The sequence below is a fragment of the Macrotis lagotis genome, chromosome 1, assembly GCF_037893015.1.
Source record: "Macrotis lagotis isolate mMagLag1 chromosome 1, bilby.v1.9.chrom.fasta, whole genome shotgun sequence".
In the NCBI taxonomy this organism is placed as follows: Eukaryota; Metazoa; Chordata; class Mammalia; order Peramelemorphia; family Peramelidae; genus Macrotis; species Macrotis lagotis.
The window spans coordinates 44,054,052-44,198,230 of record NC_133658.1 but is presented as its reverse complement, the minus strand read 5'-3'; the positions used below and the strand labels follow the sequence as shown (position 1 = coordinate 44,198,230).

The 144,179-nt window shown below is 39.9% G+C and overlaps 1 protein-coding gene and 1 non-coding gene across 2 annotated transcripts; one reads left to right on the top strand and one right to left on the bottom strand.

Annotated features, from left to right (window-relative positions):
- Nucleotides 1-14,277: 14,277 nt before the first annotated feature.
- LOC141510401 (U6 spliceosomal RNA) lies at nucleotides 14,278-14,384 on the bottom strand. Its single transcript, XR_012474895.1, has one exon. It is a non-coding gene; the product is annotated as a U6 spliceosomal RNA (small nuclear RNA).
- Nucleotides 14,385-32,731: 18,347 nt separating this feature from the next.
- Nucleotides 32,732-129,938, top strand: FA2H (fatty acid 2-hydroxylase). The gene is made up of 7 exons (XM_074222836.1): nucleotides 32,732-32,998; nucleotides 79,966-80,058; nucleotides 111,962-112,104; nucleotides 113,401-113,507; nucleotides 124,848-125,020; nucleotides 126,264-126,516; nucleotides 128,021-129,938. The coding sequence occupies exons 1-7, from the start codon at nucleotides 32,732-32,734 to the stop codon at nucleotides 128,095-128,097; spliced, it is 1,113 nt and encodes a 370-aa protein (XP_074078937.1). The 3' UTR covers nucleotides 128,098-129,938.
- The last annotated feature ends 14,241 nt before the right edge of the window (nucleotides 129,939-144,179 follow it).

Sequence of the window (144,179 nt, the reverse complement as noted above, 5' to 3'; positions counted from 1 at the left end):
GTGAGCTCCCTGAAGGCAAAGACTGTTTGTTAACTTTTCTTTGTATCCCTAGCTCTCAATACAGTGCCTAACCCACAGTAAGCAATTACTCACAATGTTTTTTGATAATTTGTATAAGTCAATCTGCCTTTGCATGGAGGGAAAAACTTGCTCATTATACTCATTGTTGCTATTCTTTCCACTTCCATTATTTTTGCCATTGGGTATATTGTTTTCCTGGTTCTGCTTTCATCCCTCTGAATTAGATCATTTAACAATTTTCATGCTTCTCTGAATTCTTCAAATTCACTATTTCTTATAACAAAGTAATATTGTCTGTTTTGCAGCTAGAAAAAGTGTTGTTCTGAATATCTACTGAAATTTACCCATTTGCTTGGAGTCATTTTCTGGTTTTTACATCAATTTTGTCATGCCAATGCAAAAAACCAAATTCTCTGAGAACATTTCACAGTATAGTCATCTTATTAAAAAAAAAAAGAGAAACTGAACCATGTAGAAGGGAAATCAATCACCTTTAGGGTAATCAGTAAATGGTAGATTCAGACTTTGAACCTTCATCCTCAAACCAGGTGTCCAACATCCTTTCCCTTATTCCACATCACATAGCTAATAAGGAACAGAATTGGAACAACTTCAGTTAAGATCTTTTTCTTTTTGCAAAGCAGTGGGGTTAAGGGACTTGCCCAAGGTCACATAGCTAAGATCTTCTAAATTCAAATACAGTGTTTGTTCTGCTACACCAGTTGTCTCCAAAGTGGCGTCTATGGCCTCAGTTGGACATGTAAAAAGATTAGAGCAGAAGATGTGAAATAAAAAAGGGTAATGGATTCCTTGGGTGGGTACAGTGGACTTCTGGCAAAAGTCCCTCTATTAGGGATGCTATGACCTATAACCAGTACCCACGCCATTCTGCAGCAGTTTTCTAGGTGGCCAAATCTTTGTATAAGTACATTGCCTCAATCAAACCGAGACCTCTCAAAGACCCTAGCTTAAAAAGGTCAACCTATCCTATTACATCCAGGGCCAGTTGTCCTGCCCCATATCTGGTCACTGGACCCAGATGGCTCTGGAGAAGAAAATGAGACTGGTGACTTTGCATAGCCCTTCCTCACATAACTCCAATTCACTCCAATTTACAACCTGCCCTATCTTTCTGAAGATTCTGTTGCTGAATTATTAGGAACCTTAGAGAATTCTTTTTCCTGCAGTTAATCATAATTAAAGTTCATAAATAGAATCACCTAACTCTATGACTTTAGACAATTCACATCCATTCTGATCTTCATTTTCCTTCTCCAGCTCATTTTACTAATGAGGAAACTGAGGCAAACAGAGGTAAATGTCTTGTCCAGGATCTCCATAGCTAGTGAGTGTCTGAAATCAAATTTGAACTCATGAACTCATTCCTAAATCTAAGCCCAATACTCTATTACACCATCTAGTTGCCCTTGGAATCAGGAAGACTTGAGTTCAAATCCAGCCTCAAATGTGTTCTACCATATGATCCTAGACAAGTCATTGAACCTTTTTCTGCTTCATTTTCCTCAGCTATCAAATGTGAATAATAGCAGCTACCTCACATGGTGGTAAGAATTAAATGAGATATTTATAAAACATTTGTTAAGTTTTAAACCATTATGTAAATGCTGGTATTATTACATAAGCAACTATCTATGTGTCTAAGTGAGGGTGTGTCAGATAAAACCACTGTAACCAAGATCAAAAGAAAAGCAGTTAATTGGGAAACAATTTCTACAAGTAGTACTTCTGACAAAGGACTCATTTCTAAAATATACAGAGAACTGAGTCAAATTTAAAAAAAAAAACAAGCTATTCCCTAATTGGCAAAATGGTCAAAAGATATGCAAAGGCAATTTACAGATGAGGAAATCAAAGTAATCCATTGTTATATGAAAAATTGCTCTAAATCACTACTTATTGGAGAAATACAAATTAAAACATCTCTGAGGTACTACCTCACAACCTCACAGACTAGCCAATATAACCAGAAAGGACAATGATCAATGTTGGAAGGGATGTGGGAAATCTGGGGCACTAATACATTGTTGGTGGAGCTGTGAACTCATCCAACCTTTCTAGAGAGCAATTTGGAATTATGCCCAAAGGGCAATAAAAATGTGCATACCCTTTGATCCAGCAGTACGAATACTGGGTCTATACCCTGAAGAGATGATGAAAAAGGATAAAAACATCACTTGTACAAAAATATCCATAGCAGCCCTGTTTGTGGTAGCAAAGAATTGGAATTGAAGTAAATGTCCTTCAATGACTTAGCAAACTGTGGTATATTTATGCCATGGAACACTATTGTTCTATTAGAAACCAGGAGGGATGGGATTTCAGAGAAGCCTGAAAGGATTTGCATGAACTGATGCTGAGCAAGATGAGCAGAACCAGAAAAACATTATATACTCTAACAGCAACATGGGGGTGATGATCAACCTTGATGGACTTGGTCATTCCATCAGTGCAACAATCAGACACAATTTTGGGCTACCTGCGATGGAGAATACCATATTATACAGAGAAAGAACTGTGGAGTTTGAACAAAGACCAAAGACTATTACCTTTAATTTTAAAAAACCACCATTATCTTGTCATGTAATTTTGCTATCTCTTATACTTTATTTTTTTCCTTAAGGATATGATTTCTCTCTTATCACATTAAACTTAGATCAATGTATACCATGGAAACAATGTAAAGACTAAACGTCTGCCTTCTATGAGAGGTAGAAGGTGGGAAGTGAGATTAGAGAAAAATTTGTAAAACTCAAAATAAATAAATATATTTTTTTTAAAAGTGAGGGTGTGACTTTTGTTCATAACTATATGCCTTTGTATTTATGTGACTATCAAAGTGAGAGTATCTAGGTGGACAAATAGGTGTAACTCACCTTCAACCTATACTTGTAGAATTAAGTTTCCTTCCCTTTTGGTTCCCTTCCAGCTTCCCCACCTCCCTAATCCCTGTGCATTCACCTGATAACCCAGACAGCTCATTTGGCCACCAAGCAGAAACACCAGTAGGAAATAAAAACATATTGAATCAGTCAATGAACGAATGCCCAGGTCTGGTTTAGCACCACTCATACACTGAGAGTTCTGGAGTACTATGGGATCCTAGCTCTATTTTGTTCCCTCTGGGAGACAGGAGCCCCATAAGCTTCATAAGAAATACTCTGACTCCTTTAGATTAGACCATTTGCAAGCAGGAAGCAGCAGGTGGGTCTCTGTGATGAATGAGGGGCCCCGGGAATGATTGGTAGAACTGGGGAAGTCTGGGATGGCTTAAGAATGGAGGGGGATAGGGATCTTAAAGAAGAGGTCTATGTTCAGAGGCATCTAGGTGATGCAATGGAGAGAGCACTGGGCTTGGAATCAGGAAGATTCATCATGAGTTCAAATCTGACCTCAGATATTTATTAGTTGAATGTCCCTGGACAAGTCACTTCACCCTGTTTGCTTCAGTTTCCTCATCTGCTAAATGAGCTGGAGAAGGAAATGGTCAACCACTCTGGGATTTTTTCCAAGAAAATCTTAAATGGAGAATTAGCCAAACTGAAATGACTCAACAACAAGGCAAAATGATATGAAGGCATAAACAATGGGATTGTCTGAGTGAGGAAAGTGAAGGGAATGGATTCAAGAGATTTCAAAGGTAAAACTGATAAGAGGAAGAATGAGGAAACAAGGATGACTCTGCAGTTGTGCCCTTGGTGGGGGGGGTGGGGGTGGGTCTCGTTTGAGACAAATTACAGTGTATTCAACTGTGACTTATAGACCAATGCAAGCTTGGAATGCTCTTCCACAGGATGGGCACACCTGGGCACATGTTATGTCATGTTTCCTTTGAGCTGCTTCAATTCTCTCTTCCTCATGGAGTGCAGTCCCCTGACTGATGAGAGCATGCCATGCCGTGCTGTGCAGCCCAGTGTTCTCCCATGTTGCACAATCAATTCCAAAGTTCTTTTTTTTTCTTTTTTTGGTTTTTGGAATTAAGTGACTTGCCCAACATCATACAGCTAAGTATGTATTGAATGTCTGAGATCTCATTTGAACTCAGATCCTCCTGACTCCTGGACCAGTGCTCTATGACTTAATCCCATTGCCTTAAAGAAATAAAAAAAAAATTAGAAGGAAAAATAAATAAAAATGAATGTTAGTATAGCAGCAGGCCTTTTTTCCTCTACAGTAGTCAGTGGAATATACTGTACCTACCTAGCTGCCCCCTAATTCCAAAATTCTTAAGAGAGACCTTCAGGTTGCTCCAATATTACTTCTTCTGACTCCCTTGTGAGTGCTTGCCCTGTGTAAGTTCTCCATAGAATAGTCTTTTTGGCAATTCTAACAATATGTTCAGCCCATTGTAGTTGCACTGTTGGTAGTAATGTTGGAAAGCTAGGTAGTTTAACTCAAGAAAGGCCCTCTGTCTAGTATCTTCTCCTGCCAGGTGATCTTCAGAATCTTTTTTTTTTTTTTTTGCAAGGCAATGGGGTTAAGTGGCTTGCCCAAGGCCACACAGCTAGGTAATTATTAAGTGTCTGAGGCTGGATTTGAACCCAGGTATTCCTGACTCCAGGGCCGGTACTCTATCCACTGTGCCACCTAGCTGCCCCCTTCAGAATCTTTCTAAAATAATTTAAGTGAAAACAATTTAGTTTCCTGGCATGACCCTGGTAGAATGGTACAGGTTTCACAGGCATACAAATATGAGGTCAGGTGTGCCCATCCTGTGGAAGTGCATTCCAAGCTTGCATTGGTCTATCAGTCACAGTTGAATACACTGCAATTTGTCTCAAATGAGAACCCCCCCACCCCCTACCCCCCCCATCAAGGGCACAACTGCAGAGTCATCCTTGTTTCCTCATTCTTCCTCTTATCAGTTTTACCTTTGAAATCTCTTGAATCCATTCCCTTCACTTTCCTCACTCAGACAATCCCATTGTTTATGCCTTCATATCCTTTTGCCTTGTTGTTGAGTCATTTCAATTTGGCTAATTCTCCATTTGAAGGTTCTGTAGACCTTCAGTTTGGTAGTCAGTCAGTCTAATACCTCTTCTCTCCCACACTTTCTTTCAAAGCCTTTCAAATACTGAGCTGGCTCTGGCAATACACGTGTCAGCCTCATTGTCAATCTGTATCTCCCTGGAAAGGACACTACCAAAGTAAGTGAACTTGTCCATAGGATTCAGAACTTCTCTATTTGCTGTAATTGATGGTTCCATATGGATGGTATAGTGCTGGCTGATGGAGCACCTGGGGTTTTCTTGGTTTAATTGTTAGACTAAAATAAGCACAAGCATCAGAAAATCGATCCATACTTTGTTGTATCAGCTTCAGAGGCTGCATTGAATGCACCATCATCTGTAAACAGAAGATCATGCACCAACATGTTTTCAATCATGTTATCAAATGCCTTCACTGAGGATGAACATGGTCTCAAGGTCAGCTACTGCACTGATGTCAAATTCTCCAACTTGGAGGTACCCTTGACAGGAATAGAAAACTTCAGAAAGGGAATGAATTTTGGGGAAAAGATAATGTATTCAAAGTTTATTATATAGGCTTTCTTGACATGAAAATATATTTTTATTTTATGAATCCTATTGTGTTTTGCTGTATGCATGACAATGGTTTCTTTTCTAATTTTGTATTTAAGATTAAAATTTAAAAAAAATAATCATGGATTCTGTTGTAGACCTGTGCAAAGGGTAGTTGGCTTTGGAAGACCCAATACTTGTAATATATAGTATCATCTTCAAAGAGATGCTAATTAAACCCATGCACCCTGAGAAGTGATCAAGAGAAATCGAATAGAGAGAAGAGGCCTCAGGATGGAGCCTTGGAGAAGACTCACATTTCCAGAGTGATATAGATGATGATCTGGCAAAGGAGATAGAAGAGTAGGAGAATCAGATAAATGACTAGTGGCAAGAAAATACCAAGAAGAGAGATTATTGAGGAGAAGAGGATGGTTAATGATGTTAAAGGTTACAGAGAGATCAAGGAGTATAGCAATTAAAGATCCTCAAATTTAGCAACTAAGAGATCACAGTCATTTCAGAGTGAGCAGTTGCAGAAGGATTGGAGCATGATTGAGAGGACAGAGAGTAAATGAATAAGATGAGATAGCTTTAAGAAAGGAAGAAGAAATAGAGAATGATAACTTGAGAAGATAATATGGTCTAGTAAAAATTTTCAAAGACAAGCATAAATTGAGCAAGACTTAGTCTACCTACTTCATTCTGGAAACTCTTTAGGGCTTGGGTAATGAATAATGCATTCTTATATTTCAGCAGCCTGTGATTTCATTAAGTGTGGGTGCTCTTTCTGATGACCCAGATCCTAATTCATATGTTACCTCCTACAAGAAACCTTTCCTGATTAACTGATGGTGCATTTTTTTCAAATTATATTGTAGTAGTTCCGCTACAGAAATGCAATAAAATACTACTATGCCCTAAGAAATAAAGAGCAAACAGATTTTGGGAAAACCTAGAAGGATTCACATGAACTGATATTGAGCAGAATGAGGAGAACATTGTACATATTAACAGCAACATTGTTTGATTACTATGATAGATTTAGTTCTTCTCATCAATACAGTGATCTAAGACAATTCCAAGAGACTCAAGATAGAAAATGCCATCGACATCCAGAGAAAGAACTGATAGAGTCTGAATGCAGGTGCTATGCAGAATGCAGACTTACACTATTTTCACCTTTTTTCATAGTTTTTCCTTTTGTTAGGTTTCTTCTTTCACAATATGACTGATATAGAAATGTTTTATATGATTGCATATATATAACCTATATCACCTAGTGTCTTTTTTTTTAATTTTTATTTTTTTTTAAGTTTTTGTAGGGTAATGGGGCCACACAACTAGGTAATTATTAAGTGTCTGAGACCAGATTTGAACCCAGGTACTCCTGACTCCAGGGCCAGTGCTCTATCCACTGCACCACCTAGCTGCTCCCCTATCACCTAGTGTCTTAAGGAGGAGGGAAGGGGAAAGAGAAAAAATTGGAACAAGATCTTTTTAAAAAAAATGAATGTCAGGGATGGCTAGGTGGCAAAGTGGATAGAGCACTGGCCCTGGAGTCAGGAGTACCTGGGTTCAAAACCGGTCTCAGTCACTTAACAATTACCTAGCTGTGTGGCCTTGGGCAAGCCACTTAACCCCATTTGCCTTGCAAAAAAAACCCTTAAAAAAAATGAATGTCCTTGGGCAAGTCACTTAACCCCATTGCCTTAAATAAAGTTTTTTAAAAAATAAATAAATAAAAATTAACATTAGCCACTTAGCATAGCAGCAGGTCTTTTTTCCTCCACAGTAGTTAGTTATGACCCCTTACTCCCCATGTCAAAGGGGCCCACAGTTGACATTGATCTTGGCATCACTTATTTCTCAGTAGGGGCTTTTCAGCATGTGAAAGTGGAGATCATTGCTAATGACCAAAGAAACAGAACCACCCAAGCCAGATTGCCTTCATTGACACAAATCTTTTAATTCGCGATGCTGCAAAAAATCAAGTTTCAATGAACTCCAACAGTTTTTGATGCCAAATGTCTGATAGATCAAAGATTTGATAATGTAGTTGTACAGTCAGTCATGTGGCATTGACCTCTCATGATGGTTAATGCTGCAAACAGGTCTATGGCCCAAGTGGAGTACAAAGGGAAAACCAAAAGTTTTAACCCAAAAGAAATATCCTCTATGGTCTTACCCAAGATGAAAGAAATTCCTGAAGCTTACTTTGGGAAGTTTGGCACAAATGCTGTGGTCACAGAGCCAGTAGTGTACTATTTCAATGATTTCCAATGTCAGGCCACCAAAAATGCTGGAATCATCACTGGTCTGAATGTGCTCCAAATCATCACTGAGTCAACTGTTGCTGCTATTGCTTATGGTTTGGACAAAAAAAGGTTGGTATTGAGAGAAATGTGTTGATCTTTGACCTTGGAGGTGGTACTTTCAATGGTTCCATTCTTACCATTGAAGTTGGCATCTTTGAAGTCAAGTCTATACACGGGGACACCTATTTGGGGGAGGAGGACTTTGAAAACCACCTGGTCAACCATTTCATTGCTGAACTTGAAAGAAAGAACAAGAAGGACATCAGCGAGAACAAGAGGACTGTTCACCATTTGGGCACTGCTTCTGAAAGTGCAAAGCATACCCTCTCTTCCAATACTTAGACTGGTACTAAGATTGACTCCCTTGATGAATATATGGACTTCTATAAATCAATCACCAGAGCCTGTTTTGAAGAACTGGGTGCTGATCTCTTCCATGGCACCCTGGATTCTGTGAAAAAGGCATTAAGAGATGACAAGCTAGATCAATCACAGGTTCATGACATCATCCCCCAAACCTAAAATAGGCAAGACTTCTTCAATGACAAGAAGCTCAACAAAATTATTAATCCTGAGGAGGCCATCCAGCTGTCTAGGCTGCCATTTTATCTGAAGATAAATCTGAGAATGTGCAGGAACCTGCTGCTTTCCCTTGGAATTGAAACTGCTGGTGGAGTTATGACAGTTCTGTTCAAATGTAATCCCACCATCCACATTAAGCAAATACAGACCTTTACCACCTATTCAGACAACCAAAACTTGGTGCAATTATTCAGGTTTATCAAGGTAAGAGAGTTATGATAAAAGATAACAACCAGCTTGGCAAGTTTAGGCTCACAAGAATTCCCCCAGCACCAGGGATGTTTCTCAATGACATTTGACATTGTTGCAAATGGCTGTGGATAAGAGCAAGGCAAGAACAAGATCACCATCACCAATAACAAAGGTTAACTGAGCTAAGAAGTCACTGAGCTATGGTCCAGCAGGCTGAGGAATCAGAGCAAGGCAAGAATAAGATCACCATCGCCATTCACAAAAGTCAAAGCAAAGAAGGCATAGAGCCATGGTCCAAGAGGTTGAGAAATACAAGACTGAGGGGCGGCTAGGTGGCACAGTGGATAAAGCACCGGCCCTGGAGTCAGGAGTACCTGAGTTCAAATCCAGTCTCAGACACTTAATAATGACCTAGCTGTGTGGCCTTGGGCACGCCACTTAACCCCATGGCCTTGTAAAAAGCCTAAAAAAAAAAATACAAGACTGAGGATAAGAAGCAGAGACAAGGTGTCTTCCAAGAATTCCCTTGAATAACATGAAGGTTACCGTAGAGGATGAAAAAAAAGTGAGGTAAAATTGGCAATGAAGACAACAGAAGATCCTAGACAAAGTTAGAAATAATCAAATGGCTAGATAAGAACCAGACTTATGAGAAGAAAAATTATGAGCAACAGCAGAAAGAATTGGAGATCTGTAACCCCATCATAGCTAAACTGTTCCAGAGTACAAGGGGAATGACAGGAGGCCTACCTGATGGAACCCATCTGGAGGTGCTTCTTCTAGATCTACAATTGAAGAGGATGACTAAATGCACCAGAAGAAAAAGCATTCCACATAGCTTTCCAAAAATTGAAGGACTCAAAATTTGTAACCTAGGCAGTAGCAATTTAAAAGTAAAATATAAACTATTGTGTGGATCTGGGTATCCTGAATACTTAAATGTGTACAGAGGGAGAGAAGTGAACAATACTATATTTATCGATCCTGTAAACAAATGGTAATGTAATTCTTGTCCTGGAGAATAAAATCTGTTTAAATTCGGCACCATAAAAAACAAATAAATAAAAATAAAATGAAAAATGAATGTTAAAAATTGTCTTTATATGTAATTGGAAAAAATAAAACACTATTTACAATTATTTTGTATTTATATTTGTTATATTTGTTTAAATATTGTGTCCTCCTCTTGCTCCTGGTCAACAAAAAATTATTTTTAATTTAATTTATTTTGAATTGTACAATTTTTCCCCCTAATCTCACTTCCCTCCCCCACCCCCACCCCCACAGAAGGCAGTCTGTTAGACTTTACATTGTTTCCATGGTATACATTGATCTAAGTTGAATATGATGATAGAGAAATCATATCCTTAAGGGAAAAAAAGAGCAAAATTACATAATAAGATAACTTTTTTTAAAAAATTTAAAGGTAATAGTCTTGAGTTTTTGTTCAAACTCCACAATTCTTCATCTGGATATAGATGGTATTCTCCATTAAAGATATCCCTAAATTGTGCCTGATTGTTGCACTGATGGAATGACCAAGTCCATCAAAGTTGATCATCACCCCCATGTTACTGTTAGGGTGTACTGGTCTTCTGGTTCTGCTCATCTTGTTCAGCATCAGTTCATGCAATCCTTCCAGGATTCCCTGAATTCCCATCTCTCCTGGTTTCTAATAGTGTTCCATAATGTACATATACCACAATTTTCAACAATTATTAATTGTTTAGGATGACCTAGCCATTGGGTATACAAAAAAAAAAGGTGAAACAGTGCTTATCTTCAAGGAGTTCACATTTAATGGAAAGATGGAAGAAGGGAGAGACAAAGAAGAAACAACTCTGTTCATTCAAGATCTATTCCAAAATAAATACAACAGAAGTGGTCTGATGGGGAAGACAGAGGGAAAGATGGGGGTGCTAAGGAGGACGTAAACTCCTTGGGAGGAGATGCTATTTTTCTTTTTATCTTCATATACCATTGTATAGCACAGTGCTATACAATAGTAACCCAGGAAGGATGTGCTAGAGCATAGGTTCCATGTAAGAATCCAGATGCCTCTCCAAGTCACAAGGAAGACTCGGAGAAGGACATTAGGACAGAAATCAATGTCTTCTGAGAATCAAAATCCATGAAGACTGTAAGTCAATTCAAATGCTCCCTTGTAGAATCTCATTTGAATTCAAATATAATATGAATGGTAATTCAGAATGTTAGACATCCTTGAGTCCAGAGTTTCCTAAGCTGCCTTCCATTTAACTTGGCCTGCTCCCCCCTCACTCCATCTTAAGTTACAGATGCCTTGTGTTGTTTCTTTTTTTTATCAGCTAGGAAAACTAAAGATAGGAAGTAATTCCACCAAACTAAAGGCGGCCCACCTATTCACACATCAATCTATTCTGCTTGAAGGCCTCCAGTGATGGGAACCTCTTTACTCCCTGAGAAGGTCAATTATTTTTGCCCCTGGAACTGTCTTCAGTGCTTGTGCCAGCACTCTGCTGTCACTTTCTATAGGCAGCACCTCTCTGAATCCCCATCCTTAATAATTCCTCTCATTAGGACTGGGGAAGGATGGGAATCAAGGAAGGGGATGACAGGAAGCAGAGTTCTCCTAAAGCCCAAGACTGGAATCAGTGATTTGGGTGTGATGAGTGTCAGGGAATGTTGGATTGGGATTTATTTCTAGGGACTTTTGAGGGAAGCCACAATCAAAGACTAGACATTTTCTTTGTTTCTTACAACCTCTCAAACTTCTCAAAAACAGGCATTATCCACCAACATTAAAGCAATTTCAGCTCCTTCTATGGTCTAGGACACCTAGAATCCAAAAGAAGATGTAATATAAAAGTACCTCCCTACACCATGTACTGATACTGCCTGACCTCCTTCAGCATCTCTCCCCCAGCTCCCACAATACCAGAGGAGCAGCTGCACCAGCAGACTCAACAGAGCCTTACAGAAAAACCACCCCAGAATTCTAGCCTCACTGCCCTCTTTCCAGTTCTATGGAGATACTTCCCTAGGCTATGGGTTGTGGTAGCCAGTCAAGGATGCCTCAGTCATTTAGGAGCCTGCTCAAGTTCCAACACCAAAGTACCAGTATTGCTCAGCTATAAACTGTCAGTGCCAAGGCAGACAACCCTCTAGCATCATCAGAGCTTGTGCCAGGACACACAACCCTATGGCATCAGGGTGGATAGACAGGTGATAACAGTGGAGCAACTTTCTAAACTGCTAGTGACAAGCCAGAGAACTAAGGAAAAGAGGAAAGGAATAGTTCCAGGTGCTGTGTATCTCTCCATCAAGCCTAAAGGAAACAGCATAGTATTCACCTTGGCTCAGTTCTGACAACCCAAGGTGCTTGGGGCAGAGACCTAGGCTGATAAAAATTGCTCAGTGTGAGAGGAGATTGAGAAACTTTGGGATCCAGCCCCCAAGGAAACTACAGTCAGAGGGAACAAAGTAAGAAAGTGAATATAGGGGAAAGTTAGTAGACTTTGAACATAAACCAATAAATCAACCAGGAAAACATTGATAACAGAAGGAAATATGCCTCCAAATCTTGTAAACAATTTCAGGCATTTATAAATAAATACTGCAAACAAAGGGAATTGATTGAGCATTTAATGTAATAGAGAATCCTATGGAATGTGGGGAGAACATGGAACTACAACATGCTGTTCCCAGCAAGTTCAAAAGAGAAATAAGAATTTTGAAAGCAGAATTAATGGCCAATACAAAAATATTATGGACAGAATAGAAAAACTGGACTCTCCAATGGCACATCTCACCAAACTAGAGAAACAATACATTGGGAATGCAAATATACAGAAGTGAAGAACAAAGAAGAAAAGCAAAAGATAGTAACATTAAGAGAAAATATGCTTACCATGCAAGCAAAGGATATTAATCTCAAAGACAAGATGTGTAGAGTCAAACTAAGGTTCATAAATATACCAGAAGGATAAAAAAAAAACCCCTAACATCATAATAGAGGATATAATAGATGAGAACTACCTAGATTTTCTAAACACAGAAAATGAAATATCAATTGAAAGAATTCATAGAATGACTAAATGTGATTAAAGGTAGCAATTAAATTTAGAATCAATGAGTTCAGAAAGCAATCAAGGAAAAGACCAAAACTATTCTGCACATACCATAAAACATAAGAGAGAATGGAATATGTTCTGAGGAGTGATGACCTACCCTGCAAATTTGAACTTAACCATACATGAATAAATATGGACATACAATAATAAATTTAGTAGCCAAGGACAGCACCAGCAGCAAAATAAGAACAGTGAGACAATAAGAAACTTGTTTCTAAATATACAGAAAGAGATAGTAGTGAATTCTAGTGGAGATAATAGGAAAGAGGTGAGTATGGGGCATTATAGACAGAACCTGGCATTCATTGCCTATAGGTCAATCAATATAATGAGAGAGGGGCTAGATTACAACATGGGAGGGTACAAGAAAGGAAGAGAGGAGAGCAAAGAAAAAGGAATTCACACGAAGCACTCAAGTCAAACCAAGAACTAGGAATGAGAGGCAAGTGAGCCCTGGTGGTATCAGAAACAGAAGAGCCTACAAAGAAGTGGGTGAGGAGTAGAGAGGAAAGATTGAAAAGGGGGGAAAAGAAGGAGTTCTTGCTTTAGTGTGAAAAAGGGTTCCACTAATGAATGAGCTTATAAGTAAAGACAGTCTCTTAGTGCAAGATAGGATCCTTGAAGTGAGTGTGACTGAGGGAATTTTGTGCTTGAGAAGTCAACTCATACTGCCTTGGAAACGAGGAATTGGAACCCCTGGGGGCACCAGGAATCTTGGGGGGTGGAGTGAGAGAGCATGGATCCAGGGAGATTTTAAGGCAAAAAGGGAAAGCAAGGTAACTGGGAAAGGTATAGAACAGTGATAGGCTATGGGACATAGTAAGGAAGGGGCCCCATCATGAGGCAGTGTCCTCTCTGACACCTAATTGATATGGTCCTAGGAGTAGGGTGGAATGGAAAAGCTCTACAAGGCAGTGGCAGAATCTGTGTAGAAGAAAGAACCTTGTAAATTTTGAATGAATGAGGAATACAGACAAAAGAGAGAGACTAGATAATTATAAGAGTCATGAATTAGATAATGGGGCTCTAACACAGACAGAAAGAAAAGATGATAAGAGAGTAAGACAAGTCCTTTTTGGAAAGGGGTACCAATTTTTTTAAACTGATGAACAGGACTGTTGTAGGGTAGGAGGAGAGAGAAATCTACTCAACCAAAGGGGAAAAGAGGGGAATAACTACATAATTCAAAAAAAAAAAAAGGGCAGGATAGAAAAAAGAAACTAATAAGCAAAACTTGAAAGATGAAAAGGTAACAAACAAGAGGAGAGGAAAAGGAAGGGGGAAAAACAATAAAAAAAATGATTAAGGTAAAGTAATTAAAGGAGCATACTGCTTTGTTTACAACAGAAGAAAGAAAAGATAATAACTTAGGGAAAAACAGTATTAGAGGCAACAGGGATAAAATATAAACCTAACTCATAACTTTAAGTGTAAATGGATTAAACAATCCAATAAAAGAAAAAAGACTGACATATTGGATAAGAAAACAAAACTACTCAATTTGTCGCTAATAAATACATTTTACGCTTCACGAATTTGCATGTCATCTTTGCACAGGGGCCATGCTAATCTTCTCTGTATCATTCCAGTTTTAGTATATGTGTTGCCAAAACGAGCACAAGAAATACATTTTAAAAACCAAAGACACACACAAAATAAAACTGAAAGGATAGGGAGATATAGTATGCATCAAGCAAATCTAAAAAAGCAGGCAGGAGTTGCAATCATTTTTCTGTCGAAGCAAAAATAAACATTCAAAAAATAAAAAGGATAAAACAAAGAAATTATGCTAGGCTGTAAGGAACCATAGAAATATCAGTAATAAAATTATAAGCTCGGGGCAGCTAGGTGGCAAAGTGGATAAAGCACCAGCCCTGGAGTCAGGTGTACCTGGGTTCAAATCCAGTCTCAAACACTTAATAATTACCTAGCTATGTGGCCTTGGGCAAGCCACTTAACCCCGTTTGCCTTGCAAAAACCTAAAATAAAATGAAATGAAATAAAATAAAATAAAATTATAAGCTCCAAATGCACATAAAATCTAATTTCATAAAGGAAACATTATCTGATGTAAAAGAAGACAGACAATAACACAATAAAAGCTCCTCTCAGCATTCAATAAGACTAACAATGACTAACAAATACAATAAATACAAGAGTGAAGCAACGATATTCATTCTCTTCACTTTTATTTGATACACTTTTGAAAATGCTAGCAAGAACTAGAAACAAGAAGACAAGAAAAAGAAATTAAAAGAAATAAAGCTAGGTAAAGGAAAGATTAAAAACTATCCTTACTTGCTAGTGATTGACTACTTGGAAAATCCTAAAGAATCAGTAAAACTACTAACTGAGACAAGTTTCAGCAAAGTTGCCAGCTACAAAAGAAATCTAGCAACAATATTTCTATATAATAATAATAACAAAATATAAGAAGCAATAATAGAAAGGGAAATTAGGCTCTAAATAACTACAAAATGCACAAACTATCAGAGGACTGACCTACCAAAACACACAAAAGACCTTGTATAGATTCAATTACAAGAACTCCTAAAAGAAATAAAAAAACAACTTTAAATATCTGGGGAAATACTTAATGCCCTTGACTAAACCATGCAATATAATAAAAATGACAATACAACCAAAACTAATTTATACTTTTAGGATAAAATCAAATTACCAAAGGGATATTTTATAGAACTCAATAAAGTAATATCAAAATACATTTGGAAAAACAAAATATCAAGGCACAGAATATCAAGGAAAAATTATGAAAATAAAGAGGCACTTCTAGATCTCAAGCTGTATTACAAAGCAACAAAAATAAAGCCTTCTGGAATTGGTTTAAAAAGTAGAGAGAAGATCACTGAAATATAATAGATAAGGGGAATCAGAAACAATAGAGCGCAATAATAACCCAGTGTATGATAAAACAGAGACAGAAGTTAACTAGGAAAAAAACTACTTACTTGATTACCAAACCAATAGCAACTACAATAATATAACTACTGGGAAAACTGGAGAGTAGTCAGGCAGAAATTAGGTTTAGACTAACAATTTACACCACAGTTCATAACATTCTAAATGATTACACAACTGTAAAAGTAAAATTATGCTATCGCCATCAAGGTAGTACAGTGAGTACCAGGCCTGAAGTCAGGAAGACTTATCTTCCTGAATTCAAAACTGATCTCAGACATTTATTAGCTATGTGAGTCTGGACATATCATGTAACCCTGTATACCTCAGTTTCTTTATCAGTAAAATAAACTGGAGAAGGATATGACAAACCATTTCAGTATCCTTGCCAAGAAAAATGTGCTCATACGTGTCTGAAAAAATGTCTTTAAAAATTAGAAGAAAAACATATCATATACTTCTCATAGCTTTAGGTAAGAGATATTCTTTTTTGTTTTGTTTTGTTTTATTCTGCAAGGCAATGGGGTTAAGTGACTAAGGTCACACAGCTAGGGCATTATTAAGGTCTAAGGTCGGACTTGAACTCAGGTCCTTCTGAGTCCAGGGCCAGTGCTCTATCTACCGTGCCATCTAGCTGCCCCTAGGAGATACATTCTTTTTTTATATATTTATTTTTATTTTTATACAAATGAATTTTTTATACATTACTAAAATATTCTTGTTTAAGAATAAACATAATACACCCTCCCCTCCAAAAATATAGACCCTCATGAGCAATAAAGTAAAGGAAAGAGAAAAAAAATTAAATTAAAATTAAAAAAATAATGGGCAGCTAGGTGGCTCAGTGGACAGAGCACCAGCCCTGGAGTCTGGAGCACTTGAGCCCAAATCTGGCCCCAGACACCCAACAATCACCCAGCTGTGTGACCCTAGGCAAGTCACCCCAACCCCATTGCCCTGCTAAAACCAAAATAATAATAATAATAATAATAATAATAATAATAATAATATGTGCTTCAGTCTGTGTTCCAACACCACTAGCTCTGTCGCAGGGGGATCACATTCTTTATGATAAGTCCATCACAAAAGTTACTTACATGTTTTTCCACTATTGCCATTGCTGATTGCAACTCCCACCATTCATACTTCCCCACTACCATACACTATATTTTCTCTCTCCTTTCACTCTGTCCCTCTTCTTAAATGTGCTGTAGGGTAGCTGAGTAGCACAGCAGATTGATCACTGGCCCTGGGGCCAAGAGGCCTCAAGCCCACCTACCACCCAGCCCTGTGGTCCCAGGTAGGTCACGCAAACCTAGCCCCTTGCAAGAAGTAAAAAAGAAAATGTGTTATATCTGACCACTCTCCCCTGCCATCCACCCTCTCCTCCATCACTCACATCCCCCCTTCCCCCATCCCCCTTCTCTCCTTCTTACTCTACATGTCTATACCCCATTGAGTATATATATGCTGTTTCTTCTCCGAGCCACCTCAGATGAGAGCGAAGTTTCCCCTCATTCCCCTTCACCTCCCCCTTCCATATAATTGCAATAGATCATTGTATTAAAAAAATCTTATTATATGAAATATCTTAGCCTATTCCACCTCTCCTTTCTCTTGCTCCCATTACATTTCCCTTTTAGTCATTGACTCCATATTTAAAATATATTATATCTTCAAATTCAGCTCTCTTCTGTGCTTCATCTATAAAAGCTCCTTCTACCTACTCTATTAAATGAGAAGTTTCTTATGAGTATTATCAGTATCATTTTTCTATGCAGGAATACATGCAGTTCATCATCATTAAGTCCCTCATATTTTACCCTTCTCTGCTCTCTATGCTTCACCTGAGTCCTGTATTTGAAGATCAAACTTTCTGTTCAGCTCTGGCCATTTTTAACAGGAACATTTGAAATTCCCCTGGTTCATTGAAAAGTCCATCTTTTTTCCCTGGAAGAGGACATTCAGTTTTGCTGGGTAGTTGATTCTCGGTTGCATTCCAAGCTCTTTTGCCTTCTGAAATATTATATTCAAGCCTTACGAGCCCTTAATGTAGTTGCTGCTAAGTCCTGTGTGATCTTGACTTCAGCTCCATGATATTTGAAATGTGTCCTTTGGGCTGCTTGTAATATTTTCTCTTTGACTTGGGAGTTCTGGAACTTGGCTAAAATATTCCTGGGCGGGGGGGGGGGGGGTTGGGTTTTTTTGGATCTCTTTTCAGGGGGACATCAGTGGATTCTCTCAATTTCTATTTTGCCCTCTGCTTCTAGGATATCTGGGCAATTTTCCTGTAGGAATTCTTTAAAGTGATGTCAAGGTTCTTTTCCTGATCATAACTTTCAGGTAGTCCAATAATTTTTAAATTATATTTTCTGAATCTGTTTTCCAAATCAGTTTTTTTTTCAATGAGATGTTTCATAATTCCTTCTAATTTTTAATTCTTTTGTTTTTGAAGTATTGTCTTGACTTCTCATAAAGTCAGTAGTTTCTTTAGCTCCATTCTGCATCTGAAGGATTTGTTTTCCTCAGAGAGCTTTCTTATCTCCTTTTCCATCTGGCTAGTTCTGCTTTTTAAAGCATTCTTCTCCTCAATAACTTTTTGAACTGTTTTATCCATTTGACCTATGCTGGTTTTTAACATGTTATTTTCTTCAGCATTTTTTTTGGATCTCCTTGACTATGCTGCTGACTTCTTTTTCATGTTTTTCCTGCATTTCTCTCATTTCTCAATTTTTCTTCTATCTCCCTCATTTGATTTTCAAAATCTTTTTTGAGCTCTGTCATAGCCTGAGCCCAATTTTTGTTTTTCTTGCAGTCTTTAGATGCAGGAGCTTGTACTTCCTCATCTTCAGATTGAGTATTTTTGATCCTTCTTGGGATCATATACAATGTATTTCCTCAGTGGTGTTCCTCTTTTTTCTCTGTTTATTCATTTCCCCAGCCTGTGCCTGATCTTGGGGTGCTTCCTGAGCTTTTGAGTCTTATTGGGACACCCCCACACACAAGGATCTCAGTGTGTGTGAAGCTCTGTCTTCCCTCCTGGTCTGTGAATGACCACAAGTACAGCCCTCTGACACAGGGCTGAGGTGGGGGGAGCCCTGCTGTTCTATGTGGGACCTAGACTGTGATCAGGATCTGAATGTGATCAGAACCCCAGAGTCCTGTTCCAGGTATAGAAGACAGACCTCAGAAGTCTCCCTCCACTCCCCTACCTTGGGTATGCTGGTCACTCAAGGCTCTTACTGGCTTCGCCTGCCTCCGTTTCCTGGATCTGGGCTGCCCCAACCAAGCTGCTCGTTGAGTGCCCTGAGGACTGGGCTTCAAGTTGCTCAGGCAGAAGTTCCCCCCCCCACCCCGCTGATCTTCCAAGTTGCGCCTGATGCTCCCCAGGGTGTAGGACAGGAAAATGCCCCCGCCGCCATGAGCCCCGGCTCCCAGGAGCCCTGGGGCTGCCTCCAGGAGGCTGAAGTTCCTTCACTCTGGCAGACTGCCCCTCTAACCCTGTGGGGCAGAGCTTTTCCACTTCCAGGTTACCTTGGTCTGGAGAACTGCCTCACTGGATCTTTCTGTGGGTTCTGTCTCTTGAAAATTTAGTTAGAGTCCTTATTTTATGAGTTTTGAAATATTATAGTGAGAGAGCACCTAAGAGCGACTCTTCTCCTGTTGCCATCTTGGCTCCGCCCCACCCAGGAGATAACATTCTCAACAAGTCAACTAATTATTTCCTCCAATCAATTAACTAGTACCAGGCACTGGGGATAAAAACAAAGGCCAAAAAAAAACCAGTTCCTGCCCTCACAGAGCTTATAGCCTATTGGAGGAAATAACAAGCAAGACCAATGTTTTAAGATAATGCAGGATAAACTGGTGGTAGTTTCAGAAGGAAGACACTAAGATTAAAGAGGATTAAGAAAGACTTTCTTCCCCCCCCATTTAACAGTATTTTATTTTTTCCAATTACAAGTAAAGAGAATTTTCAACATTCATTTTTATATGATGTTGAGTTCCAAATTTATCTCCCTCCCTGTCTCCTCTCCCTCCTCCCCCCTTCCCTAAGACAGCAAGGAATCTGGTAAAGATTATAAATGTATCATCTTGGCAAACACATTTCTGCCTTAGTCATGATGTGGAAGAAGAATTGGAACTAAAAGGATCCTGGAAGTGAGAGTTTATGGAGTGGGGGAGAGGGGGAGGGGTGATATAACATCTGAGTTTTAGGAAGATCATTTTGACAATAGTCCATTGATGAATAGACTAGAGTGGAGAGAAACCTGAAAGATGCCGCCACCACCACCTAGCAGCTATTGCAATAGTCCAGGTGATTCACCCCGTCCTACATTGTCTATGGAACTCACAAGACCAGCTCTCCCAAGAGCCCAGGGAAATGCATTACCTCACAGAATACTGATCCTGTTTCCAGTCTCCCCATTACATCCATCATCAAGGGAGCAGCCCTTATAGGAGGGGGTCTACACATCCCACCATCACCATTCCCATCAACTGGCAACCAACTGTCATTGATAAGCAGAGAAGCCAACGAGTCATGGAAACAGTGGTACCTCACAGACCACCATGGTCCCCATAACTTTCTCCTGAGGGCGCAGGATTGCCTCCTTGGCAACCATAGCTACTGAAGACCCAGAAGAAAGTTCTCACCACCAAAGTCTTTAGTAACAGAAATAAAAATTAATTTATCTACTTTAATTTTGTCATCTAAAGGAGGAAACACTGCCATCTGCTTGGTCACTGCCCCCTAATAACCACTAGTTTTTTCCATCTGTCTTGCAAATGTAGCTTCTATATGGTTGTATCCCCATTAGAATGTGAGTTCTTCAAAAGCAGATTCTATCTTGCTTTTACATTTATATCCCCAATGCTTAGCATAATAAATGATCTTCATTCCTTCATTCTTGGAAAAACCAGGGCATGAATTGGACTACCTCAGTATCTCCTGGTGATGATGTATTTTCTCTGAGAATTAGGGTAGCTACAGGAAGTACCCTCCAGTAGGCATCTGGAATCATCTCAGGGGCTCCCAACCTTTTAAAATCACCAAGAGAACCAAAAAGGTTAGAAATGCCCCCTCTTTCAGAATGACAGTTACTTTTGCTCAGGGAGAGAAATACAAAATAGGAGAGGTAGCACAGAACTCAAGGTCCAAATTCAGGTTGTCCTAGGCAATCCTGAGTTCTTCCTGCCAATTGCTCCCAGTTGACATTGTAAAAGAGGAAGAAAGGAATCCCCCACCTTGGCTCCCATTATTTTTGGAAGTCCAAAGTGAGAAGTAGTAGAGTTCTAAAATAATATGCTCAACCAAAGAAGAGACAAAGACAGAAAGACAAGGGGAGGGAGGGCGGAGGGGGAGAGAGAGGGAGAGAGGGAGGGAGGAAGGGGGGGAGAGAGAGAGAGAGAGAGAGAGAGAGAGAGAGAGAGAGAGAGAGAATGAACACTTTGTCATGAGTTATTCCAGCCTATCAAGGTGGCACCTCTTCCTGCCTCAGGCCTGTTGGGACATTCTGGTCCCAAGAGAATTGAGTTGTTCTGATAAGCTTGTTCATCACTCTTGTTACACTGACCTATTGGAGAGGAAAAAAAGGAAAATTAGCTAATTGAGAACCAACAAAAGGTCAGAGAATATGGTTGAAAGACAAAGGATTGTTAGCTCATCTTTGTTCTACAAAGCACATTACATACATTGCCTCATTTGTCTCCCATAACAACCTGGAACAGTAGATGTGATCATTAATTCTATTTTATAGATGAGGAAACTGGAACTCAGTCCAAGTGATGATGCTGGGCAAAAAGTCAGTTTCTGAAGCTTAAATCCAACCCAGGATGTCCTGACTCTATTCACTATGTTCCACTGTTTCTCAAAGAAAAGAGGCACGGATTAACAACTAAGGAGGTAAAATGACTAAGACTGGAGAAAGGAAGTGATCCTTTTGTGGTTGACTCGTACCATGCAGAAAAGAGGGAGTTGGGAACCAGCCTCTGATTTGAAAAGATGGATGATCTAGGTAGATTGAGCAGAATACATGCTTGCTAGGTTATGTTGAGAACCATGGGGACCAAGGAACTGGGAGATGATGATGGGGTCCCTATTTCCCAGACACTTAATGGAGTAGTTTCTTAATCAGGACATTAGGCCACATGGATGCACTGTAAAGGTGAATTGCTTCATTTCCCTCAGCTAAGTGGGTGGAGATAATAGTACTGATAATTGTCAAGAAGGAGTGATTACATATGCATATGTGTCTGTGTTTGAGTATAACCCATGGCCCAGTACCCAAAGCTCTGAGTTTGCACAGCTGGCCCACACACTCACCCAGAGTATACGCTGGGAAATCCTAGAATAAAATCAAATATAATTCAGACCTAGGTCTCTGCAGATATGGATAAAAGAGTCCCTAGAAACGACATGCATGAACTGATGCAGAGTAAAGTGAGCAGAATCAGGAGAACCATATATAAAGTAGCAACAATATTCTAAAGAAAAATAAATTTGAAAGACTTAGGAGAATTGAAGATGAACCATTCTACCTATCCCCTGATACTAGTAATGATTCAGAACACATTTTTGGGATAATTAGGTAGCAGCAATATGTCAAAATTTGTCTTGCTTGCATATTTGTTGCATATTTGCTTTTGTTGCTTTCTCACTTGGGAGAAGAGAAGAGAAGAGGGGAGAGCACAGGGAGAAAAATGAAGACTCAAAAATAAAATAAAATAAAATTTTAAAAAGGGATTCCAGATTGCATGTAAGTACTCAAAGTAACAGAGCATATTGGAAACAAAGAAAACGAAACTGAACTAGGAAATGCAAAGGTGAGTGGGGTATGGGAACCTGACTCAAACAGAACTATCTCGGAATATGGTGTGAGATGTTTGTCTATGCCTAGTGTCTGCCAAACTGCCATCCAGTTGTCCCATTAATTCTTTGTCAGATAATGAGTTCTTGCCCCCCCCCCAAAGCTATGATGTTTTAGTTTATCAAACATTAGATTATTATGGTCATTTTCTACAGTGTATCATATACTTAATCTATTCTACTCTTAGATAATACCAGATTGTTTTGGTGATTATCACTTTGTTATATAATTTGAAGTCTGATACTACCAGCTTTCTTCCTTCAAATTTTTTCACTGATTCCTTAGATATTCTCTACCTCTTTTTCTTCCAGATAAATTTTATTATTTTTTAAAAGCTACAAAATAATTATGTGGTAGTTTATTGGTATATCACTGAATAAGTAAACTAATTTAGGTGAATTGCCCATTTTGCTACACTGACTTAGCCTACCATGAGCAATTAATATTTCTTGTTTAGATCTGTCTTTATTTGTGTGAAAAGAGTTTTGTAATTTTGGTCAGATAGTTCCTGGGTTTGTCTTGGCAAGAAAATTATAGTCATGCCTCAAACCTATCTGATTGGATGATGTAGCAGAAAAGGAAAATAATCAATAGAGGGGATATGAAAAAATATGGACTCTGATGCACTGTTGGGTGTAGCTATGAACCAGTCCAACTATTCTGAGAAACAACTTGTAACTACGCCCAAAGGGTTACAGACGACTATCAGTTCTTTATCCCAAGGAGATCAAAGAAAAGAAAAAAGACCTTTATATACAGAAATATTCATAGGACCTCATTTTTGTGATGGCTAAGAATTAGAAAGTGAAGGGATGCCCATCAAAGGAGGAATGACTTAAATTGTGGTGTATGCCTGTGACAGAATAATATTGTACTATAAGAAACAACAAACAATGCTTTCAGAAAAATTACTAATGTTTATCTTTCATTTTTGTAGGCCAATGATTTCATGGACTGCTGTCTAGACTTGCTTGTATTGGATTCAAGTGAGACAGAGTTTCAAAAAGTCAACTGTTCAAAGTCGTTCTCTTCCAGAGTCAAGCCAAATGGTAAAACAAAAGTCAAGATGTAATCCAATCTAAGATCAGTGGATGACCTTGGCATCTTAAATATCTGCTTAATCTCTAAACACTCCATAGCACTTGCTTCAGTCACCTTCATGACCACTGGAACAAATTTCTCTCATCTGCTCATTTTACCGAGGGTGTCTTCACATCCCAGACATCTCCTAACTCCTGGAGAGACTCCTGTCAACCTGGCTTAGTCATCAGTCAAGGATGTAGCTTCTGTGCATATTGCAACTTCTTGGAACCATGGGTAAAACTTGAATGCCAAGTGAAAAAAAGTGGATGAGTGGCCCAGAAAAGGACTCATCAAGAGTTGAACCTCACTCCAAGGGTGTTAGTTGTCCTGGGACACTCCATAAACCCCAGGGAAGACATAAAAACTGATAGAAAGTGAAATGAGCAGAACCAAGAGATAAATGTACAGTTACAGCAATATTATAACAATGATTAATTATAAAAGTCTTAGCTACAGGAATCAGTATAAAAATCCAAGACAATTCTAAAGGATTCATGGTGAAATATGCCATCTACCTTCAGAGAGAACTGATGAACTGTGCAGATTGAGCATACTTTTTTTTTTTGCAAAGCAATGGGATTAAGTGTCTTCCTCAAGGTCACACAATTGAGCATTAAGTGTCTGAGATTGGATTTGAACTCAGGTCCTCTTGACTCCAGGACAGGTGCTCTATTCACTGCGTCACCTAGCTGTTTCTTGGTTGTAATTGTTTATCTTTTTTTTGGAACTTGGTTAATAGGGAAACTTTTACATATATACTTTACTTTACATATATAATCGATATCATATTGCTTGCCTTCTCAATGAGTCGGGGAGGGGTAAGAGGAAGAGAAAGAATTTGAAACTCCAATTTTTAAAAAATTTAATGTTAAAAGCAAATAAAAATATAAAAATATTGAATGAGGGACTGGAGCAATACCTCACAAAGATCATATGCTATGACCAGGCAGGATTTATACCAGGAATGCAGGGCTAGTTCAAAATTAGAAAATTATAAGTTTAATTGATCACATTAATAACAAAAATAACAAAAACCATATGATTATCTCATTAGATGCAGAAAAAAGCTTTTGACAAAATGCAACACTCATTGCTTTTAAAAACACTAGAAAGCATAAGAATAAATGGACCTTACTTTAAACCGACAAGTATCTATCTAAAATCATCATGAAGCATTTCTTGTAATGGGGATAAGCTAGAAGCCTTTCCAATAAGATCAGAGTGAGGCAAAGATGCTCACTATCATCACTATTCTTCAATATTGTACTAGAAATGCTAGCCATAGCAATAAAGGAAGAAAAGGAAATTGAAAGAATCAGAATAGGCAGTGAGGAGCAAAAGTTATTCTTTACAACAATATGATATTATTGTTAGAGGATCCCAGACAATCAACTAAAAACTAGGAGAAAAAAATAGCAAATTTGGCTCTTCTCAAAGACTGTCTAAAAGACCTATGATAGAAAATGTCATCCATGCCCAGGGAGGGAACTATGGGGTCTGGGTGCAAATCAAAACATACTGTTTTCACTTTTTAAATATGATTTGTTTTTTCCTTCTCATGATTTTTTCCCTTTTTGTTCTGATTCTTCTTTCATAGTATGACTAATATAGAAATATGTGAAACAACATTGTACATGTGTAAGCTATATCAATTTGCTTGCTGTCCTAGGATAGAGGGAGAGAAGGGTGGGAAGAAGAAAACTTTATAAAAATAAATGTTGAAAAGAATCTTCACATACCACTGGAATAATTAATTATTATTTTTTAATTCACAACTTTAACAGAGGTAAAATATAAATAGTAAACCCACATAAATATCAGCATTTTTATATATCACCAAGAAAATCCAAATAAAATAACTGTAGGCAATATAAAATACTTAGGAGTCTACCTGCCAAAACAATCTCAGGAACTCTATGAATGATATTACAAAATACTTTTCACACAAATAAAAACAGATTATTCAGCTGGAGAAATATTAATTGCTTATGGGTAGGTTGAGTCAATATAATAAAAATAGCAATTCAACTTAAATTATTCAATACTAAATTTCCAAAATTTTATTTTATACTGCTGGGAAAATAATAATAATAACAGGAGAGAATTCTGGGAAGATAGTGGAGTAGGTCAGAAAACTTCCAATTTTTCTAATTTCTTCCATTAAAAAAAGGCAGAACATTATCTCAGAGAAGCAGAAATAAAAGATGGGTAAAGCACTTGTCTTCCTAAGACAATTCAAGAAGACTCCAGGAAGACCCAGTTCCACCTGAGTGAAGTTTAAACCCCTCCTGACCCACACATACTCTGCAGAATCAACAAGTCTTGGTGGCTGCTGCTTTGATATCATCTCAAAAGATACCAAGGGGGTCTGAAGACTGACAGACCTTCCACTGCTGAAGGATGCCAGACCCAGTTGTACTAATCAGGTGGCTCCTGGGCTGGGCTGCTGCTGCAGAGAAGAAGGGGACAGCACACACCTGGTGAATTCACTAACAAGGGGCAGGGACTCTGATGGCTGCAGGCACTTGCAGGAGAGCAGAAGCCCTGGTTTCAATTCCTGGACAGAGAAGACATCTGTCCTTTGCAGTCGCTGGAGGGACAGTAAGAAGCAAGATCATTTGCAGGACAATGTAGCTGGGTGACCTAGCCATGCCTTAGGAGTGGAGAAGAGAGCCCAATATTTGTCCTTGAGACAGACCTCAGAAAATAACAGTTAAAAAGGCCATGAGGCTTGGGGCATCATTCCATATTCCTCCAGAAAACAACTTGATTACACTAATCGCTGCTAAAAACAAACTAAAGAAAAATAAATAAAAACTAGAAAGCAAAGGAGAAAGAACTCAACCATAGGTAGTTACATGGGGATAGAGAGAATCTGAATTCATATTCAGAGGAAAGTAATGGAACTACAAAGCCTCTCCTGTTTTAGTGAGAAGTGTCAAATGGTCCCAAGTATTAAAAGAGTTCTTAGAAGAGTGATTTGAAAAAAAAGACTTTGACTGAATTGAACATGAGAGGGTGCTGCACTACTCATTACTCTAACCTTTCTCCTCCACAGTTATCTATGATCAGGATGACTGGAGATGAACCTGAATGTAAGGCAATCAGAGTTAATTGAATTGCTCAAGGTCACACAGTAACCACCTGGTTGTCCCATCTTCAAATGAAAGCCAAGTGAAGGAGGAGATAGAAAAGGAAGATATGTAAATAATGTGAGATAATGGCCTCTGTGTTTTCAGTGAAATATGAGGCAAGGCTCTCGATGGAGAGAGCAGAGGGAGACTATCAAGAAAGATTTGAGGGGAGGATAGAGAATTGATGGAAGAAGTAGAATTGTATAGTGAAGACCTATTGGAAATTAGTTAGCATAAGTTTTTAGAGGATTCAATCAGCATGGCTTAATAATGTCCCCCAGCTCCATCTAACAGATGATGAACAGGAGCAAAGGAAGAATATGGTAGGACTCATACAGGTTTGGGATTTGGCAAGGCATGATAGAAGAAAAGACAAAGGAGTGAGGGATACAAGAGTAAAGGCTAGTTTAGTATTGGATTGGTTCCCCAGCAAGATTTATGGAAGTTTATAGGTACAAGTCAGAAAGAAAAGTGCCATGATTCTTTAGGTACAGCAGGAAAGTATATGGCAGTGCCATTTTCCTTAATATCATTTCCATTGATAACATCATATCATCTTCTGACATTTTGGCCATGTGCCATCACCAAGGACTATTGGTAGCAATATGGGTCTTTAGTAGCTGTGGCTGTCTCTCCTAGACACTTCTCAGGGCACTGAGCTGGAAGCAGTGCAATTCCCAGGGTTCATGGATTTGGGGTCCTGGGCCATCTTCATCTGGGTCTGGGGGGGGCAGACTGAAGTCAATGTGCTGATGGTGGTTCAACTTACCTGGTACATGCTCCCTCCCATCTCTCCCTCTGGGAGTCTTGCTGCTTCAGCCTAAGATAGCTTGGCTGACCTAAGTGAATAAAAGGGAATTCCCTTCCTTCTAACCAATTTGATACCCCAATTTATCATCTTATCCATCAATCTGGGAGGAGATCTTCAGAACTTTTGAACAAAAGAGAAAACAAATGCTATTTACACTTAGAATAAGTCACCATACCTAAATGATCAAGAGAGGAGCTTGTGAACAAAAAGAGATGAGAGGATCAGGAAAAATTAAAGGGATAATTTTTTTTTTAGGTCTTTGCAAGGCAAATGGGATTAAGTGGCTTGCCCAAGGCCACACTGCTAGGTCATTATTAAGTGTCTGAGACCGGTACTCCTGACTCCAGGGCTGGTGCTTTATCCGCTGCGCCACCTAGCTGCCCGTAAAGGATGATTTTGATAATGATAATGTGAAATCAAAAAGGCTTTGCACAAACCAAACCAATTCAGTCAAAAAATAGAAGGAATGCAGGAAACTGAAGGTGGGGGCAGAATTTTACAGAAGTTTCTCTGATAAAGGTCTCATTTCTTAAACTTTTAAGTTCTGGAATCTGAGATATCTTTCAGGAAGATATTAATAGAATTTTATTTGGTGATTTCTTAAAATATGGTGCCTAGGCTCCATTTTTTTTTTATCATGGCTTTCAGGTAATCCAATAATTCTTAAATTATCTCTTCTTGAACTATTTTCCAGGTCAATTGTTTTTCTAAAAGACATATTTCACAACTTTTTCTGTTGTTTTTATCTTATTTTTATTTTTGTTTCATGTTGTCTTTCCAGTAGCCCAATTCAAATTATTTTCTTCAGTAAATTTTTGTACATCTTTTCCCATTTAACCAAATCTGCTTTTTAAGGAGCTTTCTTCTTCAGTGAATTTTTGTATTTCTTTTATCATCTGGCCAATTCTATAATTTAAAGAGGTACTTTCTGCAGTATTTTGAGGTGTCTTTTTCTAAGCTATTGATTCTTTTCATAATTTTTCCTTTCATTTTTTTTTAGAATTTTCAAGGCAATGGGGTTAAGTGGCTTGCCCAAGGCCATACAGCTAGGTAATTATTAAGTGTCTGAGGCTGGATTTGAACTCAGGTACTACTGACTCCAAGGCCATTGCTCTATCCACTGCGCCACCTAGCCGCCCCTTTCTTTCATTTCTTTACCCAATTTTTCTTCTACCACTCATCTCTTTTTTTGGTTCTTTAAGGAATTCTTGATAGATTTACATCCAATTTGCATTTTTGAGACTTTGCATGTAGCTCCTTTCATGTTGTTGCCTTCTTTTGAGTTTCTGCCTTGAATTTCTAGGTATCAGGGAAAGAGTCCTTAGCTTCAAGGGGTTTCCATTTATCTGGGCTAATATCCATATATAAATAAACACAAAGTAATATCTATTTGAGGGGAAGGGGGAGAAGGAGGTATTAGTGTCAAGGAGGAAATCTAGAAAAGCCTCCTGGAGGAGGTAGTATGTGAAAGGAACCAGGAATTCTAGGAAGTCTAGGTAAGAAGATAAGAGTATTCCAGGTTTGGCAAACAGACAATTAGGGAGATGGGAGATGAAATGTTGAGTATGTGGAATGGCAAAGTAGTCTACTTTCCTTGGAATGAAGAGTGTGTGAAAGCTGGCCAGTGGAACTCTATGTCAGGGGAAGTTCTGTGACACCAATAAAGTCACAGATCCTTGAAACCTGTCCCAGGACAGCGTTTTCCTAATCACTAGGTGAAAACAAACTCATCAACCCACTTTGTCCAATTGCCCTGGGACCATACTTCATATCTGGAAATCCTAAAACTTCAATGTTTAATCTGTGCAAAGGGAGCAGAGACAGGAATGAGGAAGGTGATTTTATTTCAAATTCCAAGTTTGATTCATGATGGGATGTCATGGAGAGAGGAAGGCAGAAATCCTTGAGGGGAGTAAGGAGGGGGGGTGTCAATTGTTCTTTTCAGTCAACTAACCAAATGTCTCCAGAGCTAGACCCTAGGTTCCAGAGTATCCATTTCCTTGGCTTTCCATTGGAATGACAGAGCAGATCAACTTGAAGTAAGATGTCTTTCTATCATTCTCTACTGTAACACCTTAAGATTCTTAGGCAAATCAAAATCTTGCCAAAGTTTTGTTGCTCTAGGAAAAGACTTGGCACTCAATATTTATTTGGCATAGGGAGCTCCCTGATGAAAGAATTCCCTCTCCCAAAACAGGTCTCTTTCTGAAACTTATCATCTCAGAATTGTTTGACACACAGAGAGATTAAATGACTTAACCAGGGTAATGCAGTCAGTAGGTGTCAGGGGTGGGATTTGAACTTAAGTCTTCCTGACTTCAAGGCCAGCTTTCTTAGCTACTCTACCATGCTTCCTCTCTGTTGTATTTCAAATCCAGAAAATGTATGATTGAGTGAGGGACCTGTGATAACTCCTTACCCCAAATACTACTCCTAACTCCATACTAGATCTGTTGCCCCAAACTGGATAGTAAGCAACAAATTTCCCAGATGGCACAAGTTGGCACCAGCTCTAATGGGTGCTCTTCTACTTATGGGTCCTCATTTTTCCCTAGTACATAGGTGTTCTTCAGAACCAAAGCCCCCAGTGTCCTAAAATTTCTCTGTATCCCTATGCCCATCTGGACTGGAAAAAGTGTGAATTTTTCTTAGGCTTTCTGATCAGGATTCAGTTTGGTATGTATTCTAGATCTGTTTGGAGAAGATGGGGCTGGGCTGTCACTCAAAATACTGTCGGAGGATAAAAAAGGAGATAAGGGCTAAAAAACATGGAACTCCATCTCTAGTGACAAGAAAGGAGATAAGGGCTAAAAAACATGGAACTCCATCCCTAGTGACAATTGCCCTGGCAAACGAATTTGCCCATCCCTCCCACAACTGTCTTTTTTTTTAAGGTTTTTGCAAGGCAAATGGGGTTAAGTGGCTTGCCCAAGGCCACACAGCTAGGTAATTATTAAGTGTCTGAGTCTGGATTTGAACCCAGGTACTCCTGACTCCAGGGCCGGTGCTTTATCCACTGTGCCACCTAGCTGCCCCCACAACTGTCTTCTAAAGGAGAAAACTAGTGGTGTGCTAGATCAACTCAGACACCAAAGTCTGTTAAATTTTTAGTATGAGCATTTGCATCTCTGAAATCTTAATTTATTATTTTATTAGTTGTCTAAACTTAAGTGATGAATTAAATGATAATAATACAGATTAAATTTAAAAGTCTTCCAGGGGAGTAGAACTCCCCACTTCCCTCCTGCCCAGAGTTGTTCAGCTTTTATCAGCATACTACCCCTAACTCATGGTAGTATCTGGCCAGCCTTTATGAAGAGGGGCAAATGTTCTGGGAGGGGAAGCAAGTCAGATAGACATAGTGGAGGCTTCAGGGCTGTTCATTTGTAAAAACCTTTGGGGACAGGACTCAAGTAGAGTTAGAAAGTAATTTCAGATATGCTGTTGCTGAGTTGTGTCTGATTCTTCATGATCCCATTTGGGGTTTTCTTGTCAAAGATATTGGAATGGCTTGCCATTTCCTTCTCCAGCTCATGTTTACAGATGAGGAGACTGAGGCAAACATGGATTAGGTGACTTGACCAGAGTCATGCAATTAGTAAGTGCCTGAAGCTGGATTTCAACTCAGGAAGAGGAATGTTCCTGACTCCGGACAAAAATACTTTATCCCCTATGGCACCACTGAGCTGCCTCCATTTCAGGTACAAGAGGTACCCTAATATCGAGGAGAACCCAGTATTTCATAAACCTTTGTGGCATCTGTCCCCACCCCTACCCTTAAGTCATGATGATGACTTCATTATTAGTATGTATGTACACACACACACACACACACACACACACAGAATTTCAAGGTTTGAAAAGTGCTAAGCATGTGTGATCTCATTTGGTCCTCACAGCAAACCTTCCAGATAAGCTACAGATGCCGCTGTGGGAGCTGAAGTAACTTGGCCGAATTTCCAGTAGGGTAACATTTGAACTCCAGTCTTCCCGACTGATAATCGTCCACTGCATTCCAACTTGTGCACCTAACTGCCAGGCACCAGCTCAGTCCGGGCCCAGACAGAGCGCGGGGCGGGAGAGAATGAGGCGGCCTGCGCTCGGGCCTGGGCTCTGGCCTAGCCTCGTGGCCTCATTTATTTGTAGCGGTACAACGATGTAACCCTATGCGGAATAGCTCCTTCGTGGGGGTCCTTGCGAGGGCCTTGCTAATGGGACAGGTGATTAGAGCTGGAAAATACGGCAAAGAAGTGGGCGTCAGCCGCAGCCCTGGGTGCGGCTACCTGGACGGGAAAAGGAAAGAGGGGTCTTGGGGCTCCCCGGGGCGGCGGCAGCTCCCATCATGGGAGCCGGATGTGGCCGGGGTTGTGTCCGCCTTGAGGGCTCGGAGGAACGGCTCCCCACGGACCAGGCCCATCTCCAGAATGGCGGGCACCGAGGCGCCCCGGCGGACCCGGCTGCCTTGCCGTGCCCACTCAGGCGCCCCGGCGGACCCGGCTGCCTTGCCGCGCCCACTCGCCGCTGCTTCTGTTTCCTTGCCTCTCTTCCAGACTCAGGGGAGCCCCGGCCCCCCGAGGCCCGCCCCGGCCCCCCGCCGGCGCCCCTCCTGCCCGCTCGCGGGCCGCACCTGTGGGGCAGAGCGGGCACGGAGGGCCGGGCGTCGGGCGGGCTCTCCCGCGTGGAAGCTCCGGGGCCCGGCCGGCGCGGCCTGGGGCTGCATGCCGGGCCGGGCGCTCCTTGTCCCGCGCCCCCGGAGGCAGGGCCGGCCCTCGCCTCTCTCCGAGTCCGGCTCCGGACTGTCCGCGCCGCGCCCCGGGCCCGGCCGCCCGCCCCGCCGCCGCCCTCCCAGCGCCCGGGGCCCCGCCGCCCGCACCTGAGCCGCTCGTCACCCTCCGGGGACCAGGGCGGCCCCGCCCGCACAGGCCCCGCCCCGTCTCCCGGCCTCCCACCAATCGGAAGGCGGACCCCGGGGGCCGGCTCCTCGGGCCGCGCGCGGCGGCCAATGGGAGCGCGGCCGCGGGCGGCATGCAAATGAGCAGGTGTGCTGGGGGCGGCGGGCGGCGGGCGCGGGCCCGGCCCCGGGCCAGAGGTTGTAAGCGGAGCGGCGGCGGCGCCCGAGCAGACGGCCCGCTCCTGCCCGCTCCGCGCCCATGGCCTCCTCCGCCCCGCCGCCGCTCTTCACGGCCGCCGAGGTGCAGCGGCGCTGCGCGGCCGGAGCCTGCTGGGTCCGGCGCGGCGCCCGCCTCTACGACCTCACGGGCTTCGTGCCGCACCACCCGGGCGGACAGCACCTGCTGCGGGCGCGCGCGGGCCGCGACGTGGGCGCCGACCTGGACGGGCCGCCGCACCGGCACTCGGACACGGCGCGCCGCTGGCTGGAGCAGTACTACGTGGGCGAGCTGCGCGACCCCGGGCAGGTAGGTGCCCGCCGGCCCCGCCGCGCCCCTGCCCGCGCCCGTGCCCGCCGGCCGTGCCCGCCGCGCCCCCGGGCCCTGCCCGCGCCCCCTGCCCGCCGGCCCCGCCGCGCCCCCGGGCCCTGCCCGCGCCCCTTCCCGCCGGCCCCGCCGCCCCCTGCCCCCGGGCCCTGCCCGCGCCCCCTAGCCACCGGCCCCGCCGCGCCCCTGCCCGCGCCCCCTGCCCGCGCCCCTGCCCGCCGCGCCCCCCCCTGCCCGCGCCCTTGCCCGCCGTCTCCTGCCCGCCGCCCGTGCCCGCCGCCCCGTGCCCGCCGCCGCCCCCTGCCCGCGCCCGTGCCCGCCGCCCCGTGCCCGCCGCCCCCTGCCCGCCGCGCCCCCTGCAGCCTCTGCACTCGGCCGTGCCCCGCCGGCCGCTGCCCTCCCCGGGGGCCCCCACGCCAGCCCCTCCCGCCGCCCCCCGCCGCCCTCCCCCTGGCTCCCCCGGCTGTGCCCCCGCCGCGCCCCGGCTCCCCTGCCCTCTCCTGCCCCGCCCCCCTCATCCCTCTGCCCCCTCCTACGGCATGGCCAGCCCACCCGTGCCCCAGCAGGCCCCCCGTGACTTCCCCCCACCCCACTATTCGACCGTTCTCTGAGCTCCTCTGTCCGTCTCAAAACAAATTTCTCTATTGTTCCCCAGATTAACAACGTGCCCGCTTTCTCCAGGGCCTTTCACCCATCTTCATCCCAGCCCTCCAAGCCTCTCCTTCCTCTCTGTAGAAAAGCAACTCCCCTCTCGCGCCTCCCCCCAACGCTTTCTCTCCGTCTGACTGCCCCACATCCTTTCTTCTCTGGATAATTCCTCCTTCCGATGTCTTCTGTATTTCTAGTCCTAAGACATGATGTGATACCCATATCTGCCACCGCCACCTTGCCGCCTTCCCTCTATCACGCACCCATCACACCCACCAAAAATAAGTGATTCAGCCCTCGGTGCTGTCTTGGCCCCTTATCCCTGCGACCCCTCAGTCTGGACTCTTCCCCAAACTTGCTCTCCTTGCCCTGCTTGGAGTTTCTGGTAGATAATCCCTGCTATTTCCTTATCTCCTTTAAATCCTGCCTCCACAGACATTAGAAGAGTATATTTCTGCTTGTCCACTCTAGCAAAAAAATGAGGCCGCCTGGGACCCCCGGGAAACTTGCCTGGAAAGTAAAGTCTAACTAGCTAACTTTCTGATGTATAGAAAGACCCTAGACTCGGCAAGTCTCTGTGACCATAAGTTAACACTTCTTGAGCCTCAGGTTCCTTATTTAGAAAATGGGAATAATGAGGTCTATGTTCTATATCCCTGAATTGACTTTTCAAGGAAAAGGGTTTTTTGGGTTTTTTTTGTTACATTCTATAAAAAGAGTTATATAAACATGAGCTGCTTTTATTATCCCACTGCTTGGAGTTTTATACCTGCTGCAACAAATGCTTTAAAATCTTTGGGGCTTAACTGAGGATAACTTCTGCCCCTGGTCACACACACCTCATAGGGTCAGAGGCTAGGTCTCTATAAAGACTCTCTTAACTAACTCTGAGAAGATTTCCAGCGGATGGGGGCAGCTAGGTGGCACAGTGGATAGAGCACTGGCCCTGGAGTCAGGAGGACCTGAGTTCAAATCTGACCTCAGACACCCAATAATTACCTAGCTGTGTGGCCTTGGGCAAGCCACTTAACCCCATTGCCTTGCAAAAACAGTGGATGTAGAGGAATTGTTTGATAATTGGATCAGGTTGAAGAGGCAATCTGCCAAAAAGTTAGTATCTAACCTCCAAAGTTAAGGATTCTTGTTTTGACTACTATACCATAAGTTCCTTCAAAGCAGATTCTTCTTATTACATCTCTGAGAACTATGGCAACGTATTGCCAAAGTATGTACTCAATTAGTACAAAGTTTGGACTGAATGAGCAAATTGTATGTGGATTTCCTCTGTATGCCAGTTCAAAAGTATGTTCTGGTGCTTCCAGCACCATGAGAGAGGGCTAAGTAGAAAGATTTCCTTTTTCTTTCCCTTTTCTTTGTGTATTGAGAGAGGGGGGAGTAGAGGCAGGAGGCTCATGACTGTCATTCAGGTGAGCTATCATGTCTCACAGTCCCTCCTTCAGTTCTCAAGCTCTACAGGAGGCGGTGTCCTTGGTCCTGAGCACCTGAGCATTCTTTTGGAACCCCTCTCAGCTAACAGTCCCCATGTAAAAACCCATCTTCTCTCACTCCTCCCCTCTTCACAAATTATATAGGAAAAAAATGAATAAAGTCTACACCCCTGTCTTGGATGAATGACTTTAGTCATGCTGAAAAGCTGTTATTGTCATTCTCTGCAGTTCGGCTCCAGGGTAGAGGTGAGAGTTTGACTGAGAACTTGAACCTTTCCCCATTCCCCAAATATAAACATGGCCGATGTTAACCCTGGAAGAGATAAGACCGCTGATAGATAACTTGTTTCTCCACATTCCTGTAACCTGTTGTCTTAAATTTTTTAAAGCTTTTTATTATAAACTTAAGTTTTGCTGGAGAGATAAAAACAGCTTTTTTTTATAAAGTAGGGGATCCTCACACTCTTCCTGTATTATAACTTAACCTTGACCACTCTCCTAGACCTAAACAACTACCACAAATACTAATAAAGAAATAATCTAAGAAATAAAACTTCAAATGAAACCCAAATGTAAAACTCAGTTTATTATTATTATCAATACTTGTATATATATATATATATATATATATATATATATATACACATATATACATATATCTTAACAAAATAAGAAAAACATTTGCTGCATCCCCTTCATCTTTACTCAAAAAGATGGATTTCCATTCTTTAAAAATGGTTAGGGCCAAAGTTTGGGCACTTTTCTTATTCTGCAGACCTCTCTTTACATTTCTTCATATAGGTTTTTCCTTCTAGTCTTCATAGTTGTCATTTTTATGGTGCCATGATCATCAATCAATTACATAGGACATTCTAAAAGTCTTCATGCAATTTTAAGCTATTATAATTTAAACTGTGTTGGGGCAGCTAGGTGCTGCAGTGGATAGAGCACTGGCCTTGGAGTCAGGAGTACCTGAGTTCAAATCCGACCTCAGACACTTAATAATTACCTAGCCATGTGGCCTTGGGCAAGCCACTTAACCACATTGCCTTGCAAAAAACCTAAAAAAAAAAAATTTAAACTGTGGTGTCTCAAAAATCTTTATAGTTTGGCAGTTTGCATAGACTTTTGAGACACCAGAGTTTAAGTTTAACAGCTTAAAACTTCACAGAGATTTTTAGAGTCCCATTAATTAATATTGTATTTCCCAACCATCTCACAAACCTTGGGAATATTGGTTGTTTCTAATCTTTAAAAAAAGTTTTGTTTAACCACAGCACTCATAATAATCCCAAATAACATGACACAGAACAAATCATTTCCCTCCAAAAGTACCATCCTTCCTCTCCAAATTGCTCAATATTAACATACATATATATATATATGTACATATATACATATATATATATGTTGTTAAAATGGGACGATTTATTTGCTCTGTGTGCTTTTTCCATACATTCATCTGGGTACTTATAAAGCTTTGCTGACCTTGTTTTTGTGTCTTGTGTATGTCATTTCTGTTCATTATTCTTCATTGGCTGACTTTGATTTTCATTACTTATTAAAAGTCTTTCCATGTCACCTGTCATTTTTACTCAATTTCTTATCATCCTCCAGTCTGTCCTTGACCTAGGGAGGCACACCTAGCTCAGAGCCTGGTTCCCAAGAAGGTGTATTTATTTGCCCTTGGGTTTAAAACCTTCAAGTACATTTGAGTAGCTTTAAATGGAAAGCTCAGAAAGACATTGCACCAAGAGAGAGGGCTAAGTAGTTTATCAGGGATATACCTAAGAAATTTTTTATTTGGTTTTACAAGCATTATCTCATTTAAATCTCATCACAACCCTGAAGTAGATTGGAAAACTACCCATCTATATAACTCTTCAATCAGAGAGGTTTTTTTTTATTCTTATTTATCTAAGGCAGTGGGGTTAAGTGACTTGCCCAAGGTCACACAGGTAATTATTAGGTGTCTGAGGTCAAATTTGAATTCAGGTCCTCCTGACTCCAGGGCCAGTCTTCTATCCACTTCACCACCCAGCTGCCCCTCAGAGAGGTTGTTTTTGAGAGCTTTAACCAATCAGCAAGCATCCTGAACCATCCACTCTGTACTGAGCCTGGAGAATACAAAGATAAAAGTAAAATAACCCTTGCCCTCATGGAGCTTACTTTACAATAGACATGGGCATAATGCAGAATATATATGAAATGAATACAAGATAGTTTGAGGAGAGAGGGTAGAAATCAAGAAAGACTTCCAGTAGATGACCCCTAAACTAAGTCATGAAGGACACCTGGGTTTCCAAGAGAATTAAGTGAAGAGGGATGGAGAACATTCAATTTAAAAGCCTCCGAGAAGGCAGGTGGAGCCCTGGGTAAGAGCAACAGCAGATAGACCAGTATGACTGGACTGCAGTTTTGGAGAGGCTCTCTGTCTTTGTCTTTCTGTTTCTCTCTGTCTCCGTTTGTCTCTTTCTCTTTGTCTAACTGTTTCTCTATGTCATCTCTTTCTGTCACTCTCTATGTCTCTAACTCTCTAACCCTTCCATCGTCTCTGTGCGCCTGTCTCTCATCTCTGTTTTTCTCTCAGTGTGTGTGAATGTGTTTCTTTGACTGTGTCTGTCTTATGTCTCTCACTTTCTGTCTCTCTGGGTCTCTGTGTTTGTCTTTTTGTCTCTGTCTTTCTATCTTTCTCTCTCTGTCTCTCTCCCTCTCTTTATCTCTATCTCTCTTTTTGTGTATCTCTCTGTGTTTGTCTCTATGTGTCTGTCTTGGTCTCTCTTGTCCATCTCTTCTTCAGTGTGTGTGTGTGTGTGTGTGTGTGTGTCTGACTTTATCTGTCTCTCTGTGTCTCTTTCTCTTTGTGTTTGTATGTCCATCTCTGTCTCTCTCCTCTATCTCTTTTTCTGTCACTGTGTGTATGTGTCTCTCAGACTGTGTGTATCTGTCTGTCTCTGTCTCTATCTCTCTCTTTGTGTTTGTCTGTGTGTCAATCTCTGTCTCTCTTATCTCTTTTTTCTATTTCATTTGTGTGTATGTGTCTTTCTGACTCTTTCTTCCTATGTCTCTCTATCTCTCTCTCTTTGTGTTTGTCTCTGTGTGTCTATCTCTGTCTCTCTTGTCTATCTCTTTTTCTGTCTCAATGTGTGTGTGTGTCTCTGACTCTGTGTCTGTCTCTCTGCCCCTCTTCTCTCCTCTTTCTCTCTCCCTCTCCCTCTTCACTATTCATCTCTCTCTCTCTTCCTCTCCTCCATCAGGATTCTCCTAAAAGAAACACAGTTAACTAAGCAAGCTTAACATTTCAAGGGACAGAGAGCAAGGTTTTGTTTAGGTATTTCAAGAAGAGTGGCCCTCTCTATTCCCATTTCTTATTCCTGGGGGAGCAAAACTGGGACCTGCTTTTGAAATCAATAGACTGGCAGCTACATAGTTCCTCCAGTCAGGGCAATGGGAAGTGAAGATTGCTCAAAATGACGGGGACTGTGAAGAGGAATAGAGAGGACAGTTGTCCAGGGGGAGGGGAGAGGCTTCAATCAAGTCTTGTTATTTTAGGCTGCAGCTCAGCTAATGAACAGGATCCAGTATCTCAAAGATTCCTTTCTCATAAGATTCCCCAGACTAAACTCACTTATCTTAGAATTTGGGGGTCTTGGGGTAGAGATGGGAGTGTCTGTGGTCCATGTGGGAAGGGTCAATGCTATCTACACCTTCCTGAAATCCCCCCTTCCATCATCCATTTTGTCCCACCCCCACTTTGCCCACACACAAGGAACAAGTCAGACAAGTTTGAGCCAAGAAGTTATGGGGTAGCTAGACAAGTTCTGTTCTAATACTAGTTAAGGAAAGACTGAAACTGTGCCTGTTCTATTGGCAGTGAAATTGCTGACCAGAGATTTCTATGACATTCTAGTTACATCTGCCCCCCTCCCCAACATCCTGATAGGGAATTGGACTGCTACTTCAGGCTTTGAATAAAGTTGAAGGAATTGGAATTCTTAGTCTTGGAAGAAAAAACTACAGAGGGGTTGATGGAGGGTAGTTCTGTCCAAGTTGGTGGCCTTCTATCCTCCAGTGAAGATCAAACCAAAAGAAATGGGCTTAAGCTAAAGTCTAAGGTTCAGCCTTGAGGAACAAATCAGAAGGAATAGATTATCATTCTACCTTGAATTCATCTATAGTGAGCTTTAAATTATACTTTCACAAATTCCTTTTAGTTTTAGGATTCTGGTTGAATGCTTTGTAGGGTGATCTGTCTTGCCATACCTAAACCATCACCTCCAGCCTTATCACAGATATCATGGCCCTCCAGCCTCAACCTTTTCCTTCCAATGGCAAACCTTCTGAATCTTCCTCATGAATTAGTCTTCATGCTCAAGAGGATTTTCATGTTTAAGTGACCTCCTTGGATTTATGAGCCTGAGCCTGTCATCCGTGATGCATACAAAGTTTAACTTACAGGTCCCTGTCCCTCTTCCCCTCTTCTCAATCGGCCTAGATCTTTGGCTATCCCTCACAGCCACCCATGCATAAGTTATGTACTTGAAGGGACTATGAATGTACGATAATGGGGTTAAGTGACTTGCCCAAGATCACACAGCTAGGTAATTATTAAATGTTTGAGACTGGATTTGAACTCAGGTCCTCCTGACTCCAGGGCCAGTGCACCAGCTAGCTGCCCCTTAATTTAACCTTAGAATGACTTCCCAAAGGAGAGCTTCTGTCTCTTGGGTCCCTCTCTGGAGAGGTTTGTACTCTAAATGTCTATTCCCTTTTGCATATTTTTACACTGAATCCGTGATTTTTTTTCCCCTCATCTGTGTGGAGAGTTACAGTTGAGGTGACTTATTCTACCTGTCAGTATCTGTCCTGACTCTTAAACCTTTAAAGAGCTGCCTAAGACATGGAAAGTTAAGTTTCTTGCTCAGGGCCACTTTACCAGTATGTATCTGAGGTGAAAACAGGTCTTCCTGACTTTCAGGCTGGCTCTCTATCCACTATGACATTCCGTCTTTCTTGGTACTAAATGCAAAAAAAGTTACAGAATCACAGAATGTTAGAGCTGAAAGCAATCTTAGCCATCATCACTTCCCTCCCCATTGTTTTATAGAAGAAGAAACTGAGGCATGTCAATAGAGTGACTCAGTCATTGTTGCTCCCTCTTTTCTGTTTCTTCCTTTCCTCAGTATCCCAGTTTAGAGAACAGTACCTCACCTTTTCTGACTGCCTAGAGACCCCCTGACCAGCTCAAGTCATGGACCTTTTATGAGATTTCAAAGTCACACCTACTTATGGGAAAGGTGAGACTGGTTATCATAGCACGTATGGAGCTAAGAAAGATCCTTCCTGAAATAATGCTCTTGACTCAGATCTAAGTGTCTAATTCTGGCCTATCTGAAGCCACGGAGATGCCTAGTAGCCGATAAGACTCACCCCCGCTCCTCTGCTTTCAAGCCCAGTGCTCTTTATGGCACACAATACTTCAGTCCAGAGCATGTCTGTCCACAGTCCAACTCCTAGAGCAAAGCAGGAAGATCGAGGTTTTACACCCTCCCTCCATGATTCAAGGTTTAATCCTCACTGCCACTGGATTTCACCTAACATGAAATCTTTCATGTTGCCCTATCTCTGCAGTGGGGAAGAATCTGAAATTTAATGGTCGATCCTTCAAAGTTTTCTAATTGAAACCATATATTGTCATGGAAACAGTATACATTCCTTTAATAAGAATTTCTGAAGAATCTCCCACAGGGCATTAGAGACAGTGCTAGATTCATAGTCAGCAAGACATGAGTTTTAATCTTACCTCATCTTACCTCAGTTACTACTAGGAATGTGACCTGGAGATCCTGAACAATCATTCATGTTCTCGTCACCTGTTTCCTCATCTGAAAATTGGGGATATTAACTGCACCTCCCCTACCAAGTTGTGAGGATCAAATGGGATACCATGGATAAAGTGCTTTTCAAACCTCAGAGCACCATAGAAATGCTGGCTGTTTGATTTTTAGAACTATGTGCCCATCACTGTGCTGGGAAGACAAAAACAAGAACCAAAACAGAGGCTGGGATTCAGTCAGAGGACTGGCATTTAAATCCCCACTGCCAAACATTGATTAACAGGGGGACTTTAGAGTGAATGGATTCTTTCTGGGCCTCTGTTTCATGTGTAAAATGAGGGGGTTAGGGTATGTGTCTGCATCTGTGTGCCAGACACAGAGGAGAGAGGATGATGATGTTTGTCCTTCATCAGGGAGGTGATGCCATGACAAGCACATGAATTGGATTTGAACGAGGGTGGGGCTGTGCTACATCACCAGTCTCACTTTCTCCTCCAGAGCCATTTGGATCTAGATATGAATCAGGATGACTGGAGATGGCCCAGAAGGCCCTGGCAAAAAGTTAAGTGACTTGCACAAGGTCATATAACTAATAAGTATCAAATGTCTAAGGCTGGATTTAAACTCCTGTCCTCCAAGACCAGTACTCTGTCCACTGCACTACCTAGATGCCCCTTGAGAGAAGAGAGAGAGACAGAAACAGAGACAGACAGACAGAGAGAGAAGAGAGACAAAGAGGAGAAACAGAAACAGAGAGAAAGAAACAGATGGGAGAGAAAGAGATAGAGAAAAAAGAGACAGATAAAGAGGAGAGAGACAGAAACAGAGACATAAAAGGAGAGAAAGAGACAGAGAAGAGGGACAGAGAAAAATGAAGTACTATTTATGTTCACTTTAAATTTGAGCAACTCACCAAAGCAAGGTTTTGAGCATAGGTCTAGAAATGTAATTGTACGTGTGTGTGTGTGTGTGTGTGTGTGTGTGTGTGTGAGAGAGAGAGAGAGACAGAGAGACAGAGAGACAGAGAGACAGAGAGAAAGACAGAGAGAGAGAGACAGAGAGACAGAGAGACAGAGAGACAGAGAGAAAGACAGAGAGAAAGACAGAGAGAGATAGAGAGAGAGAGAGAGAGAGAGAGAGAGACAGAGAGAGATGAGAAGCAGCCAGGCCTAGTGAATAAATGAATAAGCATTTAAGAAATGCTTCAGATGTGTGAAGCATTGTGCTAATTGCTGGGCAGGCGTAGAGCAAAGGAAGATGGCCATTGCTCTCAAGAAGCTCAGATTCTAAGGGGACAGACCACAGAGAGTAGGGAAGGTTTTGGCTGCACATCAGATGGAAAAGTGCCTTGGGCCATTGTGTTCAGTGGCAAAGCATACTAACTGGATCCAGAGTCGGGCAGACATGCTGACACATCCTCTTCATATCTCAGGGCTCCCAGGAAACTCCTTAAGACAAAGGCCCTTAACCTGTGGATAGATTTCAGGAGTTCTGTGAACTTGGAAGAGGAAAAGTTATTGCCTTTATTTTAACCTTTGGTTTGCCTGGCAATCCTGTGTATTTAATATATTTAAAAACATGATTTTGAGGAGTCTATAAGCTATATATCACTAAAAGGTACACAGCACACAAAAATGGTTAAGAATCCCTGCTTTAAGGGGTCAGCTAGGTAACTCAGTGGATAGAGTACCAGCCCTGGAGTGAGGAGGACCTGAGTTCAAATCTGGTCTCAGTCACTTGATAATTTGCCTAGCTGTGTGACCTTGGGCAAGTCACTGAACCCCATTGCCTTAAATAAATAAAAAAATTAAAAAAAAAGAATCCCTGCTTTAAGACTATAAATTGAAGTTTAGGTGTCAATTTGCATTGGTGGAGGGTTCCCTATAACAATAAGACAGCAAGGTAGCTAATGGTTAGAGTGCCGGACTTGGAGTCAGAATAGACCTGAGTTCAAATCCAGCCTCCAGACACTTAACAAATCACTTGGCCTGTATTTGCCTTAATCTAGTGGAGAAGGAAATGGGAAGCCACTTCAGTGTCCTTGCCAAGAAAACAACAAACAAGATCACAGAGGCAAACATGATCAAAAGACTAAACAACAAAATACTAATGAAATTTTAGACTGAAGAAAAAAAAATCACAGCTTTCAAATGGGAAAGGACCTTCAAAGTCATCTACTCCAATACTCTCATTTCACAAATGAGAAAACTGAAGTTTAGATTAGATGACTTTCCCAAGGTCATGGAGATTGTAAACAGCTGTACTATGATTCAAATCTAGATTCTTCGCTTCATGTCTTTTGTCCTCGCCACTGAATCAAGATGGTGTCTTGAGGTTTTTCTTCAGAGGACTTTCCTTAGAATTACCTGGTAACATGGAGAGTTCAAATGTTGTTATCCCCATTTTTCAAAAGAGGAAACTTGGGCCCAGAAAGGTTAATTTGCCCATAGTCTCATAAGCTACTAATGGTTAGAGTTGGGTTAGGGAGCTGGATCTCCAAATTCCCAGTTCTCTCACTGCCCTCTGTTACCTGAAGCTCTGGTTTTTGGAAATAAGAGCAGGGCAGCTTAGGAGACTTCAGCTGTTCTGGTAAGAAGAATTAAAGATATTTCAAGTTTCAAGTGTTGGGGACCTAAATCCTGAAAAATGGGGGCATGGGGGTAAGTAGCAAGGAGACTGATGCCAACTCAGGAATATCTAACACATCATCTTGTTAATCCGACAGGGCCTAGCACCCCACCCCAACAGAGGGTAGCAGCTTATGCCTGAGGAACCTACCAAACAGCTTTGGCTGCCTCAGCAGGGAGGGAAGTGAAGATAAGGAGCAGGCCAGTCCCAGAGGAAGGAACTTATTTCTTTGTAACCCAAAGGAGCTTCTTCTAATGCCAACTAATCCTGGCCCTTGGCTGTAGATGGTACATTAAGAGCCCTGGGCACAGGCTTCCAATGGGGATAAGTAGAATCAATCAGTCAGCCAGTAAATATTTGCCAAGTCAAGAGGCATTGATTAAGGGCCTACTGTGTGCCAGACTTAGGATACAAAGAAAGGGGGGGGGGATATTCCCTGCCCTTTAGGAGCTCAAAATCTAATGGCGAAAGGGGGAAAGAGGAGAGAAAACATGCAAACAAGATAGATACTAGATAAAGTGGAGATTATTTTAGAGGGAAGGTTTTAAGAGGGGTTAGAACAGGTTTCTTGCAGAAAGTTTCATTTTAGCTGGGTTCTGAAACAAGCCAGGAATCCAGGAGATGGAGATGAGGAGGGAAAACATTTCAAGCATGGAACACAGCCATTGGAAATGTCCAGTCAGGAGATGAGAGTTTGTACAAGGAGCAGCAGAGAGGCCAGTGACATTGGATCCAAGAGTATGCTATGGACTGTGAGGTGTAAGAATCTGGAAAGGTGGCAGGGATTGGAGGCAAGTTATAAAGGGCTTTAACCAGAGGTTAAGTATTTGATCCTGGAGGTAAGAAGGAACCACTGGAGTTTATTGAATGGGGGGATGTCTTGACCTGACCTATGCTTTAGTGGGGGTCTCATTGGAGTGAAGTGAGATTATAGACCTGGGGGATTAACTTGAAGGTTAATGCAAAAATAATTTTGGGCTTGGTGCCAAGGAACCCGCATTCTGACCAAAGCCTTGATAGAAGGGATGTCATCAAAATAAGAGGACTCAGAGGGTCTTGGACAAAAGAGTCACATCACCACGGCTCCCTCTCATCATCCTTTCCCCAAATAGGAAAAATGCAAATTCTCTCCCAAGCTAAGTCTTTGCCCTCTCCAGGTTTTCTCCTTGTCTTCCACTGTTTCCAGAGTCCAGGGAGAAGTGGCAAAAGACCCTAAATGAAGAAACGGCTGTAGAAACTATAGTTATTCTGCCTAAGATGTCCTGAGGCTAGGATACACCAGTCCTCTCTCCCTGATGGCTCCTTCTAAAAACTACAGCCCTTGCCAAAGGGGACTGAGTATATTTGATTTCAAGTCAATCCAGGAAATATTTATTAAATACCTATTGTGTTCTGGTCTCTGGGGATCCAAGACAAAATCCCTGGCAACAAGGAGCTTACACCCTCCTGAGACAATATAACATGGGTTCGGGCAGAAAAATATAAGATAATACCAAAAAGAAGAGAGCAGAACAACAGAAGGGAAGAGTAAAGGCATCCTATGGGAGATGGCCACCGGACCAAGCCCTGAAGGAAGGTAAACATTCTAAAAGACACTCTGTTCTCCTGTTTCTCTTCCTACCTTGTCTTGAAAGCCAAAAGAGTATTTGGTTTGGGGGGAAAGTGGGACCAGTGACAACTGGAGCAGAGAGATCAAGAAGGAGGAGAACTGAGGGAGTTAGCTATCTAGAAATCTTCAGTCAAAAGATGAATCATCTTGGTCAAAAGGTGAGTTTTCTTGGTAAGAGATGAGTCTTCTTTGGCGAGAGATAAGTTTTCTTCTCTCTCAGGGACCAAAGAATCAAATGAATGCTTTAATGGCAGGAACAGTTCCCCAGCAAACTGCAACAAAGACGCCAACCCACTCTCACTTTGAGCCAGAGAATATATCCCAGTCAAAGAGCAATTGAATAAGAGACCATCCAATCCCAGAAACCAGTTCAGTCTTACCCCTGGCACTGTTTGGCCATCATAATTTTGCTCCTCTTCATCATTGTTCACCAACTTGATGGGCAAAACAGAAACTCAGAAAAGGCATAGCAGCTGAAAAATCAGACTACCTCATAAATGGGATCTACCTACCTATGAGAAATGTGTTTCTTAGTAGATAAAGAATGTGTTTCCTTTGATAATTTAATTAAAGGGGTGGCTAGGTAGCACAGTGGATAGAGCACTGTCCTGTAGTCAGGAATACCTGAGTTCAAATCTAGCCTCAGACACTTAATAATTACCTAGCTGTGTGGCCTTGGGCAAGCCACTTAACCTCATTTGCCTTGCAAAATAAATAAATAAATGAAATCCTCATCAAATCCAAAAACTTTTAGTCCTAATTTTTATTTTTTATGGTTAGATTTTTTGCAAGGCAGTGGGGTTAAGTGACTTGCCCAAGGCCATACAGCTAGGTCATTATTAAGTATCTGAGGTCAAATTTGAACTCAGGTCCTCCTGCGTCACCTAGCTGTCCCCCTCTTTTTTTAATTGTAATTAAAATCTGTTCCTCTGACAATACTTGATAACTTTTGATGTTCAGGGAACATAGTTGTTCAGGGAATTAAAAGAAAAAGGCTGATTACAGTAAGTTTGTGCCTAAAGAGAGAAATATGTCATATAATCTTTTCATGCAGGCAATATAGCATTTCAGGGAGATGATCATTGGGTGTATATGTATGTGTGTATGAAGATTGTCTTGGGCATCCCCTAGCCTCCCCTTTCTTTGCTCTTCTTTTTCCTCCCCATTTTAGGTACTAAGTGCCTTCCTCCTCACTCACTGTCATGAATAGATTTCATATCGGTCATTTTTACTTTAGTGTGAATCTGTCAACATGTTACTACTACTCCTGCAGAATGGCAGTAACTCTTCTCTTTGACAAAAGAAAGACTTGTTCTCCATTAAATGAATTTCAAGTATCAAAGAGCAGATTAGAAAACAGGGGCAAAATAATTATTGGGAATTTGGTTTGAATTTGAATCAGAAGAGGCCACAGGTAATGCAGGAGATTATTGTAGGTAGGGTGGGGAAGAGAGGTTTACAGAAAGTATTTACTCATTTTCCTTATTCTGATTTCTCTTGTCATTGATTCAATAATTACTCAAAAATTCAACAAAAACTCTTGAGAGTTTCTAATATGATCCATATCAGTTCTCTATAGTGTCTAACACTTTTATTATCCTTAAGAGCACAGCCAGGTTATTTACAGTCACATTTCAAAATAATTTTTCATCCATCAATGAAAACTAAATCAAACCAAAAAGGCAAACATTCTCAGGATATTTGCAAAAAAAAATGATGATAAAGATACCAAGCAATTTTACATAGCCACAGTTCCTTAGTTTAGTAAAACACACCAGATCTTATAATTTAATTTTAAAATTCTCTTTTGATCTAAAAATTAACATTTTATAACTTGGACTCAGCCTCTCAACATGAAATTTTAGGACTTGTTAACATTTTCAGACATAGTCTCAAGCTGACTCAACCACACATGCTTTTCAGTCTTCAGGGTCTTGAAAGATTTATATGATTCGAATGCCTATTTAATATTATGACCTAGAAGCTGCCATATTGGGCACAAATACCATTGGAGATATATCTGTGTATATACACATGTGTATAAAAATATAAACATGTATATATATATTTATATTGCCATGCTACTTCCATGCACTACAAACACAAAGAAAAACTAGCCATGAATGCCCATGGCAAATCTTCAAAACCTTTTGAAAACATCATAGAATAATTTATTTAGGTAACCACAAAATTAACTGATCCTCTACTAAAAGAGTTTGATTTCGGTAGCAACAAATTATCTGATTAAAATATCACAATACAAAGCAAAACTTGTTCTGAGTCAGTGTTGTTGAGATTGATTTTCAGGCCAAATCTTTCAACACATTGGGCCTTTAAGACATCATCTCAGCGTTCAGAGAAATTCCAGATATTTGCCAACTACACCTTTAGCATCCCTTAAACGTTTCCCAAGGGCAAGTTATAGAGATGTAAATGTTATCTTTGATGTTGTGAAGTTCATTTTCCTGTGTAAAGATATCATAATATAAGCAATAAAATTGAGACAAGTAAGGTAGGAATCATTCCTATGGGTTGATTAAAATCAACTTTAGAATTGCGATGGTATATAAATACTTAAAATAAGCTCTCTAATAAACTCTAATAAACTCTAATAAACCCTGTTTTATTCCTGTCTTTAAAAAAAAGAGGTAGAGATGAGACTTCTTGACCACCTTTACCAAAGGAGACTGAACACATTAAATTTCAGATCAATTTAATAAACATTTATTAAGTATCTACAATGTGGTAGACAGGGCAAGTGGGTGGCATCATAGTACATAAAGTACTGGTCCTGGAGTCAGCAAGACTTACCTTTCCTGAGTTCAAATCTGGCCTCACACTCTTACTAGCTGAATGACCCTGGACAGTCATTTCACCGTTTACCTCAGTTTCCCTCTCTGTCAAATGAGCTGGAGAAGGAAATGACAAACCCCTCCAGTGTTTCTGCCAATAAAACCCAAAATGGGGTCACAAAAAGTCAGACCCAAATGAAAACAACTGAACAACATGCTGGGCACTGGGAATACTGAGACAAATTCTCTGACATTAAGAAGCTTATATTCTCATGAGAGGATATAACATGTGTCCAGTAGATAAACATGAAATATTTTTACAGGAGGGAGGACAGAAATAACATAAATAAAGAGGAAAGGCCTCATATGGGCAGTGGCATCTGAACTGAGCAAAAAAGGACTATTGGAAGTCCCATCATTATAGATGGAAGAGGTGAGGAAATGGGGTCTTTCTTTAGGAATTTGACTCTGAAGAGGAAGAGAACTATAGGATCTTAAGTTGATGGGAAGGCAGGATTTTTCAGGATTGGGAGACCCTAGAGAATGCTTGAAGGAAGCCTATAAATGAAAGACTGAAGAAGAGAAAGAAGATATGACCAAGAGGGAGCTCCAGGGAAGATGGGAAAGAATGAGATCAGGGTGATTGCCCAAGAGAACTTGTGTTTCTTGAAGTTAGACACTGTTCTGTTTTTTGACATAATGGCCCAATAGTTCCTGGTACAGAGTAAATTCTTAACAAATGTTTGTTAATTAATTGGTTTGAATAATGAGAAAGACAACCTCTGTCAGAGACTAAAGCAAAAGAGAGGAGATTGGGGAAGGATGTGGACTAGGTCCAGAAAAAGGGAGACAAGAAAACTCATGATGAATAGCCTCTGTTTGGTAGGTAAAATAGTAGAGGTCCTTGCAAAGAGATGAGGAGCAAGAGGTGATTTAGGAAGCTTCAGGGAAGGAGAAAAAGTTTAGAATAGTCATACTGGACTGATACAGAGTGATGTACAGGAGAGGTTTGTATACTGTACCAGTAATATTGTATGATGAACAACTGTGAATGACTTAGCTATTCTCAGCAGTACAGTAATTCAAGACAACCCAAAGTCTCATGATGAAAAGCAGCATTTGAATACAGAAGCATACTATTTTTCACTTTTTCTTTTCTCTTTTCTTTTTTCCCCCTTCTTCCTTTCTTGTTCAAGTTTTCTTTCATATAATGATGATTATGGAAATGCTTTAATCTATATCAGATTGCTTATCAACTGAGGGATGAAGGAGGGATAGAATTTGAAATTCAAAACTTTTTTTAAAAAATGTTAAAAATTGGTTTTACCATGTAATTGGGGGAAAATAAGATATTAATTAAAACAAAAGAATAATCATACTGAACCACCTGGGCATTGTCAGGGATTCTTGCCTTTGCTATTTATGTTCCAGGCCTCTGAAAACCTGCCATCTGCATTTATAATGCAAAATATACAGGGACTGTTTATGATTTATCATTTACCTTTTCAGTATCTAAGATAGCTCTCTAAGACACTACCATTGTTGTTCCCCTATATCGATGCAATCACAAGTCCAAACAAAAACAAAGAAATGAAATTACTGTGATGAGCCCTTTTGGTCTACAGCTCTATTCTTGATAGCTATTTCCAAATCTTTCTAAGAAGTTTTATAACTTGATGAGCACAAAGTGGAGGAAATGTATGATCTACCATTAGATGTCTCCTATTACATAGTAAATTCTTAATTAATGTTTATTAACTGATTAATTGACTTGAGTAATGTGAAGAACCACCTCTTTGATAGAGACTAAAGCAAAAAGAGGATGGGAGATGATATAGAAAAAGTGTTCAAAAAAGTTCAGTTGTGTCCAAATTTTCTCAACCACATACTTGCCTATGGGTAAGAGAAAAATGTGTAAAATGAACATTAGATATTGACGTAACTTTTTTTTTTCTTTGTGGCCAACTCAGTCAAAGTAAGGCTAAGTAAGGCCCTTAGAGAATTTGTATTCTTTGGGAAGAAATTAAGTATGACTGTGGAAAGTCTCATACCTGCAGAATCTACTTTCATAAATAAAGAGTAAAAGAATAACTTTTTCAGTGATTGCTGGGTTTATTGCAACAGGATGAATTTTATGCTTTTTTTTCAGATTGCATGCTCTAAGAATTTCCTTGTGAAGAATTTGTGTATCCTTTGGGGTTAGCTAAGTGGTACAGTAGCCAGAGTGAAGGTTCATGGTTACTCAGCTAATACAGTAAAGGACAACACCTGAACCCAGGTCTTCTTGACTCCACAGTTGGTCCTCATTCCACCATGCCATACTGCCTTTATATAATTTAGGTATATTTCAGAAAATGAATTGGTAGTGCCAATGTTGGGTCAAATTAGGAATATATTTAAAGTTTATTTCAGTGGGTCATCATAGAGAGATATGCATACTCCTCCTGGCAAAATCTCTGGAATGTTTTGTCATTTCCTTCTCCATATTAGATGTTGAAAAGAACAGAAGAGAGAGCCCATGATAAATGATGCCATAGGAGATTAGAATCATGAATGGGATAAGAAGTCTTTTCTACCTTTTAAAGACCCTTTGATCTGAAGATCGTATCTCTATTGGAGAGAAGTATTGGTAGCAGGTGAGAGGAAACTGGTGACCTTCACTGTCATTTTGCACTTTCCTATCAGAATGGTATAAAACAGTCCTTACAACTGTGGTCACGTATAGCATTAAACCAGGATAGAAGACTGGAGAACTGAATTGTTTTTCCCCCTCCAAATGTCATAACTCCAGTGGAAAGAACCAACTACAAAATGGAATTCTACCTGATCTTTCCTTTGGCCTAATCTGAAGTATTGCCTGGACAGGGAGGACAGGGGATTGGGAGGGTGGAAGAAGCAGATAATCTTCAGCTGAGAAATACTCATTTCTTCCAAAACACTGAAAATTCCTTCCTGAAATGACAGTGAGTAATATGTGTAATATGGGTGTGTGTTTGTATGTGATTCCCATTCTCCCTGACTTGTGACATTGTCCCTGCATTCCTAGTTACTGATTAACCAAGAGGTCAGACCTCCTGGCAGAGTGACAACTTTCCTTTATAGGGGTCGAGGAAATAGAGGTGCAACCTTGAAACTCGTGTGAATGTTGGCTATAATGGTGTCATCTGGGATTATGCCCATGAGCTGGGGGGAAGGTTGTTATGGAGACCATCCTACTCTAATATTTTTCTATTATCATTATTATTATTATTTATTAATATTTATTTGGATGTTTTGGCATGACATCAATTAAATTCCACAAAGAATTATTAAGTGCCCAATATTTTTAGGGGAAAAAAACTGACACTATCTTTATCCTCTAGGAAGGCAGTGGGGAATATAAAGAAGCTCATATTTTTTTCAGATTCATGGCATCATTGATCTAGAGTTAATTGGGTCTTTTAAGGTCATTGAATCCAATCCCCTCTTTTTACAGATGAAAAAACTGAGGCCTAGAGATAGCTTTCTCAAAGTCATAAAGGCAATAAGTGACAGATTTGAACCTAGGTCCTCTCACTCCAAATCTTGCTCACTTTGTACTGTACCATTCTTTCTCAAATTCATTCACAAAGCATTTAAGAGATAATTTAACATGATGAAAAAAGACAGGTAGAAGCCTGGGCTTATGCCGTGCCTCCAACATGTTCTACCTTTGTGGTCATTGCAAATCATTTAATGACCCTGAGACTCAGTTTCCTTATCTGTAAAATGTGAATAATAATAGTTACTATTTCAGCTTTTTAAGTTCCTGTAGGGAACTATGTCTTAGAGGGCTACTACATATATGAATTACAGTTAATATTATCAGGTATAGGACACTAAGCGAGATGGAATGCTCAGGTAAGACACCATGCTTAAAGTCTCATGAAGAGATAAGACACCAGTACATGCTAGAGAAAAGAATAGAGCCAAGTCAGACAGAAGCTGCCCAGTATAAGGCTTTGCCAGCCTGGCCCTTGAATGATCCTAGCAAGCCATTTCAGACTAGAGTTTTCCATAAAACCTCTGACTGAGTGGAAATGTCCTCCCCCCCCCCAAACTGGGTGAGGCCCCAGAAGATTGGGAAAATTAGAAGGGGTGACTTCACAAGACCCCCCTTCTCTCCCTGGGTCAGGAAAATCCTATTTTTTTTTAGGTTTTTGCAAGGCAAATGGGGTTAAGTGGCTTGCCCAAGGCCACACAGCTAGGTCATTATTAAGTGTCTGAGACCAGATTTGAACCCAGGTACTCCTGACTCCAGGGCCGGTGCTTTATCCATTGTGCCACCTAGCTGCCCCAGGAAAATTCTATTTTCATGAGAGGGAAAAGGTAAAGGAGCAGGAGAGGGCCATTCCAGTTGTAGAATAGATGGACTTCTGGAATCAGAGATCATACACAAGCTACATCTATTCCAGGCTTTTCCTGACACCCCCCCCCCCAAAGTTAACAGGATTCACTCTTTTTCCTGAAATCCCTTTGCACAGAGTAGAGTATAGCTCCTGGAAGGCAATGACAGCTTCCTTTTAGCCTCTGGATCCCCAAGTTCCTTGCAGATGCTTGGGAAACATTTGGGAGGGAAGGGAAATAAGCATGTATATAATATAGTGTAAATTTGCATATAACATAGCCTTATTATATTCCCAGCTAAGGTTGTTTTTTTTTTTTTAACAAGAATCTCATTTGACCCTTACAACGGTGGAGGAAACTGAAGCAGACCAAAGTTAAGTGACTTGCCTGGCTCACACAGTTTGTAACTATCTGAGAATGGATTTAAATTTAGGTCTTCCAAAATCCAGAACCAACTCTTTATTCACTACACCACCAGCTGCAACTGTTTGTTGAATGGAATTAAGATCTAAATAATAATAATAAACCTCTCTATTGTGCTTTGTGGTTTGCAAAACATTCTCTATCCATATATCATCATATTAGATGTCCATAGCTCTACTGTTATCGCTCTTACAATCCAGGCTGGAGTAAGATAGGAGATTTTTTTTTCTTACCATGCTCATTTTCCCCAGTCACTTGGGGGGGGGGGGGGGGCTTGAAAAGCTAGATTATATAGCTGAGGAAACTATAGTCATTCTAGGACTCTGAACTTCTTGGTTCTCTGCCAGCCTTTGGTGTGAGCTTAGCTATGTTTGGTTTTTCTCCATCAAAAAGTAACCTAGGAGACGTCATGTTACAACAATAAAGATTTTGGAGTCATTACTCAGGATTGGATTCTCCTTGTAATGACTTAATATGGAGGGAGAAGGGAGGGGAGTCTCTTTTCCTGCTTCCTCTCTTTTAAAGTACTTTGAAAGTAAATAATGTAAATGTAACAAGATAATATAATTTAAAATGAATACTGTTTGACTAATAGCAGCTTACTCAACAAGAATAAAGTCTGGGGGCAGCTTAGGTGGCACAGTGGAGTCCGGAGGACCTGAATTCAAATCCAGCATCAAACACTTAATAATTGCCTAGCTGTATGACTTTGGGCAAGTCACTTAACCCCATTGCCTTAAATAAATTTAAAAATCAAAAAAAAAGAGAATGAAGTCTAGGACAGGGTGAAGGAAAATCTGGCCTCTCTTTTATCCAGTTGAGCCTGAAGCTCTTACCCAATAGTCAGAGAAGGTGAACTATCTCTTTCTTAGAATAAACTCTCCACCCTTTACCCTTTAGTCTAGTCACTCCTGAGAACACATTCTTAGAGGAAGAGTGGTGGAGATGGAATGAAGGATCCCAATGAGGTGGGATTCAGAGGTTTTCTAGAAAGGGCAATTATAAAAAGAAAGTCTCAGGGCTAAGGTCAGAACCCTGGAATCTTGCTTGGCTCCCAAACCAACATTATCTATTGCTTCTATATTCAGATTTGATCAGTAGGTATCTTTCTTTGTTCTTCCACTGGGGCAGATTTTGTAAATTACCAGAGAGAAAGAAAAGGTTTTGTTTATGCGGAAATCCTGAGATGGAGAAGCTTAAAGGTTCCTGCTGCCTTTCCCACTTTCTTATGTCCTTTCTCATGAGCAATATTTACTTTTTTCCCCCCTTCCCCTTTCATAGTTGTAACTCAAGCTCTCTTCTCCTTACATGAGTTTGAGTAATAATATGGATAGTTACACTAATTTTTATTATTTACAATGCAAATTAAAAATACTTCTATTTCCTCTTATCGGACCCTCACAAGAATCCAATGAGGTAGGTGGTATACCAATGAGAACACTGAGACTGGGAGAGATCGTTCCTGGGATAAGGTCAGACAACTTCAAAGTAGCAGAGGTGTTACATAAAGATAGATCTTTTGACTCCAAATCCAGGGCTCTTTCCTCTAGCAAGACTTTTAAAGTAGCAGTTCAGATTGGGGAGGTGAGAAGAACAGTGGGTGTTGAACCTGCCTTGAACCATCCTAAAAAAGCTATTTCCCTCAATTTTGTCTGGTTCATTTTTGGTCCCTCCCCACACCCTGAAAGGAATCATTTGCCTGGGATATCTTGTCAGAGGGGTTCTATCCTAGCTCCCCCCGCCCAGCACCTGACAGACCAACATACCCATGTCCTTAAGATAATGAGGAAATTGGAGGATGCTTTGATTTTTTTTTTAAGTTCATTTGAGAGAAGGAAGAGAATAAAAGAAGGGACAACCATACTCCTTTAAGTGTTCATTAAGGATAACTGAAAACAGAAAGAAGAGATGCTAATATTTTGTTTCTATGACAAGAAGAACAACCTTTGCACTAGAAGTGACAACAGAAATGGCTAATATGAATGCAGTCAATTACTGAGATCAATGGTGTTTCCATGATGGAGATTCTAAGGAGGAACCATTAAACTGAAGCATGATTGATGATTGATGTTTGTCCTTCATTTAAGAAGACCATGATATCAGGAAGGCAATGTCAATATATGCAAGTGAATTAGATTTGAGTGTGTTTTGGGGGAAGGGGAGAGTGCTTACTGTGCAAAGTCACCAGCCTCACTTTCTCCTACAGAGACATCTAGGTCCAATAGCCAGATATGGATCAGGATGGCTGGAGTTGGCCCTGGAATAGGGAATTCCAGGGAATTTAGCACTGAACCAGGATAGAAGATAGAATTAAGATTCACGTAATTGAAATTGTTCACAGTATTTAATAGAATCATATTTATATATTGTTGAGTAAAGATCAACCCCTATCATACAAAAAAGAAAGTTGAAAGCTCTTTACATGAAAACAATTTATAATAATAATTGCACCCCTAAAAATGTCCCTATCCTTTCATACAGAGATGGCATTGCTAGGTCTACACCTCAAGGAACTCAAAGCTATAAAGTTCCATATATAAGATGTTGGTCCCAACTTCTACCAGACCACTTTCTAGTTTCCCCAGAAGTTTTTATTGGCTTAAGAGTCCATCTTCTAGTAGTTTACCAAGAAAACCCCATGGACAATATAGTTCACATAGCCGCAAAGAGTTGGATAGGACTGAACAACTGAACAAGAAAAATGATAGTTGATGAGCTTGTTTTAGCAAATACTAAATTGCTCCTGTGGCTTGTTTACCTTGGGACAGGTAGTAGATACAGTGGGTCCAGAGACAGGAAGACCAACTTCAAATTCAACTTCAGATAATTAGCTACTAGCAGTGTGACCCTGAGCAAATCACTTAACTTCTATTTGCCTCAATCCCCTGGAGAAGGAAATGACAAACCATCCCAGTATCTTTGCCAAGAAAACCCCCTAAGTACTGGCATGCTGTGGTACACAGGGCCACAAAGAGTCAGACACAACTGAAAAACAACTTGTTTTCATAATCTATTTCATTCATCAATTTGAGATTTTTTTATCAATACCAAATGATTTGGATTAAAATTGTTTAAAAATTTTTACATTTTACTGTTTAGATATACTTATTTTTGCATATGCTGCATCTTCCAATATTAATGTAAGTTCCTTGAGGGCAAAGATGATTTTATTTATATTTATCTCCTGTACCTAATGTGGAATCTGCAATATAGGCTCTTCCTAAATTCTTCTTAATTGATTGATTGATTAAATAGTAATGGTTTCTTTTTTTCTTATCTATGTCGATTCCCTCAATTTCTTTTCCTTGTCTAATTACTATAGCCCTTCTAGAACTCTCTACATTTAATAATGATGCCGACAAAGGACATTCTTGCTATTTATTACAAAGGTCTCTAGTGTTTTTCCATTATGGATAATGCTAGCACTCTAGTTACTATATTAAGAAAAAAATCACTTATTCGTATGTTGATTTTTTGAAACAAACCATGTTTATTTTATAAAACAATTCTTAAGCTATTTATATAAACATGTGATTTTTATTATTTTTGTTATTAATATAATCTATTACATTTATAATTTTCTGAATACTGAACCAATGATATATTCTTCATATAATCCAACCTGATCATAGTGAAAAATATTCTAAATACAACCTCTATTAAGATTTTTGATCAATATTCATTAAGGATACTAGATACCATGTGAATCTAAGAAATATACATATTTCTTATGATCCTCATTCATGACGAGAATCTGTTATATCTAGTTCTTCTAAATTCTATTCAGGTACCTAATTTTTTGTTATCTTTTTGGTTAGATTTATCTAGATTATGCTGTATATTAAAGTTCTAATAATTATTGCTTTACTATCTATTTCTCCCTGTAATTCATTAAACTTTTCCTTTAAACACTTTTGTATTGGTACATATGTGTAAACATATGCATTTAATAATAATTTTTATGGTCTTTGGCAGTTTAAGTAAAATATAGTTCCCTGATTGCCTCTTTTAATCTTGCCTGTCTGATATCATGCCTTGTCTGATACTCTGATTTTGTTTTTATGGGTTTATATGAGACCTAATAAACTCTATTCTTATCCTTCACTTTGATTTTTTTTAGATTTTTAAGTTAAATGGCAATAAGATAGCATTTGTTATAAGTAGCATTTTCATATATATACCAATTATAAGAGGATTGTTTATGACTAGGAATCTATATTTCATACCATTCTTTTAATAGGACATAATAAATTGCACTTATTTTCAAAGTTCTTTGTGCTTCATTCTAAATTTCCATATGTTCTGGGAATTTTAAAAAATAGTTCAGTGATCCAACATTTTGTCTGACCGTGACTAATAAGACTAGTATGTGCTCAGAATGTTCTGCCATAAATAGTCCTTGCGAACACCTGAGCTCCTTCTATTCTGCCAATAGAGCATAGCACCCTGTCTGATGAGAGCATACCATGCTAGGTGATCCTGTACCAATGTCTTCCATGCTGTACAATCAAATCAAAAGTTCTTGAGAACTTAAGAACATCTCTGGATCATTTTTTTTTTCCTGCAAGACAATGGGGTTAAGTTTTTTGCCCAAGGCCACATAGCTAGGTAATTATTAAGTGTCTGAGGCCAGATTTGAACTCAGATACTCCTGACTCCAGGACCGGTGCTCTATCCACTGTGCCACCTAGCTGCCCCTGGATCATTTCTTCTGACCCTGTTGTGAGTTCTTGCCATGAGTTCTCCATAATATAGTCTTTTTTGCCCATTGTACTTCTGGCATTTTAACAACGTGGCCAGCCCATCAATTGTACTCTCCATAGTAATATTTGAATGCTTGATAGTTTATCTCAAGAAAGAACCTCAGTATCTGGTGTCTTCTCCTGCCAGGTGATCTTCAGAATTTTCTTAAGACAATTTAAATGAAAGCAATTCAGTTTCCTGGCAGGGCACTGGTAGACTGTCCAGGTTTCACAAGAATACAGTAATGAGATCAGTACAACAACTCTGTGGACCTTCAGTTTGATAATCAGTATAATACCTCTTATTTCCCACACTTTTTAAAAATACACTCTCCAGGATTAGGAAGTTTATTTTGCTTGTGATTATTCCCATACCTTTCCCCCTCCCCCATCTTGTTTTCCTGTTGAGTAAGAAATAGTTCTGTGTCAACTGTGAGTAAATATATATGTATGTATTCAACTCTTTTTTCTGCTTCAGAGAAGAGCAAGGTCATCTTTGCCTATTCTATTCCATTAAAGATCCATTTTTTCCTTTAGAATTATATCCAGTTTCTCTGGGTAAACTAATTTCAGTCATAAACCTGTATCTTCTAGATGCTTGTAGCATTTTAAAATATCTTCTCACCAATACTTAGAGCATGGAAATTTTATGCTGTCATTAGAACATTATCTGTAAATAGATAAAATTACTCAAACCAGGAAATTATTGTCAGTGATGTTGAAGGGGATCAGTGTCAGGAAGACAAGCAAAATGCTGGGCTTTGGGATGGTTATGACTACAAAGTGACCCTTTGTCTGTAATTCAAAACTTCTACCCAGCTCTCATTTTCTCAACAGGAATGTTTGAAATCATTTGTCCTATTTTTTTGTTTTGTTTTTGCAAGGCAATTGGGTTAAGTAACTTGCCCAAGATCACACGGCTAGATAATTATTAAGTGTCTGAGGCTGGATTGGAACTGAGGTCCTTCTGATGCCAGTGCTGGTGCTCTATTCACTGTGCCACCTAGCTACCCCCATTTGTCCTATTAAAGATACATATTTCATATTGGATTATACACAGTTTTGACAGATAAGATTTTTGTTGTTGTTGTTATTGTTGTTGCAAGCCTTATTTTTTTGCCTTTTGGTATATTGAATTCCAAGCTTTCCTTTTCTTTGTAGCAATAGCTGCATAATCTTTTGTGACTACGATTCTCTATTTCTTAGTACTTTATCTCTTTCTTCCCAATGACTTTTTCTATTTCTCTAGGACCTAGAATTTCAGATTATCTGAATTTTGGTTACAACATTTCTGGATATGTTAAATTAGAGTTTTCCTCCAGTCTGTAACCTATGGATTTTTTAAAAATTAAAATGTATTTTATCTTTAAACAAAGACCAGCCTTCTCTCCCTCCTACTTCTTCCCCTATGTCATTGAGAAAATAAGAAAAACAATCCTGACACAAGCATGTATATCAAGCCAAACAAAATTTCTCATTGATTATTATCTAAAAATAAAATGTCTCAATCAGCTCTCTGAATCTATCAGAGAGTAGTCCTCAGGAAGTAGGCAATATGTTTCAGTATGAATCTTCAGGAATCATGGTTGGTCATTGCATTGATCAGAGTTCTCAAGTTTTATATCTATGTGCATGCATAAATACATATATTATGAATGTAAGTGTATGTCTTTAATATTTATATACATACGTGTGTGTGTCTAGTTTTAGGGCAACTAGGTGGTGTAATGGATAGAGTACTAGAGTGAAATGAATTCAGATCTGATCTCAGACACCTGATAGCAGTGTGACCCTGGGCAAGTCATTTAATGCTGCTTGCCTCAGTTTTCTCATCTGTAAAATGAGCTAGAGAAGGAAGGCAAGCCACTCCAGTATCTTTGCCAAGTATATTTTGCTGTGTGTGTGTCCTAAAATGGGTCACAGACATCCTTTGTCCCAGTTCTCAGCTTATTCCTAAGTGTTAGAGTACTCAGCTCATCATGTTCTTATTTGAGCTGTCTCCATCATCCGAAGACCTCCCTGTCTATCTCCCTATGCTGAGATGAGTTGGACAAAGGGCTCACTGGAACTTTTTCTGGATTTTCCCCATCAGGATTCAGTATCATGCAGTTTTTAAGATCTTTTAGGAGAAATTCATGGAGAGGAGCTCATTGTCTGGGCTTTCTATCACTCCACCATCTTGGTTTTGACCTATGGATTATTTCTATTTTGTCTTTGACCTTTAGTTCTAAATATTCCAAGAAATTTTATTTTTTGGTTTCTTGAAATTAGTGTTCAATAGTTATCATTTTGTTTTTGTTTGATTTGGGGGCTTTACTTTTTTTTAATATGGTCAAAATTTTCAGAAAATTCATAGATTTTTAAATCATCTCTTCATCTTGTTTTCCAAACCAATTGTTCCTGTTAAGAGATACTTTGTGTGTGTGTGTGTGTGTGTGTGTGTGTGTGTGTATGTATGTGTATATTCTAATTTTCTAGTCTACTGACTTTGTTCTCCTATTCTTCTTTGCATTAATAAATTTTGAATTATTTTTGTTCCATTATATTTTTCAGGCTATCCTTTGTTTATAATGTTTTTAACTTTGTTGTATTAACTATTAATCTCCTAACAACAGTGCCCCCTTATTTTATATTTATCTCTTTTTTTTTCAGCTCTTCCTTCATGTCTTCCAGTCACTCTGGTAGCCCTTGTGATGACTGATCCATTATTTTTTCCTTGAGTCCTACTTGGAATTATTATCTTCTGAGATTTTATCTTGGATTTGGGTGACTAGGCCTGTCTCTTGCCTCTCACCAATTTGCTGTCATATCCTAACTAATGCCTTTTCCTGTTGTAATCTGGATGTGATTTTCCTTCCACAGTGCTTCATGGGGTTGCTGAATCTTGACCTCATTATTCTGGCTGGAAAACTGTCTTGCACTAGGCCCATATCTTTATACAGTTTAGTCCTGGGACCTGGATCTGGGACCACACAATGCTCCATTTCCCCAGTTCAAGAAAGTAGCTTGCCTTGGACTTCATCTCTTGATTCATTTTTCAACCAGGATTTCACTGGTTTCTATATGTACATGACCAGAGGAGCTAGCTGGCCTTGGGCCTACTTGCTAGGTCTTTTTGATATAGTGTGGGGAGGTAGGGGGTGGGGAGAGAGGAAAATGAGCGATGGAGTTGTTCACTGATATTTCTCTTTGGGTTTATTGAATCTTGTTTCATTTGAGCTCAATTTAGGAATTTTCATTGTTCCCAATATAGATTTTGGGAAAACTGAACTTGACTGAGTCCAGTGGGTCACTTTCCCTGTCATACTTTATGTAGTCAAGCAAAATATATTTCTGCTTTGGTCCTATCTAGAAAAACATATGTCCTATTCTGCACTCAAAATCCTTCACCTCTATCAGGAGTTGGGCAGCATATTTTATTGTTGGTATTTTGTCCTTCATTCTTGAAGAAGACTATGATATCAGGGACCCATGACAAGCACATGATTTGAATTTGTATGAGGGGATGCCGTGCTAAGGCACGAGCCTCACTTTCTCTTCTGGAACCATCTGGATCCAATGATCAGATGTGAATCAGGATGACTAGAGGCAACCTTGGATGCAAGGCAACCATGGTTAAGTGACTTGCCCAAGGTCACACAGCTAGTAAGTATCAATGATCTGAGACCAGATTTGTGCTCAGGTCCTCCTGACTTCAAGGCTGGTGCTCTATCCACTGTACCCCCAGATGCCCAGCATGTTTTATTATGAATCCTTTGGAATCATGGTTGGTCATTATGCAACTGATAAAGGTTCACAGTTCTTTCAAAACCGCCTTTATCCTACTGTTGTCATTGTCTGAATTTTTCTTCTGGTTCTCTTCACTTCTCTCTGCATCAATTAATAGAGGTCTTCCCAGGTTTCTCTGAAACCATCTCTTTCCTCAATTTTTACAACATGATAATATTCTACCTTATCTATACATTGTAACTTATAAGTCATTCCCCAATTTATGGGCACTTCTTCAAGTTTCCATTTTTTTATCACCTTTTAAAAAGCAATAAGTATTTTTTGCATTCTTAGAGTCTGTTTTGCTTAAGATTAATCTTTCCTTTAATTGACCCCCTCTCTAATTCCCCCTTCCCATTCTCTTCTTTCACTCCTATTCTTCTTTCTGACTTTCTCCTCATTATTTGTATAGATGTCTACTAACCCTGACTGTGTAAGATAACGTTCTCTAATCTTTCTTTCCCATCTCCTTTACTTCCTCCATGTATTTCTTTTTACCTCTCCTATTTTTCTCTTAAGAACATCAAAACATAACTGAACCATTTCAGATCTTATTTCTAATTAGATTCCCTCTATGAACCTTGATGATGATGATAGATAGCATTCAGTGGAAACATAAATATTGTTTCCCTATATTATAATGTAAGCAGTTTATCCTTGTTCAATCCTTGATTTTTGTTTGTCTGTATTTGCCTTTCTATGTTTTTCTTAACTTCTATGTTTGAATTTCAGAATTTCCTAATAGCACTGGGCTTGGAAGTCCTCTATTTCATTAAAGATCTAATTTACCCCGGTAGCATCATATTCAATTTTGCAAGGTAAATTATTCTTGGTTTTAAACCTAGATCCTTTGCCTTCTGGAATATTATACTCCCACCTCTCGTCTGTTTTACCACAGAGGCTAAATTATCTTAACTGGCTCCTTGGTCCTTAAATTCTTTCTTCCTGACTCCTTGAAGTATTTTTTCTTTAACTCGGAATTTGGGCTATAATCTTTCTGTGAGTTTTCACTTTGGGTTTTCTTTCAGGAGATGAGCAATAGATTCCTTCTATTTTCATTTTGCTTCTGGTTCTAAGAGATCTGGGCAGTTTTCTTTTAAGATTTCTTGCAATATAATGTATAGGCTCTTTTTTTGGTCATGGTATTTATGTAGTCCATTGATTCTTATTTTTTTATTTTCTTTTGCTTTTTATTTTATTTGCTTTTATTTTTATTTTCTTCTGTCTTTTTAGTCTTTTGACTTTGTATTAATATTTCTTGCTACCACATGTAGTCATTGACTTCAATGTAGTCCATTTTAATATTCTCAAGGAGTTAAATGCTTGGACAAGATAATACCTTTCCAAATTTTTTCTCTGATAATTCTCATTTCCTGATTTTTTTCCCCTCTTAATGCTTTTGTTTCATTGACAAAAATATTTTTTACCTCTTGCATTCAAGTTGTGTTTCTTTTTGAAGCTTTGCTTATATAGGTTTTGGAGTTATTCCCTCTTCTCAATTTGTGTCTTGAGCATTCCTATGATGGAATTATTAATTTTTTTTACTCATTCTGACTGTCTACTTCAGATCTGATTTAGGGATGGACTCTGTGCACTTCTGGAGAAAAAGTCTGGACTGGTCCTGCTGCTATTTTCTTAGAGCATTGAGTGTTTTGTTGTCTAGGATCTTACAGATAGCTCAGGCTAGGGTCCTGAACTCTGCACATTTCTCACCTGGGTTAAGGTCTGAGCAGCTGAATTAACCCCATCTATCAACTGGGAGATTCTGCTGGAACTCTGGTTCATCACAGCTGCAGAATCCCCTTGGGTCTAGGATTCCTGCCCTGGCAACTCTTCTGCAATAACATATTTTCAGTAGTTTTCCAGAATATTAATAATAGTAATAACAGCCAACATCTTTAAAAAGTTTTTATAATTTTTTTAAGTTTTATAAATGTTCATTTGATTCTCACAACAATCCTGGAAGGTAGTTCCTATTATTATTCCTATTTTACTGTTAAGGAAACTGAGGTAGGAAGAGATTAAGGCCTTGCCCAATAACATACAGCTTAGTATCTGAGGTTGGATGTTTACTCAGGTCTTCCTGACTCCAGGCCCAATACTCTATTCATTATGCTACCAAGATATGAAAGAAAGAAAAATCAAGAGGTTTACTTACACTTGAAACTGCCCAGTGGTGTGGCATTAGGGTAACATGGCTGGTGACCTTAGACTCATTTGATCTACCTTGCTGGATGCCCTAAGACACTCTATTTTTCCTTAAGGACACACAGATATTTTAATTTTATCAGCAATGATTAATAGACTGCAGTTGAATTAAGAGTAGAATTGGCCTTGGTTGTCTATATAGAAACACACATATGTATATAGGTATATGCACATATAAAGGCAGTAGCTACTCTTGTGTTCATGTGTGTGTGTGCAGGTATCTTTATATAAAGATTAAACATTCCAATATATACAATATCTATCTATAGACATACACATCTATATACATACAAACATAAAGGGGTGGTTAGCCTTATAAGAACTGAGCTAGGGTGGTTAGGTGACGCAGTGGATAAAGCACCGGCCCTGGAGTCAGGAAGATCTGAGTTCAAATCCGACCTCAGACATGTAATAATTACCTAGCTGTGTGGCCTTGGGCAAGCCACTTAACCGCATTTGCCTTGCAAAAAAACAAACAAACAAACAAAAAAGAACTGAACTGAGCTAGAAATCTTCTAGCAAGTCTCCCTTGAGCTCAAAGACCTATCCCAAATATTTGTGGGCCAGTGGAGTATCTTGCCCTTGGAAGTTTTCTAATTCTCTCTGAGTTTTTAGAGGTTAGGGACCATGGCTTATCTAAATCTTGACTCTCCCTAGTGCCTAGCAGAATGTGTATACATAAAATAGGCTTTTAATACATTTAGTCCAACACACATTTATCAAGATGTCCCATGTGGAAAGTACTAGGCTATGCCTGGAAATTCAAAGATCAAAAAAAAAAAATCTCAGAAAACTTGCTAGACCTCCTCTCCTTTATTTGATTGAATGCTCAAAGAGTATTATCTACATTCCTTGCCTAGAATGCCTTATTCTTTACACAATATTCAGTTGTCTGTGGTCTGGCAACATTCTCATCAGTACTTTACCAAAACCACTCCCTCAAGATTAATAATCTTTACATAACTGCTGAATCTAATGACTGTTTTCTCATGTCTTATCCTCCTCCTTCTCCCTGAAGTTTTTCATAATATTGACCAGAGTCTGTCTCCTCTGCTCCCCCACTCTTCAAAGCCTAGGTTGGATCAATGGCTACATCCTCTCCCTCTCCTTAATTCTCATGCTTCCTGAATCTGTCTCTTCCTGTTCACTTCCATCACAGCCACATTGGCTCAGATCTCATCAAGGTTCTGTCTTGGATCTTCATTTCTCCTCTTTCTACTCTGCCTCTCTTCCATGGGTTCAATCAGTGTAATACTCAGCCCTACTCATATTTGTTTCTTCCTAGTAGATTGTCATTGAGGCCTGAGACAAGTTTTATTTTTATCTTAGTATTGAGGACTGAGACATTTTTACTAACCACAGCATCCTAAACATAGTAGGAGTTTTAATAAAAAAAATCATTTTTGTTTTTAGGTTTTTGTAAGGCAAATGGGGTTAAGTGGCTTGCCCAAGGCCACACAGCTAGGTAATTATTAAGTGTCTGAGGCCTTACTCCAGGGCTGGGGCTCTATCTACTGCACCACCTAGCCAGCTCTAATAAACATTTATTGAATGAAATTCATTCCTTTAAATTTAAGTCAACAGCATTTTCAACAAACATTTATTAAGTGGAAGGAAGGAAACAATAATTTATTAAATATCTACTATGTGTCAGACACTGTAATAAATACTTTATAAATATTACCTTATTTTATCCTCACCATAACTCTAGAAGGTAAGAACTATTATTACCCTTATTTTATTATTAAACAGAGGCAACAAACAGAGGCCTAATCACTCGTTCAGTCTTATTTTACTGTTAAATGGAGGCAACAAACAGAGGCCTTGTTCAGAGCCCCACAGCTTGTGAGGATCTGAGGTAGGATTTGAACTCAGACCTTCCTGACTCTACCCACTTGTACCATCTAGCTATCTGGCACAATACACTGTGTGTGCCATAGGGATTCTTCAGTGGAACTATTGAATGGAATATTGTACTCTTTCTAGATGTCCAGATAGCAACTCTTGTAGGTCTTCTCATTCTGTGAAACTTTTGTCCATGCTGCTGGGGATCTTTCTGTAGACCCCCCAGAGTGACAAAATTCCCCTGGAGCCCTGGGTTGTCCATCTATCAGCTTTCCCTCTCCTCTGATACCACCCCACTTCCAAATCTACTTTGGGACATTTCTTCAAGGATTATCTTTGACTAAACAAGTTTCTTTGTAATGTGTGAGGCCTGGTCACACCACATGTGGGAGCATCTCTATTAGCCTTTGAGGTCTTGGATAAAAAAGATTATAACAAAATCCCTGCCCTCAAGGAGCTCCCAGTCTAATCTATGGGAATAAGATAGACACCAAAAAGTAAGACTTTGATGCTATACCTCACCCTCTCTCTACTAACTGTGGTGTTCCCCAGGACTCTGCAGTGGGGGCCTCTTCTCTCTATACTCCCTCCCTTGGTGATCTCATCAGCCCCCATGGGTCCAGTTATCATCTCTATGCCAATGGAAGGGAAGAGAAAGGAATAAACTTTTATTAAGTGCCCAGTATTATACAACTTTTTTGCTAAGGGTTTTACATGTTATCTCATGATTCCCAAATCAATGTTTCCAGTTTTATTCTCTCCTCTGAGTGCTAGTGCCACATCATCAACCACCTATTTCATATCCAACAGAACTCATTATATCTTCCCCCAATCCTCTCCTTTTTCCCAGCTTCCTTGTTCCTGTGAAGCGTACCACCATCTTTCTAGTCTGCCACATTTGCAACCTTGGTGTCCTCCTCAGTTCCTCAGCCTCACTCACCCCAGGAGCTAATCTGTATCAAGTTTCTTTCTCTCCACTGACACAACTATTAGTTCAGATCCTCATCCCTTCACACTAGGATTATCACAATAGTCTCTTTATATTTTAATAGTCTCTTTTTCATTCCAATTCATTCTCTACTCAGCAGACAAAGTGATTTTCCTAACATGTAAGTCTGACCACTCAGTAAAATCTTGTGGTTCCGTATCATTTCTAGGATCAAATACAAACTCTCATTTGACATTTAAAGCTCTTTACACCCTGGCCCCTAACCTACCTTTCCAGTCTTAATATTTATTATTCCCTTCCTCATACTTGACAGTCCAGTTACACAGGCCCTCTCTGTTCCTTACCTTCTGTTCTTCCATCCTCCATGCCTTTACATTGGGTGTTTCCCATCCCTGGAATGTACTCCCCTCTCATCTCAGCATCTTAGAAAACCTGGCTTCTATCAGGACCCCACTGAGATCTGGATAAAGTCTTTCCTGGTCCTCCCCACAACCACTGCCATTCTCCCCCACCCCCCACCCTCACCTCCCAAGGTTATCTGCTTTGTATATGAGAAGCATATATGCATGTGTGTGTCATAGACCCTTATTAGAATGTAGCCCCACAAGGACAGAAACTCTTTTGTTTCTTTCTCCAAGAACCTAACACAGTGACCTTCATGAATGCTTTTTGTTGATTGATTGATTCTAGAAGTTCAAATTTCTTAAGACAGGTAATCCTTTAAATTGTCTGTAAATTATTACTGCTTGGCATTATGAGATTCAGAATCTGAAGTCAATGGGTACCTAAAGGGTGTGGACAGGGAAGTCTCTGTGTGTGATCAGGTCCAAGCATGCAATGGGGGCAAGAAGTCAAGTTTCATGTTCTTCCCAGTTTTTCTAATATCTTCTCTCTGTGATTATTAAGCATTTATATTTATGTATATTCATATATATGTTTAAATATATATATTATATATATATATATATATATATATGGGTATATATCTATATGGGGCAGCTAGGTGGTGTGGTGAATAGAACACCAACCCTGGAGTCAGGAGGTCCTGAGTTCAAATGTAACCTCAGATGCTTGATATTTGCAAGCTGTATGACCCTAGGCAAGTCACTTAACCATGATTGCCTCACAGCCAGAGCTACCTCCAGTTATCCTGATTCATTTTTGGCCACTGAACCGAGATGACTGGAAGAGAAAGTGAGACTGGTGACTTAACTCATCCCCCTTCACTCAAATCCAGTTCATGTTCTTATCATGGCTTCACCTCCCTGATGTCTTCAAGGACAAAGGACAGAAGATAAACATCGTCATCTTTATCATCATTTATCTATCCTGTTTGTACAGAATTGTTTGCATGTTGTCTTTTCCATTAGACCATGAGTTCTTTGATGGCAGAAACTTTTACCTTTTTTGCGTCCTTAGTTGGACCTGGCAAATAGTGTTTAATAAGTATTTATTGATCTGTTTTGCCAAAAAAAACAGTACCAAGTGTGCCCATGAATGCCTGTTCCAGAAAATCTTGGCTGGATGGGGATAAGGGCAGGGGAAAGGATTTGGGACACCCCGCCCCCGTAAATGGTATTCTCCTTTATCCATGCCAAATTCTCTTTTCTAAGTTCCCAAGTTGCTACGCATGTGGAACTTAGTCAGACTTCCTCCTGCCTTGCAGAGGTATAGTCTCTTGGTACTGCCCAGTGGATACTGAGAGCAGAGATCTATAAAATCACTTTGGATTCATACACACCCCTCCCATTTCTACCCCACTCAAATTCATAATATCTAACTTGCAGGCCAAATAGTATTTTCAAATCATCTCATTTAAATGATGTCAGTCATTCAATTTGCACTCTTTAAGTACCTACAATATTAACTGCTAGATCCTATAATAAATCTGAGTCCTTTATGAAAAACTTCCTGTTACCAGGATAGCCCTAAGTAACCCTTGTGCTTAATCTGTGGGCTCTTGCCACAGTAATTATTTCATTGGCATAGCCCTGGATTATTTAATCATTTGTTCCTATTTTGGAATGGGAAGAGCATTTATCTTAGAGTCAAAAAATCCAAGTTCAAGTTTTGACTGTGCACTTGTTATTCGCTGTGTGATTTTTACAAGTTATTTAATCTCAGAGCTTCAGTTTCTTCATCAAATGAAGTTGTGTTATCCTAGACAGGTCTCTTAACCACTCCAAGTCCTGGACATGTCTCTGGGACTTGGAATAGAATAGAACTTCTAAATTGTTGTGAGCTCTCCTTTGCCTCTCTTGTGTCCTTCATGCTTAGTACAGTACCTGGTGCATCTAATAATGATTATTGTTGATTTTTCTGTGATTTTCCCCATACTGTGCCTCAGTTTCCTTGGCTGTAAAATGAGGGAGTTGCAGCAGATGACCTCTGAAAATCTCTCTAGCAGTTAACCAGGATTCTATGATCTAGGAGCAACCTCTGGTTGAATTCTCATTCCAGAAGGGGACAGGTATTTGGTACTGAAATTGTTTCAACAAGGCAACCAGGAAACTTCACATGGACTTGGTCAGTTCCTTGTGGTCAGTTAGTCTACAAGTCTTTATTAAACTCTTATCATGGGTCAAAGTGCTGGGTCCCTAAAGGGTGAACAGATTTCTTATTGCCTCCTAGACATGCAATAAAGGACCCTTGGAAGTTCTGACACCCTAGAGAAGAAAGGGAAACCACAGTTTAGTTTTCTCTTGTCTTAGAACCAATGGCCCCAATCACTCTTTGCCATCTAGTACCAGGAACGTGCCAACATGGATGAAGCTATTTTTAGGTCTTTGGAATAATAGGACCAGGGAACTGTGAAGGTGTCCTGGTTGCTGGTTGAGAGCCAACCAGGAAGTAATCTGAACTGGGGATGTGGAGCAGTGGCAACGGCCTCCCAAGCTAGCCTTTGAAACTCTGGTTCAGTCAGCCCCCCCCCCCAAGCTCTGAACTTTTGGAATAAGGATAGCTACACCCCAAATTGCTGAGTAGCAATGCCATGGGCTGGACAACTTCCAATATTGTGTAGCCACCTGGCCAGATCTTCATTCTAGGAGCTCCCTCTGAGGTTCATGAAATTTAAAAATTGGAAGATGAAGTTCAATCTCTTCATGTTATAGATGAGGAAACTGAGGACGCATTCTAATTCTAACTTAAGCAAATCTGATGTTCTTCCTCCTCCTCCTCCTCTGGGGGACAGGGAAAGGTCAGAGCTTTTCCCCACCTCACCCCCGTTGCCTTTGGTGTCCAGGAGGCCATACTGCACTAAGATTCCTCTTCTCCCACTGCCCACTCTCCCTGAGATCCTTCCCTCTTGCCCAGTTTCAGAATACAAAGGAAGCCTGGAAAGGCTGCCTCTGACTTTATCTGGGTGGAACCTAAGGGTGTGGAGCTGGCCTGGGGAAATGCAATCTAATCTGACCTTCCAGGACTGTGGCTGCTTGTGTGTTCTGTGGGCCCCGTGGTCACATGGCTGAGGCTGGGACTTGCCCTGCACCCACACAGGCAGATGGCCCTGAACCAGGAGACTAAGAGGGGATGGGGAGGGGGTGCCCAGTGGGTGTCCCCTAGAGCATGGAATGGTAGCAATTCCAAAAGGGAAGGCAGACATTCCATGGGGAGGGGATGACCGTCCTGAAGCTGTGCATTGCTTAGAATTATTCCTCTGGGTAGATGCTTACCAACTTATGGAGCTGAGCCAGAATGAATGTGTATGAACTGCTCCCTGGAGAAGTCCTATAAACTGATTTCAAATCCGGGTTTTCTGATTACATTCTAACTGATCTTTACCCCATATAACATTTCCTCTTCCAAGACTAAGAGGTCTGACTGGAAAAAAAGGAGATGTGTGCCTGGTGGCTTGAGAAGATACTCTGCTTCTCTTCCTCTCTCCCTGTCCTCTCCTCCACCATCTCAGATGTTGTGTTCCTTTTCCACAATCCCCCTAATTCACCCTCTCCACCCTATCTCCCAGTCCACCTTTATCTCCCCCATCACCACTTCCACCGGACATGGTATTCCTTTTCCCAGGGAAGAGAGAGAACAATGACCTGAGCTACATGGAAAAGTTTCACAGAATTTTCCAAATGGAAAGTACCCCAATTAATTGATTGTTTATTGAGTGACTGATCTAGTCCAACCCATTCCCAAAAGTAGTCCCCACTATGACAAGCCTAACAATTGATCATCCACCTTCTGCCAGAAAAGAAAGGGGAAGGAAGCTCTTCTCCAGGCAGCTTATGGCACCTTGAGGCAGTAATGACTCTTGCCTATTTTTCCTTCTCCACTAACTTCCTAGTCTGACTGAATTATTAACTATAGCTCCCTCCTCTTCCCAGTACTGGAACCTATTTGTGGATAAGGCTTAAAAGACAAAATTAGATAATCATGTTGTGTACTTTCTCAGAATTCTTGACTACTGGACAGATTTTTTCCAGAAGTTCAACTCACTACTGTTCTTTTTCTATCTAGAAAAGTTTGAGTTATGGTGTTTCAGTAAGTGTCAGGACATTTAAATAGTAGTAATAGGGATGATGATGTTAATGGTAACAAATGAGTCAATTCCCTGGCATAAGTTTCCTTCTCTGAAGCAAAGTTAGATTGAGAATTAGTCAGACCCAGCCTTTATTTCATTTCCATAGAATCCCTGAAGCCCGGAGGATGACACATTGCTAGGAGAGGCCTCAACTAACCAATTATCTAGTAATGAAGTTCCTTTTTAATGAAATTGATTATGTCTAAAAGGAGAGGAAAAACCCCTTATAAACCTTATAAATCCTGGGAGTTTATATTTTAATGATGTGAGTAGGGAGAAAGGTGGGAGGGGATTCTATAATTATTTCTAAATTCACATCTTTAATATTCAGGTCTTATATCCATTCAGATCTTATATCCAGATGTATTTAGTATGAGATGGTTGTCTAAGCCTCATTACTGTCAAAGTAGTTTACAGTATTCCTAGCGATTCTTAATACATAAGGAATTATTTCCCCAAGTAATTTAGACTTCTAGGCTTATTGAACACTGGGTTATTAAATTCAGTTGTTTCTTATGTTTATCTAGTTTCTTCCACTGACCTATTTTTTTTACCACTATCAAATGGTTTTGATGGTTGTTGTTGTTTTAATCATATAGTTGAAGTCTGAATGTACTATTCCTAGGGGTAGAATTCTTAAATAAAGACCATAGAAGTTGATAAAAGATAAAATTGATAGTTTTGATTATATGGAATTGAAAGGGTTTTTGCACAAACAAAATCAATGCAATTGGCATAAAAGACAACTATCAAATGTGGGAAAGCTCTATCTCCAGATGTAGATCTGGAGGTCCCAATACACCACCCATCAGAGATAAGGTAGGGAGGAAGATGGGAGGTAGAGAGAACTGGACCAATGATCCCATCAGAATTACACATTCCTTTCCTTCTCAAGAAGAAGAAAGCCACCTTGAAGGGTGTCCAGGTATACTGGAAACTGAAATCACACTCTTCTTTCTGATTTTCTCCACTCGTCTCCCATCAAATCTAAAGATTTCTGATCTTCAAAACATTTAGCACAATAGGGTGAGTAGGTGGTGTAGTGGATAAAGCACCGGCCCTGGAGTCAGGAGTACCTTCGTTCAAATCCGGTCTCAGACACTTAATAATTACCTGGCTGTGTGACCTTGGGCAAGTCATTTAACCCTGTTTGCCTGCCAAAAAAACTAACTAAAAAAAAAAGAACATTCAGCACAAGTTTTTCTCTACTAACTACTAACTGAGCCTTTGAGTGAAATAGAATCTTTGACTCTAGTCTGAAATTCAGCAAGCAGATATGACTGAAGCACATCTTCAATGCCTCTTCTTTCATTTGTCCCTGTTCTAACTTAGAACATAGCTGCTCACTTCCCAGGGTATCCTGGTCCCTTACCTCATTTCTCATGGGGAGATGTGAATGGAGATTGGGATTGACCTAGCAAAGGGGTTAAGCTCTCCACCTGATTTCTGTAAAAATATTTTCAAAGTTCAGGCTACTGACTAAAAGGCTGTCTGTTCCTGAATACCTAAAGCTTAGAATTTCCCAAATATATTCTTTTATGTTTGGCTCTTCTGCCTCTTCTTATCCACTTAATACATTGATACCTTTTACTGACTGACTCTATAGGCAACATGGTTGTTTTTTGGCTGTTGGGACATTCTTGTTCTACCTAGCAACTCCTTCCCTAGAATAACTCCCTATCTTGGATCCAGGAAGTTAAGTGACATTGGAATTTACCTCTGAACTAAGAATTCAAAAAGACCACTTCTGGGAGTGACCTTTCTCCATGAAAAACTCTTAGTGTCTTTCTTAGGACAGAAACACAATTTGGGAAATTTGCGTTCTAGTTTGTCCTGATCGATGACATGGCTCTTAATTTACCTGCCTTTCAGTTTCCTCCATTTTAAAACGGAAATTATACTTGTTCCACTTGTGTTCAAAATTGTAAATATCAAATGAGCTCATAGATGCAAAAGAATTCAAACATTCACTAAATTTTTTTTAAGTATGAGTTACACTGGGGAGCAGTAGATTTACAACAAATACAATAGACCTTGCTCTCAAGGAACCTACCATATAATTGGAGGGGATGGTTAGAAGACATGGATATACATACCTTTGCTATATGGGAGAGTGAGACATGCAAATGGGGGTTCCAGCCTGTACCTAGGGTTCTGATATATTGACTCAAGGAGAGATTGTTTTGGAAAGAAAGGAAAAAAGAGTTGAGAAACATTCATTGAGGAACTTGGCTCCTAAGTTGAGTCCTGAAGAAAGGGAAGGACTTCTAAAGGTGAAGGTGCACTGTAGACAACAAAGACAACAATAGCAGAGGATCTTAATAAAATAAGTAGTTGATGAGTGGTTCCAGAGTCAGGCTCAGAATGAGTTATTCTTGGTTCCTCGTTCCTATGCATACTCATAGTTTACCTGGGATGAGGTTAAACCTGTTTGCTTTGCACTCTCTTTCTTCTCCTTACAGAACCCAACCTTTGATGTCTGTGTCTAGCCTCTTTAAAAGTAAAACCCAAACCAAAAGAAAAGAACTGAGAATTTTGATCTCTCAAAGCTGGTCTTGGGGTGGTCCATGGTCTGAAATAGCCCTTGCTCTTAAGGTCCTCACATTCTAAAGGAGAAAACAACATATAATAATCCTACAAGATAGATTGTAAATAAACTCCCAACTCTCTCCTGGTTCTGCTCCTCCCTTTTCAGACCTCTCTCTCCTTCCTTCTGTCCCTCCCTCCTCCTATCTCTTCCATCTCTGTCCTTCTCTTCTTTAGGTATTGAAAAGACTCCCCAGGAAAAGGGTTATCTCATCTGTCTTCGTGTGGCTCCTCTAAAGATTCCTTCTTCCCTTATCTGAAATAAATAGGGACATTTCCTTTTCCAGGAGGGAAAGTTTTGGAGTGGGCACTGTATTGACAGCAGGAGTCACATTAGAAGGAAGTTGAGCCAGGAGAGGTGAGATCTAGGACTAGGCTGAAAGAAACCTTGGAAATGATCAAAGTCCAACACCTTATTTTATAATGAGGAATCTGAAGCCCCAGGAAAGATTGAATAATTTGTACAGTTACGGTTGTCTCTAGTCCTCTGATTTCAAATCCTGTGCTCTTTCCATTGACTCCAAGATGCTTAGATTCTCCCTATTCTATTTCCCCTTGCTTCATCTAAGAGACTCTAATGAACCCCTGGAGCATCAGTATATAGATAGGGGCTGTTCAGTTCCTATGATGTGAGTATCAAGTAGTGGTAGCAACAGAAGTAGATAGTGGGCCTCTAGGATTATCTGGTAACAAGGAAAATCCTTGGGTGACCTGGTTAAACTGACTCTCTGTCCAGAGAGGACCAGGGTGGCAATGGCAATACAATCTTGGTGCTCTCTACCGATCCTGAATTGGCATATGATCAGGAAGAGCTAGTGAACATTGGCTTCTCAAAATTCCTTTCCTTAACATTCCCCTTTCCTGCAGTCTCCAATAGGATCAGTGTTTATCAATTTTACCACAAATTTCTGGACAGAGGATTCTTTGAGTTCAGGTTTCTGAAGTGGGAGAAACAAAGGGACCATGAAGGAGGAAAGATGAGACCTCTGTCCCTGCCTTGCTACTTCTGCAGGCCATTTTCATAGTCAAACAAAGTCTTCCTGGTAGAAGCCCTTATGCCGCTGAGGCTCATCATCCTCTAAGCTACCAAAACCTACAGTTGTATTGGAGTCAACTCAATTTATACCTCAGAAATCCAAAAACGCTACATATCAGGGCTTGATTTATTGTTTTGTTGCTTGTCTAGATTCATAAAAATAACAAGTCTAAACTCATAAAAGCCAGTTATTAAATACTGATCAACACCCCCCCCCGCCAAGGTTCCTAACCTTGAGTCATGGTTTTAGAGATGAAAAGAACTGACTTGAGTGTCGTTTGTCTTCTACTTCACGTATATATATATAAAGATCATTTTAATAACTTTCAGAATTTCAGAGTCTGGTTCAGGAATAGATGCTTGAGAGTGTGCTATGGAGTTTTTAATGGAACCTCATCCTCTGGTCATAAATCTGGTCAATCACTGAAGGAGAGGCAGCCTGAGAGATCACACTCCTGGGAAAGTTATTAAGAACTGAATCATTCCAGTTTAGGAAGGAATGTTAATTTCTCATCTCAAGGATTTACTAACATGATACTCATTATTATGTCATTCAAAAATGTAATAATGGATAATTTCAGGATTATTTCTAAGTTGGGCCTTCTCAGGGCTATGGTACCTGAGGCAATAATATGAAAATCACTCTTCTTGTTATCGCTCACCTTGAAGGTCAGCAACTGTACCATCTGCTACCTATGCCCCTATCCTTGCAGAGTGTAGATGAAGACTTATTCTCATACATCCTATTGAAGCTGGGGGGGGGGGAGCGGAGTAAGGATGCTCTCTACCTCAAGGGTTCCTTTGAGCCAAGAAATTCTCTTCCCTCTTTCTTTCTCTAGGACTGCTACTACACCAAAAGGCATTCAGGGCTAAGGAGTCTCATAATCTCAGGTCTATACCAGTGTTATTTATTGTATCAAAACATTCTTCTGGGATAAAGAAATGCCTTAGTGTTCCCTGGGCCAGATCTTGCTGAACTAGCCCTTTGTTGGCAACAAGTCTTTGTGTCTTTGTCAATCATTTATTTAACTTGGAATTTTTTGAGTTTTTGACCACTGGTGGTCTTCAATAAAGGAGCCTCATTTGTCACTTATCAATAACATTGTAGAGGGAATTTCTACTCAATGACTTAAAGATTCCAACTTTAAGACTACAAGTCTTTGATTTTTTTAATTGACCTGGTTGAACTCACTTCCATAAACCAGTCAACCACCCAAGCAATCTTTGTGGTGCTTGGAGAATACTAGAGGAGATCCCTTTTACTTCAGGGTGAATAGCTGGGAAATTTATAAGGGTTCTCAAGTAGTTGGGAAGGAAAAGAGTCCATTTACAGTTTTGCTTGGGGATATATAGAATTTAATTTATTATATATTGTAATTTGACATTATAATATCCTATATAATATGTTATATACAGAATTAAATTATTAAATAATTAAATTATTTATGTACAGAATTAAATTATTTGTATTAAATTATTCCATTGAGCATAATTGTTGCAGTTAAACCACAGAACCATCTGTCTTCTAATTGAAGCCAAAAATGTTTGATTCATTCATTCTGCCAAATATTCAAGTACCTCTAGGTCCTTTGTGATAGAGAAGTCTAGAGATACTGTAAAATGAGGGGCCTATGATTCTACAACTAGAGTCTTTAAGGTTCAATCTAGTCTGAAATTCTCTGATCCCTTTACCTGACCACCAAAACTTCTAGAAAGTTTTCCCTGAAGGGTATGTAGATTGAAATTGATAGGGGAGAATATTCTAGGTGAAGAGAATGGCATCAATAATGGTATAGAGGAAGGAAAATACAAAGGGGAGCAAGTAGTTCAATTTGACTATTCAGTCAATAAGCATTTATTAAGTTCTTACTGTGTATACAAGGCACTGTGCTAAATGCACGGGTTACAAAAAAGAGGGAAAAGACAATCCCTGGCCTCAAGGAGTTTATAATCTAATAGAGGAGATAACAGCAAACAAAACTGGACAATCTATATAAGGGATAAATAGGAAATTATTAAAAGAAGGAAGATGCTAGAAGTAAGAAGGGTTGAGAAAGGCTTTCCATAGAAAATGGGATTTTAGATGGTACTTGAAGAAAATTGATACTTGAATGCTACCAGGGTAGACAAAGGAAGATGAGGAGAGAGAGCAATCCAGGCCTGAGGGTCAGCCAAGGAGAATGTCAAGAGCTGAGAGCTGAGAATGTCCTATTTGAAGAGCAGCCAGGAGGAGTGTCACTGGATGTAAGAGTATATGTCATGGAATGATGTATAAGAAGATTAGAAAGGTGAAGGGTTGGGGGGAGTAAGAAGCTAAGAACTAGGTTATGAAGGACTTTGAACAAACAACTTTGTACTTTATTATGGAGGTGATAGGGAGCCACTGGAGTTTATTGAGTAAGGGAAGGACATGATTAGACCGGCACTTTAGAAAATCACTTTGGTGGGTAGCAGCTAGGTGGCGCAGTGGATAGAGCACCAGCCCTGGAGTCAGGAGGACCTGAGTTCAAATTCGACCTCAGACACTTAATAATTACCTAGCTGTGTGGCCATGGGCAAGCCACTTAACTCCATTTACCTTGCAAAAAAACCTAAAAAAATAAAGTAAGAGATCACATTGTATATTCTTTATAGAATTGTTGTGCTAGTGAAATGAGATAAACAAAATACTTTGGGAAGCTTAAAGCATTAATATTCATTATTGTTGTTGTTACCATTGTCCAATAGCTATTTCTGAGTTCTTAATCTTTTTGACTTCTGCAGTATTTTGGTACTGTTGACTACTCTCTCCTCTTACTTTTTTCTCTTCTGGGATTTTTGTGACCATTCTTCAGTTTCCCTTGCTGAATTTTCATTTAAAAAATTTCTAATTTTTTATGGGTAGGAAGAGCTCATTTAAAATGAATTATCATCCACAGCCTCCCCTCTGCGAGTATACTGCTAAACTCTAGTCTCAGTCCCCTTCTTTTCCTTGTCTATACCTTCAAACTCACTATCTCTCCCAAGTTCAATTTTAGCATTTATTCAGATCTCTCTCCTGAACTCGGTTTCCTTATCAACAGATGCCTAGTGAACATTTCAAACTGGATAGCTCATAGGCATTTCAAATTCTACAGATCTTACTTTCCCCTACATCTTCCCCTCTTCTGAATTAAGCTATTTCTATCAAGGGCTCCACTAGGCTCCCAGTTACCCAATTTTGAAACCTTAGAATCATCCCTGATTCTTCCCTCTCCCTCCCATATTCAGTCAGTTGCCAAGGCTTGTCTAGTCTACCTCCCATCTGCCCCCTTGTTTCTACCCATACACCTGCCATCATATAGATCAGGTCCTCAACAGCTCCTGCCAGTTCTTTTTGCCTTGCCTCCCCTTTCTCCAGTCCATCCTCCACAGAGCTCCACAAGTGATCATTCTAGAGCAAAGGTCTGACTGTGTTGCTCGCCAATGGATCTCAGTGATCCTAGAATCAAATACAAACTTCTGTCAATCATTGTCTTTCATCATCTGTTTACAGGCATCTAAGGCCCTTCATAGCCTGGCACCAACCTTTTCTACCTGTTTATTCATCCCTCCCCTTAACACAATCTCTAGGCAAGTCATACTGGCCTTCCCACTGTTCTTCACACATGGTGTCACGACCACAAAGCACTCCCTCCTCTTTTCTGCCTCTTAGAATGACTAGTGTCATTCAAAGTGCAACTCAAACCCCAGCCCTTTACTGATCTCTATCTGTTCCACCTTGACCCCCAGAAATTACCTTGTATTTATTTTGCCTGTCTTTGAATGTGTAGGCTTTGTTTTCTTTGTTTATAGAAGATAAACTCTGTGAGGGCAGTGATTGCTTCATTTTTGTCTAATATAGAGTAGGGGGGTTCATAAGTGTTTGCTGGTTAATTCCTAGTGCTTGCTGGTGATGATGATTACTCCCTGACACCTATGTAGAATGGACTGGAAAAGAGAGACTTGGTCTATTTGTATCCAATCTGTAATAGACCCGTCTGAGTTTGTATTGGCCTGATTAGTCACAGTCAGACACACTGACTTTAATGTAGTGATGCCATTTTGGTCCACTTTGAGAATGAAGCTACTACAACCAGGGTATTTTAGGGATGGAGGGAGCCTGAGGCTCCTGGGGTTATATGTGGCTGCCCCATGAAACAAACTCCCCTCTCCTCTTGTCCTTGGTGAACCCTGACTCCCATTCCTAATTGAAACTGTGTGAGAGAGAAAGTGAAAAAGAAGAATTAATGGCAGATGCCAGACCTCTCTTTCCAAGTCTGTCTGCATTTTCCTATTTATTTCCCCCTGGCTGTACGTGCTGCATCCCCATCACTTAGCATAGGGCCTGGCCCCAGAAATACTTGCTAAATGAGTGAGCAGATAGCTCTTATGACAGCTGATTAATCAGAGTCCCTTTGGCAAGGACTTGAGCTGAGCTGTTGGAGGAAGTAAGGGAGCAAGCAAATTTCCCAAACTCAGCTCTGTACTCTGAATCTAAGAGTTGACTCTGGAGTTTTTCTGCTTTTCTGGGTTTCACCGGAGCATTCCATTTCCCCTTTGATTTTACCTACTTTGCTAATTCAACATAATCTTGAGTCTACTGAGACATACTTCCTCTCTTTGCTCCTTCCCTCAGGTCCCAGTTGGGGGCAGGTAGGGGAAGCTGGTGGAGGTGAGCAGGTCATCTCTGTGACTCTCTCCAGCATTCCAAATGGACTGACCCTCTCCAGACCTTGGGCCTATTTAATCAAATAGGGGTGGGAAGAGGAGAGAAAGGCACACCCAGTTGGGAGCTGCTGGCACTGGTGGTGGTAGGTGTGATAATGGTCAGTGCCACAAGGTACCCTGGGGCCCTCATTGGACCTGCCTGTGTCTGCACGAGCCTTCTCCTGAGGGCCTGGCCCAAGAGGCTACAAAAGCTCCCTGACGCCATCCTCCTCTGTCAATTAGCTTATCTATGTTCTACTGCCCTGCCACAATTTCCCCATCAGCTTTCAGCTCCCTTAGTTCTGGGAGTCTTCATTACTACCCACTGATATAGAATTTTAAGGTTTAACAAGCATTTGCCCCAAAACAACCTTCCAAGGTAGATATAACAAGTAGTAGTATCCCATTTCACAGATGAGAAAACAGAGAAATGAGATGATTTGCTCAAGATCACATTTAGTCAGAGTTTGAGTTAGGGTTTAAATTTAGGTCTCTCTTGACTCTGAGGCCAGTGCCTTTTCCACTGAACCTAGCTGCCTCCTTAAAATGGATAAATTTTTATCTATAAGGTTTAGATTTGGAAGAGGACCAGGGAAATGGTGTAGTCCAACAACTTTATCTTACAGGTGAGGAAACTAGACCAGATATTGGCCTCCAGACTCACCTGTAGTAAATACCAGAGCTCCAGATTTGAACCTAAATCTTGTGCCTTCCAGTTCTTTGGCACTTAATTCTACTACAGTAAATGTGGATAGATTTGTAGGCAGATTCTACCCTTGCATGCCTCCCTTTCTGGTATTAATTCTTCTTCTCTTTTTATTCTTCATCAGGATCCTCAGGAGAATGGAACTGTGACCTATGACAATGCCCAAGATGAAAATCCTAAACTGGATCCAAGGTGCAAATCAGTGGATTTGGAAAAGGTAAGTGATTCGGGATGATGAGGGCAAGATATGACTGGGCACAAAAGAGAGGCCAATGTGGTCAAGTCTTGGTTGGGAAGGGGAAGAAGAAATTATTGAAGATGAAAAGAGTCTACCCAATTAGTTTGGATCAAAGTCATGGCCAGAGCCAGAACGTATGAGAGGAAGGAAGGAAGGAAGGAAGGAAGGAAGGAAGGAAGGAAGGAAGGAAGGAAGGAAGGAAGGAAGGAAGGAAGGAAGGAAGGAAGGAAGGGAGGGAGGGAGGGAGGGAGGAAGGAAGGGAAGGACCTATTATGTGTAAGCATCTGTGCTGTAATATAAAATAATATCTCATTTGATCCTCACAAAAGACCAAGAAGTAGCTACTATCATTATCACCATTTACATAGAAGAAAACTGAGGCAGACAGCAGTTGTCATTTTTCCAGAGTCACACAGCAAAGTTTAGAAGTAATGATTCAAAACCAGAACTCTTATTAGCTTCAAATTCAACATTTTGTACTGCCTCTGTCAGAGGATTGAATGAATAAATGAAAGAAGGACTCTATCAAATGGGGAATAGGAGGAGAGATACTTTCTGTGTTAACTTCACACACAACCGTGAATAAGGATAAAAACCTTTTTTCAGTGGGCTTTTTGAGACATCACCTCTGGCTGTTCCAGGTGACAGGGCTAGAGAAAGACTTGGTAAGTACCTAAAATAATGGATTCAATTGAGAAATCCAGCATGGAATGATTTAGGGGTGTCTCCGAAACCCTCATGACTCAAAGAAGCCTTTGTAAGACAGCATCCTGTTATTTGAAGGCAAATTCCATATGTCATAGGCTTTCCCAGCTAATTAAGAGCTGGACCTTCCCATTTCAGAAATGGGGATGTTGAATAGTTGAGTGACAAGAAAGAGAGAAGAAGGGATGGTCCCCTTGGGTAGATGCCCAACCAAGTCTGGAGAGGACTCTGGCTTCTAACCCGGCTCAGTAGGATCAGGCGCTCAGCCAGGGCACAGGGAGAGTGGACTGCCAGTCAAACCTTCCCAAATCAATCATTCAGGCAGCCCAGAAACATGTTTTAAGCTCATCAACCTGCCTTGTATCAGGTGTTTGGCTAGACACAGGTGGTTCCAAGGACAATGAAACAAGCCCAGCTCTGAAGGAACTTGCATCTCTCAATGGGGCAACCACAGATCAATAGAGAGTGATCTATCCACAAACACATGCATACCTCTGGGTGAGTGTGTGTATAACACAGATTTATGCCTAGATAACACTTATGTATATGTGCATCCAGCACACCTTTATGTGAGTATACATATAACGTGTGTGTGTATATATATATATATATGTACATATGTGGCACATTTATGTATCAATAATACATTTATATATAGCATTTATGTCTAGATAAAATGTATGTATATATAACACACCTTTGTGTTCATATAGCACATTTATATATGGATTTGTATATTATATATGAAACACATTTATATAAATAACATATTTATGCATAGATAACCTACTTGTTTACAAATGATACATTTATGTGTATATGGTACATTTATAGAGACATGTAACAATATTATATATAACAGACATATCCACGTGACACGTGTATGTGTAGTTCATTTTTTCATGACTGCATATAACATGTACACAACCCACATTTCTGTATCATTGGTACCTGTGTGTATCTGTTACATTTATGTGTGTATATAGCTCATGTTGTGAATATAGACAGATAATACATTATGAATAGAAAACATTAGATAATGTATAGATAATGGCAGCAAGAGCATTCTAAAGACCTTTTCACTGGCTAGTTCTTGCTGCGAAGAAACTCAGGGTTTTTCCGGAGCTATTTGGGAACTTCAGGGTCTGCTCTTTCGGCATTTTCTGGGTGTCTGTAGGGAAGGCAGTCAGATCTCCAGGACTTGACTTAGAGAAAAGAAGGACTCAGAACAGGGAAGAACTCTCCAGGAAGAGGCAGAGATTTGAAACAGGGAGACACTTGGGCCAGCAGGGGTCTCATAAATTTGTGTGGACTGATCAGTAGGAGAAACCAACATTCTCTTGATTTCAAAACTTGAAGATTGGGTAGGAAAAAGGAAAAGGAAATCTTTCACAGAGATGCTAGCAGGATAGGATAAAGATGGCACCAAAACTGCTGGGTCTGAAGTATGTTGAGAAAAAAAGAATAGTAGTATTAGTGGTTCTGATCTCCGCTCATCTGTCTGGGATTTGCTTGACTTGCTCCATCCTCTGTGGGCTCCTGTTGTTTTGAAATTGATATCTGAGTTATCTCGTTCTCTGAGTAGTTGGAGCTCAGACAGGGATAGTAATAATAATAATCATCATCATCATCATCATCATCATCGCCATCCCCAGTGCTATTACTGCTACTAGTAATAGTAATAACAATACCACAGCTACTCTTACTACTAAATACCCCAGAGAGGGTAAGGAATGGAGACAGAATTCTCTGATCCTAAATAGTGCACAAGTCTTAATAATACTATTAGCAATACTATTACTGCTACTACTACTAACAGCAATATTATTAATAATAATATAGTATCAATATTACTAGTAATAATACTCACAACAAAAATAATGATAGTTGACATTTCTTTGGAGCTTTGTAGTTTGTAAATTGCAGTCCCATTTTATCATCCCGTTTTATCGTCAGGACTTTTATCTCCTTTGTACATTTTGTCCTTGGAGGTAGATACCATTGTTATCCCCATGTTACTTTAAGGTTTGCAAAATATTTATCAACAGTACTCCATTTTTTCCCCCTTATAACAACCCTGGAGGATGGGAGAAATGAGGGGTTAATATTTATAGAGTATCTAGTAGGCCAGTTCTACTACAAGTGCTAAATTCTTTACAAATATTTTATCTGATTCTCACAACCCTACCAGGTAGATAGGATTATGATGACCCTATTACTGTTAAGTAAAATACAACAAACTGGGTTAGGTAACTGTCCCATAAGTGGTTTTCTATTCATAATGTATTATCTGTCTATATTCACAATATGAGCTATATCTCACAGCTAGCAAAGATCTGGGGCTAGATTTGAACTCAGGTCTTCCTAACTTCAGGTCCAGCTCTCTATGCACTGTACCATAGAGATCTTGGAGCACCAGCTGCCCCTCTCCTCAGACCCCTCTCCTATATAACACATGACTCTCTTTTATATATGAGTAGAACTCTACCCCCTACACACAATTAATAACTTAGTCAATCAACAGGATAAATTTGGTACTAAGGGATTTTCCTGTTTGCTCATCCCTATGACCCTAAGTGTGGACAAGCCTATAAACAATTTAAAAGTATCACTGGACTTTTGGCCACTGGATGACAGGCAGATGACAAATTTCAGCAACTATCTTGCCAAAAAGATTGAGTCACATCTGTAGGGCTATCTGTAAAAAAGACCATTTGTCCAGTGGCAAGTTTGCTTCAACAACAGACCACTCAAGTGATGAAGGACCCCCCAAGGAGGCAGGTGCTCACATTCATACCAGAGGACAACCAAGAATGAGACTGAAGGAAGTATTATACTCACTCTCCATCAATTGTGTCAAGAAATGGCAAAGACTAAGAGACATAGCCTTTTACCAAATCTGAGGAGAATAAAGAGAATAAAGAAAGGAAAGGTTTTACCTGAGAGCATAGGAAGACAGCATATGTATTAAAAATATATATATTGGTTCATGAGTACCCTATGTGTGTCCATATTATTTCCTTTTTGTGTCTCAAATTTTTTTCTTAAAAACTTCCTCTCTCTCTCACCCCTCTCTCCCCCAGGGTTGACTTCCACCACCCCGGTTGTCTCAGAAGTGTGACTCTTTTCTCCTTAATAAAACCACATTCTACACAAACTACATTTTTCATAACAGCTAATATTCTTAAAGAGCTTGAAGATTTTATCTTCTATTTTGAATGCCTATTGTTGCTTTATCACATTTATTTTTGAATAGGTCCCTTCCTCCTCTCCTACCCAACAAACTATCCCTTGTAATAAAAATTTTAAAAGAAAGAAGGGAGGGAGGTAAACTCTCTTGACTCTTTTCCAGGACAAATTTGCAGAAGTCTTATTGCTCTTCTCATTTACATTGTTACAGTCCTATCATTTGGTACATTATTTTCCTGGTTCTGCATCAGTTCATCTAAGTCTCCCATGCTTCTCTGAATTCTTCATTCTGTCATTTCTCGAGCAGCACTAGTCAATTATATTCATATACCACAATTTCCCAATCAATTAGAACCTACCATTTCTTTACTTCTATTTAAAAAAAAAAGGTGCTTATGCATATGTGGCTATGAATAGTTGGCAACTCTTCTGTCAAATAGGTTTATCCTACACTTTATAGAAATGAGAACTTCCATGGTACAATGCTTGGAGTGCATCATTTAGGGTCAGAGAATTCTGCCTCCATTCCTTACCCCCTCTGGGATATATCTTTAGGCATAGCATGTCTTCCCTTATGCAGAATGAGAGGATTGAATTAGGAAACTTCTAAAACTGGAAAACCATGAGGCCTGCCATATGAGGAATATAGCTTAATGTAGATTTGATCCCTGCTGGTCTAGCCTCTGGCTCTAGTATACCTACTTGAATAATTAGACTTCACCTTCACCACCATCCCTAACTCATGACACCCATTTTTCCTGCATGGGATTGCTCCCACTGAGTCATAGCTCCAGGAGAGGGTTCAGTGTTTGGCAGTGACCTGGAAAGCAATAAGTGAGCAGTTGTTAAAAAAAAAAAAAAAGGAGAGAAAGCTGTCAGGCAAGGAGAAAAAGGAGGGAGAGAGAAGGGGGAGGAAGCTCTTTAGGAGTAATTCCTGCTTTCAGGTTTATAGTATGAATTCCTAACCTGGCCCCTTCCCAACCTAGTCATGCTGAAAAGCCCCAGGGGGAAGTTCTGTCTTTTTAGGTTGTAGCTTAGAAAGAAAGTAAACAGAAGTCATATACCTGCCTCCCATAGCCAAGTGGACTGTGGGAAGGTACCCCGCTCTAAGACCCTCTCTTAACTGTGACGCCAGAGCAGAGAAACCACCCCTACATCAGGGAAACCCTGATCTTTCCAGATGTAATGAGCAAGCTCCAAATAAAGACCTCAATGCTTACAAGCTTGGAGCCCCCAAACAGGGGCAAATTGTGTTGAATTCTCCAGAGAAACTTGGTGGAAAAAGAGATGAGTTGGCCTTAACTAGAGATTATTCACACACCTTCTCTGCCATTTAGAATCCTATTTATGTTTATTCTTTTTAGTTTGCATTTTATACTTGTATATTTAGGGCAGAAAGGAGATATATAAAAAATTAGGAGAGGCTTGAGGGCCACAGTCCTTCCCTTTGGCCCAAAGAAAGGAAGAAAAGAAAGAATTAAACACTAGTAAATGTTGATGTGCCAGGTACTTCTCTAAGTGCTTTACAAGTATTATCAACTTTGAGCCTTACAATCCCTATGCAGTTGGGGAAATTGAGGCATGTAGGCAATTTGCTAATAAGTGTCTGAGGACAGATTTGAACTTGGATCTTCCTGATTTCAGGCCCAGGGCTTTATTCACTAAGCTCCCAAAATTCAGGATATCCAGGAAAGAAGTAAAAATGTGGAGAGCCGGGGGGGGGCGGGGGATCCTGGTCAAAAGCATCATTTCCTTGGGGTGGGTTGTAGAGGGCTCTTTCTTATTCATCTGCTGCCATCATTGGAGATGTCACCAGATATGGAACCAGCCAATAGAGTAAGTAGCTATTTTCCAGCCAGGATACTTTGGGACATTTAGACGTTATCTTGAAAGCTCCTTTAGGTGTCTTATATCAAAGAGATCCTTGATACAAAACTTTTTTTAATTGAATTAGACCTTGATGTCCACATAGCATTGATACAACTCCATCAATATAATAAGCATTTATTAAGTCCAAAGGATGGAACTCAACACTAATGGAATACAAACTAAAACCATCTACCTTTCAAAGATCTTACTGGTTAGGGTCAGAGGAAGTGGATGAGGCAAGGAATGGAGAAATATGCTACATACTTGCAAAAAAAATGAAAAGGCTTTTATGCAAAGTAATCTCAAGAAGGATGAAGGATCAGCAACTTGGATAACCTTGGGCAGCCAGGAGCACTTTTGTACTTTGGAGGATTCTATAAAGTGAAGCCATGAGCAGGGAAGGGTTTCAAAAAGAGTAACATTTTTTGCAGAAGTGGAGGAAAAATGTTATGTTGACAGAATAGCTCCCAGGCCAGTTTGACTGGGGCAGAGAATACATATGTGAAGGGATTAATGACTAGAAATAAAGGTAGGGATTGAAATGGAGAGGCATTCAAAGGCCAAGCTGAGGTATGTGTATAGACTTTATGTTCACACTTTTGCTTAGACTATAATAAGTTCCTTTAGGGTATGGACAGATTCATGTTTGTTGTTCTGCCCCCAACATCCTATCACTTCCTGACACATAGTAGGAGCTTAATAGATACTTGTTGGTTGAAATTTTACTAGAGGAATGACATAATGGTTTAAGATAATTAATCTGACAGCTGTATGAAGGATGAATTAGGGAATGGAGAGATTGGAGGCAGGGAGACCAATTAATAAGATTTTGCAGCAGTCTAAGTAAAAGACTAGCTTGGGTAGAAGTGTTTTGAGTGGAGAGAAAGGAAGAGAGATGGAGAGAGATTATGGAGATAGAATAGATACTTTGCAGTGGCTAGACCTTGAGACTGGTAGATGGGAGTTCAAATCCAACCTCAAACCCATACTAGCTCTGTGACCTTGACCCAGCCCTTTAATCCCTTTCTGCCTCAGTTTCCTCAATCATTAAATCCTGAAGTTTAGTGAATTAAGCCCTGAGTCTGGAGTTAGGAAGATCTGAGTTCAAATCTGTCCTCAGATCATAATAACAGAGGGTTGTTGTGAGGATCAAATTTGTCAAGTGCTTCACTCAGTGTCTGGTATACACTAGTTACCACATAGATAGACTTGCACCCCTTTCCTCCTCCTCCCACCTTCCAGGATAAAAGGGGTGATATTTGTAAAGTATTTTGCAAACTGAAAAGTGCTCTTTAAAAGCTAGCTATCATGGCCACAAGGATAAAATGGTATCCCTCAGGAGTCCTGGTATGTTGGACTTAGTGCAGAAATATTGGATTACTTGGTTAAGAATGAATTCCTTCTGGGTACACAGCTTTCCTGGAATTAGAGAATGAAAAAGGTACCTGGTGGCCAGGTGGAAAGTGGAGAGCTCTAAATTTGAATCACTGCTCCACTGTTCACTGACTAGACCACTCTGCTTCTGATCCTCTTGACCAACCTGTCTTTTCAATCAGTCAGCAAGTACTATGATAGATTGAGAGAGTTTGGGGGGGGGGTAAGAAAAATGAATGGACTGTGGGAAAACAGGTGTACTAATGCATTATTGGTGGAACTGTGACCTGCAACTATGGTAAAAAGCTATTAAACTTCACTATTGCCCTTTGACCCAGTTATCTCAGTTTTGTTGTAATTTTTCAGTTGTTTTCAGTCATGTTCAACTCTTTGTGACTCCTTTTGGGGATTTTCTTGACAAAGATACTGGGCTAGTTTGCCATCTCCTTCTCTAGAACATTTTACAGATGGAGAAACTGAGGTAAACAAAGGTTAAGTGACTTGCCCAGGGCACAGAGAATGACAATTTAAAAAACTCAAGAAGTTTCTGGGTAATTAATAATCAATTTAATAATTAAGCTATTTAATATTAAGTAAATTGACGGTCAATACTTTCAGTATCCAAATACACCTGATAGAGACACAGAATGCCTTGAATAGTATTTTTTTTTTGTGGGAATGTTCCTAACAGGAAAAACCAACCCTGATTGATGGAAATTTAAATAAGGAGGGGACTAAAAATCTTCAACTTCTCCTACTGATAAAGTAACTTGATCATATCTGGACAGAGGAATACATCCCTATCCAGCCCATTCTGGTTAGTTTTCTTCTTCATGAGCTAGGTCACCCTAAACTCTAATGGATGGATGCAAGAACATGGGCTCATTCCCCAAGGGCAAGAATTCACCTAGATTTGATTCTGTTTACTCTACACAGCAGTCAAGTCTCCAAGTTGAATGAGATCCTGCCCAATATTCCCAGAGGATTATTAGAACAATCTTCTCTAACAGCTGTGTCCTTCAGAGATTGACTGACTGACCTACAGGAGCTGGTCTCTGAATGAGGAAATAAAAAGACTAGGTACTAGTTAATAATGGATTATTAATATGATATAAAACAATCACTTCTCTCACCAATTAGTATATATCTGAGGCCTGAATTTAACTCAGACCCAGTATGATATCCCTGTGCCACCTATCTGCCCACTCCTACTTTTACTAGGTCTATATCCCAAAGAGATTAAAGAAAGAGGGAAAGAAACCATGTGTACAAAAATATTTATAGAGGCAATGAATTGGACATTGAAGGTATATCCATCAATTAGGAAATGATTGAACAAGTTATATGATGAAATAGTTTTGTATTCTAAGAACTGATGCAAGGGATGGCTTCAGAGAAACCTGGAAAGATTTATATGAATTCATACAGGGTGAAGAAGTGGGAAAGCAATTTATATAAAAACAATATTATAAAGACAATTTTGAAAGACTTAGATATTGGCAACACATGACCAACCACAGTTCAGAGACTTCATGATGAAACATGCTACCCACCCCTTAAGAGAAAGCTGATGGACTCAGAGTATAAATTGAATCATATGATTTTGAACATCCTTAGTGAAGAAATTTGTTTTACTTGACTATACTTGCTTGTGAGGAAATTCAGTGACTCACTGGGGAACTAAGTTCAAATCCCATCTCATATATTTACTATTACGTGACCCCAGACAAGTCTTAATCTATCAGAGAAGGAAATTATATACCACTCTAATATAATCTTTGCCAAGAAAACCCCATGAACAGTATTGGTTTACTATGGTCCACACGATCACAAAGAGTCAGACATGACTGAACAACAAGAAAATACATGTTTGTAATGTTTTGGTTTTTTCCCTAGTAGAGCAGAGGGCATGAGAAGGGCAATGGGAGGAAGAAAATTCAGAACTGAAAATTAAATTCAAAAAAATTTTTAAAAATCCTTTGAAACTCTATGGTCTCTGTACTGAGATAACTTGCATGTTCGGTGTGGGGCAACCTGAATGTATGAAATAGTCCAAAAGTATATCGAAAGATGTCTCGGAATACGTGAGAATGATAAATCTGACAAAGTGTCCAAAGGAATAGGATGTATTTGGGCCTGATGGAACTAGACTGGAAAAAGAAAAGAAGGGTCATAGAACAACGAGAACTAAACTCTTCTTCTGGATAAAATAAGCCTCTGTCTCTGTGCCTCTGCCTCAAGCCTCAAATGAAATAATTTCCTATTCATAGTTGTCTTATGGAATCATTTCAATTTGGATTATTCTGATTTTCAGGATGCTTATTGTTTGGCAAGATTTTATTTCACTTATTCCAAGCAATTTCTAATTTTTTCTTCTCAAACTCTCATTTCTTTTTCCAAATTGTTCACAAGTGTTTTCATTTCATTTATAAAAACATTTTAAACACTTGCTTTATTTCTTCTAGGAATTCTAGTTGAATTTGTGACCAATGTATATTTTTCTTTGAACTTTACTTGAGGATGTTTTGGAGTCCTTCTCTTCTGGGTTTGTGCTTTGAATATCCCTGTTACCATATCTTTTTTATGATAGGATTTTATTGTTGTTGTTTGCTCATTATTCTAGCATATTCCTGACTTTAGATTTTTCTGTTAGGGCTGGACACTCATGCTTCTGAAGAGAATCTCTAGGCTGTTCCTACTGCTACTTTTCTTGAACAATTGAGTATTGTTTTATTCCATACATCAAAGACAACTCACATGGAGACCTGAAAGCTTTCAGTGCTCCCAAAATGTCTGATCCAGGGCAAAGTCTGATCACTGTTCCCATCCCATCCCATGTGATACATCCCATCCTATGGGCCCCTTTCTCCTCTACTTTCATCCTCCTTCTGAAAACACCTGAGACATTTATAGGCCTAGAGAACAATATTTGAAAGGAAATGAAAGGAGTACTCATGTTACCAGGAGATGATGGTAGTAAAATCTACAGAATGTTCATAGGTCCTATTTTCAGAGTTCTATGTCCTTCCCAGGCACTGTGGATGTCTTTGCCTGAGGGGACCTAACCCTGTTTATCATGGGTGGATGGACTAATTTTTTAGTTCTACCTAGCCTTCCAGACCAGAGAGAACAATGGATTTGGAACTAGAGGAGTGTGGGTTTGAATTGGGTCAAGCACTTGGGCTTGCCCTATGGGGAGTTTTAGGAGACAACTGTTGTTACACTCAATTGTCTGAAATCAAAGTGTCAGAAACAGAGATGTAGGTGAGAAGGGAAGAGGGCATGAAATGGAGGAGAGGGAGCCCTGGAGGCTTTTTCTCACAGTATTTATGAGGAAAATGCTTAGGAAATCTTAAAGTGGGGCAGCTAGGTGGTGCAGTGGATAGAGCACCAGCCCTGGAGTCAGGAGGACCTGAGTTCAAATCCAACTTCAGACACTTAATTGCCTAGCTATGTGACCTTGGGCAAGTCATTTAATCCCATTTGCTTAAATAAATATTTAAAAAAAAAAAAGGAAACCAGCAACAGCTAGGTGGCATAGTGGATAACGCACTGGCCTTGGAGTCAGGAGTACCTGGGTCCAAATCTGGCCTCAGACACTTAATAATTACCTAGCTGTGTGGCCTTGGGCAAGCTACTTAACCCCATTTGCCTTGCAAAAAAAAAAAGGAAATCTTAAAATTTTTGATAAGCATCAGTTGTTTAGTCAAAGGTTAGCTATGCTATCTCCAAAAAAAAAAATTCCTGCCTACCCCCCCTCTGAAAACTTCATCCAAATGGGTCCCTTTCTCCTCTACTTTCATCCTCCTTCTGAAAATACCTGAGACATTTATAGGCCTAGAGAACAATGTTTGAAAGGAGATGAAAGGAGAACTCATGTTACCAGGAGATGATGGTAGTAAAATCTACAGAATGTTCATAGGTCCTATTTTCAGAGTTCTATGTCCTTCCCAGGCACTGTGGATGTCTTTGCCTGAGGGGACCTAACCCTGCTTTTCATGGGTGGATGGACTAATTTTTTAGTTCTACCTAGCTTTCCAGACCAGAGGAGAGAACAATGGATTTGGAACCAGAGGAGTGTGTTTAAATCCTGGCACTTCTAATTAACTTTCTGGGCAACCTTGGACTAGAATGAGAACTCACTCCTCCAGGCCTCAATTTCCTCATCTGCAAAATGAGAGGATAACATTAAATGACTCAATAATACCCTTTCTACTACTAATGTATGATCTTGTGATGAATCACACACACAGACAGTAGAGCAGAGTTCATTCGTTCTGTGAAAAGCCCACACAGCAGGGCAATGCTTAGAATTTTCCAGGGACCTGACCATGAAGTTGACCTGGGGAGGGAGAAGGAGGTTAAACTGCTTTCAGACCACTGAGCAAGACTAATAGGTTAAGGAAGATTTATCTAAAGTCAAAAGAAAATAGATGCCCCAGATTAAAAGAGTCAATGCTTTTGGTTTAAAATGATGAAGAATTTAAGAGAAGAAATTGGCCTCATCTTTGGCACCCTCCTTGAAAAGAATCTGTTGCAGATTCCTCTGTTGGTGCCTCAAGGGAGCAGGGAAAGCATGCTGGGGGGGGGGGAGGGTGGAGAGACCCCATGCCTGGACCAAACTTGTTCTTGAACACTGGGAAGAGTCAGAGGTCTTCTTGGTAGCCTACCTAGCAGGCTACCTTGTGGCCTGAGCTCAGAGAGCCATTTACCCAGTAATGTAATGGCAATTTCTCTTAGCTGTTGTTCAGTGAAGGACAAATATTTCTTTGGTTGACTAAGGGAAACCTTTTTAGAATTTTCTGCTGCACATAAGTAAATTCTAGATTGACCTCTCCTGGGCCAGGATGAAGTGGCAAGGGAATAACCAGTGAATGACTTGTTCAGACTCAAGCATTCCTCTCTCTAAGCACATCTGTCTCCCTTCTCCCTCCCTGCAAAGAATGAATGGATCTAAGAGCAAATCACCAAAGCAATAAGTAATATATCAAAGAAAATGACTATAGGACAAAATACCCTAACTTTTGGAAGGTAAAGCCATTCAGGGGGAGGGGGGCAGAGTCTATCTTTAAATTCACCAATAGATGAAAGAAAGAGCTAATCAGTAAATTGAGTACTGCTTCAGATAATTTAAACAAACCAGCTAAACACAAAAATAAAAATTCTTTAAGTCAAAGAAAGGATAAACAAAATTGAAAGCAAAAATCCTCCTGAATTGATAAATAAAGCCAAGAATTGCTTTGGGAAAAAAAGCCTAGAGTCACATTACATATAAATAGTACAATGACTCTATCCAATGCTGTATACAACACCCTGTCCTAGTAATCCCCCACCTCTCTGCCATGATGATGGGTTCACTATCTATTCTGGAACCTTCCAACATTTTCCAGTGACTCCAATTTCAGATTCGTTTTCATGCTCTGAGTTTTCATTTGCTGTAGGTTTAGTCTACCATGGTGTGTATTGTCCCTTTAGTTCTGTTTATTTTACTGTAGGTCAGTTCAAACTCATCTTCCCACATTTCTCTGAATTCAGAGAGCATAGGATTTGGGGGGAGGAGGAGGAAGGTGGAAATGGATCAGGTGTGTTCACAAATAAATTTGCTGTGAAGAGTAGTGTGAAAGGAGCAAGCAGAAGGCCAGAGGGATCCTCAAAAAGGGTTTTTTCCGCATGCAATCCCTTTATTCTTTTTTTGCCTGAAACCCACCCCCCATGGCACAACATTGTCTTCCCCTTCTGTCTATGCCCCAAGGAGGCACCTGACTTGGCTGCCACTCTCCTGACAAGCTGTACCTATAACAATAGAATACACTTCAAGTAAGGTGAGCTAGGGGTGGATCCCAGAAATAAAGACAGGAAGCTGAGAGTCTGAACTGAGAATCACTCATGGTCAGAGGCCAATTTCCTCGAAGCCCTTGGCTAGAGGTAGGGTGAGTTGGAGAAGATAGGGAACCCATAGCATGGTAGCAGTACCCATACTTGCTGGCATGCCCCCTGCTGTTGATCCCCTGGGTCCCTGGGTACTGTATATCAGCTCCTTCCCTGGCTGAGCCCCCAGATAGCCCATAGATAGAGGTTCTAGTTTCTAAGACCCTCAGCCCAGCTAAACAGAAAGTTTCCAGTTTTGGGGGTTGTGCTTTTTTCTCTGGAGTCTCCCCTTCCTGGAATGCCCTCTCTCTTGGAGTCCCTGGCTTCCCCCCAAACCCTGCTCAGATCCTATATTCTGCCTGAGGCCTATCACAGTCTCCCTACTCACCAACCCCTACTGCTATTGCCTTTCCTTCACCTATTCTGTTCAGATTTTAGATGTTCTTAGTGGGGTGTCCTCATTAGAATGTGAGTCCCCTGAAGACATTCCTAGCCCTTAATAAATACCTTTGAACTCACAGACTATTCTGCTCCCAAATACAAACCTTTTTTTTTCCTTCCCTCCTTTTCCTGCCTTTCTTGGATTCAGAAGATGTAATATTTTCCCATGTTTCAGATTTGAATTTACTAGAATGATTGGCTCTTATAATTCCCCACTCATTCTGTAGTAGCATTAGCCGTCATGGAAAGGTTCATCTTCTCCCTCATCTCCCAGGTAGGAGGTGAGTCTGTGAACATTGTGAACAGGCCTCAGCTGGCTGGGGAAGGCTTCTTGTTTGATGCCAAGATCCCATGGGAATTCAAGAAGTGGTAGCTCAGTGTGATGGGGGAAGAACCTGCAGTTTGGGAGTCTCTATGTCCTGCCTTTCTCCTTTTCTCTGACCCTTGCCTCCCTCCCCCTCATGGCTTCCTAACAATGCCCTTCCAGCTGTCCACTGTTCTTACTGTCCTGCCCACTCTCAAAGGCCCTTTTTCCCAGTGCCCTAACTTCTGCAGGGAGCCACATTCTTGACATTGTTCCTTCTGCCCCCCTTTTCTCCTCTCCCCTGTATAGCTGGGGCCCCTTGTAGTACATGAAAAAGGTGGGTGAGGGGTAAAAGGAGGCAGAAGCAGATAGGATCTGGTTGGGGAAAGGACTTGGTCAAAGCAGTACTGACCTGGTTCTATGTCCCTGGCCACTTGCCCAGTCCACATGTACTCCTATGGCCTGCAAAGGACATTGCCTACATGTGTGGCCCAGAACACACAAAGCTGCTTGGGCAGATTTCTGATGCCAATGGGAGTGTCATATAGAGGGCTGGAGGGAAGAACTTTCTTCAGTATTTCTTCCTCTTTCAATGGGCAATGTCTCATGTTACCTAATTTTACCTGGGGCTCTTCCCTGAATTGGGCTGAGCTGACTGCCTGCATAAAGTCTCCTAAATTATCTGGGGGAGCAAAGCCTTGTGAGACACTCAACTTTCTGTTTTCCTTTCCCTTCCCACCTTCATCTTAAAGAGAACTAGAGGTCTCTGCATATATAGGTTTATTTAGACTTCCAAACTCACTGAGTAGGAAAAGGCAGGGACCAGGAGAAGCAGCCTCAGACTGAAAAAGTGGGGAGCTTTCACTTCGAAGGCTGAGGTAGAAAAGGGCTCTATGGGAACAGCAGTCAAACATGGGTCAGTTAGTCCTGAGAGATAGGTGAGTGCCATTCTGAAGAGACAGAGGACAGCTAGGCAGTGCAGTGGATAGAGCACCAGCCTTGGAGTCAGGAGGACCTGAGTTCAAATTTGACCGCAGATGCTTAATAATTACCTAGCTGTGTGACCTTGGAAAAGTCACTTTAACTCCATTGCCTTAAATAAATAATTTTAAAAAGAAAGAAAGAAAGAAAGATAGAAAGAAAGAAAGAAAGAAAGAAAGAAAGAAAGAAAGAAAGAAAGAGAGTCAGATCTCCAAATCTGGAGTGGTGGAGACAGCTACCACAAATCAGTGCAGTCATCAAACCAATCCTGGAGAAGTTTGAGGAAGCCCTGTGAAGGGGAGGGCCGCTTCACCCCAAGAAAGGCTTGAAAAGCATTTCAATTCCAATGATGTTGGATGAGCTTAAGTTCTGGGTAGCGTACTGACCAAGGAGAGCCACATAGACCTTTGGTTTACAAGCTGGCTTTATCCTAATGTCAAAGTTGTTGCCAATTGTAGCATGCTATTGATAGCTTAAAAGGGGAAGATCTGAGAGGAAAGTACTGATCGAGAGACAGACTTGGATGTTTCTGGTTGTAGCATTCTGTCACCCGATGTCACCTGGTGCAATACATGAAGAGAGAAATCAATTCAAAGAGCAAGAGATTCCCACAGCATCCAGACCATCAAGAATAGTCCTGTTTCCTGTAAATGAGGTCATGGGATGGAATGGTTCTAGAAAAGATGAGTGTTGTTTACACAATACTCCCCTCACTATAATAAACCTAATTGTGCAAGTCATATCATCATGTATAGGATGACTTGATCCTCTTCCATTACAATGGATGAGCATCAGGGGAAGTCCTTGGGTAGTCTGTAAAGAAAGCAAAGTTTGTCTTGTTTTAAAATGTTGTTTAAACTGTTTCTTGATACCTGTTGTCTTTGCATCACATTCATTTAAATCTCTCCCCACCATCAACCTACCCAATCCATGACCCAGAAGGACCTCCTCAGTTGTGATAAAGTAAACCAATTAAGAAAAACAATGGCTTCTTCTTCAACTTCACTGGTTTTTAGTTACTCATTCTGATTTCCTTTTACTGATCTTTTTATTTGCATTGTTATAGTCATTGTGTGTATTATTCTCTTGGTCCTGCTTATTTTTCTCTGCAGCATATTTCTCTGAATTCTCCAAGTTCATTTCCTATGGCACAATAATATTTTATTATATAATTATTACATAATTCCTTTAGGTATTTACCAATTGGGAGACACCTACTTTGTTTCCAATTATTTACTATTACAAAGTGCTATTATGAATATTCTGGTATAAAGTAGACCCTTTTGTGTGAGACTTTAACTTTCTTGGGGAAGTCAAAAATATTTATGCAGTAGAAGGATTGCTATGAAAATATGAAAAGCATATATTATTCTGATGTGCCAGGCTTTGGGTTAAGTGCTGAGGCTACAAAAAGAAACTTAAGATAGTCCCTGACCTCAAAGAGCTTACATCTATGGAGTAACATCTCATAAGAGATTTCAGGTAGTGAGCCTTAGGGTGCAGCCACAAAACAGATAGTTATTCCTCTTTTTTAGTGTCATTGATGAAAACAAAATATCCATTTCTGATATTGAAAATTTTCATGATGCCCAGGACTTTGGAGGTGAGAACATTCTGTTTTGAGTTTTCAGTGATTACTGAATACCTGCAGTACCATTTGCCAGATTGGATTTATCCATGCATTGTTTCCCTTGATGATGTTCAAGCTGAACTGTCAGGAAGCAGATGGGTGTGGGTCTGCAGCAATGGTGTCTAAGTGTACTGCTGTTTCTAGCCTCTAGGGCTTAGCTCCCCACAGGTGAGCAGTTGGTGTCAATTGGGAGTGAGGAAGGAATGTAGTCAATAGGATAAAACTAATGCCAGGGCACAAAGATACAGGAAAGTGATGTCTGCAAGGCTCGGGTAATGCTAGGGAAGGCAGAGAAGTCTCACAGAAGGTAAGTTAAAGCCAATATCAATGCCAAGCAGAGAAATTGTTCTTTGATCCTAAAGGTAATTCACTTTCACATCTCCAAACAGACATAAAAACATCAAAATCTAGAATGATTATCCCAATATTGCAGGGACCATGTATGTTGCACCTACATTAGCACTATATGCGGTAAATAAGACAATCCAACATCTCCCTTCATAGTTTACTTCAATGTTTAGACATGTTGAGCAAGTCTATCCTATGCATCTATTGTGATGGTATAGATAGACTCATAACTGAAAAGTAGCCTTTGAACTTCTTGGTCAAAACCAGGTTGTGAGTGGTTATATATGTGACAGTGTCAGCATCATTGACAAATGCAGCTCATCTTTGATGACCATCCCTCTGTTGTGCAGGCTGCTCTCCATACTTCTTTGCACCCTTAGGCAGGACAAAGGTCTCCTGATGAATGTGTGAGACAGTTGACCAAATTTTGAAAATTGAAATTATTTCAACTGTGTCAATACAAATTAATCTTTTTTCTTTTGGTTCTTCTTTTGTTTTTTTATTTATTTTATATTATTTCAATAATTGTGCTGTGAAAGTAATCATAAATGCTCCTCCCCCCCAAAAAAGATGAAAAACCTCAAGAATAATGAGAGAGGAAAAAGAATGTACTTCAGTCTGTGTTCAGATTCCAATGGCTCTGTCTCTGGGATGAGTTGCCTTCCCCATCATAGCCACCAGAGAAGCTGCATCAGTATTTTTCCCACAGTTGCTATCTCTAGCTGTATTTCTCTCTACTCTATTCCTCCCCACTTTCATCTATTCCATTCTCTCTCTCCTTTCATCCTGTTTAGAAGTGTGTTGTATCTTAGTACCCTCTCCAATGATCTTCCCTTTCTTCTATTATCTACTCCCCGCCTTCTCTCCTCCCATTCCCCTTTATCCCATCCCTTTCCTCTCATTTTTCTCTAGGGTAAGATAGATTTCTATACCCTATTAAGTGTGTATGTATTTCCCCTCTGAGCCATTTCTGATGAGAATGAAGGCTAACTCATTCCCCCTTGCCTTCCCCCCATTCTAGTCCATTGAAAAAGTTTTTTTCTTGACTCTTATGTGAAATATCTCCCTTGCCTTTCTCTTCCTCCCAGTACTTTCCTTTATCACCCATTGACTCCATCTTTTTACTATATAATACCATTATATTCAGCTCCATCCTGTGCCTTGTCTATATATGCTCCTTCTAACTGTTCTTATAAATGAGAAAGTTCATATGAGTTATCAGTATCTTCTTCCCATGCAGGAATACAAGCAATTCAACATCATTAAGTTCCTCATAATTATTCTTTTTCATCCATCTCCTCTATGGTTCCCCTGAGTCCTGTAACTTGGAGATTAAACTTTCTGTTCAGCTCTGGTTGTTTCAGTAGGAAAGTTTGAAAGTCCATTGTTTCATTGAAAGTCCATCTTTTCCTCTGAAAGAAGATGTTCAGTTTTGCTAAGTAGTTAATTCTCAGTTGTAAACCAAGATCTTTTGCCTTCCGGAATATCATATTCCAAGCCCTACAAGCCCTTAATGTAGATGCTGCCAGATTCTTTGTTATCCAGACTATAGAGCCATGGTAGCTGAATTGTTTGTTTCTGGCAGTTTTTAGTATTTTCTCTTTGATTTGGAAGTTTTGGGGTTTGGCTATAATATTCCTGGAAGTTTTTCTTTTGGGATCTCTTTCAGGAAGTGTCCAGTGAATTCCCTCAATTTCTACTCTACCCTCTGCTTCTAGGATCTCAAGGCAATTTTGCTGTATTATTTCTTGAAAACTGAAGTCTAGGCTCTTTTCCTGGTCATGATTTTTGGGTAGCCCAATAATTTTTAAATTATCTCTACTGGATTTGTTTCCAAGGCCAGTTGTTTTTCCAATGAGATATTTTACATTTTCTTCTTAATTTTGAGGGGTGGGGGTTAATGTAGCTTTATTTCTTTCTGAGTTCTCACAAAGTCATCAGCTTCCTTTAGTTCCATTCTGCATTTGAAGGAGTTATTTTCTTCAGAGAATTTTTTATCTCCTTTTCCAGCCAGCCAATTCTGCTTTATAAGGCATTCTTCTCTTCATTTGCCTTTTATTGCTTTTTCCATTTGGCCTAAACTGGTTTTTAATATGTTATTTTCTTCACTAGTTTTTTTTATTTCTTTCACCAATTTGCTGACTTGGTTTTCATGATTTATCTGAATCACTCTCATTTCTCCTCCCAATTTTTCCTCTGCCTCCCTTAATTGCTTTTCAAAGTCTTTTTTTGAGCTCATCCATAGCCTGAGTCCATTATCTATTTCTCTTGGAGGTTTTGGATACAGAGCTTCGATTCTGTAGTCATCTGAGTATGCATTTTGATTCTCCATGGGACCAAAGTAATTTTCTATGATCAGATTCTTCTTTTTTCTGTTGTGTGCTCATTTCCTTAACCTATGACTGATTTACCACCCTTCCAATGCTTTGGGAGGGTTTTGGGACACTTGTCAGGGACCTTAATTCCTCCAAGGTCTTATTAGAGGCTCAGACTGCTCTTTTGCCTGTGTTCAGGCCCTCCCCTCTGCCCTAGAGCTGTGAGGTCCCTGCTCAACTGTGGTGGTGTTGTGGGGGTCCAGATGCAACCTGGATCTGAGTATGGGCAAACAGCTGAGTCTTGCCCCAGGGAGAGCAGAGAGACCTCAGCAGCCTCCCCCAACCCCTTACCATCCATGGGCTGAAAGCTCCGGATATGCTGGGTGGCTCTGCCAACTTCCACTGCAGGTTCTCACTGCAGGGCTGCTCTGAGGCCAGAGTTCTATTCCACATTCACTCTGTGGCAGAGTTCTCTCACCACCTCTTTTGGCTGTCCCCGATGATCCCTAAGCCAAGATGTCTGGGAACTGCCCCCTCTGCCACAGACCCAGGCACCCAGCCTGGCTGTGCTGTACTGCAGCTGCAGATACACTAGGGCTTTTTCCAATCCCCAGTCCCAGTGGAACAGACCTGTCCTGCAGAACTTCTAAGTTGTCTTGGACTGGGAAATTTTATCACTCAGTCTTTCTGTGGGTTCTGCCCCTCTAAATTTTGACTAGGGTTATAATTTGACAGCTTTGGGAGTTTTGAGGGGAACAAGTTTCCAGGAATTCCTGCCTTCATGCTGCCATCTTGGCTCTGCCCCTTCTGGTTCTCCTTATTCATAAATCTAGAAGTGAAGGGGCAGCTAGGTGGCATAGTGGATAAAGCATTGGCCCCGGAGTCAAGAGTACCTGGGTTCAAATCCGGGCTCAGACACTTAATAATTACCTAGCTGTGTGGGCTTGGGCAAGCCACTTAACCCCGTTTGCCTTGCAAAAACCTAAAAAAAAAATCTAGATGTGAGATGATAAAGTGGTTTCATAGTAATAATTAATAATAGTTATAACTGACATTTATATTAGTGCTTTGAGGTTTCTAAGATGCTTTACAAATATTATCACATTTTATGCTCACAACAACCCTGAGGGAAATATTATTATTATTCCCATTTTACAGATGAAGAAACTGAGGCAAACAGAGGTTAAGTGACTTGCCCAGTCTCACAGCTAGTAAGAGTCAGCAGCTGAATTTGAAATTAGGTCTTCCTGACTCCAGGTCCAGAACTGTTATCTATTATGCCACCTAGTTACCTAGTTCTTGACACTTCCAAGATAATAGCCACCTAAAAAAAAAGCAAAATAAGTCCTCAAGTCTGAAACGTTCTTTGGAGGTGACCAGTCAGAAATGTTTCCTTTCCTTGGTCAGCACTCAGACTTTACTGAGACATCATTCCCCATGCATGACAGAAACCCTGCCTCATTTGTCCTTGTCAATCAGGCACAATGATCCAGTACTTACAAAGAAAATTAATCTTCTACCTCCTCCACATGGTTCATATCTCCAATTTCATCAGTTGTCAAAAAATGACAAGTTGCCTTAAGATTCCTTGAGGCATGTGCTTAAACTGGTAAAATACGATTGAACAATGAAAGCTGCTTTTTTCTGTTATAGGAATCTGATAAGTATCTACTCTATAAATTCAATCCCGAGACTCTCTGGCTGTGGCAAGCAGAAAACCCAGAGTATCTTGAATTTTTGGCAATGGATCCTATCCATTTCAGTTCCCTTGATCAAAATCTGGTAGTGAACACATATTTGTATTTTCTGTTTCTTCTTCATGTTATCACTCTAAGTAATGTGTTTAAACTACTGGGCTCTTGTATTTTTTTTTTTTTTGCAAGGCAAACGGTGTTACGTGGCTTGCGCCCAAGGCCACGCAGCTAGGTAATTATTAAGTGTCTGAGACCGGATTTGAACCCAGGTACTCCTGACTCCGGGGCCAGTGCTTTATCCACTGCGCCACCTAGCCGCCCCTAGGCTCTTGTATTTTAACGCAGATCAATGGTTCTTTTGGATAGACCCTATCACAGATGAATCTCTTAAAAATGAATCTCAAAAAATGAATTACTCTCAAAAAGTCTGGTAATGATTGGGTGGATTCTGTGAGTAGCTTCTTAGATAATCCATCACATCCTTGCAGTGAGAAAGCACCTGTCCTCTTGAACTTATCTCTCAACTGATCTTTCCAGTTTTCCAGTTCTGGAGAGTCACCAAAGTCAAACTCCTCAGGATAAGTTGGGTGACAACAGGACTCTTGTGGTAGTCTCTGCCATCACTTTTATCCTCCTGTAAGCTTTTGTACAGTTTGTATTGATAGTCAAATTGTGCAGGTATCAATTCTGTTTGTAAACTGTAATGTCTTTAATAATGTAAATTTCTAATGTCTTAATAATGTTATTTCCAGAGATGGTCACTGGGTCCAGATATAATAGAGCAATTTTGGTCATCTTTCTCATTACATTAATGTCCTCAGAAAACTTCAGGCTTACTCTGACTTATCCCAAATTTGAATCATCTTATCATTCAGTCCATCAAGTCTTTCATGGGCTGAGCTACTCATTGGTAACTCTTAATATGATCAAAATACAATGGTTCCTTGGAATTTGATGCCAGCACAGCGAAACATTTTCAATTATCACCATCTTTTCACTATAGGGTCCTGTGTATCTGGATGATTTGGACCATAAGCAACTGATAATGAAGTTGGGTTTACTGTTTTCAGGGTCATCCCTGGTCCTTGTCTTGTTAGTTAAAGGCCAGGGGCCACATAACAAGCAAAAGTTTCCTCCAGCCTAGTTCAGTATTTGCCTCTTGAATGCATCCAACAGATGAATTGCTACCTAGACCAACAGTATACTATAAGGAAGTTGTTCCTCTAGTCATTCTCTGTTGGTGATGTCCTCTGCTCAGGCTGTTGTGAACTCTGATCCTCTGATCTTTTATCTTTCCCAGTAAAATGCTTCTGTCTATAGTTCTGTATTTCAGCAAGTTTTCTATAGATTTCCATGTTCAAGTCTAAGTGACTAATAGAAATCGTTTGCTTTAATGCTGTGGTGAATATATGAGACGATGTTAAGAGAACTATTTGAAGTTATAATTTCTTGTTTTGACACCCTCCTTGTGCTTTCCTATGTTTTTTACTCTTACTAGTAGTATCTGATTGGGACAGCTAGGTGACCCAGTGGATAGAGCACCAGCCTTGGAGCCAGGAGGACCTGAGTTCCAATGTCACTTCAGACACTTCCTAGCTTTGTGACCTTGGGCAAATCACTTAATCCCAATATCCTCCCAATAGCCAAAAAAAAAAACCCAAGTACCTGATCATTAATTTCACTTCTTTTCTTCTGTAATCTAAATCCATAATCCAAAAAGCAGCACAGTCAGCTCTTTGGTTCTTATAGATATTTACTAGTTGTGGCATCCAGGTAAGTCATTTATCATAACTTTACTTAAAGTAAAATGGGAATAATATTAGCATCTGCCTCCCAGAGTTATTGTACAGTCCACTTGAGATAATATGTGTGACATATTTCATCAACCTTAGAACATTCTATAAATGTTTGTTATCATTGTTATTATTGTGATGGTGGTGATTTACCTACTTGCTCTATGCTGACCTTGTCTGCTTCTTGAGAATGTTCTCTTCCTCTTTCTACCAACCTCCCAATGCATTACCTATCCCACCAAGTCCAAGGGTCCTCGCCTATTTGCTGAATTGTATTTATCTGGAAACTTGCACATGCTTGCTATCTATTACCGATGTGCCCTTTCTTACCAGTCATTGCCATGAAGGGATATCAAAATTTGCTTTCTTCAGTCTCTGTGCAGATATGACAGCTAGTCCTTTAAATGCTTTCTGAAAGATTGCCTGTTAGTCAATAAACATTTCTCTAGTACTTGTCTCCAATGTCCTAATCATTAGAGATACAAAAGAGGCAAAAAGCTCACAATCTAAAGTAGAAACAATAAGCAAGCAAACAGAGAAACAAGCGCTAGTCAGGAAAAATAGGAAATAATCTACAGAGGGAAAAGCGCTAGAATTAAGTGGATTTGGGGAAGAGCTTCCTGTTGAAAGTAGTATTTTACTAGATCTTTGAAGGAAACCAGAGAAGCTAGGAGACGGAGATGAGGAAGAAGACGTTCCTCACATGGGGGACAGACAGAGAAAATATCCAGAGCTGAGAGCTAGAATGACTTATTTGATGAACAACAAAGTCACCTGCCTTGTCTGACTTAGAACCTTGCCAGGTTTAGAAGTTCTAAAAGTCTTTTAATAGCATGACTTGCCCAAACCTATACTGAATCCTTCCCCAGAGGATAAGGGCGCCTTTCCTGAGAAGAGTCCTAACTTAGGCTATGATTAATTTCCCTATGATGTGGGAATTTGTAAGGCTCTGTGTAGGAGGATCATTCTCCCCCTACCCCCACTTAATTGTGTTTTTCAATTTGCCCATTTTATTTTCTACTTTCTTCATCAGCACTTTCTCTTCAAAGAGAGCTGTAATGATCAATTTTCAGATACCATTACTGTATCAGAGATTTTGAATGATCAATAATAGTTCATAAGAAGCAGACTAAGAAGGGAGGAGTGCTTAAATGATATTTCAGGGGTAGATGGTACAGTAAATAGAGTGCTGTACCTGGAGTCAGGAAGACTGTTTTTGAGTTCTCTTCAGAACTCAGACACTTAGTAGCTTTGTGATATGGCTCTTCACATTTTTTGTAGGTCTCTTCAGTGTTTTGATAATGTCTTTATTTTTTTTTTACACCCAGAATTTACTTCAAGGATGAAAAGACCTCTTCTTCTTTTTCTCTCCATTAATTCACACCATTTTCTTAAAATTTTGGCCTCCATTTTGCACAAAGTTTAATTAAAATTTTCTGTGAAAGTGAAAACAATGATATAGTATGCACCAACTGTTTGGGTTTGAAAGGTAGACAATATTCAAAAAGTCAATACCACCAAAAAATAAGTAATGATGCTATCAGCAACACACAACTAAAAGCTGAGTCCATTACTAGGAATGCAGTAGTTCACTGTAATGCTTTAATAATCGATAACATTCACAAGCACAACACACTGGAATCCTAAGAAATATAATGTTCTTGTTATTCAGTCATTTTCAGTCATGTTCAACTATTCATGACCCCATTTGAGGTTTTTTCTTGGCAAAGATACTGAAATGGTTTCTTTTTTCTTCTCCGGCTCGTTTTACGGATGAGGAAGCTGAGGTAAATGGAGTGAAGTGACTTGCCCAGAGTCACACAGCTTAGTAAGTGTCTGAGTTCAGGTGTGAATTTTAAAAAAAAGAGTCTTCCTTACTCTAGGTTTAGCACCTTATCTACTCTGTCACCCAGCTGTCTCCTGAAATACAATAAGTGTCATAAAAGGGGAAAATTCTACAGAGAAAAAAATTCAAATCAAAATCTGAACTGGAACTGAATAATTCCCTGTGAATAAATAAGGAAATTTTCTAATTTAGAATCAGAAAGAAACCAAATTCCTAAAATAAAATTCAGTTACAAATTTGGAAATACAAGGGGAAAAAATCCAGAGTATGAATTACTAGTTGTGAGTCCTATGCATCAATAAAACAAACTTAGTAACAAATTACAAAATATCATAGTAACCCCATATGTAAGAACTGTGACTAGACTATGTGAGATACTTTCTGTGTACCCTGTAACACATGGGGTACTTCATGATGGATCTCAATGTAACCAGTCTAAACCAGTGTCTAAGCTGCCTTCCTTACAGAAAGGTACTTTGATACTCTATTAGCTATCTAGCAAGGGGATATAATATCTGACTTGTTCACCTTTTTGCACTCAACTTAAACCACCAACCAAGTTGTCTTGTCAGAATTTCTCTGGCACATGATAAAGAGATTCTTCCTCTACCAAAACCACACAACTTCATGTGGCTAAGTAGTTTAAAACCTATTTTGTCTGGAAGGATAATATAAAGTACTATCTTTTGTCAAAATAATTGTAAAGAGGAAGTCTATGGTTCCATCCCCAGCCTACATCTGGAATCTCTCTTCTCTCTGAAAGTGTCCTACATTTACAAGGCAATGGCACATAACCACATATGACCACATAATTTATTAAATGACAAAAAATGAAAGGAAAATTAAGCCTCCTTATGGAGTCCTTTTCAAATAGCCTGCATGACCATCAGAGTACCTGGCCTAATCAAAATACCTCCAGAGGCCCCACAGAGCTAAACTAAATTTTCTTTCAAAGGAACAAAGGAAAGGAAGGGAGGGAGTGAAACTAGAAAGAAAAGAAAGAGGGGGAAAGAAAGAAAAAAGAGAAAGGGAAAAGGAGGAAGGAAAGAGAAAAAGGAAGGAAAGAAGGAGGAAAGAGGAGAGAGAAAAAAGGAAGGAGGGAGGGGAAACTAGAAAGAAAAGAAAGAGGGAAAGAGAAAGAAAGGGAAAAGGAGGAAGGAAAGATGGAAGAAAGAGAAAAAGGAAGGAAAGAAGGAGGAAAGATTAAAGAAAGAAAAGGAAGGAGGGAAGGATGAGGGAGGGAGGAAGGAAAGGAAAGGGAAGAAGGAAGAAAGAAAAAAAGAAAGGGAGGGAGGGAAAAGTAATCTCCATCTGCACAAACATCTATATCCTCTTGAATAGATTCTTACCTTCTGGGAATTTGTGTTGTTCCACACTGCTAGAGATATGAAAATGGCTACCATAGGTGGTCAGACTCCCAGGGAGGGGAGCAGCTGGGTGGTGCAAAGGTTAGAGCACTGTTTCTGGAGTCAGGAGGACCTGAGTTCAAATTCGACCTCAGACACTTGATACTAGCTGTGTGATCTTGGACACTTGCCCAGAGTCACACAGCTTAGTAAGTGTCTTGAGTCCAGATGTGAATTTTAAAAAAAAGAATCTTCCTTACTCCAGGTCTAGCACCTTATCTACTCTGTCACCCCGCTGTCCCCTGAAATACAGTGTCAAAAACCAAAGAAATCAAAAATCAAAATAAAGGAGTAGTGAAGAATCAGATGTGACTGCTTTATAAAAATCAATGATTTTTCACCAGATTCTCAGTGAGGGGAAGAAGGGCTATAAACCAACAATTCACATCTATTTTATATAAATAATCAATACTGCTTTCAAAAAAATAATAATTCCAATGAATAAGTGGGCAGAGTGTTAGTATAGGTTATAGATAGCAGCATGACCTGAAATCTAACTCTAAAACTGCCACTAGATTGAACAATAATAAACAAATAAGTCTTGTTTCCTTCTCAAGACCATCAAGAAATATTCATTAGGGGTGGCTAGGTGGTGTAGTAGATAAAGCACCGGCCTTGGAGTCAGGAGTACCTGGGTTCAAATCCGGTCTCAGACACTTAATAATTACCTAGCTGTGTGGCCTTGGGCAAGCCACTTAACCCCATTTGTCTTGCAAAAAAAAAAAAATATTCATTAAAGCCCACTGGCATGCTTCATAGTTCTTGCCTTCAAAGAGTTTACATGCTAATCGGGGAGATAAGATCATGGGATTTGGGGCTACAGGAGACTTCAGCAGTTAAATAGTCCAAATTCATTTTTCTGAAGATTAAATGTAAAAATGACCTGCCCAAGATCACACTAGTAGTATGTAAGTCCAGAATTTGAATCCAACCCTTCTGACTCCATATCCAGAGTTCTTCCCATTATGCTTCTTTTATTAAGTGTAAGCTAGGTAGAAATAATCATCTAAAAAGATTTGCTCCTTTGATTTCTACTTATTATCTCTGTGATCTCTAACAGGTTATATCCATTTTCTGGGACTCAGTTTCCTCCTGTGTAAAATGAGGAAATAGAACTGGATGCCTCCAAAAGTACTGTTCAACTCAAGATGTTATTGCAGTTTAGGGGAAAGATTGTTGATCTGCTTTTGGCTTTAATAAAGGACTTTGGTTTCTTGTACCAAAGTCAGGAATTATTGCCATCCTTGAAGATTCCACTTTTTCCATTTCCCCACCATATATTACCATCCCTGATATAATCATCTTCCTCAAGAAGAATGTCTCTAGCTATCAGAAGATCTAGTCCCTAAGAAATGCTGGCTCATTTTCTTCTGTTAACCTTAACTGCCTCTAACTTTCTTAAAAAACAATCAGATTCCTCCTAGCCCTGACTCCTGTGGAAATGAGTTACTCAGTACAGTCCAAGGCTAGCCTTTTTCTCAATTCCTCTTCCTGATCATTACAATAATGGCCTGTAGATAAAAGGGGAAAGGAGGGGAACAAAAAAAGAAAGAAAATGTATCATCCTAGATCTGTAATCCTAGAGATATCTAAGTTTGGGCCTAAAGGAAAGGATTCTGCACCATGAAATGAGAAGAGATTTATCATACATATCCCTGGTAGGATGCTGTGCCCTATCCACATCCTCTCCTGGGTTTTCTTTGTACCAGTCAGAGATGCCTTCCCATTCTACTGTTGTGACTCTCCACTCCCTGTCCTGTCTGAAAGTTGCTGCTTCCTTTTTTTATAGTCTATCACTCAGTACCTTTCTCCCTGGGATTTTCCCAAAGCATGATGCTGCCATTAAAGAGGTGTCATCTAAGCTGCACTGAAGGAAGAGAAGAATTTCTGGAGAGGGAAGACGACTAAGGGGTATTCCTAGACAGCAGGGGACCTGAATTCAAGCACAGAACAAGTTCAGGAAGAACTGATAATCCAGTTGTAGCTCATAAAGAAGAATCATATCCAGAATAGCTGACATAACAGTTTGGAAAACTATAATGTTGGGAATATTTCTCTAACCCTAGAAGGCAGACAAGCAATAGTATTTTTATGGGGGGGGGGGAAACATGGCAATGGGGTTAAGTGACTTGCCCAAGGCCCCTGTCCTCAGAGAGTTTATATTCTAAAGAGAAAAAGACTTGAAAAAAAAAAAAAAGGAAACTGCAAAACTTGGAAAGGAAGAGGCATTTGGGTGGGTTAAAGACAGCTTCACAGAGGAAGAGGAAGAATCTGTGACTTGGAGCTTCCTCAAAAGCCCCAAAAGATCTTATCCAGTTGGAGAAGGGGGCCAGAATGACAGAGTTGTTCCAGGGTAACAAGGCTCCTGGGGGAGTCTGAAGAGTCAGAAGCACCTCTTGCAGAGAAAATCAAGAAGTTAGATTTTTGAAGGGAAGAAGTGATTAGGAAGATGTGGCTTAGCACTGTACCTCACTATGCCCCCTGGGACTTAGAGAAAGGAATGGAAGCGACAGGACTAAAGAGGTATCATTGATAAATTGTGGTGAAGGGGGAAAGGAGCAGATGAAAATATATGTAAACACCACATTCAATAACCACTTTCTTCATAGAAAAGAGAATCCCAGATTAAAAATTAGATGACTTGTATGTGAATCCCAGCTCTGCTACTTCTCTATGACAAACTTCGTAACCTTTGATCAAGCCCCTTTCCCCCCCTCTGGGCCCAAGTTTCCTAATCTATAATTTAAGATAGTTGAACAAAAAACTCTTTCCAGGGTCCTTTTAACATTGTGTGATTCTGGGGACAGCAAGGTGGTGCAGTGGATAGAGCACCAGCCCTGGAGTCAGGAGGACATGAGTTCAAATGTGACCTCAGTATGACTTTGGACAAGTCACTTAACTCCATTCCCTTGCCACAAACAAACAAATAAAAAAAACATATGATTCTGTAAAGGCAACCAATTCTTCCTAGCACTTTCCAGAAGCCCCAATCAGAAACAAAATGCTCCATTGTGGAAAGAAGATATGGTTGATCCAAGGTTGTATGTCTGATGTTCTGTTCTGTTGTTCAGTCATTTTTTCAGTTGTATCTGACTCTTCATGATGCCATTTGGGAATTTCTTGGCAAAAATGCTGAAGTGGTTTACCACTCTCCCACTCTTTTTACAAATGAAGAAACAGAAACAAGCAGGGTTAAGTGACTTGCCCAGGATCCCACAGGTAATCAGAGTCAATGCTGGATTTGATCTCAGATCTCCTGACCTGGATCTATCCACTGTACCACCTAGCTCTATACTATAGGAAATAATTTGTTCTATCTGGTGGTATCTTTTCAGTGATATCCTCCCAGACTCTTCCCAAAAAAGGTACCTGAAATGAGAATTGCCTGTTCCATACTTGGAATCCTTTAGTCTAAATTTTGAATGTCTTATCCATTGACTCCATCTCCAGAAAAGTAACAATTCACCATGTGGTTATCCCAGTCCATGGGGGTGTCGAAATTGTTTGTATGTCAATCTATGGTTGTCTTGGAACAGGTAGATATCTGACTGACACTGTGATGTCTCCTTGCTCCCCATTGAGTAATATATATTTCAGAAGAGAAATAGTGGCAGACATCTCACAAGGGTTCCTATGACCTACCAAATCAAGAGCAAGCTACAGGCATGGCGGCCAAACTTTTCCTGCCACTGTCATGGCTAGGGGCACAGATGAAATTGTCAGGAATTCCCTAATGCCCAAGTTCAACATTTTTGTCCCCCATAACTCCTCCCTGTCCTTCCCTCAAAACCAATCACCAAGTCCTGTCAAATTCTTCCTATAATAATAATAATAACATCCAACATTTGCATAAGCCTTACAAGGTGCCAGACACTGTGCACATGGTACAATCATTGGAATCTGTATCTCAGGGGGCGGCTAGGTAGCGTAGTGGATAAAGCACCAGCCCTGGAGTCAAGAGTACCTGGGTTCAAATCCGGTCTCAGACACTTAATAATTACCTAGCTGTGTGGCCTTGGGCAAGCCACTTAACCCCCATTTGCCTTGCAAAAACCTAAAAAAAACCTTTATCTCATTGGATCCCATGTAATGCATCCTCCACTGTTACCCTCTTTTCCATCACCACAGCTGCTCTTCCTGTTCAGGCTTTCATCATCTCATTGGGAAAGCCTCCTACTGGACAAGACATCCAATAAGATCTTCTTAAGATACCTTCTCTTTGAGTTAAAACCCTTCAGTAATAATCGTTGTCATTGCTAAAGGAGTCTAAGGTTAACAAAGTGCTTTCTTCTCAAAATTCCTGCTCATGTAGTATCTGCAGTCTTCTCATCCCCATTTTCTATCAGGAATCTAGGTGAAACTAAGCTCCAACTTGTCTGACATTGCATGACTGATAAGTGTCTAAGCCAGGCTTAAAGCAGTTTTAACTGAAAATCACTGTTCTTTCCATACACCATAAATATTTACTCCTTATGTAAGCAATAAGAATCCTTTGCCTATAAGATAAAGTTCAAATTCTTCATTTTGGAATCTGACATTCAAGATGTATTATACTCCAATCTCAACCTTATTATCCAAACTCATCTCCCACTGTTTCCCAAGAGTGGCAGTTTTCTACTCCAAGCCAATTTAATCTATTTGATATTTCTCATTATTCTCAACTGTAGGTGTTTTTTACGCTGTTCTCTTATCCAGAATGTCCACCCTGCCTCTTCTCTCATCTTAGACGAAGTCCTGATTGACTTTCCCCTTCTCTATACACTTCTAGTACTCAGAGCCTGTATCACTCATTTTTATTGATTTATTGACATAATTTTTCATCTTTAATTTTTTAAAAATAGTATCTTTTATTGAGGCTTTTTATTTTTACATCATTGTCATTTCTGGATAAGGACCCTTACATCACTCAGTTAATCCTCCTTTATTTAAAAAAAAATCAATCTAAATAGTAACTACATCTAAGAACATTTGAACATTCTATACCCATTGATTTCCCCATCTCCAAAAGGAAGTGAGAATCCTAACTATATCATTCATTTTTCTATTTAAAGGACACTGCTAGACTATACTAAATGATTAGCCATCTTAACTATATTTGTTTGTCTTTCTATCTGAATTACAAGCTCTGGGAATGCAGAATGAATACTGGATTATCTTCTGTGAGTCCTATGGTGCCAGCATGGTTAGCCAACTAGATTATAGTACCAATCCCTTAGCTTGGCAAGTCAGACTCTGCCCAGTTTGGCTCCAACCCATTTTTCTACTTTATTTCCATTACTTCTCTTCAAGCATTCAAGTTCAACCAGATGAAACAAGTAACTGGTCACAAATTCAACACTCAGACTCCTGTTTCCATAGTCTATGACCTCCCAGTCTCAACCCTTTAGAATCTTTCTCTTTAAGGTCCAATTTCAGCTGCCCCCAATTCCCTGAAGCATTTCCCAAATCCTTTAGTACAGAAATACCAAACTGCTAGCCTGGGAAATTCATATTAAAATATAATTAGTAAATATTTAACAAATGAAAGGTTTTTTTAATTTGTTGGGCAATACTTATAATTAAAATACAATATGAGATAGATAATGTTAATTTGTGGTTTTATAAGTCTGTATGCTACTGGCAAGGATGAGTTTCTATTTGAGTCTGATCTCACTGTTCTAGTAAACAATATTCCCTCCTTCTGCAAGTCTGGATAGATCTCTTTGGATTATTTCTTTGCCCCCTCATTCTCTAATTTATGTTATTATCCATGTAAGTGCTGTATCTTCCTTCAGGTAGATTGTAAACTCACTGACAACAGGGACTGTCATTTCTATATTTGCATCCAGTAACACATAGCATAATGTGTGTATATAATATTTGAATGTAGTAGGTGCTTAATAGCTGTTTGTTGAATGAATGAATGAATATAAATGTTCACTAAATATTTTCTGACTACATGGGTGGATGGATGCATGGATACATAGATGGATAAGTGGATGAATGATTGACCTTACCAGTTCAGCAGTTAGAAGAGAGCCTGGGTTATGGCAAGAGAAACCAAGGTAACTCCTGGCCTCAACTGATGAGTCTTTGACTTGCTCTGCTAACTCACTCATTGTATATCTTCTCTGTTGAAGGACCTGGTTGACTGGCAAAAACCCTTGCTGTGGCAAGTGGGCCACTTGGGAGAAAAGTATGATGAGTGGATACACCAACCTGTGGATAGACCCATTCGTCTCTTCCAGTCTGATTTCCTAGAGGCCTGCTCCAAGACTTCTTGGTGAGGACTGTCCTTTGTCTCCAGAGGTTGATGTCAACCCCATGTAACATTAAGCTATTGTTGACAGGAAGGGCGGGTGAGGACATCAGTCAGATATGGAAGGGCCTGGCACTTCTGAAAAGCTCATGGTCTTTTCCCTAGGTTCTTACCCTGAGGTCAGCATGGGAAAAACAAGTGATCTGTGTCTATCTTTTACATACATGAAAATTTTCATCTTAGTCATGATTTAAAATGCTGGTGGTACAATAGAAAAGCGAGTGGATTTGGAATCTGAAAATCAGGATTCAAAGTTCAACTCTGCCCCATACTTTCTCTGTAACCCTTTAACCACATTGAGTCTCAGTTTCCTTATCTGTAAATTGTGGGAAAAGGATTAGATAATCCCTAAGACCTCTTCCAACTAAACCCATGGTCCTGTGAACTTTATCACTAGAACACAAGCAAACATGATTTTAAAATCAATGAACAGAAAGTCAGATTACTAGCCAACTTTCTGCTTTTCTGTCCAGGCCCCTCTTCATAGGTCCTACATTCTCCCTAAAGCAGAGAAACCAAGGTCAGATTTCTGGGCAGAATCTTAGAGGGCAGACCTTCCTCAGTCTCCTTCAAGTTCACAGACTGACTGACTGAATCCCCATGTACATAGTCATTCAGTACTTCTCTGAGATATCTCTAAGTTTCCAGCTACAAATATTTATTCAGCACTTGCTGAATATAGAACAATGTCATTTGGTGCTGGGAAATTGGGGGGGGGCATAGGCAGACAAAACATAGGGAAAACCTTTCTTCCCTCATGAAACTTTAGACTATAAGAACTGTGGAATTGGGATTCCTTCTAGGACCCCTAAAGACCTCATAAATTGAGGTGGGAGGTAGTATAACCCTTGGACCAGTGAAAGGGTAAGTGCCCATCAGAGATGGTGGCAGTCTGAGGCCTTCTCTAAGACATCATGGTGAGGACTGATGTCACCCCTAATGTAACATAAGGGTTAGTATGTTCTGGCCACCCTCCTACCCACCTCCCTTTGGAGCAGTCATGTCACCTTCCACTGACCCCATTACCACAAAAAAAACCAATATCAGTGCTCTTAGTTTAGGGTTCCCAGCACAAGACTCTAATCCCTATTCTGTCATCACATGAAGTCTTTGGACAGGCCTGGCTCCAGAGTCACCTTTCCCTTGAGTCACCTTATCCTCTCAGCTCTCCCCTGGTGTATCTGAAGGGAAGCTAGACCCTCCTCACAAGTGCTTTAATAGGGTTCTCTCTTTTTTCTTGCCCTTGTGGTCCTCCTACAGGCCTATTGTTCTCGCTATCTGGTTTCCATTGACCATGTACCTCAGCTGGTTCTACTTTAGAGCCCTCACTCGGGACAACATCCGACTCTTCTCATCATTCACCACAGGTACCAGATCCTCAAGATGTTCTTTTGCCTCTTTCTGTTGGGAGCAGAGCCATCTGACTTTCCCTAATTTCTCTTGTCTGTTATGGAGGAGACACCCTTGAGGATTCAATGATTGTCAACAAAAAGGTCCAAGACAGCAGAAGGATTTGACTGTGATCTCTCCCTAAGAAAAGCTAGTATCAGCCAAGCAAGGGGAGGAACCCTTAGGGGAAAAAAGGGTGGCTGTATAGACTGGGCCAAGCAAGGAGGACGAAACACTTTACTTTTCAAGGCAGGGTGAATGGTCGAGAGCAAGCTCTGGGAATTCAGATGTGATAGCAAAGGAGATACTACATTAGACACCAGTCATTCATCTATTAAGGGCTTGTGATGTCAAACTGTCCCTGGTCTTGAAAAGCTTGTATTCCAATAGAAGATTGTACACATATCAACATATTGAGAAAATATATAAAAACAAACCCAAGATAAGGGGGAAGCTAGGTGGTGCAGTGGATAAAGTACCAGCCCTAGAGTCAGGAGGACCTCAGACACTTAATAATTACCTAGCTGTATGATCTTGGGCAAATCACTTAACTCCATTGCCTGGCAAAAATAAAATTAAAAAAAAACCAAGATTGTTGGGGCAACTGGAGGGGTCAAGGAAAGCTATATTAAGTAGGTAATACTTGACTCTCCATCCTATCTCCAAATGCAAAGAACAGAAATCTGATTTTGTTTGTCTGAGTCTTCTTGTACTTTCCCCCACCCCACTCCCAGTTTAGGATCTTCCTTTGGGCAGGCAGCTCAGAATAGGAATAGTTGACATGAGGAGCCTGGGAAGTAAAGAAATGAGTACCATCCATGTTTTGGAGGGATATGGTTATTAATCATATATTACATGACAAAGGAGCTGAATTTTTATTTTGAGGCTTTGTATTTACTTTCTAATAAACCACTCATTTCATCAAGTATGTCATGAAGAAGTCTAGGTCAGACTTTAGGTAAGAAAAGCACATATATTTTTATGCACATACTCATAAATACATTTATACATACATATATATTTATATATAATATATAAGGGACGGCTAGGTGGCACAGTGGAAAGAGAACCGGCCCTGGAGTCAGGAGTACCTGAATTCAAATCTGGCCTCAGACACTCAATAATAACCTAGCTATGTGGCCTTGGGCAAGTCACTGAACCTCAGTGTCTTGCAAAAACCTAAGATATATATACATATATATATATATATATATATATATAGTTCAGAGTGATCCAAAACTGAGGAAGCTGTGACATTTTGCACATTCCTCAGAAGAAACAATGTAGAGATTGTCATCAGACATTCCCCCATCAGACTCAGGGGAAAAGGAGACAGGTCAAGAAGGGATTTTCAGTCAGGGATATATAACAGAGGGACAAGTGCACATGTTCCATCCATAGCTATGTGATAGTAAGAGAATGAGGGGAAAAGCAAACCCAAAGACTGGGTCAGCAAGGGTTAACTGCAGCCTGTGAACCCCCATGGCCCAGCAGCCAAGGCCTCTGCTCTCGACCCACACTGAATAACTCCTGGACAGGGCAGGGCTTGTTGCTGAGAAATTCTGCTGGCTGAATTGCCCACTGTCTGCCTTGGACTCCCTAACAATTGCAGACAGTGGCAGGGCTGCGTGGAGACTGGGTGGTGGAGGAGGGGCAGGGGGCAGGCAGGGAATAAAAGCTGAAGCTCTGGCTGGCATCCTTTCCCTCAGCTCTGAAGATGCCACTCAGTACCAGCTCCAGAGCAGGGGGTGGGCAGGGACTGATACTGGGGTGAGGGGGTGGGCAGATTCTTGACCTATAGGAATAGGCTTCTCTAAGTGGTGGGAACCTCAGTAGAGACACTTTTTTGGCCTCAGGCCCCAGATGACTTTATGGTTTATGAAAGGCTTAGCCAAAAGGCTGGGGCTTTGCCTTAAGGGACCAGATAAAAGATTAAACTAGCAAAACAAAGTAATACTATTGAGGGTCATTTCATTTTTGGAGGACTTGCAAGTATGTAAATTCCTATATATCATGCTCACCTCTCTTGGTTTTTTCTTTTTTTAATTTAACATTTTTCAGTTAACAGACTTTTATTTTTCCTTATAATAGATATGTGTAATCAAACAAAACATTCCCCCATTGGCCCCATAGAGCTTCTTCATCTACTTGAATTTACCCTCCTCCTCCTCCCCTCCTCCTCCTCCTCCTCCTCCTCCTCCTCCTCCTCCTCCTCCTCCTCTTCCTGCATGGTTGTCATGCTCTACCTTTCAGAATTTTTGTCTGAGGGGCAGCTAGGTGGTGCAGTGGTTAAAGTACCAGCCCTAGAGTCAGGAGGACCTGAGTTCAAATGTGGCCTCAGACATTTAATAATTACCTAGCTGTGTGATCTGGGGCTGTGTCACTTAACCCATTGCCTAACAAAAAAACAAACAAACAATCTTTGTTTGAGAATTGAGGAGTCCCAGCCTGATCTAGCTCTCACTGAGAAGCTTTCTCTGGGCCCCACAAGCTCTTGAGCTTGTCTGTGTTCCTGCCTGGCTTCCAGTAGAATGGAAACTTCTAGTGGGCAGGACCTTTTGCTTTCTTTTTGATATCCCCAGAGTGTAATCGATTTTTGGAGGATCAATGGACCTCCAAATTGTACCTGGATTTATAAAGTCAAAAGTGAAAGTCTCTGACTTCAGGGAGTTTATCTCTGGTGATAACTCCGGTATGTGCCTGAACATTTGCTGAGAGCTGGGGTGAAGAGAGGTGACAAAAAAATGTCGTGAAAACCACCTCTTAACTTTATTGTTGAATATCTAGACTCGTATAACAAAACTTATCTCGGACATGATAAGTCAGACGGAACCCAGATGCACAGCTTCCCTGTTTAAATTTATGATATTTATCCTTCGAAGTCTGTGGACTTCCTTATCAAAAAATTTCCCACACACTTCTAGCTCCATAGGTGTTTAGGTCAGGGTTCATTGGTGAGCCAACCAATCCATTTAATGAGCAAAAATACATGCTTATCTCTGGTGACCTTTGTCTTCAGGGACACGTGTGTCCCAACCCTACAGAAGCTGGCCCTCAACAAGTCCCCCTTCTCAGGCTGAAACTTTAAGAAGTATATTTGGGTACCCAAATGTTGTCCCAGAGAAAAAAGACATTTGAGACAAATGGAAATAAAACATAATACCAGTAATAATGCAAAAATACCAGTAAGTATGCTCACTAACATGTTCATAAAATGAAAAGGATCAAACCTATTAACATAATTAAACAATATTTAAGTCCATTTCCATTCTAGGTGCCAAAGCAACATAATTAACAATTTTATGCAATTGATTCATAATCATTGTTATAGTAGCATTATATAACATTGCATTCAAATAATTTTTATATTATCCCAAGGAATAAGTAAAGTATTATATTTTAAAGGAGTAACACAAATTGCAGAAAATCCATAATCACATTGCAATTGTAATCTCCTCTCTATTGCATCCATATGATTCCCTATGTTCATTACAGAGGTTTGTAATGCATTAATCAACTGACAATTCTTGAATATATTTTACTTCCATCTTTTCCTTATTTGTCACTTGTATGGACAGAATTGTGGTCATAGCAGTCACAATAGCTGCTACAATACTTAATATTCCAACCACAATGCAACTAACACATCTCTTTTACCTAATTCTTTTTAGTACCTTTTCTAAAAATTCATCAGCAGGAAACATACCCCAGCCTTCTACTTTAGTGGGAATTATAGCAAATTTTGGTTGTCTTATTATAAAAACATCATCATTCATCACTTCTTTATCTACATATGCAATTGTAACAGTTAACATTATAATCCCTCTTTTTCTCTATTAATATTGACATTTTTGGAAGATCCTATCATGAAAGCAATATTTGGTCCTGTGCATGCAGTCATTGACAATTTCTTTTCTGCATAAGATATTTTGCCCAACTTCTTATTCCACTGTTTAAATCTTATCTCATCTATTGCTGCCATAGCCTTCCATATCTCTGAATTAGCTAACTCTATTTCTGGGTGTTTAATTGGTTTAATATAGCCTGGAAATAGCCCTTGAAATAACTTTATCAGGAAAATTCCACATTTGTAACAAAATAGAATGATCATAAATTCCTCCCTATTGGGTGTGACACACAACCCAGGGTGTAAAATATTCACGTTTAAAATCCCAAGCATGTAAATTTAAACAAGGAGGTTCTGTGGGAAATCTTCCCTTCAGTACTCTCTCCAAATGGAACTCCTAACATTTCTAAGGTCCTAAATGCTCCCATGCTATACATATTTGATGAGTCAAATGATTAGTTTTTCTTAATTTTATACATGGTTCAACAGTACACTTTTTACAAAAACATATAGGTGTTGGGGTGGCTAGGTGGCATAGTGGATAAAGCACCAGCCTTGGAGTCAGGAGTACTTAAGTTCAAATCCGGTCTCAGACACTTAATAATTACCTAGCTGTGTGGCCTTGGGCAAGCCACTTAACCCCATTTGCCTTGCAAAAACCTAAAAACAAAACAAAACATATAGGTGTCATACTATTTAAGCCAGAAAAATTATACCTAACTTCTCTTCTCAGCATCTCTTCTTTGATATTTCCAACATTAGCCTTGTAATATCCCAAATATTTTGCAGCTTTCCCTATTGTATAGTAGCTACCCATGGAGGGTTTTGAAACATAAATCCAATATTCAGTTCATTTTACAGTCCCCAAATTGTTCATGATTAATGTAAACATCACAAATTATCCTATTAAGTCCATGTCATGTTCTTTCTTCTCCTTTTTTCTTTTTCTTTTTTGATTGCTTAAGTGTAAGTTATTAATTTCCTGTATTACTTGATTCATCTGGTCTACATGGTCTGATATTCCTTTCTGGTGTCCAACAGTTTCTCCATCTGTGGACAAAACAGAAGCATACCTCGCCCCCATGTTAGCAATGGATCAGGTCCTTTCCGTTATTGCATTTATGCTTGGATCTATGGATCTAGAATAAGGTCCATCACATTGTTTAAAATCTCAGGGACCCTAGAGGGTCATAACTTCGAATATTTTCCCTCATTACCTCTACAAAGCAATCAATCATGAATTCCAGGCTTTGACACCATTACAGTAAAATAGCTTATATTGACAAAACTAGATCACATAACTTTTCAACATCTTACTCATCAATAAGTAACCTAACTATAGGTTACATAATTTTGTTTTTTTAATTTTTTTTAATTTTACCATTTCCCCCAAAAAACTTGCTTCCCTCCTCCCACCCCCCACAGAAGGCAGTCTGATAGTCTGCATTGTTTCCATGTTATACACTGAGCAAAAAGGTTACATAATTTTCAATTTCCCAATCATTTTTCAAAGCCCCTCACATTTATTCAATATTATTGGAAATAATTTCAGTTAAAATATACTTGCCAATATTTTATATACTCTTCTTCTGAGCTTACCATTTTACTTCTTTAAAACTGAACATTAGGGGCAGCTAGGTGGTGCAGTAGACAGAACACCAGCCCTGGAGTCAGGAGTACCTGAGGTCAAATCTGGCCTCAGACATTTAATAATTACCTAGCTGTGTGGCCTTGGGCAAGCCACTTAACCCCTTGCCTTGCAAAAAACCTAAAAAAATAAAATAAAATTGAACATTAAATTCTTAACCTACATGAAGTTTGCATGCTGACACTCATTCTCTTAAAATTAACCTTATAGCTCAATATCTGTTACACACAAATTTCTTTCACATCTGTTTTATTTCTTCATTTATTTATTTATTTATTTTTAGGGTTTTTTTCCCAAGGCAATGGAGTTAAGTGGCTTGCCCATGGCCACACAGCTAGGTAATTATTAAGTGTCTGAGGCAAAATTTGAACTCAGGTACTCCTGACTCCAGGGCTGGTGCTCTATCTACTGCACCACCTAGCTGCCCCCACACATCTCTGTTTTATAAACTTATTTTCCTCTTGTTCAAATTCCCTCCTATTTTCAAAAAGAAAATAAAATTCTCTATGAATTTAGTTTTGTATATATAATAATTTCAAAAATCCAATGTAAACCTTACCAATGCTAGTGTTACAAGATATATATATGTATATATATATATATATATATAATTTCTTCTTCTTAAATAACAGATATTAAGTAAGCTACTTTGATCTCACATATAAATATTCCCTTTAATAAACATTAGGTGGAAGAACACAGCTTTTCACAAACTCTCTGGGCCAAAGAGACCTTGAGAGATATAACCTGTTGGCAAGATATTCTCTAATTTTCTTTTAACAAATCTTTACAAATGTGATAGATGACACCTCAATTCATTCATTGTTATTTTAACACAATTTTAAATTTTTCAAAAAAATTATTTTAATCCATTCTTATACACATTTTACTAATTATACATAACGTTTACTAATTATACATGGCACATTTAAATTTAACATATGTTCTCTTTACTCGCTAGAGCTTTGCAATACAAAAAAAATTCTTAAGATCAGATGTTTCTAAAAGTCCCTTTTTACAATTACAAGTTTTTCTTTATAGTTCTCTTATTAATCTTATAAATTCCAAAATTCATGTGTCAAATAACCTTAAATTCTTTTCCTTTTCAAAATACAAAAATATAAAAGTTTGCAAATTATTCTTATCTTTATCAGTGCCATTCTAACTTCTCAGTGCTGTAACTTAAAAGAGCTTCCTATCCTCACTGACAAAATGATGTTCTGAGAATTAGAGATTCCCCACATTTTGAGATATCAAGGTAGTGTGTACTAATTCTTCACCTTTACTGTTTATCATTTGTCATTAATCCCAAATTTTTCTAAATACATGAACTACACCCCAAGCATATTTTGGATCTGTATAAATTTTTAGCAATTTTAAAGCCTGATTAAGAGTACATAACTCGGGCAGCTAGGTGGCATAGTGGATAGAGCACCAGCCCTGGAGTCAGGAGTACCTGGGTTCAAATCCGGTGTCAGACACTTAATATTTATCTAGCTGTGTGGCCTTGGGCAAGCCACTTAACCCTGTTTCCCTTGCAAAAACCTAAGGAAAAAAAAAAGAGTACATAACTCAGAAGTCTGTGCTGACAATGGTTTTAGCAGACTCCCAGCCTCTATCAAGGCCATTCTATCCTTGTCTATTTTAGCATATTCATTAATTCTTTTTCCTCCTATGACTCTGGAGGAGCCATAAAACATTATAATCAAAAAAAATTTTTTTTCAAACACCTTAATTCTATAACATGTATTTTCACATTAAGAAATAATAATAACATAAAAATTAACATTTACCTAGCAATAGCTTTCATATCAAACTTTTCATATTATGGGATTTATTACCCTTCAATCAGTTCACTGCCAGATATTGTAAAAGTGGCAACCTAATGTAATTCTCAAATTATCCCAACTTCATTTAAACATATATCTCCATTTAGACTCAGCTCTCTATACTTTTTTTCTCCTTTCATTGATTTGTAAACCACTTTTCAAAAGCTTCCAAAATCTTTCTTATTCTCTTCCCAATTCTTTCAGAACCCATTTCTCAGACTAAAGTACTTACATTTTCTCTTACTATATACTGTTCCATTAGTCTTTTTCCATTAGCTCTTTTTTGATTTTAATACATCTGTTCTTAACTTAAAATTTTATTTTTATGGCTATATAAATTACATACATGATTCCACTTTTCACAATGCTTTTTTTTCCATTCAAAGATTTTAATATTTAACATTTCTTGATTTTAATTGGGATAACTTTTGAGAAGGCAGTCACTCAAAAATCCTGCAGTCTACTTGTAATGTCCCCTGCCCCCTCTTCAGCTAGAGTAAACCAAATAACTCTTTTTAAGGGGACAGTCCTAAATCTTTCTGGGAGAGGGGGAGTCTTCTGTTTTCAAATTCTCAATTTTTCCATTATTTCTGTAATAATCAAATTATGTACTTTAGAATGGACCTGATTCTCTTGTCTTTCTCAATCTTTCTCAATGTCAAATAGCATTTCTTTTGTGATTTATTTAACACATACCTTTTTCTGCCAAAAAAAAAAAAAGAAAGGAACAGCTAGGTGGTGCAGAGGATAGAGCACCAGCCCTGGAATCAGGAGAACCCAAGTTCAGATCTTGCCTCAGACATTTAATAATTACCTGATAATTACCTAATAATAAGTGACCTTGGGCAAGTCACTTAACCCCATTGCCTTGCAAAACAAAAAACTCCAACACATACCTTTCTCATCTACGAATACTCACTGTCTCCTTTCTGTTTCTATAACTTCAGTTAAATTCCCTTTTTTAACATTTGCTTTCCCAAGTCTCCATAAAACTATTTTCTTTCACTACATTATTATTAATTAGTCTATTTTCTTTCTTTTTTTTTTTTTAGGTTTTTTGCAAGGCAAATGGGGTTAAGTGGCTTGCCCAAGGCCACACAGCTAGGTAATTATTAAGTGTCTGAGACCGTATTTGAACCCAGGTACTCCTGACTCCAGGGCTGGTGCTTTATCCACTGCTCCACCTAGCGGCCCCAATTAGTCTATTTTCTTAATTCCTCCTTTTTGCTAACTTCAGGGTCAAAATAAATGAACCACAAGCAAGCAAGCTTCTGGTCTCTCACATTGCCTGTTGCAGTCTAGCAAGAAATTGCACAAAATCTTCATTAGCTCCTTGTTTTATTTTTGTAAATGAAGCATTGCCTCCATCCTTTTCAGACAATTTCAGCCATGCCTTTTTTGTGGCAATGGATGTTTGTTGATATACTTGTAAGCTATCCTCAACTTGTTTATTTACTCCTGCCCATGGAACAGTGCCAGTGAGCATTTCAAATGTTATTCTTAACCCTGCCGTTTCATTTCTTTTGGTTTGACTAGTACAATTCTCAAAAAATTCAGTTTTCCATATTAAGTAATCTGCTGTAAGAGTGATTTTTGTGATTTTGATATTTGTCCAATCTTCTGGGGCTAATATTTGGCTAATGTTTCTATCATAGTTAAAACATATGGGTTAGTATTGCCATACATGCTTGTTGCTGATTTTAATTCCTTAAAGGTTTTAAAAATCTAGATTTTCATATTCTCTCAAAACATTCCCTTGGATTTTTGGATCAGGTCTCTCAAATTCAGGAAATGAGAACAATAACTCTATCATGTCCCATCGAATCTCCTATCCTTTATCCACTGCTTTTTTTTTTTTTAGGTTTTTGCAAGGCAAATGGGGCTAAGTGGCTTGCCCAAGGCCACACAGCTAGGTAATTATTAAGTGTCTGAGACTGGATTTGAACCCAGGTACTCTTGACTCCAAGGCCTGTGCTTTATCCACTACGCCACCTAGCCGCCCCTTAGCCACTGCTTTTTGAGCAACATTCATATGCCCCTTATCTTTCTTAGTGTTCTCTTCTCTAGACCATAAAGGAGCAGAAGGTGGTTGTTAAAGATAGGAGTGATGGAGGTAAAGTCTATCATTCTTCTTCCTCCTTTTCCTTTTTATTCCTATCTTCCTGTCAAAAATGTTCGCTCATCTGTCCTCCCACAATCTCCCATTTTTCAGCATTTAGCACTCCTTCTTCTGGAAACCATGGACAACATTTTTGTACACATTTGATAAATTCTTCTATTTTTTTTTTTGTTGTTATTAACAAGCCTCTTTCTTTTACTATTTACTATTACTACTTTTACTTTTATTTTAACACTCTCAAATAATGTTCTCTATCCTTAGATTGTCCCTGTCCTATATTAATGTTCTCTGTTTTAAACCTGGTGAAAAAAATAAAAATATATATATATATATACCTATGCCTTGTAGCACACACTGGGACCCGCAGGATATCCAGACAGTGTCTTTCCTTTCAAAACTAATTTCCCTCCAGGTTGTCCCCTGTTTGGGCACTAGATATCACCTGTGATAACTATGGTGTGCGCCTGAACATTTGATGAGAGCCTGGTTGAAGAGAGGTGACAAAAAAATGTTGTGAAAACCATCTCAACTTTATTGTTGAATACCCAGACTTTTATAACAAAACTTATCACAGATATGACATGTCAGATGGAACCTAGCTGCATGGCTCCTTGGTTAAATATATGATACTTATCCTTCGAGTCTGTGGACTTCCTTATCAGAAAGTTTCCCATGCCATTAATTACTTCTAGCCCTGAAGATCTGGGTTCATCGGTGAGCCAACCAATCCATTTAATGGGCAAGAATACATGCTTATCTCTGGTGACCTTCAACTCCAGGGATATGTGTGTCCCAACCTTATAGAAACTGGCCCTCAACAAGAGTTTTCACTCTACTAGGAAGACCACATGTTCTTGAGTGAGTAGTACAAATAAACAGGGAGCTTTTAAGGAATAACCAGAAACCCAGTTTGATTGAACTAGGCTGGGAAGGGAAGCCTAGAATACATTTTTTTTTGGCAAAACAATGGGGTTAAGTGACTTGCCCAAGGTCACACAGCTAGGTAATTATCAGGTGTCTGAGATCACATTTGAACTCAGGTCCTCCTGACTCCAGGGCTAGTACTTAATCTACTGCACCACCTAGCTGCCCTTAGAATATACTTTCCAATAATAATAATAATAATAAAAATAATAATAATAATAATAAAGAGTTGGCCCAGGTTGGGAAGAACTTTAAGTATCAGTGGAGTTTATATTTAATACTAGAGATGAAAGGGTGAGCAAAAGTGTGATAGCTTTTGAACTGGGCTTCAGGAATATCACCTTGTAGCATTCTCCATCATACCCCATTGAGAATCATCATCCAGCCATGCTCTGCTCCTTCCAAAAAACTGACCATCCTTCATCAGCTTAGCCAAGAAGTTCAGTCCCACCCACCAGGGAGCCAGGTCTCCAGAACCAATTTAGCTTGTTTGCCTAATAGGAGTGTTTACAAAATACTTTGATCCTTGTGAGGAAACTGGATTTAGCCATTGTTCTGCTAGCAGCACTAGCATTTTTTTTTTTTAGGTTTTTGCAAGGCAAACGGGGTTAAGTGGCTTGCCCAAGGCCACAAGGCTAGGTAATTATTAAGTGTCTGGGACCGGATTTGAACCCAGGTATTCCTGACTCCAAGGCTGGTGCTCTATCCACTACGGCACCTAGCTGCACCGATTTCCACTTTTAAGGGAAATTTTCCTAACTATTAAGAGTTGATCAATTATGTTATGGGCTGCTTGGGAGATGGTGGGGGCCCATCACTCTTACAGGGAAGGTTGGATGGCCACTGCTAGGGATTCTCTGTGATACGACAGTATTGAGATAGTTGAACCAGACCATGTGCTCAGTGAACCCTTTGCCCAGACCCGGCTTACCGCCTTCTTTCTCCACACAGAGTACTCCGTCCCTGTGTCCAAATACGTATTCCCATTTTTCTTTGGTCTTGGATTATTGCTGTGGAGTGCCGTGGAGTACAGCCTCCACCGATTCCTGTTCCACATGAAGCCACCTGTTAACAGCCATTACCTCATCATGTTCCATTTCCTCATCCACGGCCAGCACCATAAGGTGAGGGGAAAGCCCAGGGCAGCAAGTCACTTCCCTGTCCTTCCACTAGGGTAAAAGCTTCACTGAAAGGGGCTAGGCATGTAATTACTAGCCCCCTGCTACTAACCTCATGAGTACCAAAGACTTCCTTGTAAAGGTTGTTGCTGGGGATGGGGCTAACAAAAAAGCCTATGGGAATGCTGGGGGTAGTATTTGGACAGGTAGAAAGGTAGCTCTTTCTGATCTGAACTGATGTTGTCAAAAAGTAAAAACAAATTCTTTTTACCAATGTCCTAGGCTGTGAGGAACAGAGGTATTGGTTTCCAGATGGGCAGAACTGACCTGAAGGAGAATCATAATTATAATTATCTTTGGCATCCTTTTGTTCCTTCCTAGGGCTCTTAAGTTTTCTTTTGGCTCCTTGAGGCTAGTTCTGCCCTTCTCATATTCTAGACTTTTCTCTTCCACCTTAAAACTTAAGTCTGTTTCCCCATAGCTCTCTTTTCTACATTCCTGTGGGTCATAAAGATAAGTAAATGCAACTCAGTATGGCAGCCAGCTACTAGGGCATCCCTCCCCATTGATATCACACCACCATCAGTCACAATGTGCCCTCTCCAAAAGATCCCTTCAGTAGTGATTCTGTTCAAGGACATTTCAGGCAAATAGGAGCAATGACTTCAGGCAGGAAGGCTTTTCAGTCCTTCCCAAGTACTTAAGTGGCCACCACTAGTTACAGACTGTTTATGATGGGAAAGTCTCTAAAACAAGCTTAACTTGGACTCCACAAGTCCTCTCCCCAAAGTCATAATCATTCTCATGCAGATTCCTGAGATCTATCCAGACTTGGGTCTCTGAAGCCTCAATCATTTAGTTGTAATAGAAGCAGATTTTAGCCCAGTAGAAAAATAAACTTGCTGATCATAGAACTACCCAAGAGCTAAATGGGATGCCTGGGAGAGGTAGTGAGTTCCTTGTCTTTGCAGATCTCCTAGCAGAAGCCAAATGGCCACCAGCAAGGATTTTGTAGAGAGGATTCCTGCCCATTCTGAGATTCTGCAGTCTTTACCTAAGCCTCCACTATGGTCAGATGACTTTGTTGGCATCTGCTGCTTCCCAGACCTTGCTCCTTATTCTGCTTCCAGCTCAGAGCCAGATGTCCTCAACCTAGAGTTTCCCAGGAGGATGGGGCTTAGAGCAGCCACTCTTCCAGACACGGCCTGGGGCCAACTATCCTGTCTGACAGAGGTCTCTCCATTCTTAGGCCCCATTTGATGGTTCCCGCCTGGTCTTCCCCCCTCTTCCCGCTTCCCTGGTGATTGGCTTCTCCTACCTAGTGCTCCGCCTCATCCTACCTGAGACCATCGCGGGCATCATCTTCACCGGAGGCCTCCTTGGCTACATCTGCTATGACATGATGCACTACTACCTGCACTATGGCTCACCATCCAAGGGCAGCTACCTGTACAAGATGAAGACCTACCATATCAAGCACCACTTTGAACACCAAAAGTCAGGTATGAGGTTGGGACGGCACCAGGGAGCATTCCATGTCCCCTTCTCTCTCCCTCCTCACCACTCCCCCAACCCCTGGGAAGTACCATTCTTGGCTCATAAAACTACCCATGAGCTGCAGAGCCAAAGGAGTAATCCTAAACCACAGCTTTTGGCTTGGGACAGGTATCTGCTAGGAAGTGAGAAGGAAAAAAGGACATGATCCGAGCTACTCAGACCACCATCCTTGGGATCTTCTTCTCCAGCCTCAAGCCTCACTTTCAGAGCCCTTTTTAGTTGTTTCCTCCAGTCTTTGTTCCACAAGAGAGCCAATGACATCATGAGGGTGATGTCTTGACTTACTAGTAAATTGGATATGAATGAGGCAGAGCTGTGCAAAATCACCAGCCCCCTTCTCCAGAGTCCTTCACAGCACTGAGAGCTAAAGGGGACCAGAGAAACCTTCTCATGCAGGGGATTCTTCACCTTTTCTATGCTACAGACCCTCTCCAACAGTCTAGTGAAGCTCATGAGCTTCATATGTCTTTCATCATCACCTTTCCAGTCAAGGGGCAAGCTGGTCCATCCACTCTCATGCTTCAGGGAGATGGTAGAGTAAAATCTAAAGTATATGAAGGGTTCTCACTCATTTGTGAGACAAGCCAGGTGTAGCATCTTGCCCAGGGTCACACAGCTGGTAAGTTTCTGCAGCCAAACTTGAATGAGATCCTGCTGACTTTGAGACTGGCACTCTATGCACTATGCTGCCCTAGTTGTGTACCTAGCTACCCCCAAAATCATGAGTTAGTTTTGTTTTTGTTTTTGTTTTTTTAGGTTTTTGCAAGGCAAATGGGGTTACGTGGCTTGCCCAAGGCCACACAGCTAGGTCATTATTAAGTGTCTGAGACCAGATTTGAACCCAGGTACTCCTGACTCCAGGGTTGGTGCTTTATCCACTGTGCCACCTAGCTGTCCCAATCATGAGTTTTTTAAAAATTTCATTTATTTTGAGCCAACTATGAAGTTTTCTTTTTTCTTTTTTCAAAATCATATTTTAAATATATGAAATAAAATACACAAGAAAAAAGAAACAAATTCTATTGCAATAATTATCCATTTTTTCTACATTTGTGATTTGCTAGTATATCTAACAATAGGTATAAATAGCTACCATAATTCCCAAGTAGTGATGAGCATGAATTATATATGTTGGGAATTTTGCAATATCTTTAATGTGCTATGAAACTATCTCTGGGAGTCAGAGTCATATACTTTTAATACAGTTCTGGTTTATTGTTCACATTTGGTTTTGTAGGGAGTGCTCTATTAGAGGTTTTTCAAAATAAAGATGTAACTTTTTGCAATTGAGGAAATGGATACTGGTGGGTTGGTTTGAAGTGACTGGCCCAGGGTCACACGGTATGAGTCTAATACACAATTTGAACATATGGCCTGACTCCAAGTCTAGCACTGTCTACAATGGCATCTCTCCAATTTTCTGATTTTACCACATCTCTCCTTCTCCAGGATTTGGCATCACCTCCAAGATCTGGGATATATACTGCCAAACTCTCATTCCAGAGACCTTGGAGAAAGAGGAGTAACACCTTCCCAGCCCCCTTGCTTTTTTCTTGCTGGTGCCACCCTTTCTTCCCTCTTGGCTAACACTTCCACCCCTCACCCTTTAGCTGGTGACCCCTGCAAGATGCTTGAGGTACTGGTTGGGGCACTGATCCAATGACAGCTGGTATGAATTCTCCCTAAGAGGGACCAATGCCTTCCTAACAAATCCCAGAAAAGTGAAGACATTTTTCTCAAGACTCCCAGGAACTGAGAAAGTCCACCTCACCCATTAAGTGCCTTTCAGGAAGCCTTCCCACCTGAGATCCCTTGTGATGCTGATGACCTCACAGACTCACTGTGACCTCAGTCCTGCAGCAATGGTCAAGAGTCCTGAATCTGAAGTCAACCCTAGAGAGGAGTGAAGGAAACAGACCTCATGGGAAAAGGAGTGAGGAACTGCCCTGCAAAAGATGGGCAAAATGGGCTGCCTCATGTGCCTAGGACTCCCTTGTAAGAGACCCCTGATGAGATCCATGGCAGTAACCTCCATTCTGCAAGAGCTAGTGGCTCCTCCCATCTCCCTTACTCCCTCCTGTAGCATATCTTTCATCATCACCTTTCCAGTCAAGGGGCAAGCTGGTCCATCCACTCTCATGCTTCAGGGAGATGGTAGAGTAAAACCTAAAGTATATGAAGGGTTCTCACTCATTGCCCATGTTCTTCTGTGGATAACTCCCTCAGGTGTCCAAGCCACCTCCAACAGGTACCAACCACAAGTGCCAATTATAAAGCCAAATAAGTGCCTCTTCAACTGATGGCCCTAAGGCCTGGTCAGCATTCAGGAAAAGCCTGGAGACCCTTCATGTATCCCCTTAAGCTGGGCCTCCAATTCCCAACCTGCCTCTTCAGAAGCAGGGAATGGGCCAGTGAGAGTCCACAGGTGCCAGTTATCAGCTGGAAAACTGGCCAAAACCATCACCCCTTTCCCTGTGTTACTAACACCATCATGAGAAGTCAACCCATATTCCCCTGTGAGGATCCTTGGCCAATTGGGAGGCAGACACTACCACAGTCCTATTGGGCCAGTGAAGTGGCCAAGAGGCCTTCTTTCTTTATCCTTCCTTTCCCTAGATTTGGCAGCAGCCCCATCACTTCTTTTTCCTAGTGACTCAATCACACTCTTCCTGGTTCCTCCCAACAATTGTTTTCACCCAAGTGTGCTGAGATGGGTTGCCATGTGAATTGGCATTTTGGGGCCTTCATCTTCCCTTCTCTTCCCAGCTCCCAGTTTTCCCCTGACCATGGCTGCTCTTCTTCTGTCCCCACTTCAGGCCCATGTCATGAAGCACCCTACTTTTTCTCCTAACCAAATCCCACTGCTTTAAAGCAGGTCTTATTCATAAGCCATTTGAAATTCTCCTTGCTTGGCCCTGGACCAAGTTCAGGTTTCACATGCTGCCTCTCCTAACTCCAGGTGTGGATCCCATGTAAGTTTTGTTCTTGTTGATGGGGTTTTTTTCCCCATTCCCATTCTCAGTTCTTGAAAGTTAAAAAAAAAAATCCACTGAGTACCAAAAGACATGGCTTGGACTGATTTTGTGATTTCTGATGTTTACCATGGTGATATTTGCATGTTTTGGAAGAAGTCTATAGAACTGGAGTTGTGAAATAAAGATGTAAATATTGTTTATTTTGAAAAATAAAACTTTAAAAAACCCTGAAATCAAACCACAAAAGCTTAATTGTTATCTGTCAGAGATTTGGAAGAGTTTGGGACAGAATTCCCCTGGCAGACTGACTCATGCAGCCTCTGTCCCAATCCAGCTGGCTTCCCTAGAGTAGAAGAAGAAAAATATAGGCAGAAACTTCCTGTAGTAGAAATGGGAAAAATGAAAAGTGAGTTCAGTATGGGTAAGGAGACAGAAGAGCATTTCCCTTCTATGCTCTGGGGGCATCCTGCACATCACTTCCCCGTCTTGACTCTGAGCTAGAGCCTCCTTGAACTGCCCATCTTAAAAAAAACTCTCCCCTATGGCAATGGGTACCACAGTTACAGGAATAGTAAGCAATGAAGTACTGAATATAAGGAGGGCAAACAGATTGTAGTGGATCTCTAAAAATCAGAGCCCTTGCCTGAGTCATCACTGGGAAGAAGGCTAAGGATGGCATAGAACAAAGAAACCCCTTCCAAATGGGCAAATTCAAAAAAATAGGGATACTTCAGTGGGAAATTAAAAATACTATTTTTCTCCACTATCTGAACAAGATGATGCTGCCAGTCTTGGGTTGGAAGAGGTGATAATTGAAGAGTGACTACAATATAGACAGTTCTTCACCTTTGTGTTTGTTCTGGACCCCTTTGCCAAACAATCTGATGAAAATGAGGGACCTCTTCTCAGAATGAGGTTTTTAAATGTATAAAATATGTTGCATTGCAAAAGAAACCAATTATGATGAAATATAGCTATCAAAAAAGATTTTAAAACAAGCTCATGGCCCTCCAGGCCTTTAAGAACATCTGAAATCAATCAAACATTTAAGCAGCTACTCAATCTAGTTCTCAAAAATTGGCAGGGATTAACTCAAAATTCTCTACTGTAGCTGCTATGAGTAACAAAGCCATAGACTTAGAACTATGCTTAAATAATATAATAATAATAATTTTTAAAATAGCATTTATATAAACACATTAAAGTTTGTAAAGTACTCTATAAATATCTCATTAGAGCCTAGACATAGGTGCTGTTACTAGCCCCATTTTACAGATGAGGAAACTGAGGCCAGAATCAGGTCTTTCTGACTCCCAAGTTCCCCACATTGCACCAGCCAGTTGCCACCAAGATATGATAAAGGAAGGAAGAATTTCCTAGTTTGAGAGGCCATAAAAGGTAACAATGAGCCCACTGAGAAGAGATCAGCCCAGGAGCTAGTTGCAGGCTATCTGGGCAGGGCTGAGACTTGTAAGGTGCTTTAAAGGTATATATCCATGACTAAGACTGGAGGGTGGGTCAAGAGAACTTTTGGTGAACTGAGATGGATAGCAATGGGCTGGGCAGGAACAATTCTGGAACTCTTTGCCAAAACAGAAAGACTGGGTTGGGAAAGGTTAGAAGCAGAAATTAAGATGGAGTGTTATAGATGTCAGGGCAGGCACACCCAATGGGTGAGGTCAGGGCAGCAGCTAGTATTTCTCCTAGAAATCTGTCAAATCCTTTCATGAGAGATGCTAAAGCACCTTGGATGGTCTGTCCAAATCTTAAAGGTATCTGATTTTTCTGAGACTTGAATCTGCTGAGGAAGGAGACTTTAGAACAAAAAAAAAAAAAGATTATTGAGATGTCCTTGGCCAATGCCCTCATTTTACAAGGTAACAAATTACAAAGCTAATATTCAAACCAGTCTCCCCTTTTCCATGTAATGAGAAGATAGAACTCATTGGAAACGACCCTGATGTTGGGAAAGATCAAAGGCAAAAGGAGAAGAGAACAGCAGAGGATGAGATGTATAGATAATGTCATGGAAGCAATGAACATAAGCTTGGACAAGATTTAGAGAGATGGTAAAGGATAGAAGGGTCTGGTGTTCTATGATCCACGGGATCACCAAGAATCAAACACAACTGAAAGAATGAATGACAGACTCCTTCCATTATAACAACAGCTAATATTTATATAGTGTTTTAAAGTTTGCAAAACATTTTACAAATATATTATTTTATCCTCAAGACTTGAATGGTACATTCAATTTCAGTCTCTGCTTAGCATGGATGAAAATGTTGAGTCTATAGCTGATTGCCTTCTGTTGGGGGGAGGAAGGAAGAAGGGAGGGAGGAAAAAAAAATTATAAAACTCAAAACCTTGCCAAAAAGAAATGATTGCTAGGGGAAAAAAAGACTGAGTGGTAAGTACTTTATTATTCTTTTTACAGATGAGGAAACTGAGGCAGATAGGAAGTAAATCACCTGTTCAGCTTTGCATGGCTAATAAGCATCTGAGAACAGTTTGGATCTCATGCCTTCCTGCCTTCCAATACAAATGTCTCTCCACCACACTACCTAGCATTCATCAAATTAAATTCTAAAATTAGGATTTATAATGTTGTTTCCAGGAAACACACTTAAAACAACAATATGTGAAATTTTGATAATGATGAGTGATATTCTGAAAAAAAGTTGAATTCAAAGTGGAAAGCATCATGCTTTAAGGTACAATTTATATTGAGAACATATTGAATAATTTGCCGAGGAATCAATAAACAAATCATTTAGCAAGCTGGAAAAGAAAACTAACCATCATAACAAAGACCAGAACCAGATGCAACTCGAGTTATTTAAACTATAAGAGTGGGCCTAGACTCGGGAAGGATCTAGAATTCATCCAGCTCCCCATTCAATACTGTCCTGCTGTTCTTTACTGAGTTGTTCCCTTCCATCATGACTAAGGCATGTGCCAGATGCTAGGCTGGCAAGAGAAAGAACCAACCCCTGGTTTATATATATACATATAAGTAAATATGGAGTAGATACAAATATCAATATGAATAACCAGTATTTACATAGCACTTCTGAGTTTTTAAAATTCTTTCCATACATCATCTCATTTCATCCATACAAAAACTCTTTTAGGTAGGTACAATTTGAAGGAGGTAGATAGTGCAGTGGTAGAGTGCCAGGACCCAGATGAGTCTTATGAGTTCAAATTTTACCTGAGATGTGTGACCTTAGCCAAGTCATTTAACCCTGCTTGCCACAGTTCTCTTCTTTGTAAAAATGAGTTGGAGAAAGAAATGACAAGCCATTCTCGTATCTTTGCCAAGACAAATCCAAAGAGGGGTCAGGAAGAGTCAGACGAAACTGAAAAATCCCTGAGCAATAACAAAACCACATTGTCACTACGAGCTATTCCTGCTAGAGGGTAACTCCATTTGCCATGCCTTTGCATGTCTACTATGTTCTCCTCAGTGTTACCTTTTAAAATTCCTAGCTTCCTTCAAAGAACAAATGTCACCACCTACTCAAAGTCTTCTATGAAGCTTTTTTGTCCTCAAATTTTTTTATAATGAGATGATGTAACTAGGTGGGGCAGGTTATCTTGAAGACCCACACCATGTCTTATTGATCTTAATTTATAATAATTATCTCCCTAGGCCTGGGGTGATGGTTATAATGATTCACAGAGACCAAGTAGTACAGAGGTTTCTGATAATCCCCATTCTCTAAAATCCCTCACTGGGAATCCAGTTTCTTATGGTTGCCATTTTCCCCTACCCATGAAAAAACAGATAATGCTTCAGATACTCTGATCCTGGACCACTCTTGGCCTCTTCCTTAAATTTTCTTTGGCTAATTAGGATAGTGAGGATTCTGGAGTCCATACCATACCAAGATCTGTTGAAGGAGCTGGGTATGAAGAAGCAAAGGCCAAGATTGCTGTCTTCAAGAATTTGAAGGATTATCTCATAGAAGAAGGTTTTACCTTGTTCTCCTTAGACACACACAGCAAAACTAGTCATTTTGTTGATCCCTTTTGCATAACTGTTTCCAAAAGTGGGTTGTGAGGCAGAGGAAAGGGGATGGCATTATGATGTTAAAAAATGGAAAGGAGAAAATTGATTGCTGGAAGGCAATTTAAAAGTCAATAAATTTATAGTTGAAACACATCAGCAACTTAATAAATACTTCTTAAATACTATTAAATACTAACCTGTGTCCAGGTCATGTCCTCTTATCTGTCTTAGTTTATAATAATTTTCTCCCTAGGCCTGGGGTGATAGATAAAATAATTCAAAGAGATCAAGTAGTACATTGGTTTCTAATGATCACCATTCTCTACAATCCCTCACTAGGAATCCCATTTTCTTATGGTTGCCATTTTCCCCTGCCCATGAACATGAACAAGTGACATGCTAAGAGTTCTATGATGTTGGACAGGTCTGAGAACAATTTTCTGGAGGTTTTGTCCAGGAGAGAGTTTTTCTTCAAGAAACAGAAGTGCTCAGAGCCATTGTTGCTGGTTCCCATGCCAAAGAGCAGTTGCTAACTCTGAGGACTGTGATGGCTGGGTGTCTGAGACCACACAGGCTACCCTAGTCAGAAATTCTGTCTACTGGTGGTCATTGCAGATGGTGAACATACAGAGAAGCAGTCCCTCAGCCAGGAGATCCAGACTGCAGTGGTCAGCAGAATGGGGAGCAGAGACAAAGTGCCAGAGACTGGCCACTACCAAAATGCCCATAGCCTCATGAAATAGACCAAAAATATGACTGGCTTCTCTTCTGTACTACCCTGCTTCCCCTTGCTATAATTCTGAGATGAACTAGGGGTCAAGACTCACATTTCCCTCTGCCTCTTCTTCTTCTATGAACTGTAAATGTGGAAAGAGTTTGGGGATAAATTTGGATAGAAGTCTCCATATAGAAGCTATCACCTTTCTTTTCTTTTCATTTTGCTCTTTTTTAATAAAAAAGATGACCACAGCATGCTGAGTACCTATAGGGGGACTGATTGTTAGAGAAAGGAAATGGTAGATTTGAGGTATGGATGGAGCCAGAGATTTTCTATTTTTAATATTCTTGAGCAATATTTCCTGACATCTCATAGATTAATTTGGAAACCAAACAACATGGATTTCAAATTGGTCTGGATCATTTGGGAGTCCCATGATGTGGTGTGATGCTCCCTTCCATCAGAGAGATGCAAAAGAAACTATTTGTCTGGAGGCTTGAGTAGATTCCCACCTTGGGGAATCTTTCTAGCTGGATAACTATTTTCTTTAGGTTTTCTTTTTTTTTTCAGGGCAATAGGGTCAAGTGACTTGCCCAAGGCCACATAGCTAGGTAATTATTAGGTGGATTTGAACTCAGGTAATCCTGACTCCAGGCCCTGTACTCTATCTTCCGCCCCACCTAGCCGCCCCTGCTGGATAACTATTAAAATAATAGTTAATAATTTGAAGTCAATAAATTTATAGTTGAAACACATCAGCAACTTAATAAATACCACTTAAATACAGGCAAGCCACTTAACCCCATTGCCTTGCAAAAACCTAAGCAAATAAATAAATAAATAGATGAATGAATAAATGTGTGAATGAATAAATGAATGAATGAATGAATGAATAAAATAAAAATAGCATTGCTTTTCAGAGTAAAGGAAAGCAAACTGATTTGGGTTACTAACACAACTGCAGCTCGTCTTATCTCACGTGCTAGTCCATAAATGTGACTAGACTTTCTTGTACTAAAGAGAAAATTGAAATTTTTATTTGAAAAAGATAATAATTAGAGATGTAAAATTTGCCTTCCCCCCCTCAAAGTCTTTATGACAATGGAAAAAAGATAATGGATGAAGGGGAGGAAAGGGGAGGAAAAAAAAGATGATGTAACTATTGGTGAGATATTGGCACCCCCTCCCAAATAATCCTCTAATTTCTATGCTATCTCCTGAGCCATTGACATTTTGAAAAGAAGTAAAGAACTCAATTCAATATTTCACAGTTTGTTCATTGTTGGGAGTGTTTTTACAAGTTTTTTCCTAAGACTTGGTAGGCCACCAAAGTTTTACTGCCACAATTTATTTAACAGAAAATTTGGGAGATGTAGTGATTTACTGGTGGGAAAATAGATATTTTTTTTTAAAGTAAGGGAGGGAATTCACTTTTATATAGGTCAGTCAAACCAACTTAGCTGAAGCAGCAAGGCCCCTGAAGGAGAGATAGGAGGGAACGAGGGCCAGGTAAGTCAATTCACCATCAGCACCTTGACTACAGTCTCCCCAGAGACCATGATGAAGACAGCCTAGGACCCCAAATCCATGAGCCTTGGGAATAGTTTTGCTTCTAGATTAGTGCTTTTAGCCATCTTCCTGAGAAAACTCTAGGAGAGACAGCCACAGTTACTAAAGACCCATAAAGTTCTTGCTAAACAACAGTCCTTGGAAATGGCAAATGGCCAAAATGTCAGAAGCTGATATGATGTCATCAATGGAAATTATTACCAATGAAAAGGGCATTACCATATGCTTTCCTGCTACACCCAAAATATGACAGGACTTTTCTATCTGACTTGCATCTACAACCTTCCAAAAGTGTTGTCTCCCCAATTATGAAATTGTGAACTCCTTGAAACCAGGGACTGTCTTATTACTACTCTATTTGTAACCCAAGGCAGAAGACAGTGCTTTACACGTGGTGATGATGGTGTTTGGTCATTTCAGTTTGTTATTGAATGCTTCATTTGTTCATTCATTTACATGGTACAAGCTTCTAGTCTCTAGCTTCTTCCATTTTGATTTTGAAAACAGGACTGAATCTTTACCCTAGTGAATGATTTTTTTGCAGGAATGACTGAGGAATTTTAAAAACTCATTTATAATCATAATAACCTTGGACAGGTCAAGTATAAAAGTGCCAGAAAAAAAAAAAAAACAAATGTGACCTATGTTGGAATGACAAGAATACAAATATGGAATGATAATAATCTCAGTAGTAGATAGGTGCTAGGCAGCAGCTTGAGATAAATGAGGCACAATGCAGAGGAAGACCATTTATTGTCCTTGGGAGTTAGGAAGACATGGCTCAGATTCCTTATCCAACATTTACTGGGTGATCAGGATTAAGTTACTTCCCACTTTCTCAATCTATTCATTTCCCATGATCCAGATACAAATGTAGGCTTTTGTTCATGAAGTCTAAAATTTCTTTTTCTAATCTATTTTATCATTCTGTCTTTCCTTTTTTCCTTCTGTCACACCAGTTTTTTTTTTTTAATTAAGTTTCAATGGTGTTCTGTTTTTACAGTACCTACATTAACAGATTACTCCTATTCTATGAGAGCTCTCTTGTAACAAAAACACTAAAGTTGTTGGGAGCCAGGGTCTCTAAGCTGTTTGACACAGTCGTGGCAAGAAGACTCAGAGCAGTCACACTGCCTGATGGAACAACATTTCCTTCTTCAATATATATAGGGATTCCATGTATACCCATATTTATAGGTCTATTATTGATTGCAAAACTTACTCATCCTAATAGTGGAATGGCTATAAAGGAAGGATTTCAGAGAAATTCCTTGAATAAAACAGATTGTGAACTCTGTCCAAATTTAACAGGACTGCCTCTCCCTGAGACATACAAAAGGCTTCAGCATTATGAAATCTTTGGAAGACACAGCACTGGGAGTTCCAGGGAGATGTCAGAATATATATAGGGAAACCAGATACAAGATGGGTCAGATAGAATTCCAGGGAAATTAACAGTTTTGCCCCCCTTATCATACACAGGAATATATGATAAAGATGGTGAGAGAATAGTTAGTATAGGTAACCAATATGCGAACTCTAACAGCCTTAGTTTATTGGCAAAGAATAAAAAGTCATAGAAACCGTAGCGTCTACCAACAAGGGCTGAAAGGAAAATTAGTTATTGAAGGAGTTAATGGACAGGTGGACAAGCATAGCTACCCTCACTATAGGTTGTCAAGGGAGCATATCGAAAACATTACATATGTGGTACAAAAACATAGAAGCATTCCATTAAACAAATTACATCAAAGATTATTCTAAGGAAAGTTCTGTTTAATCAATAACTTTACTATGCAGCAACAAACTAGGCAACAGGCAGGTTGAGGTCATCACGGTCTGAGCAGGGACAAGAAAATTAATTACATGATTGATAATCACACTTGTAACCACTGCATGATCAAACTTGTAACCATATGAACTATATGATTAATGATGAAAATTGTATACTTTTGTAACCAAGGAAATTATTTTAGTTTGCTTGTTTCATATGATTCTAAGACTATAAAAATAAATCTAAGCAGCTGACAGTCAGTCAGCTCCTGCCTTTACCCACTTGTTGACTCAACTCATTTCACCGACTCTATCCCTCCTGTCAAGTTCCAAGGACCCCGCGGAGGCTGGAGCCCCGCATAAAGTAAAACTAATAACACAGTGACTTTATTGGAAAATTCTGGTTTGTTTGTTTTTTTGCAAGGCAAGGGGGTTAAGTGGCTTGCCCAGGACCACACAGCTAGGTAATTATTAAGTGTCTGAGATTGGATTTGAACTCAGAGACTCCTGACTCCAGGGCTGGTACTCTATCCACTGCGCCACCTAGCCGCCCCAACAGTAACTTTATTTGAAAGTTCCAACAATGGCTAGGTGGTGCAGTGGATAGAGTACTGGCCCTGGAGTCCGGAGGACCTGAGTTTAAATCCGACCTCAGGCACTTAATAATTACCTAGCCCTGTGGCCTTGGGCAAGCCACTTAACCCTATTGCCTTGCAAAAACTAAAAAAAAAAAAAAAAAAAATTAACATAAATCTATTTTCTCTCCCATTTCCCATTTCCCATTTTCCACCCTATTGAAAACAACAACAAAGTTCTATTTTTCCCTCTGCTTTCTGACCCCAATCCTATTTTTCATCCTTGTTATGACCTTCATTCCCTCCAGCTTTCCTCCTAGGCCATTCCTGATTACCCTTTCTTTCCTTCTCTATCTTGATTCCTCCTTCCCCCCCCCCCCCCCCACTTAGGGCAGCTAGGTGGTTCAGTGGAGTTCAAATCTGACCTCAGATATTTGTCACTTATTAGCTGTGTGACCTTAACCCTGATTGTCCTGAATCCAGGGTCATTTCCAGTTGTCTTATTTGTATTTAAGCCACTGGATCCAGATGGTTCCGGAGGAGGAAGTAAGGCTGATGATGACTTAGCACAGCATCCCTCACTAAAATCCAATTCATCATTAGATGGTTCCACTTCCTTTCCTCTCACTTTCTTCAACAATCTGATTAGTGACCTCATTGTTCAACCTAAAAGTGCCCTCTCCTAAAATTACTATTGATCTCTTAATTTCCAAATCCAATGACTTTTGCTCACTTCTCATCCATCTTAACTTTTCTGTAGACTTAGACTATTGACATCAACATCTTCTTCTAGATCCTGCTGTCTCCTGGTTCTCCTCCTACTCATCCAACCACTCCTCAGTTTCCTTTTCTGTAACATTATCCAATGTGATAAGTTATCGGAGTTATTTCAATTTTCATTTCTCTAATCAATAGATTTAGTGTTGTTTTTTCATTTGACTATAGATCACATTGATTTCTTCTGAAAACTCCCTGCTCATATTCTTTGTCTTATATTTTTATAAACTTGATTTAGTTCTCTCTATGTTTGAGAATTGAGGCCTTTTGGGGCAGCTAGGTGGCAAAGTGGGCAAAGCACTGGCCCTGGAGTCAGGAGGACCTGAGTTCAAATCCAGTCTCAGACACTTAATAATTACCTAGCTGTGTAGCCTTGGTCAAGCCACTTAACCCCATTTGCCTTGCAAAAAAACTAAAAAACAAAGCAAAAAAAAAAAAAAAAGAAGAGAATTGAAGCCTTTTTCAGAGAAATTTGCTGTAATTTTTTCCCCCAGTTTGCCACTTTCCTTCTTATCTTTGCTGCATTTATTTTTAATTTGATGTAATCAAAATTATCAAATTGATTTCCCATTATCCTTTCTCTTGCTTGGTCACAAATTCTTCCTTTATGCATAGATCTGACAGGTAAAATTATCCCTTAATTTAATTACTATCACCCTTGACATCTAAACCATGGTCACCATTTTGACCTTGTCTTAGTATAGAGTGTGATATATTGGTCTATGTCTAGTTTTTGTCAAACTACTTTTCATTTTTTTTCAGCAACTTTTGTCAAATAGTGAATTCTTGTCCCAAAAGCTTGCATTACAGGTTTATCAAACATTAGAGTACTATGGTCATTTTCTGTTGTGTATTGTGTACCTAATCTATTCCACTGAGCCCCTGCTCTGTTTCTTTGCCAGTAGCAGATTGCTTTCATCATGACCAGCTTCTAATGCAGTTTGAGATCTGGTACTACTATTAGGCCACCTTCCTTCACATATTTTTTTTCATTGATTCCTTTGATCTTCTCGAACTTTTGTTCGTTGAGATGAATTTTGTTATTATTTTTTTCTAGTTCTATAAAATAACTTTTTGTTAGTTTGATTGGTGTGGCTCTGACTAAGTAAATTAACAGGTAGAATGATCATTTTTATTATATTGGCTCAACTAGATATTATTTAGATCCATATGAAAAATGTTTGATAACTGTGTTCATATATTTCCTGGCATAGTCTTGGCAGGTAGACTCCCAAGTATTTTATATTATCTGCATTTATTTTAAATGGAATTTTTCTTTCTGTCTTTTGCTGCTGGACTTCATTGGCAATACATGAAAATGCAGGTGATTTGTGTGGGTTTATTTTTTGTACTACAACTCTGCTAAAGTTCATTTTTTCAACTAGTTTTTTTAATTGATTCTGTAGTATTCTCAGTTTGGAAAAGACTAGATATAGACCAATATCTCATACCATATACAAGACAAGGTCAAAATGATTACGTGATTTAGATGTGATACCAATTAAATTAAGGAAACATGGAAAATTTTACCTGTCAGATCTATAGATAAAGGAAGAATGACCAAACAAGAGATAGGATTATGGCAGTGGTGGAATTCAAATAAAATAACAACCAACTCAGCACACTCAACATAAAATTAGATATCAGTTCTGACAAACTAGTGCAAACTGAATGAATACTATCGCTGGTTTCTGAAAAGTAAAATTTAGAATAAAAGAATAAGAGTTTTATTTCCTTGTTGCCTGTTTGAATTCCTTCAATTTCTTTTCTTTTTTGCCTTACTGCTATATCTAGCATTTATTGTACTACACTGAAGAGTAGCAGTGATAATGGGCATCCCTGCTTTACCCCTGATCTTAATGGGAAGACTTTTGGCTAAGAAATATTACAGATGATCCTACTGATTACATTTTTTAAGGAAAATTCCATTTACTTCTGCGCTTTTTACTGTTTTTAATAGAAATAAGTGTTGTATTTTGTCAAAAACTTTTTCTAATGATATGACTTTTGTTGGGTTTGTTATTGATATGATCCTAGTTATTATCAACTATGTTGATAGTTTTATTAATATTGAATCAACCTTGCATTCCTGGTATAAATGATGGTCACCTGACCATAGTATATGAACTTTGTGGTGTATTGCTATAATTTCCTTGCAAGTATTTTTTTCCATCAATATTGATTAGGGAAATTGATTTATAGCTTTCTTTCTCCATTTCTGCTCTTCCTGCTTTACATATTATATATATGACATATTTGCATCATAAATAAATTGCCCAAATAAATATATGAGATATGTGTAATAAAAATAATTTGATAGAACTCTTTCATTGACTATTTGCTCCCAAATAGTTTATGTAGTATTGGAATACATTATTCTTGAAATGTTTGGTAGAATTTACTTATTAATTCATCTAGTTCTGTGAATTTTTTCTTAGGGAACTCATTTATGTTTTTCTTTCTCCAATATAAGGTTATTTAAGTATTCTATTTCCTCTTCTGTTAAGCTGGGCAAAATAACTTTTTGCAAATGTTTATCCATTCCACTTAGATTGTCAGATTTTTTGACATTTAATAAAGCAAAATGGCTCCTAATAATTGCTTTAATTTTATCTTCACTGATGGTACATTCACCCTTTTCATTTTTGTACTGGTAATTTGATTTTTCTTCTTTCTTTTTTAAAAAAGTCAAATTAGGGGCAGAGCTAAGTTGGGGGTGTGAAGGCAGCATTCCCCAACAACTCCAACCCCCAAACCCCGAAAAAACAAAGGATGGATCTAGCCAAAATTTAGCAGGGCAGAACCCACAGAAAGACTGAGTGATACATTTTCCCAGTCCAAGATACCTAAGAAGTTCCGTGGGAAAGGTGTGCTTCACCAGGACCTGGGGTTGGGAAAAAAGCAAAAAGCCCCAGCTCAGCCCAGCCCAGGGAAGCCCAGGGCAGCCCAGAGATCACCAGCAAAAGCTTGAAGGGGCAGTGAGAGAACTCTGCTGAACCTGGGTGAGCATGGAGTGAGGAGCATAGGCCACAAAACCTGCAGCAAGAATTGGGAGAAAGCAGCCTGCACCCCCAGAGAGGGTAAGAGAAGTCTGCAGAGATTTCTCTGCTCTCTCTGGGGTAGGACTCTGCTGTTGACTACACTCAGACCCAGGGTGCAGTTTGGGCTTCCATACTAAGATAGCTGGATACCACCTTATAGCCCCAGGGCAGAGGGCAATTCTGTGGTCATCTACATATCAAAGCACAGGCTAGAGGGCATAAGATGTTGGAGGAATAAAGGTCCCAGTGGGGTTTCCTCAAAGAAACAACCCCAAAGCCTTGGAAGTGCTGTAAATTAGCCTTGGACTGAGGAAATGAGTAAACAACAGAAAAAGTAGGATCTGATCATTTACTTCAGTCCCAAAGAAGAACAAAACACTTACTGGGGGGGGTGGGGTGGCTAGATGGCACAGTGGATGGAGCACTGGCCCTGGAGTCAGGAGTTACCTGGGTTCAAATCTGACCTCAGACACTTAATAATTACCTAGCTGTGTGGCCTTGAGCAAGCCACTTAACCCCATTGCCTTGCAAAAAAAAAAATACATTGAAAACACATACTCAGATGATGACAAAATCAAAGCTTCAGTATCCAAAACCTCCAAGAGAAATAGAAAATGGGTTCAGACTGGATGAGCTCAAAAAAAAGACTTTGAAAAACCAATTAAAGGAGGTGGAGGAAAAATTGGGAGGAGAAATGAGAGCAATGCAGAAAAACCATGAAACCAAATCAAAAGCTTGGTAAAAGAAATATAAAAAAATATTGACAAAAATAACATGTGAAAAACTAGTTTAGGTCTAATGGAAAAAAGCAAAACAAAAGGCAAATGAGGAGAAGAATGCCTTAAAAAGCAGAATTGGCCAGCTGGAAAAGGAGATAAAAACTCTGAAGAAAATACCTCCTTCAAATACGAAATGGAACTAAAGGAAGCTGATGACTTTGCAAGAAAGCAAGAAGAAATAAAATTCTTCCCCAAAAGCCAAAAATTAGAAGAAAATGTGAAATATCTCATTGGAAAAACAACCGACCTTGAAAACAGATCCAGAAGAAATAATTTGAAAATTATTGGGCTATCTGAAAGCCATGATAGGAAAAGAGCCTAGACTTCATTTTTCAAGAAATAATACAGCAAAATTGCCCTGAGATTCTAGAAGCTGAGGGTAAAATAGAAATAGAGGGAATTTATTGGTCACCCCTTGAAAAAAGATCCCAAAAGGAAAAACTTCCAGGAATATTATAGCCAAATTCCAAAACTTCCCAAATCAAAGAGAAAATTCTAAAAGCTTCCAGAAACAGACAATTCAACTACTGAGGCTCCATAGTCAGGATTACACAGGATCTGGCAGCATCTACATTAAGGGCTTGTAGGGAATGGAATATGATATTCCAGAAGACAAAAGATCTTGGTTTACAACTGCAAATCAACTACCCAGCAAAAGTGAACATCCTCTTTCAGGGGAAAAGATAGATTTTCAATGAAACAGGGGGCTTTCAAACTTTCCTATACAGACAACCGAGCTGAACAGAAAGTTTGATCTCCAAGTACAGGACTCTGGTGAACCATAGAGGGAGTGTAAGAGAGAACTAACTATAAGGAACTTGATGATGTTGAACTGTTTGTACTCCTGCATGGGAAGAAGATATTGATAACTCATGTGAACTTTCTCATTTATAAGAGCTGTTAGAAGGAGCATATATAGACAAGACATAAGAAGGAGTAGAATATAATGGTATGATGTGGTAAAGGAATGGAGTCAATGGACAATGGGAGAAAGTACTGGGAGGAAAGGAAAGGAGATGAAGAAGAAGCTGAGAGATTTCACATAAGAGTCAAGAAAAATCTTTTTCAATGGAGGGGAGGGGGGAAGGCAAGGGGGAATGAATGAGTCTTCATTCTCATCAAAAATGGCTCAGGGAGGAAATGACATGACATTTAATAGGGTAAGAAAATCTGGGGGCGGCTAGGTGGTGCAGTGTATAGAGCACCGGCCCTGGAGTCAGGAGTACCTGAGTTTAAATCTGGCCTCAAACACTTAATAATTATCTAGCTGTATGGCCTTGGGCAAGCCACTTAACCCCATTGCCTTGCAAAAATCTAAAAAAAGAAAAAAAAAGAAAAAATCTGTCTTGCCCTGGAGAAGGATGGGAGGAAAGGGACAGGATGAGG

Bases quoted from the DNA above. Each gene is read 5' to 3' on its own strand.
- FA2H (XM_074222836.1), top strand. From the start codon at position 32,732: ATGGCCTCCTCCGCCCCGCCGCCGCTCTTCACGGCCGCCGAGGTGCAG. The intron at 32,999-79,965 runs GTAGGTGCCCGC...ATTCTTCATCAG, and splicing joins AGCTGCGCGACCCCGGGCAG to GATCCTCAGGAGAATGGAAC. The intron at 113,508-124,847 runs GTACCAGATCCT...TTCTCCACACAG, and splicing joins CTTCTCATCATTCACCACAG to AGTACTCCGTCCCTGTGTCC.